Genomic DNA, 144,179 nt, shown 5'->3' on the forward strand with positions numbered 1-144,179 from the left:
CCTTTATCAAATGCCTTCTGGAAATCTAAGTACAGTACATCTACCAGCTTCCCTTTATCCACAGCACATGTGACTCCTTCAGAGAACACCAATAAATTGGTTAAACATGATTTCCCTTTCACAAAACCATGTTAACTCTGCCTGATTGCATTGAATTTTTCAAAGTGCCCTGCTATAATATCTTTAAGGGCAGGATCTTGCCCTTGTCAGGCGGGGACTGGTGGGGGCCAATTAAGGCTTGCCCAGTGTGAAACGTGAGCGGCAGCGCTCAGCACTGCCTGTGTGGGGTGGGGAGGAGGGTGAGCACGAGTGCGCGCTGCAGAATCTCCCTGAAGCAGCTCTGTGCGAAGATTGACGAAGAGTTATAAAAAAAAAATAAAGAACTTAAAAATGTAATAAAACATGTCCCCTCATGTGACTCTGTCACATGAGCAGGGACATGTTATAAATTAAGTTTTCAAATTTTGATTTTATTTTTATTTGCTTTAGGAAACCTCATCCCGTCCATGGATGAGGTTTCCTAAAAAGTGCAAAGGCCGCTTGACCTTTTCGCCTCCCCGCCAACCATATGATTGGATGGGCAGCGAAAAATTTAACTTAATTGATCATTTAATGGCCTTAACAGGCCTTTTAATTGTCGGCAGGCACGCTGCCAACTCCAGCTGACTGAAATATCGCGCGCCTGCATGTTAATGTTGGGATGCTCGCCCGACATTAACATGCGTCATTTCACACTTGGGCGGGTTGGGCACACGCCTGCCCGCCGAGCTAAAAATTTTGCCCTAATTATAGCTTCTAAAATTTTCCCTGTGACAGATGTTAGGCTAACTGGCCTGTAGTTTCCTGCTTTCTGTCTCCCTTCCCTTTTGAATAAAGGAGTTAGATTTGCTATTTTCCAATCTAATGGAACCTTTCCTGAATCTAGGGAATTTTGGAATATTAAAACCAATGCAAAACATTGGGATGTAAAGCAAAGGTTATAACATTTGAATTGAAAGTGAATGTTGCCTACATACCATTATATATGGAGTATTATCCTGTGTCTTGTTTCGATCTCATCTTCTTCATAAGACATTTTATGTTATTGGGTAGCGCCACGAACGTGTAGTTGTATTATTATAGATTTTTCAGGATAACTGGTTGAAAAGTGCATGTTTGCATGTCTGAAAAAACTTAAAGGTCCCTTCAAAATTCAGGTGTGGACCAACATCTTGGCACCTTTCCGTATTTGTTCAAACCTTGTAGGGAGCATACGCGCGGAGCTGCCTCAGGGAGATTAAGTACGTAATAAAAGTTTATAAATAATAACGTTAAAAGTTATTTAGACATGTCCTCTCATGTGAGAGTGTCACATGAGCTGGGACATATTTATGAAATGTGCAAAAATTAATGTATAATTTTATAAAACCTTCAGGAAACCTCATCCTGCCCGTGGATAAGGTTTCCTGAGAAACGTGAAGGCCGCTTGGGCTCTTCGCCTGCCCGGCAACCTTCAGGTTGGACGGGCATCCCTGACAGTTACCTACATTATTTCCCTAATGGCCTTAATAGGCCTTTGACAGTTTGGCGGGCGCGCAGCCTCCTCCAGCACGCGCCCGCCAAACGAAAGATCTAAATGATGCGCGATGATGTCGGGACGCACACCTGACATCATTTCGCGTCACATTGCGCGTTGGCGTGCCTGACCCGCTCCCGCACACTGATGGCAATATTCAGGCCTGGAGTTGGTTACGAAGAATTACTAAAATGCAAAGATTCCTCCAGGGATAACCATTATCCTCTAAAAGGTATGAAAACCCCTTGGGCAGAACTTTGCCCTTGGTGTGCGGGCTCAGTGGGGGTGGGTGGGGGCGGTCGGGAAGCTCACCGCGCCCGTGATCAGGTCCGGAAGGCAATTTCACGCTGGCGCGCCAGTTAAGGCCCCACAGCGTGAAATGCGAGCAGCAGTGCAGAGCGCTGCCTGTGCGGGCAGGGGGAGGAGGTGAAGGGGCAAGCACGAACTTCGCGCATGCGGGCAAGTGCGCGCTACACAATCTCCCCGAGGCAGAGAGCTGCCGCGGGCAGATGAAGATATATGAAAAATTACAATTAAAAAAAAATGTAATGAAACATATCCCCTCATATGATCCTGTCGCATGAACAGGGACATGTTATTAATGAAAAAATAACATTTTTATTATGATTTTTATTTGCTTTTGGAAACCTCATCCCGCCCATGGACGAGGTTTCCAAAAAGGTACAAAAGGCCACTTGGCCTTTTCGCCTGCCCGCCAACCGTAATGTTGGATGGGCAGCAAAAGGTTTATTTTAATTAACTTGTTAACGGCCTTAAAAGACCTCTTAATTGTTGGCAGGAGTGCACACACACACCAGCTGACCAAAATATCGCGCGAGTGCACGATGACGTTGGGATGCACGCCCGACCTCATCGCGTGTCATTTTATGCTCAGTTGGATCGGGCACGCGCCCGCCCACCGAGCTCAAAATTTTACCCCTTGGCTTCTGGGAGAACAGAAGACAGGGAGGGACTTTAAGGGACCTCAGTGTGATTAACTTTGCCTGGTGGAATAATGATTAATTAAAATTAACATCGCAGCCATTTTGTCCTTGGTTGTGATAAAGATATACTATGAAAGCCAGGTGTTCAGAACCCCCAGGGAGAACTCAGAGATATCATCAGAGGGGTTTCCTCTCTGCCACCGGGAGTCAAAGAGGAAGGTTACCTAGAAATCAACTGTCATTCTGCTGAGAAGAATCTAGTTAATTTTCAAGTGTCGTAACCGCAGAACTAGTGAGGAACAAGAAACCTTCTCTCTCTGCCAGAATCTGCTTGATCCTGTGAGTCCACCTGAAAAAGGAAACACCAACAAGTTGACTGTATAGGAATATAGGAAATAGGAGCAGGAGTAGGCCATTCGGCCCATCGAGCCTGTTCCACCATTCAAACAAATCATGGCTGATCATTTACCACTACGCCATTTTTCCCCACTATCTCCATATCCCTTGACATCATTAGTATCCAGAAATCTATCGATTTCTGTCTTGAACATGTTCCATGTTTGGACTTTCCCAGCCCTATGAAGTAGAGAATTCCAAAGATTCACCACCTTTTGACACTGTGTCCCCTGGTTCTAAACCCAGCAGCTGGGGGAACCATCTTATCCACAAATCCCTTGTCCTGTAAGAATTTTAAGATCAAGTCTCATTACTTGATACTCCAGAGAATACAGGCCCAGTTTCCTCAATCTCTCCTCATAAGACAATCCCACCATCTCAGGGATTAGTCTGGTGAACCTCTGTTGCACTCCCTCTATGGCAAGTATACTCTTCCTTAGGTAACGAGACCAAAACTGTCCACAATACTCCAAGTGTAGTCTCAACAAGGTTCAAGGCAATTGCAACAAGACATCTTTACACCTGTACTCAAATGTCCTTGCGCTGAATGCCAACATACCATTTACCTCCCTAATTCCTTGCTGCACCTGGATACTAGCTTTTAGTGACTCATGAACAAGGACACCCAGGTCCCTTTGGACATCAACACTTCACAACCTCTTGCCATTTAAAAAATACTCTGCCTTTCTGTTTTTTCTACCAAAGTAGATAACTTCACACTTATTCACATTATATTCCACCTGCCAAACCAAACCTCAAGTTTCAACCCCTTCACTTTGGAAAGAAGGAACTCAAGCAATGAGCCAGCAATGATATCTCACAGAAACAGATTTGAAACCTCATCTTTAAGTATCTTTTTTCCTATATCTGCATTTTAATCCTTGTAACTGTATTTTAGGTAAAGCTTTATCACTTTTACCTAACTAACTTTCAGTAGCAGTTTTATAATAAACCAACCTTTATCTTGTTTAACACTAAAGCTTGTCTGATGGGTTCTTTTCTAAATTGAACCACTCATAAATTTAAAAAGTGGGCTACATATAGACACACACATAAATTCTTAGCTCATGGGCCACTTTGAGGAAACGCCTTTTACATGGTCACGACAATTGGGGTTTCTTATCTGGGATTGTACCCATTGCGAAATGAGCCAAAGCCAAATTTGTACTAAAGCCGGGATTTATTCCATTGTGGAAAGAACCACATTTTGAACTGCAAGAAATTAGAAGTAGATGGGAAATAACCATGTCCAAATTGTTTGAAACCAAACCAGATATTACGGCAGAAAACTTGATTTTATAAAAATTGCTATCAAAAATTATGATGGCAACTTTTGATGCACCAGAATTTATCGATCAGGAGGTTTAAATTTGCAGAAGTTTGTGCCCTTAGACATGAAGCAACTAAAGGCCATTGCTGAGCAGGATTCCCAGTAAGACAAAGAGACAGGAATTCCTGAAAATGCTGGCTGAGCATTTTTGAATTCAGTCCAGAGTTGGAACAGGCAGCAGAAGCTGAATCAGAAGCAGACCAGGTCACTCTAGCCAAAAGAGAGCTGGAAAAGTTAAAAATTGAACTGAAGTTTGAGGCTCAGAAATATAGGGATGAAAGGCAAGCTCAGAAAGAAAGGGAGGAGAGGAATTTCAAGCTACAGAGCAAAATGTTTAGCTCGGTGGGCAGGCGAGCACCCTGACATCAACGCACAGTCGCATGATATTCCGGTCGGCAGGCACACCCCAGAGTCAGCAGCGCGCCCGCCTGTTAAGGCCATTAAATTATCAAATTAAGTTAAATTTTTCGCTGCAGGCAGGCAGAAAGGCCACGCAGACTTTGCACTTTTTAGCAACCCTCGTCCATGGGCGGGATGAGGTTCCCTAAAGCAAATAAAAATCAAATAAAAATTTTAAAACTTCATTAGTAACGTGTCCCTGCTCATGTGACAGAGTCACATCAGGGGATAGGTTTCATTACATTTTTAATTTCTTTATTGTTTTATAGCTCTTCACCTCCCTGAGGCAGCTCTGTGCCACGGGGAGATTATGAAGCAAGCACTCATGTGTATGCGCGAAAGTCATGCTCGCCCTGCTTGCACCCCCCCACCCCCTCCCCTGCCCGCACAACCAGCGCTGCCGCTCGCGTTCCTCACTGGACGGGCCCTAACTGGCCCACCAGCATGAAATCGCCTTCTGGCCCCGATTGTGGGCAACAGTCAGCTTCCTGACAGCCCCCGCTGAACCTGCGCGACAAGGGCAAGATTCTGCTCATAGAGACCAAAGGCAGCTAGGGGAAATCTCACTCTGTCTAATGACAGCCCAGTTCCCCATAACCCTGCAACAGGCCTCGAAGCTCTGAAATTCTCCGAATCTGCCCCCTAAATTTGAAGAGGCAGGTGTAGAATCCTTCTTTACTGCTTTTGAAAAAAATAGCAGATCAGCTACATTTACCCCAGGATGGGTGGACACTGATAATCCAGGGTCAGTCAACAGGAAAAGCCCAAGAGATCTTTTCCACACGGGCCCCTGAAATGACTTCTGATTACAAACAGACCAAGGATGCTATCCTGAGTGCCTACAAACTTTACCAGAGGCTTTTCATCAGCAATTCTGAAATTCCTGTAAAAAAAGCCCACATAACCATATCTGGAATGTGAAAGAGTCAAACAGTTTGCGTTCAACCAATGGGTACATGCTTTAAAAACAGAGCGTACTTACGATGGAATAAGAGAGTTGGTGTTGTTAGAGGAGTTCCAAATTTGTCTCCTTTACAATACTAGAATGCACCTTGAGGAACAAAGGTACCCTCAGCTAGGGTAACTGCCATGAAAGCCGAGGGTTTTGAATTGACTCACCCACCTCCGAAACGCAGCAGGCATGGGTCAACTAGCTTGTTTAAGCAGGGAAAAGATAAGAGGGAGACAGAGGGGAAGGAAATAGATGCTAAGGGAGAAGAAATTGGAGAAAAATGGGGGAACCAATCTCAGTCTTTGAAAAGAAGAAATGTAGAAGGCAGGGCTGTGGGACCGTGCCCTGTCTGTTTTAATTGTGGCGAACCAGGCCATATAACAGAACACTGCTGGCATGTGAAGAAAGCCAAAGGCAGTATTCCAAGACAGTCCATATTAGCAGTCACTAAAATCGTAACCCTTTGTGCAAATGCAAAGGAAGGCACAGAAGCCGATCAGGATTTCATTTGTAAAGGGGAAATGGCCACTGCTGGCTCCAGAGAATCGAGAAAGGAGATTACTATTCTTCAGGACACTGGTTGTTTACAAACACTGCTAGTGGGAAGAATTGAAGATTTCCCATGCAGAAGCAGGACAAGTTCCAAAGTGGTAGTGAAAGGACTAACTGGAGAAGGTGTTGAGGTACCATTGGTAAAAATTCAGTTAAAGAGTGAACTCGTTGCCGGGCTGGGAATGGTGGGTGTAATCTCAAACTTGCCCATGCAGGGGGTCGACCTTCTGCTAGGAAATGACCTTGCAGGCTGGAGTGTCACCCCACAAAACTCAAAAACAGTCCAGGCAGACTGAGCAAACTAAACAACTTCAGCAGCAGGAATCTGTAAAGTTGCAGACACTGAAAAGGTTTCAGAAACCCTACAGGGGATGAAACAACCCATGAAGGCTGAAATGGCTAAACTAGAGCCCAGTCAATTAAACAGGGACCAAGGAAATGCACCAGTATGTCAAGAGACAGTAGAGGAGATGCCCACTTAGTCAAAGAGGCTGAGGAATGTCAATTGAGTATTAAAAGAGCTGAAGACAAGCCAAATGAGTTAAAAGAGGCACAAAAGGGATCTACTGAATTCCCAAATCAAAATGCCCAAAGAAAAGAATGAGATCTCAGGGGGATCCTAAAGGTTTAATAGCAGCAAACACTGATGTACATAGCCCTGACTGTGCTGAAGCAGCACAGAAGCTGACTATATCCATCAGCGTGGAGTGTCAGAATACAGCTCCAAAACTAGGATACCCTGAACTCAGTTTAAACCATAATTGTGATAAACTAGTTTGTGGGCTAAGGGGCAAACTTAGTGTTAGAGGAAAAAGCAAAAACTCAATTTGTAGAGGCTGTTGACATTGCTCGAGAAGAATTCAATCGAGTTCGATCTGACTGGAATCAGGAAAAACTGAGAGATTTTAAAATGTCCAAAGAACAGATCAAATAAGAATACCACGCCTGCTTCTTAACGACATTCTTGTATCAGCAAAAAGAGACTTTGATCAAAGAAGGGATAAGTTACTGGCACAGAAAGAGGCCATCGTTAACTTGAACACTCAAAGGGAGAATTTAAAAGGTTTAATAGAGTCATAGAATCATGGAGGTCTACAGCACAGAAAAAGGCCCTTCAGCCCATCAAGTCTGCGCCGGTCAAACAAATACCTAAATATTCTAATCCCATTTTCCAGCACTAGGCTTATAGCCTTGTATGTCATGGCATCGCAAGTGCACATCCAAAAGCTTCTTAAATGTTATGAGGATTTCTGCCTCTACCTCCCTTTCAGGCAGTGACTTACAGATTCCCACCACCCTCTGGGTGAAAGAATTCTTCCTCACATCCTCTTTAAACCTCCTGCCCCTTACCTTAAGTCTATGCCCCCTGGTTATTGATCCCTCCACCAAAGGGAAAAGTTCCTTCCTGTCTACCCTATCTATGCCCCTCATAATTTTATACACCTCAATCACATTCCCCCTCAATCTCCTCTGCTCCAGGGAAAATAACCCCAGTCTATCCAATCTCTCCTCATAACTAAAACTCTCCAGCCCAGGCAACATCCTGGTAAATCTCCTCTGCACTCTCTCTAGTGCAATCATATCCTTCCTATAATGCGGATTCCAGAACTGCACGCAATACTCTAGCTGTGGCCTAACCAGCGTTTTATACAGTTCCAGCATAACCTTCCTGCTCTTGTATTCTATGCCTCAGCTAATAAAGGCAAGTATCCCATATGCCTTCTTAACCACCTTACCTACCTGTCCCGCTACCTTAAAAGACCGGTGGACATGCACACCCTCTGATCCTTGGCACTTCCCAGAGTCCTATCATTTATCGTGTATTTCCGTGCCTTGTTTGTCCTTCCCAAGTGCATCACCTCACACTTATCTGGATTAAATTCCATTTGCCACTGATCAGCCCATCTGACCAGCTCGTCTATATCCTCCTGTAATCCAAGGCTATCCTCCTCACTATTTACCACCCCACCAATTTTCGTGTCATCCACGAACTTACTGATCAACCCTCCTACATTCAAGTCTAAATCATTCATATATACTACAAACAGCAAGGGTCCCAACACCGATCCCTGTGGGACCCCACTGGGCGCATCCAGTCAGAAAAACACCCCTTGACCCCTCTGCTTCCTGCCACTCAGCCAATTCTGGATCCAATTTTCCAAATTGCCTTGGATCCCATGGGCTATTACCTTCGTTATCAGTCTCCCATGCAGGACCTTATCAAAAGCCTTGCTGAAGTCCAAGTAGACTACGTCAAATGCATTGCCCTCATCTACACACCTGGTCACGTCTTCAAAAAATTCAATCAAATTGGTCAGACATGACCTCCCCTTAACAAACCATGCTGACTGTCCTTGATTAATCCCTGCCTCTCCAAGTGTAGATTAATTCTCACCCTCAGAATTGCTTCCAATAGTTTCCCCACCACTGAGGTTGGACTGGTTAAGTCTGGTATGTGAACAGGAAATGCGTCCAGGTGAAAGAACAGTGATTGATTTAGCTTTAGGTTTGTCAGGCACATTCTTTGAAGGCATCAATGGCAAAAAGGCTACGGATAGTGAGTCCAGAGAAGTTCCAAAGTTAAACTCAATGCAAACTGTTATAAAAACCAGGAATCCCTGATAAATCCTAACTGGAAAATGTAAGAGGGAAGCTGTATTGCATCAGCCATCTGCCCGTGTGAAAAAAATGTGTGCATTTCTTGACCTCTTGTTTCCACAATGTAGTTCTGTAAAAAAAAAATTGAAAATATTTTTTTTCTGTAAGGGGGAAGATATGAGAAGAATCTAGACAATTTTCAAGTCTCGTAACAGCAGAGCTAGTGAGCAACAAAAAACCTTCTCTCTCCCAGAGCCTGCTCAGGCGCAGAGTCCACCTGAAAAAGACAAACACCAACTAAGCAACGGCAGAAGCCGTCACAGCTGCTAAACCGAACCTCAAGTTTCAACCATTCACTTCAGAAAGCAGGAACTCAAGAAACAGGCCTACAACGATATCGCAAAGAGACTGATTTGAAAACCTCATCTTTAAGTATCTTTTTCCTGTATAAGACCATAAGACAGGAGCAGAAATTAGGCCATTCAGCCCACCGAGTCTGCTCCGCCATTCAATCATGGCTGATAAGTTTCTCAAACCCATTCTCCCGCCTTCTCCCCGTAACCTTTGATCCCCTTACCAATCAAGAACCTATCTATCTCGGTCTTAAATACACTCAATGACCTGGCCTCTACAGCCTTCTGTGGCAATGAATTCCATAGATTCGCCACTCTCTGGCTAAAGAAGTTTCTCCTCATCTCTGTTCTAAAAGGTCTTCCCTTTACTCTGAGGCTGTGCCCTCGGGTCCTTGTCTCTCCTACTAATGGAAACATCTTCCCCACGTCCCGACTAACCCCGACTACTGTACCAAACCCCTAACCACCTGGTTATCAACTGACCAGACCTGACTACCCCCTTGACCTGACCCGACTATCCCATGACCCAACTACTCACTCACCCACCTGTCCGCCTCATTTATTTACCCACCCTACCCATTCACTCATCTATTCTCTCACATTCAAAGACTGGACGTTTAAACTTACCGTACGGCAGCTGGTGCTGTTAAAATGGGCTGTGTCCTACCTTTCCCCCATTCTACTCCATTCCGATGGAGTTCCCATGGGATGCTATGCTGCACATCCTGGAAGAAATGCATGGCAGTGTCGGGTCAGACGAATCGTTGAACACAGTGACAATCATTGCCGTATGTTTAAGGTATCAGCATTGGAAGTGGGGCTGGAGGTAGGAAATATTGCAGAAATGGCCGTAAACAGTCTTGATGATGAGTAGCATATGGGCTCAAACATGAAGGTACCAGATTGCCTACAGAACTGTACCCAGGCACAAATCAGTGTGTGCAGGAGTTGAAAACTAATGGGGAAAAATGTCCTGACTATGTTCTTCTAAAATCATCTAAAAGGTTTGACTCATCAGGTTCTATTTATAGTTGTGAAAATGGAAACAGGTAATTGTATTGTAAATTAAAAGAGCATGTATGTGAAACCAGAAGTGAAACCAATTGTACAAAACTTGTTCAAGAGCTTTATATTGTGTCATTAATAGCACAAATAAGCCAGTCAGCAAGAAACACAGTGAAGGAAATCTTAATCTAAAGTAGGTTGAAAAGTCACAAGCAATTAACAGCAGGAGCTGGTAAAACATCCAGCATCTAATATGGGGCCACTTTTATCTCCAGGTTGATATCACAGATCCTTGTACAAGTTAACTCCCGGAAAACCACACAAAATGCCAATTCCTGTTAAGTGTGATATTGCTTTGAGAATTCACATTATTCTAATCCAAATAGCTACTGTCATTTCATATATTTTGGAGACCTTAATTTTTGCTTTTAGTAAAATGTTGAGAGTAGGCACAATACCATTTCAATGGCAGTTTAGAAATAAATGAAAGTTCAGTCTGTAGTGATATAATTAGAAATTTAACAATTCAACGGATTAATTTGACGCTGATGAACTGTGATTTTAGCAATTAAATTAAGGAGGTTCAAACGGATGATGTGCTTTAAATACAATGAGATGTAAATTTATTGTGCCCAGGTAAATGTGACCAAATTGGAAGGTCATAATGATCTGCATTTGAATGAAAATCTGCCACGCGACATTGCTCAGATATGTGACACTTCAAGACTTATTATTGTACCACAATCGATTAGGTTGCAAAGATAATTAAATACAATACAAACTAAATTAAATTTTCCACTTTTTCCCACCTGTTTAGTTTTTAGATCTTTCAGTATGTTGGCATTGTCTTGCCAATCTATATTCTATTTTTTACCACAGTATAACCCTCTATTGTCCACACTACTTTGAACAAACTCAAGGTTGATCTCCCAGACCCTGTATAGTTACTGTGTGAAGATAAACTAAAAGCAGGGTCTCAGCCACTCAAATTCATAATTCTTTAAATTAGCTGTTTCTGTACTTTATGGTAATCATACCCAGGACAAATTGTTCTTTTTCAGATGTTGCCAGACCTGTTTATTATTGCCATCTTCTTTAACTTACCTATATGAAGAAAAAAATCTCAATATTATGACAGACAGAAAATATTAATTGTCTTTATATGACCATTTTGCCCATAGCAGGTGTGGTATTTATAACTATTTGGATATAAATGTTCCTTGTGCACCTTTACCTAAATGTTTACTGAAGTGTTGGCACTTGGATCATAGCAGAACTCCAAAATATAATCACTGTAACAACCAAAATGTCTGAGAATAAGTCATGAAGGTAATATAACACATTTAAAAACACATTTTAAATTAACTTATTCCACTGTTTGCAACCCATCAGACCTGACAGAGATTGTCTCCTGCTTCCAGACTCTTACGAACTTGGCTGACGCACAAACTGGCCTGCCTTGGTGCATCAAGACCAGTGAGTTGCCTCCAGGGGTGCAACTCACACCTAGAGTTTGTCTAAACAAATGAGGCCAGCACACCAATTGGCAATTTTCCATTTTCCTGTCACCAGGACTCATTAGGCATGTGCAATGTGCCCAGCACCTGAATCACGATTCACCGCAATCCAATTTCTGTGCCTCTGACTCCCAAGCAAAAGCAAAAGTAGTGCTTCAAATTCAGAGTTCTAATATTTGCACGGTAACCACTTTTCTGTAGAATTTATCTATTAACTGAAACACAGATTAACACCATGGTACTAAAAGCAGCACATCATCGGCAGTGCTATCCAGCAGCACTTACACAGCAATAACCTGCTCACCAGAGTTAACATTTCGAATCCATGTCTTCAGAGCTGCTCTGAAGAGCAGTCATACAGACTTGAAACATTAATTCTGTTTCTCTCTCCACAGGTGCTGCCAGACCTGCTGAGTCTTTCCAACATTTTCTGTTTTTATTTCAGATTTCCAGCATTCAAAGTGCTTTGCTTTTACATCAGATTATCTGGTCATTTTATTTAAATTGCTGCGTGCAAATCAGCTGTTGCATTTGCCTAGAAAACAATGATACACTTCAAAAAAATTACACATTAGCAGTGAAATACTCTGGCATATTCTGAGAACCTGAAAGTTACGAGAAAAAAGTTTTTGTTTATTAAAGGAATATTAAAGCAGTACTTCCTGAAACTGGAGAATAGGAAGAAAAAATAGCATGTGCGACAACTTCTGTTTCGGGCATTCGACCAAGACCCACCTGCTTGGCAAACTTCTTTCACCTGCTTTTCTGCAAACTCCATGCAACATGTTTCCAAATATAACCAAAGCTTCAATTAGACATAGACCATAGCTCATCCTTGTTTGGCAAAATGTGTTTTGCCTGCCAAACCTGTGACCAGAAATCTGCAGGAAATGCAAGCTTGAAGCTGTAAACCCATGTGATATATGCAAACTCTGTCCAATATCTCTTTGTGCTTTACCAAGATGAGCTTAAAACATTACTTTCAAAGGTGGAAATTGAATAAAGCCTGGAGTTCACCTCAGCCCCGTGCTTGTTGCATGAGACAATTAACTTATATGCAGCCACAAATTTGACGGTTTTTATCTTGATGTCTAGCCAGAAAAATTTCGCCAGTTTTTACGCCTGAATCAGGACTTACCAACCAATTCATAGCTTTCTTGGTTGATTATTCCATTCCTCCAAGATGCACTTCTATTATTTGAAGAAATATAGCACCATCTGGTGGTCATTCATAAACAGCACAAAGGAATCTAACTACTTCTGCCCACTTCAACTTACAGCAAAATATGTGGTTGTTGATGTTCAAGGGAGCATTATGCCTTCATTAGCAAGGCTTCTGACAGTGAGGTGTATTTAGCAATCTCCTCTAGGATTTCTTCTTGCCAATCATAATATTGGCAGCTGGTAAGGGTATTACACTCCAGCAGATTGTATACCTAATGAAGCATAAACTTTTTCCAATAAATTTGATTTAAAGGGCTGCCTTGAGTAGAGGTCAGTTTTCAAAAGAACAATGAAAATACGTAACTAGCAACACATTGGCTAAGTTACTGCATACTCCTATCTGCAAGCATTCTGTTATACCAGAAGAGAAATCCTCTGCTGCTTTTGGATTTTATGGTATCCTCCAATAACCTGAGCTCTCCTTGGGTCCATTCACATGTTCGCATGATCTATTCCCACGATTGCGGTTTCTATTTAACAACTTCTCCTGTTTATCGCTCCCGGACTCTTTTCTGTTGTCATGTCTCCTTTCACTTCTGCACTCTGAGGTACACTGTCCTACAAATTCCCTACTCCAACCCTTCAGTACTCCTTGGCCTTCCTGCTTTCTTGTTGCCATCCCAGGCTTGCAAGCCATGGCCACCCCCTCTATCTCTGTATTCTCCTCCGGCCCTGCAACCTTCTGAGATATCTGCATTCTTCTTATTCTGATTTCTTGTGCACCCCCAATTTTAATTGCTCCACAATTGGTGGCCTTGCCTTCACATGTTGTGGAATACCCTCCCTACACCTCTCATCCTCACTTTCCTCCTTTAAGCCACTCCTTAAAACCTCCTGCCTCTTTGACCTAATATCTCCTTTCTGTGGCTTGCTGTCATACTTTGTTTTATAATTCCTAAGCACCTTGGAATCTTTCATTACATTAACTTATATTTATATAGCACCTTTAATGAAAAATTGCAGTCGTACAAGAATCTGAACCACTACAAATGGTAACACAAAATAAGACAAACATTAGGATTTCAGTTTAGAAGTTTATTATTTAAAAAGAGGCTGTTCAAAGGATATTTGAATGATTTATTACCAACCCAGTGGTAACAAGTATTGCTCCATAAACAAAGATTGATATGCAATGTACAAGTATAGGTAGACACAACAAGAATATTAACACAATGATTTTGTTTCATGGGAACATTATTGGTTTCAGGACATTAAACACAGTAACCAAATTGTAGAAAGATGTCTTATACAGTTAAAGAGGAACTCCTTAACAAAGATGAAATGTTTAGCTATAACTACATTCAAGTAGGTTGTGACAATGGGTTTCAAAACTAAAGTGTGCGACCTCATGTTTCCAAGCAATTATTTGTCTGGTTCAAGTGCAAAAGACACACTTTTTATGTCTAGCATGTGCTTGTAATAACTTTTTTTCCCATTTATACAACGTTCTTTTCCTTTAACTATCAAATTCAGAATATTTGTTTCTTTGACTGTGTGCTTTTTTTCAATGCATTGTAACAACAATTTCAAGAATTTAGGAAAGGTTTGGTGACATTTCCAGAACAGGTAGGATTTAAAGTACAGTACTATCTTTAAAACATATTACAGTCTGTTAAAAAATACAGTCCTGCAAACATTTACACCTTCATGACATTTGGCTAAAATATGAATTAGTACATTATTTTTAAAATCTTGATTGCAAACTATGGGTGCACTCTGATACATAAGTGAAGGAGAAATCGAAAGATACAAAGAAACTGAACTGATTGTACTTGTTGCACTAGTAACGTCAAATACGCATTGTTTGTTGCTGCACCATCATTCCAATCAGCTGCCACCAAAAAAATTGTCCTGTTTTTGCACTTGTATTTTAATTGCAGGCATTCTGAATCACTACCTGGAGATCATAGAGCTGGAGTGTGACTGGCTGGATGATGTTGTAGCGGCACTGAGCTGTGAGAAGCCACTATGGCTAGATTCGAGGCTAGTCATGGACCCCCTGAAATAAAAATAGCATGTGGTTTTGGGTTTCGATGCAATATAAATATTCATTTACATGAAATAATTTGAAGATTTGTTTGGAAGCTGTTTATTGGGAATCTTTTCTTTGGTATCCACACAATTTTAGTATTGTTTGGATGAAAATCAAAGAATTTTACAGCACCAAAGCAGCATCAACTAGCCTTTGCACTTACTTATACTGGCTCTCTGAAAGAGCTGTCCACTTAGTCCTATCCCCCTGTCCTTTACCATACTCAGATTATAGCTTCTTACAACCCTTTGCTTTTTTTAAAAAAAAGAACACACCTCTCTCTACAACAGCTTAAGTAGTTTCTCCCCCATTAATAATTTTGATATACTTCGCAATTTTGAACTACTGCATCAGATCGAACCTTCCAACGAAGGGAGTCAGAAAACCTCTTAAATACTGGTCCATCACTATCTAAAAACTGATTTAAAAAATTGGAATTAAAATGGCAACTGGTCAGTTGGTGTAATTATCCTGTTTTTTACCTCGCTTCTCTCATCTTTTTTGAATGTAAAATTCATAACCATATTCCTTAGAGTAGCTGAAACCCTTTTGGTTACATCAACTTGTACCTAAAATATCGCCATCACTTGGACTGGTTTCGTAGGACCACAACATCTAAACTTTATAGAAACAAAGCATGATCCAAATTAAGGTTATTTCAAAATTGATTGTTTTTTTTTTATTCAAAGTTGTCATATGATCAAGGAACCACTTTTTTATAATAGCAGCCACACAATAGAACCCAAGATTGCAGACTTGCCAAAACCATGACTTAACACCAGCACTTGTGGAAAGTGCAACTCAACAATTTTCCAATGTATAACTTGCAAAATGGAACTCAAGCTTCTTTTCTTTCCTTTGTTAAAATAAACAAAGGACAAACAAGTCAAATTGTAACTATGGAAAATTACAACTTTTTTAACCATAGTAAACTGAATTACCATCAGTTTTAAACACTATATAATTTTAAATGCTGTAAATTAATTCCCAAACATCTCACTGAACTGACGCAATGGAATTGCGAGACATGGGTTCCTGCTGCAATTCCTTGTACTTAAGCTTCAAATCCATTCAGACAAAGATATTGGGGGGTTGCAGTGGAGGGGTTATGAGCAGAAGTAAGGATCTGTAGTGTATCTGTGCAATTCTCAACAGTTTTAGAGGAGCAGTCTGGGAATAAATCACAGCCTGCTCTAAATATCAGGGATTAGTGTATGGTTTGGAAAATACACTGACAGATTCCCCATGGTGAATTGAAGAATAAATAGATTCAACCATATTCAGTGAAGACTATTTGCATCTATTTCTCATCTGAGCACGGTTCTGACATCATACTGAATTCTCAACACAATAGTTTTATATGCCGTACCTAAAATCATCCGATCCTATGACCTCAGTGTAATACATAACTTTACACTTATGGGAAGAAACCTGTAATGTTGCCAGCACATCATCTACACGAGGCAGGTTAGTTGTAGCACAGGAAGGCATACTGTGAAATTTCCACTGTAGGATATAAAAACCAGGCCATCTTGTTACATGTGAACCCTGTGGATAACACAGAAGATAAAAACAGAATTGATTTTAAAAATGTGCAAACACCAATTAACCTGAACATTACAGCAAAGATGAACCTTTAGAATGCTTCAGATTGGATTACTTTGACTGGGCACCATAACTAAAAATTACATCATATAACACTGGCCTTACTGTGTTGGTTTCTGATCATTACAAAACTGACCTGTACACTTTCTCCTTCTTTGCAGATGAGTGGTGGCTCCACCATACTATAGTCCTTTCCTAGTAGCCATGATTTATCTATAAGCTGCACATTATTTCCTCCAGGACATGTTATCCCATGGGCTCCAAGGGTGTCCTTTTTGGGAAGCTGAGGTACTCGTTTTGAATGGTAGATGTTGAAAGCGATATCACCTTTCACCACATCAAAATCCCAGGTTATCACAGAAGATGCTTCCACCATTTCAATTAATATCTGGATGCACATACAGCAAAATACATTACAATCTGTATATTAGTAAAATGTTTACTTTTTCATCTTAACTATCAGGGTACATAGAAGTCAATTTGTATATGTACAAACATTAAATTAAGGGCTTGAAATTAAGAACAGCTAAAGAGATAGCACAAATTTTACCTCATGAGGTGAACCTTTGAAAACACTTGCTGACTGATAAATAGTTTCAGTCAATAACCTGATGTCATCATTGTCAAGTTCTTCTGCTGTTCTATACATTGATTTGGGGATTAGACCTCCCTCCGGAACCTCACACTAAAAAGTGAAACGAAAACATCATTAAATAAGATTTTTAAATCATGCACAATTCTCAAAGGGTATTTTTATAATCTAAACGCCTAGCAAGTAGATAACTGGGCTCTGGAGGTCATTATGCTTCTAAGTAACTGCTCGACAAATGATGTCTATTGAAAAATATAAATAACACAGTAACAATGCACTTTGCTAAAATAGTAGATTATGGGTATATGACAATAATTATCCACATGTCAAGTTCTCAGTCTTAGCTGTGCTGTTGGAAAAGCTACCTTCCCTCCATGCAGGAGAGCTTTTCTTTAACTGGGTGTGACATGGGAGTACATAATGTTGGAAATTCAAGAGGGCAAAGGGACGGTAAACATATAAGGTGCCTCTGATACAAATGACACTCAGGATCAAACTAGTGCTGACATTTGATTGTCATACTATAGAGTGCTATAGAATAACATCACGCCCCTTTGGATCTGCCTTGTATACACCCCTACCCCAAACATTTCTTCATGGTTTGGGTCAAAACATCTCAAGAGCAAAAATTAAACAGACTTGCAGAGTAGCTCCCTCAAAGAAATAATACTGCCTTATAATTAACAATAGTAACATTAGTCCTTCATATTTATATACATAAACATCAGATTGTAACCAGTTCTTTTGGGAATCAAAGCAATAGACAGAGATATAGAACAAGCATTTTGATTGGGTTACTTGATGTTACAAATCTGCCTGAAAGGGCAGTGAGGGGCAAGAGCTGTTCAATCCTCTGCAGCCTGTACATTAATTATTTAACTTGCATTCACTGATATGCAGTTACTATTTAGAAAGAGTGAAACAAGAACTTTAAACAAAGCAAGCTGCATTTTCCTTTTGATCAAAATGGAAACACAATACATAAACAGAATGTGATTGGCGACAGTTCACAATTATAAACAGCAGCATAATTTATGATAATTTACCTATTCTACCAACTCAAAAACATACTTGTACAATCAATCCCTTCAGGTGCCAATGCGAGATGCTAGGAATGCTTGAAATACCTATTACATAATTCTGGATCCAATCAGTTCCAAAAGATAACACCCTAAATTAGAATTCCTTCTTCAAAATATTATTCAATTTAATTAACATTTTTCCTTTTGCTGAAGCAACAGAGATTGCATATTTCTTGTCATATTCAATTGTTGGCATTAGAAAATGACTCAAAAAAATCAACTCGTGTACATATTCTTACCACACATTCTCCTCCAAGGAAATCAGGGATCACTTCTTTGTCTATGTAATCAACCAGTCCTCCAGGCCCCTGGTAATCATTTCCTGCATAGATGAGGAATTTTTTTCTTGTATTGTCATCAATGAAAGGACTGACCTAGAATCAAAAAAAGGACATTAAATCATAATTTAGAATGCAAGGTGTCTTAAAAGCGAAACAATTTACAATTCGTTTCTTAGACACTGCGACAACTTACCAACGTCCAAAGTACTGGAAACACTCTAGGTGCTCTAAGGATCAATAGTCGCCCCAATGTTTCTGGATAGTTAGCTTCAACAACCTCAATGATTCTCAACAGTGCCTTAACACCGGGTCGCCAAAGGTGTCTCATATTCAAGCCTTCTAAATCCACCAAGCATGTCCATGAACTATTTAATAAAAGTAAACAATTAAGAAAAACGGTAATTTGAGGCTTTGATAAAGTTAAAGAGCTGTAACATATACATGAAACAGTTCTTTTGTGCAGTGCCAGCCTTCGAGTACTCTGTACTAGTTAAGATGGAGCTTGTGGTTACCTGATTGGTCTTCCAAACACATTGGTGTTTTCTTCACATCGTCTTAATCCTTCTTCATTGATAGACAGAACCTGATTTAGAACAAAAATACCAGAGGGGTAAACTTTTTTATCCTAATTTCAAAAACTTCTGCATATTTGTTGAATTGATATTTTAATTGTAAATACCCCCTGTGTAAGAGGTTCTTATTAAAAAAATGCTATTTCTTTTTGCCCTCATTCAACACCTTGAGCCTGTTCCTGTCATGCGGTTAGATCACAGCAGATGGCAATTTCACCTACTCGACTTGGTCTTATAATTTTTAACACCCTTGCCTAATAAAAATCTACTCAATTTTGAATGTTTCAATTGACCTAGCCTCAAAAGTTTTTTGGGAAAAGGGAGTTTCAGATTTCCACTACCTTTGAGAAAGTGCTTCCTGACCACTTCAGAATGGTCTGGCTCCAAACTTTAATGTTATGTCCCCCTTGTTCTAGACTCCCCACCCATCCCTTGAAAGTTTCTATCATCCTATTAATTCCCATGATGATCTTAAACACCTCAATTAGATCACCCCTTAATCTTCTATATTCAAGTGAAGATAAACATAGCCTATGCAACCTGCATAATTTATTCCTTTCAGCCCCAATATCATTCTGGTGAATCTGCATTGCACCCCCTCCATGGCTAATATATATCCTTCCCGAGGTACCCTGAACTGAATGCAGTATTCCAGATGGGATCTAACTCTGGCTCTGTATAGCTGCAACATAACATCCACCCTTTAGGCAGGGGCGGATTTGAACATGGTGACTGTAACATCGCTATATTGTCATGTTCAACTATCGTTTCGATGGCATTATATCATGGGTCTTTTCTGCTGAACTGTGGTTTATTCACATCTCTGAGGGCTGTCCAGTAGGATTAATCACTACTAATTTCACTTGTTGGACAGATTTGTCCTTTGGATTTAAAAACCACTGATGACTAATCACCTTTACCGGCACAGTAATTGAAACTGACAATAGCAATATTGACATAGACAAAGACATTGATGGATCTACCCCGCAATTCCAATCAACTGCAAAAAATTGTTTTCATTCTTCTCGTTGGACTAGGCATTAGGGACTATTGTTCAAGAAATTCTTCAGTCTCTGGCTACTCTCTTTCAAAACTCAACCTGTTGTTTGAAGAACATCTTTGATGTACCATTTTGACAGTTGAACTGTCAGATTTATCTGCATTGACTCCTAAGGGACTCATCCACAGGTGGCAATAGATGTCTTGGCTCCAGCAATAATTATTTTAGTAGATATAGAAAATATTTAATACTTTAATACGCACCCCATTGTTCTGCACATCAAATTGCCTACTTCCATTCACCTGTCTCAGTACCTGGTCTTCAATTCATCGTCGGTTTAAGGCAGGAGGTTAGTCAGATCAGCAATGATTTTACTGAACGACGAAGCAGGCGCAAAGGGACGAGTGGCCTATTCTTGCTCCTAGTTCATATGTTCGTATGTTTTCTACATCATTTAATTTTGAATATAGTTTTTTCCAATGCGTTTGTTCCTCTCTACTCTGCATGCATTTCAAAGTTTAGCTATCTTGAACTAATTTGTAACTTTGCTGCTCAGAGATTTGCTTCTCTTTCGCCAATCTGTGCATGTTTTGGCGACTGCTTTGAAACTGAGCCCAACACTTCTCCCCCCCCCGCAACCCTTTCTCCCCTTACCACTAACATTTATCCTTCATTTTCTCTGCCCAAGGTAATCCACCTTGACAAATGCCAATTCTTCAATTCTCATTGCCTTTGCTGCTCCATTGCTGCCATTCCAGGCTTGAGTCCCTCTTATTCCACAGATTCCCTCTTGCCTCTTGGTGCCCTCAGAAAGGCTCTGAGGCACCTGTTGCTACTTCCTGACCAGCAGCAACCCCAATTGCCTCAATATTCTCTCCCACCCTTCCTGACCTGCATGTCTGCTGGAGGCTAATTTTGCTAAACTACATCCTGCCCTTCTCATCAATCCCAACTTCGACCCTGTGGGCTCTGCTTATAGACTGGTTATTACTGCTCTCCTCAACATCTCCCTTTAGTATGTTCACTTGCTAATAAAGCCGTCTATAAGCTTATTATGGATACTCAGATTGAGGTTAAGACCTTGACAGAGACATAGTTGAGGAGTAATGGCACCATACCCCTTTAATGAAGCTTCCCCAGCTGGCTATACTTTCCATAGCTTGCAGTTCAAACCATTGTAACCCTTATTTCTGGAACACACCTTGGTCTGTCCCCTGCTCTTCTGCCAACTTCTTTAAGCATCTCATTTCATTCTACTCTTCACACCTTTCATTAAAAATTCTTGTTCTGTATCACCCACCCAAATTTCTCAGATATTTTCTCTGCTTTCTTCCCTCTGCCTCTGCACTGAGTGACGAGTCACGCTTGGCAATTTCCCCATTTCCATTTCAACTCTCCCCTTTCTCTTCACTCTGAATTTACTGCTTTTTCCTCACAAAATCTCTTCCTTCATACAAACTGTCCTACCCAAATACATGGCCACCCTCTTGATCATATCTCACGCAGCCTCATCCCTGATCATTACTATCACCGTTACGAAAACTTTGATCATTTCCTTGTATTGTTCTCTACCCACATTCCTCTTTTCCCCCTCAAGTCCGCTTCTCCCTTTGTCTGTCTCTGGTAAAAAAAAGTCTCCCTCGAGTCATTTACCACTGCACTCAAATTCCCAATCATCTATCCTTTGGCCTTCAATTCATCATGATACCACAGCTGTTACTGTTTTGTTAAATCATACCCTCTCTATCACAGTTGATGCCCTTGTCTCCACTAGAACTACTACAGTTTTTCACCTTAATCGATCTCCTGGTATGCACACTCTCTTAAATGCAAGGGACACAAACTTGAATGTCTTTGGCAACTGGTTTAACCATGCTAATCACTTAAAACATTACTGGGAAATGCTCTGCATCACTAAAACTGATCATTATTCAAAGATCCAAGAAAAGCCACAATCCATCTTCTGAAACCACCCTTTCCTTGTCTCCTCCATCCTCACCCCCAACAAGTTCAAGGAACTTGAACTTTTCAGGTTAATAGATCAAGACCATCCATTCAGCTGCTTCACCGCCTTTCTCTAGCCCACCGTTTGAACCTCCTCTATGGTTCCACCCTGCCCTGACCCTGAATTTGCATCTTTCTCTAGTTTCTCTCCTATCTCTCATCATATCCCCTCTGAGCTCAGCTTGTCGATGAGAACCACTTCTTGCTCCCTAGAACTTATTTCTAATAAATTGTTGCCAATTCAGTTCCCTTCCTGGCTCCCATATTAGCTGATTTTATTAACAGTTCCCTCTCCTCAGGTACTGTGCCCATCTCCTTCAAAATAGCTGCAATTAACAATCAAAAGATCAATCCTAACTACTCACCACCTCAAACTTCTCTTTCCTCGCCAAAGTCCTTGAGCGTATTGTCACCTCCCTAACTCATGCAATCGTTTTTGGTCTGCATCACAGATTCCATTCCCTTGCTACCAACTCCAACCCCGTAGCAACCCTGAGGCTGACTCAGGCTGCTTGCAACCTTGGTGCTATATTTGTCCCCAAGACAAGGTTCCAACCAGACATTCACTAAGAACACCTATTTCCATCTCTGTATTATCACCTGGCTCCACGCTGCCACAACTCATCTGCTGCTGAAACCCTCATCCACGTATTTGTTATCTTTTGAGTTGATTATCACAATGCATTCCTGGCTGGCCTCCCATGTTCTATTCTCTGTAAATTTGAGGGCTTTCAAAACTCCACTCTCCATGCCCTAATTCAAGTCCTGCTCACCCTTGTGCTCCCTGACCTACATTGGCTCCAGGTCAAGCAAAATCTCAACATCAAAAAAAATCAAAGCTAGGGAGGAATTTGAAATCTCTAGTTCTACAGCCCTGTCTAACTGATGTTCCCCTAATTGATGCCTCTTGAACTTTCCCAATTTTAATCACTCCAGCACTGGTGCCATGCCTTCAACTTCCTGGGCCATAATTCCCCAAATCATTATCTCTTTTCCTTCTTTTAAGACACTCCTTAAAACCTACCTCCTATCAAAACATTTGATCTGGCCTAATATCTTTGTGTGGCCCAGTGTCAAATCTTGCTTTATTACTCCGAGGTGCTTTATTAAAAGCATCATAGAACTGCAAGCTGCTGTGGTAGTATTTGCAGCCCTCCTGAAATAAAAGCCAACCTTCCATTAGTTTTTTTATTGATTTGTGCATTTGGACTCTGGAATCTCACTGCTCATCTACAGTTCCTAGCACCTCACCATTTAGGAAATACTTTGATCTATCTTTCTCAAGTCCATAGTGGATGATGTCACAATTCTCTCACAATGAACTCCATGGGCCAGTTATGCCCACTTAATCTAGCAATGCCCCCTGGCAACTTTCCACTTCCATTTACACAATGTACTACGCCACTAACTTGGTGTCATCAATAAATGATATAGTGCTCTCCATTCCTTCATCCAGTCATGTATACATAGTGAACTGCTGAGGCCCAAGCACAAATACCTGTGGGACATCACTAGTCACATCCTGTCAATTTGAATGCATACCCATTATCTCGGCTCTAAGTATCCTTCCTCCTAACCAATTCCCTATCCAGGCCAATAGATTGCTTCTTTCCATATGCTCTCATTTTTGTTATTAGTCTATGATGTGAAGCCTTGTCAAACGGCTTCCTGAAGTCCATAATAAGAATCTTCATAACTACTCCTTTATCTAGCAGGTTAGTTATCTCCTCAAAAAATTCAACTAAGTTTGTTAGACTTACCCATTACAATTCCCTGCTGGCTCTCCCTGATGAGCTGATATCTGTCCAAATGCTCAGTCACTCTGTCTCTAATAGATTCTAGTAACTTCCTACAACTGATGTTAAATTTTCTACTGTAACTCTCTTGCTTTTCTTAAAAAAGATTCAAATTTTATCCCATTTAGTTTACTATAGGTGCAAGTTTATTTGTTATTTTAAAAAGACAATTACTTAAAACACAAACAAAAGATCCTTCTGTGTGCAGAAAACGCCATCTTAGACATTCCATCATAAGAGTAGCTGTGGCTAGAACAGCTGCAAGAAGTTAAAATAAAATAACTGCCCCCATGGAATAGGGCAGGGACATGCATTTGATCCCTGCCAGTTATGTAATAAGATCTCAGGAGAAAACCAAAGCTCTCAGCAGTGTACTGATTGAGCGGGGGGGTGATTTTGAAGGATGCATTATTGCTCTCTGGCAGTCTATCTGCAATGATCTGTAGCTAATTTCCTGCACTGCTCTTTGGCAGCATAAATTCCTGAATCATATCACCAAAAACTGTAAAATGTTTATCCCTAGTTGAAACAAGAGAAATTCTGGTGGCTTCAGATCTATATACTTTGAAATAATCCAATGTGGTTATCCTATAGGTTGATGAGATTTGTTTCAGATACCAGTCTGCATTTTTTTGAAAAAGCAAAGGTTACTTCAAAGGTTTATGTGACAAGTGCTTTGTGACTAGCAGTAAATTAGTGAGGCTTTAGTCTGGTACCAAAGATTTCAAGTATGCATAATCTCAGGAAACTGTAAACTGCATGAGAAGACACCATCAGAGCTCACAAATGAAACTGAGCTCATAGTTGTTTTGTGTTTTTATTTTTTCCTATTATTTTCAATTTTCTTCCAAGGGAGTGATGCCATAGAATGGTTGCAGTTAATGATCTGGTGGTCACCTACACTTGAGAAATTCAGGCAATACAATCCATCTTATTAGAAACCAAACAAATGGCATAAAATCAAATCTAGAATACTGGAATAAGGCAATAAACACAATGTTACGCTGCTCAACTGGAGAGCAGTGAAATAACTATGCAAGTTTCTCCTCAGTTTAAGTTTGAAATCTGTGTCATCTGTTGCACAGAAGTCTGGATTTATTGCCATCTTTAAATTAAGTGAATGAAATTTAAAATTAAATTTTGTAGAATTTGTCATGACATTTGCCATGCTTATAATGCTCTCGTTTACTTAATATTTAGCACTGTTGAGGAAGAGGAAGAAGCCTGTGATCGTATACAGGTAAACATTCTGCAATGGCTTAATGATTAATCACTTAACTCAAGTGATTATTCTAAGTTGTCCATCATAGAACTGAGTTAATTAATATTTCATGCAATATTTACTGTTCCTATTAGGATGAAGAAAAAAAATCTTAATAGAATTTAAGACTGAATCCAGTTGTGGATTAATCAACAATTTGCACCTTTGAAATCCAAGTTTGATTCCATTCCAGACTGAAGGGATAAAATCATCCCCCATCTGACAAGGGTTGGGACTGATCAAACCCCTATACCATCAACCCCTGTGAAAACAGCAACACAATTCTGGATACTGGACAGGCACTGCATAAAGAAATCACTTAAAATAAATAAATAAATGCTAAATTACTTATTAACTGGAAGTACCTCTTGTAGCATTTTTGATGACTGTGTAGAGTTCCACTAATTCAGCAGAGATGATACTAGAAACATGCATTAATTTAATTTTAAAAATACAATGATTAAAATACACTTACATGCCGCAGCAGTGCTTCCTCTCCAAGCGCTCTGACAAGACCTTTGGTATCCATTTGCCCAAGTCTTAAGATATATAGGGGTCTCCCATCTGTATTAAAAAAAATAGTATTAAATTCTTTTGCCAAACATATTAAAAGTCCCCAGACTATAACATGCAAAACACTGAACTAGAAATTAGTCCACCTGAAGAGGCTTATGCATTCTAGTCCTCAGAGTATCCAATTCAGACACTCAGCAATCACGTTGTAATTTAACTTTCAGATTCCTGCATGGCCTCGACCTCCCCATCTCTGTAATCTCCTCCAACCCCATAAATCTCCAAGGTCTCTGTGCTCCTCTAATTCTGCCCTCTTGAGCATTCCCGATTTTAATTGATCCACCATTGGTGACTATACCTTCAGGTGCCAAGGCCCTGAGCTCTGGAAATTTCTCGTTAAACTTCTTGGCTCTCTCCCACTCTTTCCTCTTTTAAGGCAGTGCTTTAAACCTCTGTTTGATCAAGCTTTTGGCCATCTACCCTAATATCACCTTATGTGGCTCAGTGTCAAATTTTTATAATGCTCCTGTGAAATGCGTTAGGGTGTTTTGTGACATTAATGGCACAATATAAATACAAGTTGCTGTTGTTACAGGTAATAGTAAATTTGTCAAATTATTGCTTCCATAAAACTAGCTATTACACAGTAGTTTAACTAGCCAGACATTTGCATTTACACAGAATATTGAATACAGGTGAGCTGGAAACATCTGCTTAACCACTTTAAATGTACCAACTGAACTGGACGTTATCACTCAAGTTTATTTATGCATTAAAATAGTTACTTACTCTTGCCCTTTGGAGTGCAATTGGTACTTTATCTGATTCTCTAGCTCAAAAGCTCTCCAGAAAGAAGTATCAATACTATTGTACAATTGGCCCACAAAAGGTAGAATTAAAGAAAAGGAAATTCAGATACCCTTCTACAATTTGCATACATATCTCAGTTCATGAAACCATCCAACAAAGACCTAATTCAGAAGCATACACAGGCAAATTTGAACTGATTATCTGGCACTTAAGTATACAATTGCTTGATCAGGAACTTAAGCACTTCTACTGTTGTAACAGCCAATACAAATACTCAAGCTTTATTTGTAATATCTATATGACATGTCTGTTACAATTACAGTTATCAGCAATTTTGCTCCCATATATACGTATTTCCATAATTACCACTTAGCTACAATACACTGATGTGACAATATTAAAGCACGTAGGAAGTTTCTTTATTAAAATGAGATAGTGGAGAAAGAAGAGGTAGATAGTTTTATTGTGAAAACTAGAAACACTCCAGTTAGAATACTTTTCCAATTTTTCCAGCCAATGTTGGAACCAAGCATTGCCAAGTCAGTTCAAGCAGTCTAGATGAAGTGCAGCACCAGCACCCTTCCCCACAATTCTATAACATCCAATACTATGAACGTGTACTTCTACCAGTACCCCTGCTTATCCACCATAACTTCAGCACAAAAGCCACAAAAACCCAATTAACCAACATAAATAGTTACAGTGTCCAACAGTTTCCATGGTTCTTCTGCCAAAGTTAAGGCAGACAAGCAGGAAACCCCAACAGAAATTCAATGCCTAAACTGAACCCCAAAAAACGATGCCTTCTTGCACAAGCATATTGCTCTGATTTCCTACAAACTTATAACTCAAATGACATGTCAACGTAGTATCAAATCGTGCAAGTTTTTTTGACTGGTAATCGATGAACTATCCAAATAAACATCATTTTGGATCTGCAGAGAAAATTTCAACTATGACTCTAGGCTGAAACTAGACACTTAAAAGTAACAATTCAACCACATATGCACTTATATTCATACTTGATTGTGAAATACAATGCTATTCCATTAAGACTATAGGATATTAGAGTCTAGTTCTGTTTAAAATAAAATTTAGACAATACTCTCAACAGTGTGATAGTCTAGCATTGTATATAAGGTCACATCTGGCTTACCTTTGTCATGGTGATGCCAGCCTCCTGTGTAATAATCATGCAGCACTTGTGGTGGTGTCCAAGTTTCCAGCAGGTAGTCTACTTTGTGCTGTTTGCGCCATGTCAAAGACTGGCAGAGAAGCTCTCTTGCCTTATCCATATTGAAATCACGTGCTCTTAAGAACCGCAGGATATGCTCATCTTTAGGGATCTGTAAAAACGATAATTAAATTGACTTAAGCGAAAGAACAAGATAATTTTCCTATTGACTGAATGGAAACATACTAAAATCCAACTTGTTACAACTGTTCAAAGAATTGCAGTTGCCTTGTTCATGTTAGCATTGCTTCTTTTGCCAATTACCTTAAATTTGTGCCCTCTTGTTCTCGATCCTCCCACCAACGGGAGATAGTTTTCACATCTACTCAATCCAGGCCCCTCATGATTTTGAATATCTCTATCAAATCTCCCCTCAACCTTCTCTTCTCCAAGGAAAACAGTTCCAACTTCTCCAATCTATCTACATAATTAAAGTTCCTCATCTCTGGGACCGTTCATGTGAATGTTTTCTGCACTCTCTCTCTCTAATGTCTTCAGTTCATCAACCATGACCAATTGTTGGCAGCACCCTCATCTGTGAGTTAGAGGTGGTAAGTTCAAGTCCCATTCCAGGACTTGAACAAAAAAGTCAAGACTGATACTCTTGTGCAGTACTGAGGGTGTGCTGCACTATCAGAGGTGTCTTTCAGATGAGGTATTAAACCAAGGCTCTGCCTGCCCTTTTAGATGGAAGTAAAAGATTGCATGGCACTATTTCAAAGGAGAGTAGGGGAGTTATCCCTGGTGCCCTAGTCAATATTTATCAAGCAATCAACAAGATAAGGTGAAGTAATTTGTGCCCTTGCTATTGCAGAAGATCATCATGGCAATTATATCCTTACCTTGCCTTTATGTGCTTCCTGAAGCCGCGATCGAAGTCTAATGAGACAGCTCTCTTGCAGTGGTGTCAAGTCACCCAAATAACGCTCAATGTAATCAGCATCTAGTTTATCTAAGACACAATAAGAACTTAAAATTATACATAAATTGAAGCACTTTATTCTCTTTCACCTGAAACTCCAGTACAGATAACTAAATGCTAAAATGCATTTAAGACAAATGAAAACAATTGGTTATTTTCTTAAAGATTTTGCACCAGCCTTTTTATATACAGCAAGCTAACAAAAATCTTTATTTCAAGGACATTACAAAGGAATATTATGTACTTTTCTCAATCTGGCCCTTAAACATTTATCGACAAATATATCACTGTTTCTTATTCAAGAGCCTGAACGTGCATAACATACTTTCAAGACTGTGCAACAATTCTATAAACATAGAAGAAAGGTGAAATTCTACAGTTAAGGAAATGAAAGTCTCAAGTCATTTACCATCTGGTGTTCCTGAGAGAGAATCAGGTGAATTATTGGAACCAGCAGTCAAGTCTTTGTTGACATGTTCTTCCTTTACAACAGCATCACCTCGGCCAGGAATAGCCACGGCTGGAGAGGAGGTCAGCTTCTGAACGGGAACTGCCTTTTCTATGTTAGTGCTAGCCAGCGGTGTCCATCGTGGTACATAAGTAATTCCTTCTTCCTCTAGCTGTTTTAGGTAATATTCAATTATTTCTTTCCCCTGTTAAAAATAAAAACATAACTCTCAGCAATTGAAATGCTGAAAAATGATGTACAAAACGCCAACAATTAAACAATTATGCATTATGGAATTTAAGTCAGTTGAGAGGGAGCTTGGTGTAGAGGTAATAGAAGATATGTACTGACCATTAAATCGATTTTTGGTGCCAGTATTTTCTCTACTATTTCACTGGTTATGTCATAAAGATGTCTGTAATGCCAAATAATGGTTTTTAATCCACCAGCTGGAAGTTTGAATTGAGCTTTTAAAAACAGGCTTTTTCAAAGACAGAGACTAAAGGTGACTTGAACTCACTGCAAAAGATGACCAGCCTAATTTGCATTACTATGTATTCCACATTCCTATCTATTGGTATGGAGATAGCATGTCTGCAAAACCCAAAGACAATGACTTAAGGGGACTGTGAAGGACTCACATCTCCTGTCTCATTAGCAAGGCATCTGTGGCAATTACCTGAGGTATTCAACTGTTGCAACCATTAAGAAGAATCACTTAAGCAATGGGACCCTGGCTAAGATAGCTTTCCAGACATGAGCTAACCAAGTTACCCTTGGATTACATTATAAGACCTTACTTGGATCCCCCTGGCAGTTGGAGAAAGATGATCACATGACAAGCCAATCCTTTGTATGTTGTAAGCATGTTTTCTCAGCAGAACTGAGGACAAGCAGCTTAGGGGACCCTCCAGCTTCACTACCTCTCCAACCCACCTGGCAAGCTTTGAGCCCTATTTGCTGACTATGACTATTCAGGGATGCTATTGCTGCAAACAGAGGCTTCTTAAAAGAATTGAACCCAGCACTATCGTCTTCAGAAGAACACCCAAATCAGCCAGCCAAAGCTTTAAATCGGAAGCCCACCGAGTCACCAAACTTCAGGCTGTATATTTCTTTTTTAATTTTTATGGACTCTAATTTGATCAACCTATCCTTCCCCACTCTGTAATATATGTGTGTGTGTGTGTGTGCGTGCGTGTGTGTGTCCACGCGTGCACATGCAAAAGTTGGAGTTTATTTTATTGTTTTACTTTGTTAAACTCAAGAAAATCTGTCCAATTGGCTCTCTATTATCACAGCATGTAAGCAGTTAAGTAGTCACTAAATTAGGAAATATACCCTTTTCCAAACAAAAAAACCTGTTGCGGTCAAACAGGGAGAGGGAAAGGTGGGGAGCCATCCAACCCCTCCTCCCCTAGTTATAACAGTTAAAATATAATTAGAAATTCAGCCCTTCAAGGGGACATTTCTGTATAATTATTTTAGAAATATGATCATTGTAAAAATATAAGAAATAGAACATTAATTAGGATAGACATATTGTTAAAGGCTTGGATGGAGTGGATTTCTTGAAATGTGTACAGAAGAACTTTTTAGGTCAATATGTAGAGGGTCCAACAAGGGACAGCGCAGTGCTGGACCTAATTCTGGGGAATGAAGCCAGACAAGTGGCTAAGGTGGTGGTGGGGGAGCATTTTAGCCATAGCGACCACAACATGGTACAATTTAAGCTTGTTATGGACAAAGAAATAGACAAGTTGCAAAAAAATGTTTTGGATTGGGGGAAGAGCGGATTTTAGTAAAATAAGGCAGGATCTGGCCAAGGTAGACTGGGAACAGCTACTTTTGGGGGAATCTACAGAGGAGCAATGGGAGGCGTTCAAAAAGGAAATGGGGAGGGTACAGGCTCAACATGTTCCCTCTAGGGATAGGAAGAAGTAACACGCCCAGAGAACCATGGATGAACAGAGATATTCAGGATACGATGAGAAGGAAAAGAGGCTTTTAGCAGGTACAAGGGGAGCAAATCAGCAGAGGCATTAGTGAAGTGCAGGGTGGAGCTTAAGAAAGCAATTAGGAGAGCACAGAGTGGTTATGAGAAAGCTCTGGCTGGTAAAAGCAGGGAAAATCCCAAGATATTCTATAATTATATCAATGGGAAGAGGATAACCAGGGAAAGAGTAGGGCCCAATCTATGGGTGGAGCCAGGGGACATTGCTAGAGTGTTGAACGAATACCTCACATCCGTCTTCATCCAAGAGAATGAGGATGAAGGTATCGAACACGGGAAGAGAAACTGCGAAGTTCTTGCACAAATTGATATAGGGAGTGACAAGGTATTGGAGGTGTTGGCAGGCTTCAAAATGGACAAATCTCCAGATCCAGATGATTTGTGTCCCAGACTGCTGAGGGAGGCAAGGGAGATCGCAGGGGCTCTGACCCAAATTTTTAATTCCTCTCTGGCCATGGGGGAGGTGCCAGAGGACCGGAGAACAGCTAATGTGGTTCCGCTATTTAAGAAGGGTTGTAGAGATAAGCCAGGGAACTACAGGCCAGTGAGTCTCACGTCACTGGTAGGGAAACTATTGGAGAAAATTCTGAAGGAGAGAATCTATCTCCACTTGGAGAGGCAAGGTTTGATCAGGGATAGTCAGCATGGCTTTGTCAGAGGGAGAACATGCCTCACAAATTTGATTGAATTTTTTGAGGTGACGACCAGGTGTGTAGATGTGGGTAGTGCAGTTGATGTAGTTTATATGGATTTCAGCAAAGCCTTTTACAAGGTCCCACATGGGAGACTTATAAAGAAGGCAAATGCAAATGGGATACAGGGTAATTTGATAAGGTCGATTCAAAATTGGCTTAGTTGTAGGAGACAGAGAGTGATGACAGAAGGATGCTTCAGTGACTGGAAGCCAGTGTCCAGTGGCGTACCACAGGGTTCTGTGCTGGGAGTAGGCTGGGGGTAGGATTGGTAAGCTTGTGGATGACACAATGATTGGCCGGGTGGTTAGCAGTGAGGTTGAGTGTCTTGGGCTACAGGAAGATATAGATGGGATGGTCAAATGGGCAGATAAGTGGCAGATGGGATTTAACCCTGAAAAGTGTGAGGTGATACACTTTGGAAGGAATAATTTGACAAGGAAGTATTCAATGAACGGCATGACACTAGGAAGTTCTGAGGAACAAAGGGACTTTGGCGTGCATGTGCCTAGATCTCTGAAGGCGGAGGGGCATGTTAGTGGGATGGTGAAAAAGGCATATAGGGCACTTGCCTTTATCAATCGAGGCATAGATTACAAAAGTAGGGAGGTCATGTTGGAGTTGCATAGAACCTTGGTGAGGCCACAGCTGGAGTACTGTGTGCATTTCTGGTCGCCACATTATAGGAAGGATATGATTGCACTGGAGGGGGTGCAGAGGAGATTCATCAGGATGTTGCCTGGGAAACATTTAAGTTATGAAGTGAGGTTGGATAGACTTGGGTTGTTTTCGTTGGAGCAGGGAAGGCTGAGGGGCGACCTGATAAAGGTGTACAAGATTATGAGGGGCATGGACAGGGTGGATAGGGAGCAGCTGTTCCCCTTAGTTGAAGGGTCAGTCACGAGGGAACATAAGTTCAAGGTGAGGGGCAGGAGGTTTAGGGGGGATGTGAGGAAAAATCTTTTTACCCAGAGGATGGTGACACTCTGGAATGCACTGCCTGGGAGGGTGGTGGAGGCGGGTTGCCTCACATCCTTTAAAAAGTACCTGGATGAGCACTTGGCACGTCATAACATTCAAGGCTATGGGCCAAGTGCTGGCAAATGGGATTAGGTAGGTCGGTCAGGTGTTTCTTACGTGTCAGTGCAGACTCGATGGGCCGGAGGGCCTCTTCTGCACTGTGGGATTCTGAGAAGCAGGAGTAGGCTATTTGGCCCTTTAAGCTTACTCTACCATTCAGCAAGATCAAGGCTGATCTTCTGCCTAAAGTCCACCTGCCAGCACTATCCCCATTCCCTTAATTTCCTTAGTACACAAAAATCTATCAACTTCTGTCTTGAAAATACCCAACCACTGAGCATATACATATTAACAGAAAATGCTGGAAAAACTCAGGTCTAATAACATCTGTGAAGAGAATTTTTCCACTATTTTCACTACAAGCCCACCGATTCCCACAGCTACCTTGACTACAGCTCTTCACACCCTGCTTCCTGTAAGGACTCCATTCTATTCTCTCAGTTCCTTTGCCTCTGTCACATCTGTTCCGCCGATGCCACTTTCCAAAACGGCACTTCTGACATGTCTGTCTTCTTTTTTAACTGAGGTTTCCCACCCATTGTGGTTGACAGGGCCCTCAACCGTGTCTGACCCATATCCCGCGCCTCTGCCCTCATACCTTCCTCTTCCTCCCAGAACCATGATAGAGTCCCCCCATCCTCATTTTTCACCCCACCAGCCTCCGCATTCAAAGGATCATCCTCCGCCATTTCCGCCAGCTCCAGCATGATGCCACCACCAAACATTCTGTAGGGACCATTCCCTCCGGGACACCCTAGTCCAGACCTCCATCACCCCCAACACCTCATCCCACTCCCACGGCACCATCTCATGCAATCGCAGAAGGTGCAACACCTGCCCCTTTACCTCCTTCCTCCTCACCATCCAAGGGCCCAAACACTCCTTTCAGGTGAAGCACAGCTTCACTTGCACCTCCTTCAATTTGGTTTACTGCATTCGCTGCTCCTAATGCAGTCTCCTCTACAATGGGGAGACCAAACGCAGTCTGGGTGACCGCTTTGCGGAACACCTTCAGTCTGTCTGCAAGCATGATCCAGATCTTCCTGTCGCTTGCCATTTCAACACCTGATCCTGCTCTCATGCCCACATATCTGTCCTTGGCCTGCTGCAATGTTCCAGTGAAGCCCAACGCAAACTGGAGGAACAGCACCTCATCTTCCGATTAGGCACTTTATAGCCTTCCAGGCTTAACAGTGAGTTCAACACCATGACAATACTTCAGACCATGAACTCTCTCCTCCATCCTCACCCCCTTTTCTCAATTTTCATCTTTATTTTTTATCCACTTATTTTTATTTATTTTCATTTTTATTCATTGTTTTATCCCTGCCTTTTATCCTATTTTCAATCTTTTTTCCCACCACCGCCCCCTCCCCCCACCCCACCCCTACAAGGGCCATCTGTCACTTGTTCATGTTGTTCTTTCCAGGGTGCTTAGCCTTGTCCTGCTACTATCACATTCTGCTTTCTGGCCTTAATTTCACCATCATCACCTCCTTTAGCCAGTACCACTATCATTAACACCCCTTTGTCCTTCTGTCCATGACATCTCTGGCAATCTCTCCTTTGCCTCCACCTTCTATCCAGCTTCACCCCCGAAACATTATAAATTTCATCACATCTTTACTTCTCTTTAGCTCTGAAGAGGAGTCATGCGGACTCGAAACGTTAACTCTGTTTTTTTTCTCTCCACAGATGCTGTTAAACCTGCTGAGTTTTTCCAGCATTTTCTGGTTTTTGTTTCAGATTTCCAGCATCCGCAGCATTTTGCTTTTATCTTAGAGCATATACATACCTTTGGTGAAGAAAATGCAGCTTCTGAGCTTCCTCCTCATTGCTAACCTTCCCACCTAACTTTATGTCACCACCAAATCTGGATACGTTACATTCAATCTCCTGATTTAAGTCTTTAATATAGATCGTAGATAGCTGAAGCCCAAGTGTTGATCCTTGCAGTATCCTGCTAGTTAAAGCCTGCCAACCTGATAATGCCCTGTTTATCCCCACTTCCTGCTTTCTGTCCATTAATTAATCCTCAATCAATGCTCATTTTTACTCCCAGAGTCCTAATTTTGTGTGATAATCTCTCTTGAAAATCCAAATACTGGTACGCCCTTATCAAATCAAAAACTCTTAGACTTGTCAAACATGATCTTGGATGTCTGCAACATCCACAATGGTGAAACGAGTTATGTATCTTTTTTTTTGGAGGCGGATTGCCAATAGATTGATTTATAGTCAGAAAGAAAAACTGTCCACAGGAACAAGTCAGTCACTTGCTGATAGTTGTGGAAAATCACTGATGTAAAGGAAATATTATTTTTTCCTAATATTATTGCGGGATACTTTAAAGCAGGCTTGTGGGGGCTGTGTTGTGCGTGCATGTTTGTGTGTGTGAGACTAATTTAACTAAAGACGGTCAGACTGCAAGGTTTGAAACATCAAAGGGGTTACGTGTAAAAAAAACCAGGCATTTTGAAATGGAGATGGGTAAGCTAAGATGAGGTCTCAGTGAATGGAATTTGCATTTGTAGGTAAGTTGAGAGGTTGTTTGATTTTCAAAGGGATATGATGAGATGTTTTACAACTGGCAAGACAAATAAGGCAAAGTTATTAACTTTATTTTTCCCAAAAATGCTGGCCATAAGGACAACATGAAAGATCCATATATTCTAGGAAAAGCAACTTCCAAAGCAAGGGTGAAAGCAGTGGGGTTTATATGTCAAAAGGGAGAAAATATATTTAAAGAAAGATGGATAGTGTGTGGCCATGTGAGAACTTGGAAAGGTGGACTGTGAAAACAGACACTAGCCACCCCAGAGAAGTGTGTGTTTGTTCTGGAGAGCAAAGTTTTGTTAAAAGCCTTGGAATTCCATTGCTGATTGAGAAGGAGAGGGGAGCTGTGAAATACCTCTCTTATAGCAACAGTGGGTGCCTGTGGTAATATTGCTGGATGTTTTTATAGATTAAGAATCCATTCGGGCTGTTGCCTAAAAAGGTGTGTAGTTGGGAGTCTGGTTAAGTAGAAACCTTTTGGGAACTGTTATAAGACTAAGTTTAAGTGTATAACTGTAATCTTGTGTGTTTAATTTTTCCTTTTCTTTTGTTAGTAAATGTTTTAATTTAATCTTTAAAATTTCCAGAGGTGGTAGTGGACTCTTTATTTTTGACTTCAGTGAACATACCTTCTCATAATAAATACAAATTAGTCAAGCTATCACAATGATTTTGCAAGTTTCACTTTGGGATTTTGTCAGCCTGGCAATTACCATCTGCCATATTGTGACACTGAGCAGAAGCCAAGAGCCTTTTGATTAGAGGGATCAGAGATTCTCAGCAGCAGACTGCTCTTTCCACCTTTTGGTGACAATTCAAGAAGCATTGGTGACACAAATAGCTGCAGGTGGGCAGGTTCACTGTGAAGAGGGACATTATAAGTATGTGTTTTAAAAATGGTTACAATGGAACAGACTTAGACATCTAAATCTTATGTAAAACGCCAGAATTAAAATCAAATCATAATAAGGACCAACATGGGCAACTACAAATCATCCATTGCTGCTTGTACTAAAGCTTATCTTTAAATTCTCAGCAGCATTGGCAATAATATTAGCAGACTGACAGATACACTTTATTGAGCTTGTTGAAAATTACCATAAAGCTAAATGATCTTATTTACAATAAATATTCTTGATTTCAGGCATTTTTTTGTGATCAGGTGGTTCTTGCATTACAATTATAGGTATAGTACTTCCAATCAATACAAATATAACCTTGGTTAGAAACACAACAGATAGCCTGTCTGAAGAATCTGCAGTAAAACTAAAATATCTTTTTATTCACATACCTTTTTGATGCTGCTGGCATACTGTTTCATTGCTATTTTTTCAACAGTGCTTTCAAATCCAAAAAACGATTTGATATCAAGGCTTGCTGACTGCTCAAAGCAGGTCCAATCTTCATTTTCTTGGTGAACCTTGTAGCACGTAAGTAAAGACGTGTCAGGCACTGTTCTGATTTTTAACAGTTCTAAATAATGGTTGCAAAATTATATGACTATTTTTTTTTAAAAAAAAAACTAACCATTCATAAAGCACAATCCTGAAGTTACGGTTTTACATTTCCAAGTATAACTGAAATATTGTACAATAATAGTGTTCTTTGGTCATTTAGTACAGAAAAAGTTACTCAACTGCAACTGACATTTTGCATTAGCAGGTGTAAAAAGCAAATCCTGATCAAATATGAAATGGGCCAATGTTAGTTCTACTTATTCCTATCAATTTTTAGTTTACTATGAGTGATTTTCAGGTGTGATTAGGCTCTGGTTATTGATTTAAGCTTTCTTGAAGCAATATGTTCTCTTGATTTAATACATTTTGACATGTCCAAGGTTCATCTGGCCACAATGACATGCTGTCAATCTGCAAAATCTGAAAGGTTTTCCAGTTAGTTACTAAGACTGCCTTTGGAGCTACGCCTGAATTTTTCAGTCGGCGGGCGGGCTCGGGGGGAGCAGGCAGGGGCGGTCACAGAGCCGATCGCCGCTTGCAATCGGCCTTGCGCTGCCATTTTAGGCGGGCGGGCCAATTAAGGCCCACCCAGCGTAAGACGCGAGCCATAGAGCTCGGCGCTACCTGTGCAGGCCGAGGGAGGAGAGTTGGGGCCAGCGCGAAAGAGTGCTTCAATCTCCCTGAGGCATGGAGCTGCCTCAGGGAGGTTGAAGTGGTTTTCAAATAAATAAATAAATGGATCGAACATCTATTTAAACATGTCCCCTCATGTGATGGGACATATTTTTATATTTCATTAAAAATTGTTATTTAATTAATAAAAGTTTTAGGAAACCTCATTCCGCTTGTGGATGAGGTTTCCTAAAAAACGTGAAGTCTGCTTGGCCTTTTCGCCTGCCTGCCAACCTTAGGGTTGGATAGGCAGCATCAACAATGACCTTAATTACTTCCTTAATGGCCTTAATAGGCAGTTTAAATATCGACGGGCGCACAGCCGACTCCAGCACGCACACGCCAAACAAAACATCACGAGACAGCACGATGACTTCGGGACGCACGCCCAACATCATCGCGTGCCATTTTATGTGCCAGCGTGTCGGGCCTGCCCCCGCACGCCGACTGAAAAATTCAGGTCTAAGTTTCTCCAGTCTTACTTTTTAGAAAGAGTTTTCTTTAATAAAAAGAACAAAGTCAATGGCAGGGAGGAGGAAGTCATAGAGTCAAGAGTCAATGCAGCATAGGAGACCATTCATCCCACCAAGTCCATACCAATTCTCTGTAAAGCAATCCAGTCAGTCCCATTCCCTTGTTCTATCCCCATAGCTCTGCAAGTTTATTTCCCTTAAATGTTCATCCAATTTCCTTTAGAAATCACTGATCATCTCTTAGGCAGTGGGTTCTATTCATTACCAGTCACTGCCTAAAGAAGTTCTTCCTCAAATTCCCAAATTTGCCAAAAACCATAAATCTGTGTCCCACAGTCCTTATGCAGTCAGAAAATTAAGCTAAAATAGGACAGTAAAAGGAATAAATGAGGAAGACAACTGAAAGGCAGAAACTGTATGCTTTAGTCATGTATATATTAACACTGTAATACAATCAATTCCTCATATCAGAGCTGTATTATTACCGTCATATTAATATTGTTTCAATTTCACAGCTTGAAGTAAGAAATTAAAACTGGTTGGAAAGAAAAAGTTTCATTTCCCTGGGGCTATCAGGAGCCAAGGTGCTAAACATAGTGCTAAACTTACACAATTTCACTACCTCGACAGGACAATATATTAGAAAAACATACAAAATGTAATTTATAAAGGAGATAAACATTTAATATTACAGGATAGGGTTAATTAAAAAGCCAAATTTTTACCTATGCTACAGGTCATTATAGGGGCACGAGTGAAAAGGACAAAAATTTGGAAGAAATGACTTATTCTTTAGTCACATTTCAAATCTGTAATTTTTTATTTTTTGACCCTTTCAGTCTCCTGTCTTCCTTGCCCCCATTACAATACAATTTGCAGTGTGGTTAACAGTATTTGTTTGCATTCTTGCATTTCCTATACCACACTTCAGAATGGATAACGAATGACTGAACTGGTGCAGGAGCATTTGTTTGTGACTTATGGTACAGAATGCGTAATGTATAAGTGAAAGAGTTCTGCAATTCATATAAAGCATATTTGCTATGAAGGACAACTATAATTTGAATTCAAACACCAATAACCAGACTGAATCTAAAGCATAATGGAACTGATGGGACAAAATACACATACAGATCACTTTTACATAGTTTATTTTATGTTGTTAAGCTATGAAAATTTAGCTCTTCTTCTGAATACCTCTGTTGCCCTGTATTTTCTCTGGCTTCAGGAGATAAAGGTACTGGGAATCCAGCCTTTCTTTTTGTTAAATTAATTAGATTTGAAGTTGTAAATGATAACGTACTGTGTAACAGCAGAATTCATTGATGACAACTCTGTTGGCAAAGGTTTCATTGTGGGCTTCTATCTTCAATGTTCTATCCTGCCTGTTCAAGGAGTTCTTCTGAATGAAGTAGATGTAATCAACACCTGCAATCTGGATAACATTATGATAGATGAATCTGTATTATTGTGAAACATAATTATGGCAGCAAATACCTCATGGTTATGGCAATCAATATATCACAAGTCATACAGTGCATTAATAAAACTAACTCGGATAACTGTATTCACAATGAAAGCAGTTGTGCATGTTGTTTATTTGGTCCTCCAGGTCCTCCATAAAAATTTGTGAACACTCAAACATGAACACTCAAATAATCTTCAGGGTCAAGAGAGACACAGAAAATGTTCAAAACACCACTGGAAAGCAGTACGCACAAACCTGTAAATGCAATCAACTAAGCGGAAACATTTCAAAAATCAATGCTATATGCTCTTTTGTAGTACAAATTTAAAGCAATGCTTCCACTGGGGATCAGGTAAACTCAGTTTGTTAGAAAAAGTCCAATGTCTGATGACAGGATATCACTTTTAAGTCTAGATAAAACCAAAGCAAGTCTTATGGAATTTAATGATGATTAGGATACAAATAATCCTCAGTTTACCTAATAGCAAATTTGGTTATGAATCCTCACTAGATCTACAACTGCGCAGCAGATACATAGAAATACATAGAAGTTACACCATAAAGAGGCTATTTGAGCCAAACAGATTGCTTTGACATTTACCCTCCATACAAAGGCTTTCAATTTTACCCAGCCTATTCTTATAACCTTCCAACCAGCTGTCTAATCTAATCTTGAATGTTAATAATGTTTCTGCCTCAACCACCAACTCAAAATGAATACTACATCCTCACGCCTCTCTGGGCAAAGAAGTTTCTCCAACCCTCCGTTTTAAATCTCTTGCGTTTAGTCTTGTACTTATGGCCCCTTGTCTCGACCCCTCAGGGAAACAAATGGCTTTTCTTCCCCGTCTGATCCTTTCATAATTTTAAATAACTCTGTCATCCCATTTTTTTCTCTAATGAAAAATGGTGAAGGCATTATATAGCAAGCTTTGAATGTCCTTTACATACTCAATTGGGCATCATCTGTGTCTTTAGTATGTTCCAATACATGAAATCCCAGGGCTCAAATATGTCCGCTCCTAGAGGAATATTAGAGCCACCAATGGCTATGGCATATGGACCCCTAAATGGCACAGTAACAGGAAGCAAAATCTGAACACAAAAATTTTAACGCAATAGGACAAATAGTTTATGGTAATGACAATTTGCACTTGATATATATCAATTGGTACAAGTCTCTGCCATAGTCTTACACTTAAGATATTAAAGAAGCAAATCATGGTTACTCCAGCCTCCTCCTCAAACTCTCTGATCTAACATTATGATGATAAAGTGATTTTAAAATGAGGAAAAGTCTGTGATAGTCCTTCCAGTAGAACTGGCTAAATCTTCCCTGCACAAGGAAGAGAGGGCATTATTACAAATCCAGGGCATATCAGTTAAGTGGGCAATGGCTCAAGCATTCCAGTTGCCAGAAGCAATTGGGCAACTAACTGTTGATGCGCAGCCCTGCCTTTAAAAGGTACTTGGATTTTGGTTTGCTCAAAACTGTAATACTATTTTCTGCCAGCAGATGGTGATGTTTACAAATAATTTGTGCCAATCCTTACGTCAGTCAGCTGGCTTTGTTCTTGCCTCAGAAACGAGGCTTAAAAAGGCAATGTTTTGCTTATTGTAATAGAAGTTGAGACAAAATTAGCAGTAATGTAATATACATTAAATAAAAACAAGAGTAGAATATTCACAACATTAACATTAACAGTAATGCAAAGCAGATGAAACAATGTAAAAAAAAACACTCAAAGTTACAAAAATATTCCATCAGGTAATAGTTAAAATAGACAGTTAAGTTACAGATCATATGTCGATCTATTAAAGTTGTAATTTTATGCCTTTCTGCAGCAGATTGCTCTAAAATGTAACTGCTCTTTCCAAAAGAATAGCATTTCAAAATTACTTAATTGAACTAACTCTTCTTAAAAATGACCATCTACTTGCACAAACCCTTACATGCGTGAACTGATTCAATTGTTTTCGCCTTACCTTTTTCAGTAGTCTTGGGGCATCTACATCCAGTTTGCACCGCCTTTCTAAAATATGAACTGTTTCATCCTCACTCTTGTATTCACTGGTAATGTCACTTCCAACAAACATCGGGATTAATGGGCATGTTGGGAATCGCCTTTCATACGCCTACAGAAAAAACAATTATGAAAATTATATTTCTATTGAATACATGTATTGAAATTTTTATATTACATAAGGAAGTTCCCTGTAAGCTCCAGCAAGTGCTTCTGCAAACCAGCTGGACTTTTGTCACAGAGCCAAACTTTTCATTAAATGTCTGTCAATTCTTCAGTTACAGAACTGAAAAAGGGAACGTTCCTGCAAGCCCAAGGGGTGGCTAAATAGCTGTGAAAAAACATGCAAGATGCAGTTGTTTTTAAAAAGAAATCAAGCTTGAAGTCACCTAATCATTATTTGCTGATTTACCTCATCTTTCACTCTTTTCTCATGATGCCCTGTATTTTGGGCCATGGCTCTTCATTTTAAAGAGTCTCATTAAAAAGTGTACAGAATAAATAAATAAATACAACTGAACATATACACACACATTTTCCAACTGAGCAAAAGGAAATTACCTCCTTATTGGCCCATTGGCACCATAGGACAGGCCAAGAATTAAACAGAATCGTAGAATGATACTTCAGAGTAAGGCTGTTTGGCCCATTGTGCCTGTGCTGGCTCTTTCACTATCCAATTAATCCCACTCCCCTGCTCTTTGAATATAACCCTGTATTTTTATCTTTCAAGTATTTATCCAATTCTCTTTTGAATATTACACCTACCACGACCCTTTCAGGCTGCACATCCCAGATCACAACAACTTGGTGCGTGAAAGAACATTTCTACATCACTTGTTTTTTCTTTGCCGATCACCTTAAATGTGTAACCTCTTGTTACTGAGCCTTCTGCCACAGGAAACAATTTCTCCTTATTTATTCTATCAGAACTATTCATGATATTAACATCTCTATCAAAACTTTCTCTTCTTCCTAAAGAACAAGCCCAGGTTCCCAGTCTCTCCACATAACTGAAGCTAATTATCACTGGCTAGTCGAATAAATTTCTTCTGCACCTTCTCAAGGCCTTGACATCCTGCCTCAAATGATGCCCAGAGTTGAACACAATGCTTCAGCTGAGAATAAACAACAATTTATAAAGCTTAGCAAATCATCCTTGCTTTTTAGGCTATACTATTCCTCTACTAATAAAATTAAGGATCCTATGTGCTATTTTCACAGCGTTCTCAACTTGCTCTGCCACGGCCAAGATTTTGTGCATACAACCTCAGGTATCTCAGTCCTGCACTCAGTTTGAAATTGTAAATCGGTATCTCTTATTGGTCTGTATGGCTTAGGACATTAGAAGTGAAATGTCTGTAGAATTCAGAGGATTTCAATTCATGTCGCCAAGTGGAGAGGGTACAGAGACGAAGGGGGAGGAGAATGTGCGGGGGAGGGGGGGAGCACAGAGACAGCCCACCCCCCAGCAACATGAATCAAAGTCCTCAGAATTCCACAAACATTTCACGAGGTGGGCAGGGGAGGGGGTAAGATAAAAGGGGGGAAGAGATGAAGGGGGGGAGAGAGAGAGAGATAGGAAGAGGGGGATAGAGAGAGGAAGGAGGGGGGAGAGAAAGAGAGGAAGGGGGGGAAGAGAGAGGAAGGGGGGGAAGAGAGAGGAAGGGGGGGAAGAGAGAGGAAGGGGGGGAAGAGAGAGGAAGGGGGGGAAGAGAGAGGAAGGGGGGGAAGAGAGAGGAAGGGGGGGAAGAGAGAGGAAGGGGGGGAAGAGAGAGGAAGGGGGGAAGAGAGAGGAAGGGGGGGAAGAGAGAGGAAGGGGGGGAAGAGAGAGGAAGGGGGGAAGAGAGAGGAAGGGGGGGGAAGAGAGAGGAAGGGGGGAAGAGAGAGGAAGGAGGGGAGAGAGAGAGGAAGGGGGGAGAGAGAGGAAGGGGGGAGAGAGAGAGGAGGCGGGGAGAGAGAGAGAGGAGGCGGGGGGAGAGAGAGGAAGGGGGGGGGAGAGAGAGGAAGGTTGGGGAGAGAGAGGAAGGGGAGGGAGAGAGAGGAAGGGGAGGGAGAGAGAGGAAGGGGAGGGAGAGAGAGGAAGGGGAGGGAGAGAGAGGAAGGGGGGGGAAGAAAGAGGAAGGGGGGGGAAGAGAGAGGAAGGGGGGGGAAGAGAGAGGAAGGGGGGGGAAGAGAGAGGAAGGGGGGGGAAGAGAGAGGAAGGGGGAAGAGAGAGGAAGGGGGGGAGAGGAAGGGGGGGAAGAGAGAGGAAGGGGGAAGAGAGAGGAAGGGGGGGAAGAGAGAGGAAGGGGGGGAAGAGAGAGGAAGGGGGGGAAGAGAGAGGAAGGGGGGGAAGAGAAAGGAAGGGGGGGGGAAGAGAGAGGAAGGGGGGGGAAGAGAGAGGAAGGGGGAGGAGGGAGAAGGGGGGAGAGGGGTGGGGGGAGGAGAAGGCTGGGGGGAGGGGAGAAGAGAGGGGTGGAGGGAATGGGGCAACTGGAGGAGAGAGGGGGAGGAGAGAGGGGCAGTGGGAAAGGAAAGCAAGCAAAATCTTGAAGAGTGCCGAGAGTGAGGCCAGAAGCTGTGCTACTCAAGGCTTGTTTGGGTCATTTAGTGTTGCCTAATTTCAATGTATGTAGTATTTCTGTTATATGCATTGATGTATTTTATTTTGTATGTTATTCCTGCTCAGAATGCAAATGGACGGTAGAATATTTCAACTTGTACATTGTTTATTCCCAGGTAAGAAATGTCTGAAGGGAACTAACTCTGGCTTTAACATTGATTCCTATGGGAACCCATGATTCACATAAACTTGTTTCAATGAAAGTCCCGATTTTCCGGAACGCAACAACTTATCGTGAGGACTGACTGTATTCCACTCATCCCATCACTATTACGGGTTCTGTTGCCATTAATGATCTGATAGTATAGTCCATGTCCTTACAGCTGTCTGTCCCTTGAAAAGGGTGACATTCATAAATTTAAAACCTTTACTAACTGAACAATTTGGCCACCTCCATTTGATCTCCTGTTAGTCTTCTGCCATAATGAACGGCGACCCAGGGCAGGAATTGGTCATGACCCTGGCGTCAGAGTTAAATGGGAGCCTCAACCCCACACTGTGGGCAACAGTCACTCAACAGAGATCTTTCCTGAATTGGCCAATTAGTGGCCAAAGGGCAGTGGGTTCTCAAAGCAGGAGGACCAATAGGAGGTCCTCAAGGCACCAAAGGAGTTGCAGCCTGCTGCTGCAGCATAGGAGAGGGAGGGTGCCTCAAGATGGAGTCACCCTGTCAGCAACTTTAAAAAACTGTGAATTAATAAATGGCCACAGCTACCAAAGCGCCATTGCAGAGGAGTAACCCTTCCATAGGACAGTCTACAGCCAGAGCTGTAACCAGGTAGGGGGGCGGGCCACCCCAGCACGCCCCTGTTCCCCTCCCCCATCCTTTAAATTCCCCCAGCTGCTAGGATGGAATTTGAATTCAAGTTTCTGCAGCAGCAGTCCAGGCCTCTGGATTAGTGGTCCAGTAAGATTACCACTATGCTACTGTCCTCCCCTATGTATTTTCACACCACCAAAAGCAAAATCTCTCGCTGCAGAATTAGTACTATAAATTGTCAGTTGCAAATAAAGCACACAAAAAATCAAAATTCAGACTTAATATGCATTGCTTTGTGCACAGAACATCAAGCTGTTATGGGCAGTTGGCCTTATGTTCTCAAAAGTATCAAGTTCTGAATGAGGTGTCAATACATCATTTATATGTCAAACATTAAAATGGTCCTCACTTTACATTTTGTAAGAGTAAACATTGGTAATTGTGAAAGATGTTAATTGTGGATGGCTCCTAAATTTAACAGCTGAGAATATTTTCTTTAACAGCAAATTAAGAAAGCATTACAAAGACCTATGGCACGATTAATATGCCACAAGTTATGTTCTCTGGAGAAGAGCAATAAATTCTTAAGTCAATCACAGTCCATACCATGACCCACATGTCTTCACAACCTATATAACAAAGTATATTGCAAATTATGTGAAATATGTTTAAGGGATTTATAATAATTACTGGAATCCTCATCGTTGATTGGAAACAGATAACAGCCAAAGCTGAAGTTAAATATCTTCATATACCTGTCAGATGAAGACAGTTCATGAACAATTTACTCTTGCACGCTGCAGACTGAAATTTTTCAAAAGAAAGTAGGCTCCCCATAGTTTATAAAAATAAATTTAAAATATTTCCTTAATCACAAGGATGTATAACTGGGTTCAGACCTGTTCTATTCAGCAATCCAAACCAGACATACAAGGTCTCCATAAAGCCACTCTGAATCCTCCGAGAGAGAGGAGGCATGACTTAAAAAATGTTTGGAGAAGAAGACAAGTATTTTACATGGTCCTGTATAAAGCTTTAAATGAGATTTATGATGAGCAATAATTACTTTAATTACAAGAGTTACAGTGTTCATAATTATCAGAAATATTCTCTCCTGATTACAATAATTATTCTAGACGCGAGTATTAAAATACAGTGGGGGTGGTGTACTGTGATGCAAAAGTTGCATTCTTAAATAAAAATTGAATTTTTGATGCATTTAAGCGCATTGTACAAATTCACCAAAAACCAAATGCAATCATGTGAGGAGCAACGCCACACCTTAGAATAGCTTCTTAAACACAGTCGCTGCTTCTTGGGTCAACAAAAATCAGGTTGTAGCTTGGCTTGGATGCGAAGATAAACAAGAAAATGCAAGTCAGAGTTCCGAAGCCTGATTCCCAGTGCAAACTGTAACCTCAACATTCTCCACACTCATGTGAAGGAGGATTACTTAGGTGTGGAACTAGATGATCAACTAAAGAGCACTAGATGAGCACTAAACTGTATCCCAGTGTGAATGACTGCAAACAGATGGGAAAAAAATGAACAAAACCATAGAACATATATCATATTTAAATTAGTTTTCATTACAGTCACTAAAGATAAACCTTAAACTACTTGCTTATGAGGAGGATGTCAGATTCTTCACAGGCAAAGATCTTGGGAAGGTTTGATTCTATTATAGTTGGCGTCATCATTAGTGACTCAAGAAACCAATTCTTGATCTGCAGGCTCTTGAGCAATTGGGGCCAGAAACCCCTGCTTGGAGGCTCTGGCATTGGCAGATGCCTTCTGTTGTCCGCGCCTTACATTATACATACACAATAAATGTAGATTAACCCAACAATTCAATTGTAATATGCCAGTTTTTTTAAAAATAGCGGCTCAAAACGGGGTACAATTCCACAGCTGCACACAGTACATTCTCTGCTGTCTTCCCTGGTGACTACTGCTCATGAATGAGCCAAGGCATTGATTGTTCACAGACAGTGGAGGGCGTAACCCTTTCCTCACTCTGCATTCATAGTTCAGGCACCTTCCAGCAATTCTGAAGGATGTTCTACACTTATCAGCATCTGTCTATACAAAAAAAGGGGTGTATGTATATCTTGTCGGTACAAAGCTGTTAAGTGTAAAATACATACTTCAGAAGTGTAATGAGTTATCAGCCAATTTGTTAACAGAAATCATTGGTAAATCCAGTCACAATACATTAAAGCAGGTTATTAGTTATCAATTAATGATCTAGAAGGTTTAATTTAATTGAAGGACTGAACTCTCATCTGCATCCCTATTCTAGTAATTAAAAGTTTCCTGTCATTCTTTATAACATCAATAAACACTAATAATGCTGGAATGACACCACCTTGAATAACAACTTACATTCAGCACATTCCAGTCACACTGACAGGCACCCAACAACACTGCATCACTATGAAGTGGTCCATCAACACTATATCAAACAATGTACTCCCAAATCAAAAATATCAAAGTTCAAATCACTGATATATTGCTCATTATCTGTACTTCCTGTTAGAATACAAGAGTGTAATCCATTGAGAAGCATATGTTTACTATCACGTGAAGTTTTATTTCTTAAAGTGTAATAGCTATTTTCAGAAAGCTACTTAAATTTTCCACTGTTAACAAAGTCATCAAACATGGGATATGTCAATAAGGTGAATTTTACAATGTCAGAAAGCAGAGTGAAAAATGTTGAAGTTTCTATTTGATGGTAACCAATTTCTTGGATACCATGCATCTTTTTTTGAAGGTGAAACTACTGCCAAGCCAACTTCTGACCAAGTTTTGCGTCTTACTACAAAAAAACAAATTATATTGTATAAAATCTATAGAGGCAAAAGAAATCTCAAGAAAGGTTTTGCAGTCATACAAACTCAAGGAGGGGAGCTGCCACTCTCTTGACAGCCTTAACCAATTTTTACATAATATCTAAAAAATAGGCAACGTAAAATTCAGTTTAGCAGACAAACAACAGAGGTTTACATAGTTATTTTCCACTGTCAGTCGTTAGAGAATGCAGGATATAGTTAATTGTTAGAATCGTATCTCTCAAGACTGAAGTTTCCTTTCACAAAATAGAAAGATTTGGCATGACCTGGACATGTGGATGCTAACCTGGGATTTTTTTTTAAAAAAGGTCATAAATTTACCTTGGAACTGCAAATAAGTAGGCCTCTTCCAATAAATCTACATGGTACTTGAGAAGGAGTTGCTTGTTTGTGTTGAATTGCAAAGACTTTAATTAATAAAAAGCTAGGAGACAAAAGGCAATCACATAGGAGAGGGAAAAAAACTTAAGTTATGAGCCTGCTTGTTTGAAGGCAGTTTTGTCGGAGACCAATCTGAGGGAGGAAGGTTACCTTGACTGATTCCCTCTCTCTACCTTGCCTAAAATTGTGTGTGGCTCTCAACCTGCAGCCAGAGTACCCTCATCTGATTGTAACTGGTCTGCATTTGCACCTACAAAGCCGGGACCAGTGGTGAGAACTTCCAGGCACACGAGAGAACTCCAGGTCGACAGTGTTAAGTCCCTGTGGACTTTATCTTTTGTTTTATAAGGCCCATCCCCCAAAGCCCATCTCTGCAGAAAGACTGTTTGTCCTTTGTTTGTCTGTGTGTGCTGGGGGAATTCCTTAGGAAGAGATAGATAGCTAGACTTCCCAATTACCATTGTGTGTTAACCAGTACTTGCAGCTTGTTAAAAGAAGTTTTGTTTAAAAATAAATTAATCATTCTGAGTTTTTGAAAGAAGACTGGTCAGTGTTTATTTTCTTTGGGGTACTATAGGTACACAATTGTCCATTTTGATGGGAAAATTAAACATTTAGATAAATGGTGCAGCCTACGGAGTAGTGGGGCTTGATAGTTCACGCACTCCTCCCATCCCGGTCATAACATGATATTCTCCTCAAATGAACTTAGAACTTTTCACCTTTCTTGGATAATGAAGCGAGAATGCACAAAATAAAAAGCCAGACAAGTTCAAACAGGTTCAAGTTCAAAAGGAGCCAAAATTAAATTTGTAAAATTGATGAGGATAACTCCCTGGGGGCTAATTTTCTCACGTTATTTTTTTAGCATTCTGGTTAACATATTGTTAAAACCTCATCGGTGCCATTTTAACAACAGCAACAACTACAATCATAGCAGTTAAAAAGTGGCATGAATGTATTAAAATGTCCCAAGGCAATTCGCAGGGGCATTGTTAAACAACATGACACTGAGCCACAAAAGGGGATATTAGGGCAGATGACCAAAAGCTCAGTCAAAGAAGTCATAGGAACATCTTAGGAAGGAAAGTGAGGTACAGAGGCACTGAAGTTTAGGGAGATAATTCCCGAGCTTAGGGATCAGGCAGTGGAAGTCACAGAGACCAATGGTGGAGCAATTAAAATCAAGGATGCTCAAAAGGCCAAAATTCAAGAAGCAGTTTTGGGGCTGGAGGTAGTTTCAGAGCTAGAGAGGGGCAAGGCCATTGAGGAATTTGAAAACAATTTTAAGTCACTAATCCATCTAATAGATTAGCAATTGCATTAAAATGGCACAGACAGGAACTCATGTACACATGCAGTAATCAGTGCTCTAAAGATAGTGGAAGGTTAAATTCTTTAAAAGAAAAAGATTTGCACTTATGTAGCAGTTTTCATGATCACTGGATTTCTCAAAGCTCTTTATTGTCAATGATGTACTTTTGGAAGCGTAATCACTGTAGTAATGTGGAATACACAGCAGCCAATATGCATACAACAAACTCCCACAGATAGCAATGACCAGATAATCTTCTTAATGTTGATTGAGAGATAAATGTCGGCCAGGGCACTAAAAGAATCATAGCATGTGTTTCATTATTTGAAGACACCAAGAACGAGTAAACATACACCAGTTACGGAAACAACAAATCTACAGAGTACTTCAGTAGAGCTGATCAACTCTCCAAAAAGGCAGACTGCAGACAAATAACATCTCACTGCTGTCAGCTGGTGTCAAGTCATTTCTAATGCTAGGAAACTATAACAAATCCACATCCTGTGGTACGAGCAAAACAAATAAAAGCAAAATACTGCTGATGCTGGAAATCTGAAGTAAAAAAAGGCAATGCTAGAAATACAGTAAGTCCTCACAAAGTTATGGTTGCATTCCTGAAAATCATAACTTTAAGCGGGTTCTGTAGAACCTTCCTCATCAAAAAAATTAAAACATTATACCGTCTAAGTTGAAATATATTACATTGCTAAATAAAATAACCTATAAAATAAGTTTAAAAATATTAAAGAAAACTGTAACTTTCTACATACAGCATCCCTTGCTCACCGACCCTCTCGCTCCCTGATCCTCCTGGTCGTTGCAGATCCCACCCCACCCTCCCAGCCGAGGCCTCTCCCCAATCCGTGACCCTCCGAGTTGTGGCCTCTCCCCCATCATTTTGGAAAACGCTCCCGCTCGCTGCTCCCTTCTCCCGAACTCACTCCGAGAAAGGGCTTGGGAGAAGGGCAGTGAGGAAGGAGCAGCTTCGATAGTCATTTTTTTAAAAACGTGGATTGTAGCAGCCCCAGCTCGGTGCTTCTACACCATCGAGACTATATAATATTGAGGTTACAAGCTTTACAAGTAGTAATAATGCAAAGTTCAAAATCAAACAGCTGCATCACGTTCTCAATTTTCTTTTCAATTTAAATAAGAACGCATTCACAGCCGTTGCACTTTTAAAAATTACAACATAGATGTCAATTCACCCTATTTAATATACATAAGAGTTTTTCCAGTAAAATCTGTCTGTCCAAATTCTCTTACAGAAATACAGAACTCATTTGAAAAGCCAGATATTATTAGCAGCTTGCGGTTTTTGTATAAAATATCGTATATCCGTATTTTTAAAAGCAGGCATTGTACAATCCTATTATACAGCAATGATACAGTTAAAATTTGTTAAAGAAACACTGCATTTTGCAACAGAAAATAGGATCTGAGCAAATTATTCCTTTAGGTACTCCTTGTGCATTTTTATAATACGTTCAGCCAGATCTTTCTAAAATGACAATTACTATCTCCGTAGAGCAGCTTCAGGATTTTATTAAAGGCTTTTTCCCCAGCAGCTGTGAATATAATTATTTTCATTTCCAGGGGACTTTAACACAACCCAAAGCAAATGCAACATTGGCTCCCCCACCACCAACTAAAAATACAAGCATTTAATGAAGACTTGGCTGCATAAGTAGCTTTTTGATTATTCAACATTAAGAATTTAGCATTTATTTGAGGTCAGGTACCATGTAAACACACCACCTACATTACTGACAGATTAGTAATTTAAAAGAAAACATTGCATCATGAAGGATGTGAAAAGTTTTGACTTCTTCAGTATTTAGCAGGTTTAGCAATATCTCATTCAAATCACTGACAATTCCATTTAACAAATGAAATTAGTGCATTACAACTAAAATAAATCTACATATTATTGAAAAATTAATTCTTTCCTGAATGAACTCTTGCCTGAATGCATCAGCAGGAAAAGGCAAACAAAATATTTTACAAATAGTAGCAACAAATTGAATGTGAACGTAATTGCGGAATATAAAGTCTGATTAGGAACAGCCAGAAACAAATCACTGCAACTTGATGTTCAGAAAGTATTCAGTACTTGCTCTCAATAAAGCCCAAATGCATTGTTGGTAACTTCAGTGACTATTTGTAAGCTACCTTGAGAATAAAAAGCTGAATGTCCGACAATTAATCACCTCACAATCCTGACAGTGGCTGAAACTTACCTCACAAACGCAACACTCATTCAATTCTTACAGCAAGGGGCAATACAGAATCCAAATGCTCTATACAAGAACTACTCATAAAGCTAATTAAGATGGTAAGACAGTTAAACACCAGTACCTGAGCACAAAAAAGTTGCTAAAGTTTGTTCTTTATGTTTGGCATAGTAAAGGTTCAGGTCAGTGATAGCTGTTGATAAAAACAAGCAAAATTATACCATGCAAAAGTATGGTAAACAAAATAGTTCAGGCTCACATTACAACAGTGACTACACTTCAACAGTACTTCATTGACTGCAAAGCATTTTCAAATCTCATGTGTGAAATGCATTATAATACACATAATTACATAGAATGTACAGGACAGAAACAGGCCACTTGGCCTATCTAGTCTATGCCAGTGTTTTTTGCTCCACACGTGCCTCCTACCATCAAAACATTCTATCCCCTTCTCCCTCATGTACTTGTTCATCTATACTATTCACCTCAATTACATATGCAATTTTTTCCTTTCTTGTTTAGTTGCAGATGCAGGGGTTCATGACTTGTCAATGTTATTTCTGATGAACAGCATTAAGAAAAATGACCAGTCCAAAATGGATAAGCTCGGTTGAAAATGCTACTGAGATCAAAGTTTTGGCAGTGACAGGAGCTGAAACATATTCCACATTATTAGGAGCAAGATTTTGAACTGACACTGTTGTTTAAAATAGCGCAGTACAAAACTACATCAATTATTTACTCATTTCAAGGAGTGGGGTGGGGCGCAAAGCAAGAGAAGTGGATTAACCAAAATATGTTCTGTTCCCCAACACTAACATCCTTCATTTTGATAAACATATATAAAAGGACTAGTTCTAAGAAAAGTTTAATGAACCGCGACGTCAAACCCTAGCTCCACGAGGACTCAAATTCCCCATGCAATTGAGTTGCTAATTGCAGCTGTGTCACTGTGGGAAAACACACAGTAAAGGCTAAGCAGCTCCCCACCAGAGGGGAAGAACCGGAAACATTAGGCTCTGGTGAATATCTCCAAGCACCTGTGTACCTCTGTATCAGTGACAGCTCAAGACCAGATCATATGGCTATTAACCAGGGAAAAAAAGAATTTCAAAAATCTATTATTGTCTAAATAAGTAGAACCTAAACATTTATGCATCAATGTAAAGATGAAATTTGTTAACGATGAATCCACTAGTGCTAGACTGCTGCTCCTAGCCAGTACAATGATTTTTTTTTAGAAAGAGTACATTATTTCCTCTATGCATGACAGCACTGCTATATTAGTTTGTACAGCAACCTACATACAAGTTGCTGCACATTAAAACACACTGAAAATGAAGTATTCTTCCAATATAAAAACTAGCATTAAAGATGCACAGACTGTATTTTCCACTCACTGATTGTGAAAATCCAGACCGAGAACATCAACAGGATACAGCATTTGCAAAAACATGATAATGTTACTCAGTTTTGGAAACTAGAAGAACGAACAGATTCTAGATTTGGTCTGCATGACAATGCTAATTGTTTTCTACTACAAAAGCAAAATACTGGGATGCTAGAAATCCAGTTCAGAAATTTGAAGAAAAATCCTTCGAGATGATTTTTAGCCAATCAAATAAAAATATTTTCCAAAGTCATTCCTGCCTCCAAAGTGGATGATGGGAGAAGGGGGGCTTGAAAACACAAATAAGAAAAGGAAAAATTAGAATTGGGGGGGGTGGGTAACATTACATGAAACGTACAACATACAAACAGGCCTTTTGGTCCAACTGGTCTATGCCAGTGTTTCCGCATAAATCTTCTGCCACTCTACTCCATCCAACCCTATCACCATTTTCCTTTCTCCCACAAATGCTTATCTAGCTTCCTGTTAGGTGCATTAATGCCAGTAGCCTCAACTACACCTGGTATAAGAAAATAAAATGTTAATTAATAAAGATGGCAAGGGAATAGGAAGAAAGGAGGATGACAGAATGAGCACAAATATTCACCTTACTTTTATATTTTGTTTTCTGGAGTTTTCTCCAGTAATTAGTTTTATAAGGCTCAAAGTATTCTCAATGCTTGAGTTATGTTTTTACCATTAAATAGTTACCAGGATCTGCGTGCCAGTTGAAAACCTACTAAACCAGTTTACCTGGAAGACAAGTATTTTCCTGAAACTAAAAGGACTCAAGGATTAAAATACAATATACAGCAAAATTTTTACATAAGTTTTACAGTTTCGGTCTCCAGATTTAACCAGCTAAAACTGCAGCCCATCACAAGCAGGTTAAAATAAATGCACATCCAGCAGTGTTCAAGACTTAAATGTTCTTCTTTTTGAAAATAGAATACAGTGTTTAAACAAAAATGTAACAGTGCTGGAGAATAGCATACCAACTCTACAACCCTGATATTCTTCACATTAACCTTCCCCAAAAATCAACCCAGTTTCAAGTCTGTTTCTGTTTCACAGTCTCAGCTGCAGCCTTCCATCTTGTAAGATGATGGTTTGCACCGTGATGGACAACTCTGTACTAAGTATTGCCTTGTGTTGCTCAGGAACCCCACTCTGGCACAGCAGTCTCTGCCACTTTCTTTTTATCCATTCATGGGATGTGGGTGACGCTGGCTAGGCCAGCATTTATTGCCCATCCCTAATTGCTCTTGAGAAGATGGTGGTCAGCTGCCTTCTTGAACCATGCGGTGTAAGTACATCCACAGTGCTGTTAGGGAAGAGTTTTGATTTTGACCCAGCGACAGTGAAGGAATGGCAATGTATTGCCAAGTCAGGATAGTTAGTGGCTTGGAGGGGAAACTCCAGGTGGTGGTGTTCACATGTATCTGCTACCCTCGTCATTCTAGATGGTAGTGGTCATAGGTTTGGTAGGTGCTGACGAAGGAGGCTTGGCGAGTTCCTGCAGTGCATTTTGGAGGTGGTACACACTGCTGCCACTGTGGGTCAGTGGTGGAGGGAGTGAATGTTTGTGGAAGGGTTGCAAATCAAGCAGGCTGTTTTGTCAAGCTTCTTGAGTGTTGTTGGGGCTGCACTCATCCAGACAAGTGGAGAATATTCCATCACACTCCTGACTTGTGCCTTTTAGATGGCGGACATGCTTTGGGGAGTTAGGAGGCAAGTTACTCGCTGCAGGATTCCGAGCTTCTGACCTGCTCTTGTAGTCACAGTATTTATATGGCTAGTCCAGTTTAGTTTCTGGTCAATGGTAACCCCCAGCATGTTGATGGTGGAGGGTTCAGTGATGATAATGTCATTGAATGTTAAAAGGTGATGGTTAGATTCTCTCTTGTTGGAGATGGTCATTGCCTGGCACCTGTGCGGAGCGAATGTTACTTGCCACTTGTCAGCCCAAGCCTGGATATTGTCCAGGTCTTGCTGCATTTGGACATGGACTGCTTCAGTATCTGAATTGCAAATGGTGCTGAACATTGTGCAATATCAGCGAACATCCCCACTTCTTTATGATGGAAGGAAGGTCATTGATGAACCAGCTGAAGATGGTTGGTTTGCTGCAGAGGAAGACATTGGGGTGAGAAGCTGGACAATTGCTGCTTGTCATTTTCTCTGGGTCCTCTTCTTGGCCAGCTGAGCTATTTGTTTCTGATTGCTTCCTCTTGGTGTGATGGATTCCATCTACTTGTTGAGCAGAGAATGTAAGCCCCAACAGCCAATGAAGCAGATCGACCATGGCAGGTCAGCACCTTATTAGTCGGGGAGTGCTGGACTTGAAGCAGGCAGTAGCTGACCAGTGGGACATGATGGTCCCTCCCATCATTGGAGACAGCCCATAGCACCTGTTCTCTACATCAATTGAGTTTGGCTTATGACTCATAACTGCTATCTCCCGTGCTGTTAACGCGCTGTTACGAAACTATAGTGTCATCATCAGGACCCAATTTATGGAGTTTCTAGGCTGCCCAAATGTCAAGATAACCCTCTCAACCTCCCCTGATGAGTCCAAAGAAATGCAAAGCACTGTGATTGGCACCAGCTTGACTGGAGGAGTTTCTGGAAAGATAACATATTTGGACATCAGTCTGCCTTCGGGCTCCAGTCCAGGTTTTTGTTAGGATTTACTACCTTAGCCTTCCACTCTCCTGAGGTACCCACAATGCAGTGGAGCTATTCACCCATAGCTGGGAGTTTGATTCATGAATGCCAGGGCATGTCCACAAGCTGGTGGGCCTGCTCACTATATGTCTGGGGGGGCCATACTGCTTAGAGTTCCTCTGAAGCTTTAGCCTGGAGCTGTGAGGGACCCAGTTTCCATGTGTCACCACAAGGAGACACAGCTGAAAACTTGCCAATAGAGAGGCTGTGTACTGACAGGGAGACACTTACAATATTTGGTTTTCTTTTTCACATTGCTGCCAGCGGCGTGGGTTGAAAATGAGAAGCAAACTACCACACAAAAGCTGAAAGCATGCTAATTCTCTTCACCCACACACTAGATGCATCACATCAACCTGTTGGACATACCCACCAATTATAGTACCGCTGATGCAGGATAGGATCCAAAATGCAGGAAAAAAGAGTAGTGCAGATATTCAAAGGTAAAAGGAAAGGCTTTGTCCTTTCAAACATGATAAGTCCTACAAAGTTACTCTTCAAAAAAATTTCTCCTGAAATACATCTCCATACACAAGATTTTATATAGTAAAATTATAAATTTTTAAAATGAAGTATTTCAACTGATAAAATTTAACTATTCTCTCATTTGGGTCCCAAAATAACTGTATGGACACCATATTCACTCTAACCACTTTTAATATAATTGGACCACCATTTAACTATGTAATATAATATAACAGGAACAAAGACAGAATACTTTAAACTCAACTTTGGTGGGGGCACAAATAGGCAGTATATTAGACGTCCTGTTCAATTTTCCTTGCAATGTGTATAATAGGTCCCGATTCACTACAACCTATTTCACCTCTTGGACATCTTCCTCTGATTGACTTTTAATTTTATAAAAATCTTTTCTAAATATGCCAGTGGCAGCTGGTGGTAGGTCAATAACAAACCAAACTTTACTGGTATTTATCAAACCTTTGGATCAAAATCTGGTACTCCCTCCCTCACAATGCTGTGGGTGTACCTACACTACAAGGACTGCAGCGGTACAAAAAGGTGGCTCACCATCACCTTCTCAGGGGCAATTAGGGATGGGCAAGAAATGCTGGCCTAACCAGCAACATCCTCAGCCTGTAAAAGAATTTTAAAAACTCAGTAACTTGGTGCTGCTCGATAGGTTTATATAAAAACGATAGCTCCAACTGCCCCAGAATACTCAGAATTTTCAGTTTGTATCAGCCTCAAAAATTGCAGCTGTATGCTCCTGACCTCATTTCCTTGGCATCATAATATGGTTATACAACAGATGTGACGAGACTAACCGCGAGCATGGATAACACAAGATAATTGAAGTGTGTGTGACTTTTTAAATTTAGAATGTGCATGTAAAATAACTGATCAGCGAGCATAACACAAGCGGTTTTGTAAAAGGAATGAATTGATTAGACATTTTTTGGTTTTGTAACTTGCTTTTACTTCCGAAACAGATGAAGGAGTTTTACTAAATTATTCTCTTCAATTAAGGAAATAATCTGATGTATTAAAAGAGGGACAACCCAACCAGGGTTCAAGTTGGCAAATTCTCCTCATATCCTCGTGGTGCTTTTCTTAGTAAATCCCACTCAACCACCATTTCTTTAATATTCTTCCAAAAGCAAGACTTAGGCAAGGAGGGTGGCCATAAGGTCTAGTTGAGACTGCAAATGTTACATTCCATGGACTTGCTCCAAGAGAAAAGGATCAAGTCATGTTTCTAAAGTCTCCATATTGAAAATTACACTTAATAGACAGTTGCATTAAAATCCAGAAGATTTCTCAATAAATCTGGTTAAAAGAATATTTCACAAAGTTCCCAAACTTTAGTGTTGTAGTAGCAAAGTAATTAAGTCAGCTCTGCTTTTTCTTATTTGAAACCCTTTTGTAACTAAGGATTGATTTATAAACTGTAAGTCAGCCAACACAATTACTAGAACAGTTAAGCTGCTGAGTTGACTTTCTTATTACAGTACTTAGAAAACTTGCTTTTAGCGTACAATAGCTGCTGACTGTGATTAAAAAAGCATGAATGCTGTAGTCAGCAATCCCATCATGCACCAGAAAGTGGCTGAACGCTGTAAACAGCTGTCACACAATATGTAACTGTGTTTGTCAGCTGACAGTGCAGTCATGTGCATGCTGATTAAAAATAGACGGACAACACTGGAAAAAGATTAATCTCAGAAAAAATGTTAATGGGGTGTCAAAGCTAATTAGATTTTGTTGAACTTATTTCCAACAAGTTAGCAGTATGAAGCAATTTAACTTATTGTAATAAAGCAGCTCAGGCTTAAAATAAGCCAAACCAATGCTATTATAAATTCAAACACAGTTGGATTATATTCACATGTAGCACAAATTTGGCTCAGCAGGCATACAAAAATTTCTGAAACTTGTAACCATGTCAGAACCTTTTTAAAATAAGTCTAAAAAAAAACTACCTTTGTGGAACCACATATGAAAAGATGGAATTAAGTTGTTCCGATACTTAATTAGACACGTTTAGAAATTAAAATCTGTTGATCTATTCTGTTGGGTAATGAACAACCCCTTATCAAATGAGGCCTTAAATATTAGGAAGATCCCAATATTTAATGGAATTCTTTCCCTCCCCCACCACATTCATAACAATTTGCAGCATTTCCTTCCTTTCCTGAAGGATGGAATATTTTCTGAGGTACAATTCCATAGGCACTAACTTGTCCCAGTTAGCCTCAACAGTAACTAGCAATGAGCTATTTCACCACAAAAGGCATCACATTTAAACAGAATCTGTTTTTACGTTAGCTCTTTTAGCAGGCTTTACAAATTAGTGATCAAAAGAAGCAGATAATAGCTCTGTGAGAGGAAATAGAAGCTAATTTTAAAACCTATATCTTCAATCCAGGTTAGACCTAGTAACTCAGTGTGTCTCAGTTTCTCACCACAAAAGCTTGCTGAACATTGGGGCTGGGGAAGCAGGTCGCAGAAGATTTAAGGTCCAATTCCCATCTTATTGATTGGCGAGCACTTCCGAAACATACACACGTACAGATGAGATCATTGTTGGCAATGACGCCAAGCAATAATTGTAATGATCAAATAGCCTGCTGATGGCATTTATGCTACATGAGAAAGGACAGCATCCAATGAACTGTACCTCAACAGGAGGTGATCCCTTCAGGCAAAAGGAAAAAAAAATGCTTGAAAAAAAAAAAGCACCAGATGACAGTTATAGTTAGCTGGCTAGTTTCAATGTGGGTCAAGACTGCTGTAAATGAGTTATTGCCTTGAATGTATGAGTTGCAAATACAGAATGCACCATAACATTAATGTCAAATACAACAGCTATTTGCTTCACGTGTACCATACAGTACCACTTGTGATTAAGTAAATCCCCAGCCAGTACTACATCCTATTTTCTTCCAGCAATGCATACCCCATAAAAAAGTAATAACTACTACCATTTTGGGTCAATTCTACTCTTCACCACAGGTGCCAACTTATCTTAAATTAACCAACACTACACAAGTTGCATTTTTGCAATACAGGTACAATGGCTCAAAGCCAGCAACTTCGAGACCGAGTCTGTGCTAGGTTTCGGATCTTGCGATTCAGCCAGGTCGAGTGGGGCCAAGGGTTGCTCAGAGATAGGAAAAGACTGGCGTATGAAGATGATAACTAATCTGGCGCGCCACTGCACCAATGCAGCACCTAGCCGAACAAGCCGGTTATTTTACTCATTTAATAAGAATTAAAATTCACGAATGGCAGCTCATAAAAAGGTCCATTTTTTTGGATAGCCAGATTTGAGACACTAAACCCATAGCGTGAATTGTTTTTTGCTAATCTCAATTTAATTTGGTATGGTTCCTGCAACAATTACTGTAAGTTCAAATGACCTAAAACACAAGCCAGGCACCACCTGTCTTCTGCCTTTGCTGATGAGTTTTCTGAAGATGAGCTGTAATCATCACTGAATCTTCCCATTCATACACCATACATTCCCATTTCATACCAGCATATCTCTCCCAATGTCCTCAAGAGCAATGTTACACAAGATCTGCTCATAGATCACATTTTTATAAATGAAACAATCCCCTTAATATAATGCATTATTATGATCCAAAAAGTTCAGGAGGTACAAACTTAACCTTTAAACAGATGTTTATAAAAGGCTACGACTTCAGTCAAAATTAGTTAATCATATATTTATAAGGAGATCATGGCCCAGAGCATCTGTGTCCCTCCTGTTTGGCATACATTTCTAGGGAAGGAGACTTCTAACTGTCATGGAGATGTGCCCTAACAACCTTCCAGCCTCAGGGTCGCCTTGGAAGTGGTTCCATTTCTTCTGCCAGGGAGTTCAGCCGAAAAAAGTGTGGAGTTCTGAAGAGACCGGAAGCAGGCAAACTCTGTGCTGCCTGCAAAATAGGAGCTTTTCTGTACAGAAAGTGTTTTACTCTCCTCCTTGGGTCTGTGAAAGGCACAGATCCAAGAAGCTGATTCAAAAGTTGCCACAAAAAAAAAAGCCATTTTATGGATAGCATGGAGGCGGCCAGGAATAATTTCTCTTGGCCTTCTGCCAACCACTGAATGCTGGACGTTTGGCCCTCGCATCGAATATTTAAGTAGTACAATTGGTGTGAAGCGTGTCAGTTTATCTTATTTGCATATAGTTTATATACATCCAGTCAACAAAAACAAGACTTGCATTTATGTAACACCTTTAACTCAGGACACCCCAAACAGCTTCAGACCCAATTAATTACTTTTGAAGAGTCGTCACTGCTGTAATGTAGGAAACATATGGGTAGGTAAATGCCACACAAACTGGACTAACCACCTGGAAATGGAAACATGATGCAAAGAGCAGGGACACAATGGAGTGTGCTTCTGTGTACCTTCCTGCCTCACAAAAGGCCAGAAAGCATAGCTGTGTGTATCTGGTTTCTACATATTAACATGTGGTCAATGTATAACAAACAAAATAAAGTGAAAGACAAAAATAGCTGGAAAAACTCAGCAGGTCTGACAGCATCTGTGGAAAGGAAGACAGAGTTTACGTTTCGAGTCTGTATGACTCTTCATCAGGTTCTGATGAAGAGTCATACGGACTCGAAACATTAACTCTGTCTTCCTCTCCACAGATGCTGTCAGACCTGCTGAGTTTTTCCAGCTATTTTTGTTTTTGTTTTAGATTTCCAGCATCCGCAGTATTTTGCTTTCAAAATAAAGAAGTCCACTGTCTATGAAACTTTTAAGCATTCACAAAGATTGAAGAATAAACGTACACAATAGATTTTTTGACGAAAAACATCCATTCAGACCGATCACAAATAGAAAGAAATATGTTATTAAAGTACATTCAGTAATCATTTGAATGCCATTTGAACAGACCAGTGGTTCTCAGGCAGCCAGTTCCATGAGCAGCAAGTAACGTTACTAGCTACAGTATATCACATTTACAATATTTGTTTTGTAAGAACAAATATATTTTGCATTGAGAAGTATAATCTCTGCCTGGGCAATTATCAATAGAAATTCTGCAGTCAAAGATCCACTCTACATAAACTTGGCCAGTATTCACTAGGTGTTCTAAACACAAAACACATCTCAAGACAAGGAGCCACATCGAAGGTTACTGTGCAAAATAAGACTCATGGTGGAGGGACTAACATTGGTTAGCTAAAGGAAGCAGAGTAGGCATAAATGGGTCATTTTTGGGTTGGCAAGAAGTAACCACAAGGACCAGTGCTGGGGCCTCAACAATTTATTATGTATATCAATTATTTGGATGAAGGGACCAAATGTATGGTTGCCAAATTTGCTGATGACACAAAGATTAGTAGGAAAGCAAGTTGCCAAGAGGAGGTAGAGAGCGTGCAAAGGGATATAGGCGGGTTAAATAAGTGGGCAAAAATTTGGCAGATGTGGAAAAATGTGAACTTGCCCGGTTTGGCAGGAAGAGTAGAAAAGCAGCATGTTATCTAAATGGAGAGAGGCTGCAAAACTCTGCAGTACAGAGGGTGTCCTGGTACATGAATCACTAGAAGTTAGTATGCAGATACAGGAAGTGATTAAGACAACAAATGAAATGTTGTTTATCGCAGGGGGAATGGAACATTAAATTAGGGATGTTTTGCTACAGTTATACAGGGAGTTGGTAAGGTCACATCTGGAGTGCTGTGTACAGTTTTGGTCTCCTTATTTAAGAAATTATGTAAATGTGTTAGCAGTCCAGAGAAGGTTCACTCTTCACTCGACTGATACCTTGTCTTATGAGGAAAGATTGGATGGGCTGGGCCTGTATCCAATGGAGTTTGGAAGAATGAGAGGTGATCTTACTGAAATATAAGATCTTGAGACTACTTAACAGGGCGGATGTTGAAAGGGTATTTCCCTAGGGTACACAGTTTAAAAATAAATAATGAGAAGAAATTTTTTCTCAAAGAGGGCTATGAGTCTTTGGAACTCTCTCCCCCAGAGAGCAGTGGAGGCAGGGCTATTGAATATTTTTAAGGCAGGTAGACAGATTCTTGACTAACAAGGGAGTCAAAGGTTATCAGGGGTAAGCGGAATGTGGAACTGAGGCCACAATCAGATCAGCCATGATCTTATTGAGTGGCAGAGCAGGTTGAGGGGCCGAATGGCCTACTGGTCTCCTAATTTGTATGTTCGTATGTATGTAAAGGAAACAAAATTCCTTATAAAGAACACACCTACTTAAGGTTATATTCTAATGCAAAGCATGACCCATTATTCTTAAGCGTTAAATGGTGTTTTTCCCCAATACTTTACAAAAGGTATCAATATACTTGAAAAGAAGGAAACAAACAACAAAAAATGGTGATTAGAACACAAATCTACTGATTTTGTAAATATAACAACAGTGCATTTAACTTCAGAAAACCTGAAGGAACCATGGATCAACAGAAATTGCTGAATAACACTATAGCAAAAAAGTAAGTGCTGACATAAATAGCACTATCTGGAGAAATCCATCTAAAATCTTCAAACACAAAGTATGTGTTCCTTAGGGACTTAAGACAGCTGCACTGCAAGATAATGGTCATTCAGTGCAGAACTAGAATCTTGTTACTTCAGGCAGCCAAAATTAGAACACAGTAAAACTAACACTCTCTTGTTGCCATGTGATACAACGAAAAGAAAAAAAATGACATTCTTACTTCTATCTGAAAAACAGTGCCAAGAGCATCAATATTCTCATGGATCACATTCACCCAGCTTAAATTCTATCTCCCAAAAAGGTTGAAATATATTAACCCTCAACTGCTATCATCATATGCGTTTTGTTTAGCTACAGAGAAACCTTCAACGATAGCAGATATAACAGTCAATGCCGGTCTTGAAAAAGACCCCTGTTTCTGACATCGACGGCTTCCATCTTCAGGCATGGTGTTGGTACTTGATCAAATCAGCGGTACAAAAATGTTATATACACTACTTGCTGTGCGTGGTGGTGGTAGAATTGGTTGAAACAGGGCCACGACGTGAACGCTTCTACCTTGGCCCCCAAGGTGTCACTAAGCAAATGGGGATGTACAACCAGCCCGACAACTTGTGAATGTGGAACTGAGCCACAGATTATGCAACATTTCCTGCAATGCCTATCGCTAGATCTTGCAGATCTTGCCGAATTCAACAACAAGGCACAAAAATGTGTCCAGTTCTGGCTGGGCCATGTATAGACTGTCCGTGGACACGATAAGAAGATCATATGCGTGAACCCAATAATACAACTGAATCAATCCCCTTGCTGTTTAATCTTGGTCAGTGTTTCAGTTGCATAGGTGAACATTATTTGTGATCAATGGCCCTGCTGTTATCTTGTTTTAATCAACATGGATCTGTCCTGAATATGGAAATCTGACTCATTTTTCTCCTCAGTATTCAAATTTGAATAATTCAAACATTTTGTAGGCAGAATCCTTTTTCTTCAACAAAGCTACTTACTCCATTTCCTAATCTTCCTCCTAGTTGGCATTCGTTCCCGAACACCATCTGTGAAATTCCTTGAGATGCTTTCTACCTTAAAGGCGTTATATAAATCCAAGGTGTCAACGCAGCTTGTTAAGTATTACTAAGTTTTCACACTTAGAAATTGGATCCTATTTTGTTACAAATGTTCCAATTTTAATAGGAATATTTTTTGTGCGACAAATTCTAACTTGCTAATAACAACCTCTATCCTTGAACCCTGATAAGAAAAGCCATTATTGATGCCTTGTTTAGATTGTCATTTTAGATAGTTTGAATCACATAACAGCCTGAAGAATTACTTTTGTAAGCTTAATTTTAGATTATGATCCAACTAGAGGAACATACAGAACCACCCAGTGATTACCTTTGGCTCAGAAATTTTGCAAGAATATTCAAATATAATTGAATAAATGCTACTATACTTTCAAACATGCAATCCTTAACATGACAAGTGCAATATAATCTTCTCACTTTTGTCATTAAACAGGGAAGTGGTGGTACATTTTCACGATCAAGCTACTTTAAGTGTTAAAAGTGACAACAAGGTCCCCATGAGGAACTGCACCTTAATATCATTCTCCAATATTTTTAAATTTTGATAAATTCATGCAATCAGCGGGTGTTTATGTATAAGCCTACAGTGCAGACCCTTGGCTGTCAAGCAGAATACCAACACAAATGTAATATTCATAATAGTTAAATATTAAAGTAGGGTTGCGTGCATTTTTAAACACTGAAGATTTTTTTTAAAAAAACTACCACACTTGGTACAAATATAAAATCTGCCCAAAGTAGGCTCAGGTTATCTCTGACCTAACACAAATGGGAGTCGGTCAACTATCTGGCACTCAAACAGGCGTGGGAATAATTACATTCCAGATGGAGTTTCTAAAAAGCCAAAACTACGACCAATATAAAAAAAACCATATTCTACTTACTGTCATAACAAGTTCAAAGGGATGTTTGTAAACCCTGACGGGTGACTGGTATTTCTGTACCATGACTGAGCTTGCATTAAAAGCACCTAAAGAAACAGGGGAGGGGGATGGGAGAGAGAGAGAGAGAGAGAGAGAAGAAAAGACATCTGGTGAGCAAACTGTGAGCTCTCGTTTCCGGCGCCGCCGATCAAAACAAAAACAAAACCGCGCACACGGATCCAAATAGTTAAAAGCCGAGCAGGACAATTCGGTGCTGGGAGGAGGAACAGGGATTGATCCGTTTACCTGTGTCCGCGCCAAACTTGTCAGAAACTCCGAGGACCTCGCAGGCTCGGGGCTGAAGGAAGCCGCTCTGACCGGGGCCGCTCTGACCGGGGCCTGCGAGCTCTCTGGCCGGCCCCGCTACTCGGTCAACAGCAGCCCCCCGTCCCCCCGGTCACCGCCTCCCGCCTTCAAACAGCCGGACACCGGGAGGCAATAACGGCGAGGCCCCGGCTCCCTCTCTCTCCCCCACCCACCGCTTCCCGATCTGGAAACTTCCAGCGCTCAGGCTGCAAGCGGGCGGAGCGGATTGTGAGAAGTTTCCCCCAACCCCACCTCCTCCTCCTCCTCCCTCCCTCCTCTCTCTGCGGGACTTCCGTCACTCACAAACAGACCCAAAGACCAACTGCCGAACACCCAGCGCTGACTGACTGTCGGACTGACGGTCTCCGGCTCCGCCCCCTTCCCAAAAAAAAAGCCCGGCCAGCCGAGCTCACTGCGCCTGCGCACCCCGGCCGGCCGGTGTGTGACGTCAGGAACCGGAGGCGACATGTCAGAGGCAGGAAAGAGAAGCACAAAAATAACCCCAAGATCACGCACTGCCTGGCCAGCGTAGCATTGCTCACTGACCGGAATTTTCCGGCCCCGTTGGCGTCAGGCAGGCGGGCGGGGACAATATGGGGAGAAGGTCAAAATGGAAACCACTTTGCGTCGGACCACCTCAACCCTCAATGGCAGGCGGCCCTAATTTCAACTCTTTAGCATCATTGTAAGCCCTGCTCACCAGAATCATCCCCCCCCTCCCCCAGGATCATCCCCCACCCACCCCCAGGATCATCCCCCCCCCACCCCCAGGATCATCCCACCCCACCACCCCCAGATCATCCCCCCTCCCCCGGATCATCCCCCACCCCCAGGATCATCCCCCACCCCCAGGATCATCCCACCCCACCACCCCCAGGATCATCCCCCCCCACCCCCAGGATCATCCCCCCCCCCCCACCCCCAGGATCATCCCACCCCACCACCCCCAGGATCATCCCCCCCCCACCCCCAGATCATCCCCCCTCCCCCGGATCATTCCCCCCACCCCCAGGATCATCCCCCTCCCCCGGATCATTCCCCCCACCCCCAGGATCATCCCCACCTCCAGGATCATCCCCCTCCCCCGGATCATCCCCCCACCCCCAGGATCATCCACCCACCCCCAGGATCATCCCCACCCCCCACCCCCAGGATCATCCCCACCCCCAGGATCATCCCCCCCCACCCCCAGGATCATCCCCCTCCCCCGGATCATTCCCCCCACCCCCAGGATCATCCCCACCTCCAGGATCATCCCCCTCCCCCGGATCATCCCCCCACCCCCAGGATCATCCCCCCACCCCCAGGATCATCCCCACCCCCAGGATCATCCCCACCCCCAGGATCATCCCCCCCCCACCCCCAGGATCATCCCCCCTCCCCCGGATCATCTGGGCACATTGGTGTGATTTCACGCCGCAGGTTTCACAACTGTACACAAGGGATGTGCACCTGGTGAGCTGGACTTCGCTCAAGACTTTGAGGTTTGTTTGCCGACCTTTTGCTTTGGGCAGCATACACGGCCATCAGCGCCAGTCTTCACTGGCAGCAGCACAGCACTTTTAGGAAGGCCCACGGGCAGGTCTCTACCTACCAGACCAGCCTTCAGGTGGGGGTGGTTTTTCAATGGCTGCAGGGCTAGGGCTTGCTTGAGGAAGGGGGAGAAGTGGCCTCAGGCAAGAGAAGAGGCTGCAGGACGTTGGCTGTACCGAGGGATGGGGGGGCGGGGGGATTATCCCAAGGTGTGTATCTTGGGGCACATATTGATCTGTGCAAGTAGCCTCAACATGGTGAGGGCTAAGGAGGCAGTCTCCAGAGGAGATGAGGCCAGATCAAGATGTGAGGGTGTGTGAGAGAGTGATTAGTGATGTCCCTTGAGCTGGCAGTGAGTGGGATGCCAGTGAATGTGTGATGGCCTTGTGAGTATGTGAATTTAGAGTGATGGTTGCCTTACCCTCACGGCATGGATGAGATCATTCATCCGTTTTCTGTGCTGGATGGCTGACCTCTTGTGTGCAGCTTTGGCACTGACCACCTCTGCCACTGCCTCCAAAACCATAGCGGTGAGACTGTTGGGCCTCCTGCAGCTAGAGTGGGAATAGAGGACATCACAGCAGGCCTCCAGGGCATCCAGAAGGCGACCCAACGATGCTTCACTGAATCAGGCTGCTACACTCTTCTTGGCTTTCGGGGCCATGACTTTACCAGAGCAGTCCTCGGAGAATTGAGAAGTATCCGCGCGGCTGCAGTTTAAATATGATGCCCTGTGTGAGAAAGCAGCGAGGTAATGGCATGGTGGGCTAATCGGAGGCTGCCCACCTGCAAGACAGCATGTTTCCTGTAGCTGCATAATTTATGAGGTCGGAATAGGAAGATATAATGCAAAAACCCGCAATTATGGCCGGTGGGTAAAACATTTTTTTTCCTGCCCGCTCCAGCACTTTGTGAAAATCTGGGACGATTGTTAATAACTGGATGGGCAGCAAATACTACTCATTGCCTGGGCAGCACATGTTGCTCACTGGCTAGTCAGCAAATATTGCTCAGGGCCTGGGCAGCATATATTACTCACTGCCTGGTCAGCAAATATTACTTACAGCCTGGACAGCAAATATTCCTCATTGCCAGGGCAACAAATATTATTCACTGCTTGGGCAGCAAATGTTACTCACTGCCCGGGCAGCAAATATTATTACCTAGGCAACAAATATTACTCACTGACTGGGCAATAAGTATTACTGCTTGGACAACAAATATTACTTACTGCCTGAGCAGCAAATATTACTCACTGCCTGGGCAGCAAATATTACACATTGCCTGGGCACCAAACATTACTTACTGGCTGTGCTGCAAATACTACCTACTGCATGAACAGCAAATATTACTGTCTGGGTAGCAAATATTATTCACTGCTTGGGAAGCAACTATTCCTTATTGCCTGTGCAGCAAATATTAGTCACTGCCTGGGCTTCAAATACTACTCATTGCCTGGACAGCATCTATTAGTCAATGCCTGGGCTGCAAGTTTTACTCACTGCCTGGGCAGCAACTATTATTCACTGACTGGGCACAAAACATTACTTACTGGCTGTGCTGCAAATATGACTGACTGCTTGAACAGCAAATATTACTGACTGGGTAGCAAATATTACTCATTGCCTGGGCAACAAATATTACTCACTGCCTGGGAAGCAACTATTCCTCATTACCTGTGCAGCAAATATTACACACTGCCTGGACAGCAGGTATAAGTCAAGACCTGGGCTGCAAATATTACACATTGCAACAAATGTTACTCACTGCCTGCGCACCAAACATTACTTACTGGCTGTGCTGCAAATACTACCTACTGCTTGGAAAGCAAATGCTACTGTTTGAGTAGCAAATATTATTCATTGCCTGGGTAATATTGTGCTTTGTTTGAACAGCAAATATTACTCATTGCCTGGGCACCAAACACTCTTCTCTGCCTGGGAAGCAAATGTTACTCACTGCCTGGGCAGCAAATATTACTCACTGCCTGGGCACCAAATATTATTGACCACCTGAGCAGCAAATACTACTCACTGCCTGGGCAAAAAATATTATTCACTGCCTAGGTAACAAATAATTCCCACTACCAGGACAACAAGCATTACTCTCTGTCAGGGCAACAAATATTGCTCAATGTCTGGGCATGAAGTATTACACACTGTCAAGGCAGCAAGCTTTGTTCACTGTCTGGGCAGAAAGTATTACTCACTACCCCGGCAGCAAATATCACTCATTGGTTGGGCAGCCAATATTAGTCTCTGCCCGGGCATCAGATATTACTCTCTACTTGGGCAGATAATATTACTCACTGCCAGGGCAGCAAATATTACTCACTGCCTGGGAAGCAAATATTACTTATTGCCTGGACAGCATGTATTAGTCAATGCCTGGGCAGCAAATATTATTCACCGCCTGAGCAGCAAACATTACTCACTGACTGGATAGAAAATATTAGTCGCTGCCTGGATAGCTAATATTACTCACTTATGGCAGCAAATATTACTCATTGCCTGGGCAGCAAATGTTACCCACTGATTGGGTAGCAAATATTACTCGCTGCCTGGGTAGCAAATATTACTGCCTGGGTAGCGAATATTACTCGCTGCCTGAGCAACAAATATTGCTCACTACCTGGGCAACAAATATGACTCAGTGCCTAGGAAAGAAACTTTACTCACCATCTGGGTGAAAAATATTATTGACTGTTTGGGGAACACATATTACTCACTGCCTGAGCAGCAAATATTACTCAGTGCCTGGACATCAAATGTTACTCACTGCCTGGGCAGCAAATATTACTCACTGATTGGGAAAGTATTACTCACTGCTGAGCAGCAAATCACACACTATCTGCAAACTGTCATTGAGCAAAAATGGCAAAATATTACTCACAACTTGCAAGCTGTTGCTGAGCAGAAACTGCAAAATATTATTCACCAACCACACAATTTACTGACCAGAAACCGCAAAAATATAACTAACTGGCTGCAAAATGTTACTAACCAACATCAGATAAAACATTATCCAACAGCTCCAAGCTATCATTCAACAGGGGCATAGTAGTATTAATCAGTGTCAACAAAACATTACTTACCGGCATCAGCAAAAAACTTGCTTCCCAGCAGCAAACCATTACTCAGCAGCATTTATATCATCAAAATATTTTGATTCTGCTTACTAATGTTAGTTAATAATGTTTTGTTGCTGTTACTGGTGCTGATGAGAGATGAGTGTTGTTGCTACTGATGAGTGATCACCAATTGTGGCAGAATATTACTCCACAGCACCAATATTAGCAAAACATCATCCATAAGATATCACTATCAGTAAAACATTGCTCATCAGCACCAATAGCAGCAACACAATGTGAGACACCAGCACTATAATATCTCCAATCAGTTGAGTTCAGCTTCTCTCAGCCATTATGTTATTAAAAATCTCTGTGGTAAATGAGGGAAAAATATCTGTCAGGTTTTTTCACTCCTTATCACTATTTTGTCTAATACTATCGGTAAATAGAAAAAGAGGTTGATTATGATGCCTTTTATGGTTCAATTACTTGCTGGGATCCACTGCCTATGCTTAAACATCAAAAATGGGCACTTGTATAAGAAATCAAAAAGTGACTGCTATCTGCAACTATTAATCCAAACTGACCAAGAGTCAGCATCTTCAGGAGAAGACAGGAGACAATTAAGAAAGAAAGAAAGCACCTGCATATATATAGTGCCTTTCACACCCCCAGGGCATCCCAAAGCACTGCACGGCCAATTAAGTAATTTTTGAAGTGCAGAGAGAATGGAGAGAAATATAAGTTGGAAAATAACACAACATAAAATGGAAATTAACGGCAGATGAATGACTCCATCCAGGACAAGTCCGTAGCTATCTGATTGCATCAACTATATGAATGGATTTTAGCCATAAATTCTCAAGTTCAAACTAAATAATGAACCACTGACCCTGAAGTTCAATGCCTGCATTTTTTGCAGATGCATTCTTGTGATGTTGTAAATCCCTATGCCTACACCATTGCTTTTATGATATAGCAAATAAATATATAATCCCTCAAGTGTATCCTAATACATGAGTACTTTTCAATACCTTAGTGAAGCAGAGAAAGAGAATAGGAACTGGGAATGCAAATGTGACATTTTACCATATCATGTATATACAACAGCAAAGAATGCAGACTACAACACTTTCTATATTTTAGAGAATTATCAGTTGCTGCTGTTTACACAGCAAGTGTTAAAACTGACATTTTGGCATGAATCTAATGTGAAGAATGTACTTTATAATGTGATACAAAAACAGCGTCAATCTCAATTTATATATTTAAAAATCTAATTGGTGAATCTACTGTGAATATTTTTATTGTTCATAAATGTATACATAATTATTCAGTTATAAGCAACAGACAAGGAAAACAATGGGCGGTATTTAATAGAGGCAATGGGGGTCTAGCTCACCTACCCGACGATCAATGACCCTGGGGGCAGAAGCCCCAGCGGCAAGAGCTGCTGGCCAATCAGAGGTGGTGGCTGCTGCCAGTACAACACCCACCCAAGGCCTGGATCCCAGGACACAAGTGAGTGATGGTGAGAGAGTGTTCATGGTGTGGGGGTCATGCGGGAGGTGATGGTGGGTTGACAGCAAGGGCAGGGGGTTGGCAGTGCCGGGTCCCTCGATCAGGCACTGAATGATTTGAATGAGGGACTCTCCCTAGGACCTCACAAGCAAGCTCGCGAGCAACGCAGCACAGGTTTGCTTGCCATGCTCCCATCATGGCGATCCCCCCACCTGCCATTGGGTTAATACCAGTGGCAGTGGAATGAGGCCCTTAAATGGGCCATTTAAGGGCCTTGATTGGTGGCGGGGCGGGAAGGCCGTCCACAGGCTTTCCTACCACAGATTTAATCAGGGTGGAGGTTGGAAGGCAGCAAGGTTCCCAACCACCTCCTTCCAACTTGCTTATATGTCTGTTCCGCCAACAAACTCACCACGAGGGAGGACATTATATTCCGCCCAATGTTTATTTCAAATACACAGGATGCAGGTGAAAAATTACTTTTAAAAGGAAGGGGAAAGACAAATAAGTTTACAAAATGTTATCTAGAATAGAAATGTCTATATCCAAATTTGCCTGCAGAGAAATCAGCAGGGGATGTAAAGCACTTGGCAACACTGTACTATTAGATGTTGCCACATATCACCAGAAACGGAGGTGAAATCAATGTATTTTCCTGTGCGAATACTGGTGTGAATGAAAACATCCTAGATGATTTACTGTCGTGTGAAACCTCCCTCATGTTCTGTAAGAAAAACAATTTCTAGCATATAATTATCAATTCTCTCAGAGTTCAGGTTATTCTTTGACCTTCATTATTATGAAGTAAATTCAAAAAAGGACTGACATCCTTTGTCCTCTCTCCCAATTGGTGTTTCGCACAAGTCACTAAGGCTAAAAATTTACATTTTCAACATTGCCTAGTTTGTTTATCTGTGTGTGCAGAGCTGTTTGTGTAAGTCGAGCCTTTGGAAAAGGTACAATGCAAATTTGTGCTATGAAGCATTAATGCCCTATTCCATATAAAATCCATTACATTTCCTCACCCTAGCCATGGCCTCTGTGTATGGCCCTCATCTCCTATACCTTAAGTCCAAGCTATGGGAACATATAGGAACATAGGAAATAGGAGGAGGAGTAGGCCCCACGAGCCTGCTCCACCATTCAAGTAGGCCATGACTGATCTCCTACCTGAATGCCATTTTCTTGTACTATCTCCATATCCCTTGATATCTGTAATATGTAGAAATCTATCAATCTGTGTCTTGAAGATACTCAATGACTGAGCTTCCACAACCCTGCGGGTAGAGAATTCCAAAGATTCACCATCCTCTGAGTAAAGAAATACCTCCTCATCTCGGTCCTAAATTGCTTCCCTCTTATTCTGAGACTGTGTCCCCTTGTCCTAGACCCTTCCAGCCAGAGGAAACATCCTTCTTGCATTAACCCTGTTGAGCACTGTAAGAATTTTGTATACTTCAATGAGAACACCTCTCATTCTTCTAAGCTCTAAAGACTATAGACCCAGAGCAGAACCATCCCTGATTTGCACTAAGTGTGGTAGTGGGCGAGAAAAAGGACATTTTACCCACCGGCCGCAATGGCAGCTTTTCATACCCTATCATCCCATTCCCGGCACATCCCGCCTCTATAATGCATTCCAGGGAAACATGCTGAGTCGCTAGCGGGGCAGCCTCTGATTCACCTGTCCCACCTTAAACTCAGGTCTTCAGTAATCCAGGCGCCATATTGAAAGGGCACCCCTGCACAGAGCGAGCTCTCTCTAAGGCATCGGAAGCTGCTGGAAAGTCATGACTGCCAATTGGAGGAAACATGCAGCCCCCAAATTTGGTGATGCCTCCCTTGGGTGCCTACTGGACACTGTGGAGATCCGCCATGAAGTTCTCTACCCCTGCTCTGGGTGAAGACCAGCAAGCAAGGTCACCAATCCAGCATGGGAGGCTGTGGCAGTGCTGGGCAGTGCCAACACCCTTCAAAAGAGAACAGCCACCCAGTGCCTAAAGAGGATGAATGGTCTCCTCCGTTCCGCCAGGGTAAATCACTCTTCTCATCACTCTCAACTCACACTCATAAACCCATCACACATCCACAAAGATCTCACTCACTGCCAGTTCAATGGACACCACCATTCACTCTCTCACACACACCTTCATCTGACCTGTGGATCATGTCATGATCCCATCCATGGCACCACTTACCACCCACACATGTCAGGCATCCCTCTCATCTAGCCTGGCAGGCATCCTGCTTACACTCTCTCCATCTGTATTCATGCAGGACAAGCTGGCACACAACAAAAGGGTAAGGCCACAGGCCGGTGGAGGAACTTCTGACATCAAGGTCCTCACAGACTTTGAAAATAGAGCCATCCAGCTGGCTGACGATGATCGGGACCGTTCCTGTGCTGACGGTGAGGTTGGCGGTGCGCAACCAAGTGAGGATCCAGTCGTGCAACATCCATCAGACAACCATGCTGTGAGTCAGTTCCCCTGTTCCGCAGTCCCCTGCCATGCATTAATTATCCTTGCTTTTGTAGGCACACCTGGGAAGCTGCCGAGGGTCCACAACCCAGGCCCTCAACTCAAGCCCCAAAGACACCTCAGAAGAAGAACATGATGGCACCCTAGCTGAAGACCCATCACAGCGCTCACCCACACCCTCCATCAGCACAGAGACACAAACCTCGGTGGGACCCAGTTCTAAAGTAGCCTCGGGACCACAATCTCGTGAGCACGTTGCACTGTCTGATCTACGGCAGGCAGCGGTAGGGACCTCCCAGGTTTCCGGCACTCAGAGGACCTCTGGAGGCCAGAAATCTGCTGAGTCCGAGTCAGATGACAAGCTTCTGGACTCGGTCATGACACAGTTGCTGGAGCTGCAAAGGCAAGCTCAGGAACATCAGGAAGGGATGTCCACTGCACTCCTCAGATTGCAAGGCACAATGGAGGAGTCCATTTGCCTTCAGTCTGAGGTGATAGCGCTGGCATGCCAACGCACTGAAGTCAATGCTGGTAGGATGGCAGCCGCCATGGAAACCTTTGTACAGGACATCAGTCCTGCATTGCCTTGCGGGCGGAACTCCATCGCCGACGCCATAGTTGGCCTCCAACAATTTCAATGCAAGAGGGGTGCAGGGCAGCTCGATCTCACTGCAGCTTCCCCTTCTCCCCAAGGAGTCAGCCAGGGGCCCTCAATGCACCAATAGGGAGGAGGATCATCAGGTGCACACCCTCGGACCATCTACCCAGGTGACTCCGGGAGTGTCCGGCCCATCCGAATACCCTCTTCCTGTGACCCCAGCAGCTTCGATTCCACAGACTGAGGAGGGTGCCACTGCCACAGAGCAAGATCCCGAAAGCAGGCCGGGGCTCGCCAGGTCTCGGCCCTCCAGACAATACACAGGCGTAGCAGTCAGCAGGCTGCCTTCCCCTCCACTGTGCATGTCAGGGGAGCACCAAGATGTAGCGGCAGGGTTAGGAAGGTGAAGAAGATGTAACTCTTGTAGAGTTAAAACAATTAACTAAATTAACAATAACAAGGGATAAATCAAGCACAGTGTGAAGAAGATGTAGTTGCACAGCCTGGACACAGGTGTTAATCACTTGTATGTAATGTTCACTTTTGTAAATAAAATCCCAAGAATGTCTCCTTGTCTATGGCTCCTTGTTATGATGAGCCGTGTTTGTGTCATTCAAATGTGAATCCTTGGTTCCTGCACAAGATAAAGGCAGGTGTCCCAGTCCAAGGCCTCTTCCCTGTGCAGTGTATAACCTTCAGACCAAAGTGATGGTCTGGCTTCACACTCACTGGACACATTAGTGATGCCTGCAGCTTGATGGTGCTTGTCATTGCTGCCAGAATGTCGTGGGCAGGAGGCACAGAGTTCCGTCATTCTCTCTGTGTGCTCTCAGCACTTTTGAGATGGGAGTGGCCCCCATCTCTTCAGCATCTGTGACCAGTGACGCTGTGTTCCTGAAGGGGCCAGGTGCTGAAGGCTGACAAAGCATCAGGTGCATTTAAAATTTCACAGCTGCGTCTCCATGATATGACCCTGGTCACAGAGGGCAAGCAAGATGCCCTTGGCCAGACAGGAGTCAGACGTTCACAGAGGCAGAGGCAATGCGAAGATCTATGGAGTGTCCTCACTGCATGTTGTCATCATCCCCCTGGAATCTGACAACTATTAGGGTCTCCGCTGCATCTCCATGACATGAGCCTGAGCACTGAGGGTATGTGCACTTTCATCAGCCACACGGGAGTCAAACATTCACAGATGCAAGTTGAGGATGTCAGATCTGCCGTCACTGCATTTCGTCATCATCCTCCATGAATCTTGCGGCTATGGGGTTCTCCTGAGTGTGCCTGCCTCCTCTGGCAAGTGCAATGATCTCATCACTGGCATCCTCGACTTCGAGGGCCTCATCATCATCATCCCCTTTGATGTCCTCCTCATCGAAGGAGACATGCAGCTCCTCCATCTCCTCCTCAGCCAGGTCAGCTCCACTTTGCAGCACCAGGCTGTGAAGTGCACAGCAAGAACGATGATGCGCAACATCCTTTGGGGATTGTATTGCAGTGCTCCAACAGACCTGTCAAGGCACCAGAACCTCATTTTCAAAATGCCTATGGTTTGCTTCACCAATGTCCGGGGCACAGCACGAGTCTCGTTGTACCATCACTCTGCTGCAGTCTGAGGCTGCCACACAGCTGTCATCAGCCACATCCTCTGCGGGTGGCCCTTGTCCCCAAGGAGCCATCCCTGCAGCCTCTCTGTACCGAGGAAGATGTCAGGGACCTGAGACCTGCTAAGGATGTGGGAGTTGTGGTCGCTGTGGTCACATACCAGCTGAACATTCAGCAAGTGGAAACCCTTGCAGCTGATGTAGTTGACTGCTTGTTGCCATGGAGATCGAAGTGCCACATGAGCGGATGAGCAGTCGATGGCATCCTGCACCTGTGGAAAACCTGAAATCCGCACAAATCCCACAGCTCTTGCTTCCTGGCTTTCCTGATCCCGGCCGAAATGCACAAAGTTCTGTGCCTTTGTGAAGATATTGTCCATGACCTCCTGGTTACATTTGTGTGTGGAGGCTTGCGAGATCCCATACAGGTCACCTGTGGAGCACTGGAAGGAGCCACTGGCATAAATATCGAGCAACACGGTCACTTCCATGGCCACTGGCAGTGGATGCCCTCCATGTCCCCGTGGTGCTAAATCCTGCAGCAGGTGGCATATGTGACCGACCAGTTCCCTAGACATGCACAGTCTTCGGAGACACTGTTTCTGAGTCATCTGCAGGAATGACACACACCCACTGTAGACCCTGGGTCTAGCAAAGCGCCTACAAGTAATGGCTCACTGTGGATCTTCAGCATGCCCTGCTGCCCCTTCATCTTGAAGGAGGTGCTTCCCACTTTGCTGAGCTAGGAGTCTCCGCCATTCTCTTCTTTTTATTCTCTGGTCTCTGTAAGCTATGAGGCATACCGCTAAATCACCAAGCTCCATGACCCTGATGTTCTCCTCCTGCAAGATCAAAGAGAGAGACGCGTGGGTTAGCATGGGTGTACTCAGAACCTCTCTTGGTTAGGTTTGAAGGCCCCTTCATGCATGCAGGAGAGTGCTGGACACCACTTGGATGACCAGTGTGTAGTGCGCTCATTGGATGTCCGAAACCCCACCCATCTCCACCCCACTCTACTTGACTGATTGGCAGCAGCTTTGCCCGTTGGACTGCAAGCTGTGCTCCCACCTCAAGTTCAGGCATTCTCCTAACCCGCACTGCAGGGCTGCACTGTTAGCTTGAACCATAATGGATACTGGTCCAAATCTTAATCAAGACATTGCAAGAGGCTGTGAGCACCTCCACTAGTGACTGTACCATGGCCACCTTTCGCAAGGGGATTGTACAGCTTACCCAGTCGGCCATTACTCTGCTGGCTCCTAAAACACACATTAATTTGCCATCTGCGCCCAAGGGGTGAAACATCCTGGAGCATCTAATGGTACATTCATGCTTTTGCGTTGCTTGAGTGGGCAAAAAAGATTCAGAGGCCCGACTCCAAGCATGCCAAGGAAGCTGCAGCTGAACGGTCTCAGCTCTGGAAGAATGCTCACTTTTGACAAGCACTGAATGCCAGCCAGGGAAAAGCGACTTGCCTGTGCCACCCATGAATGCCTCTTCCTTGATGTCCTACGGGCGATGCTTGCGTGCGCTGAGCAAGGTTGTGTGCACTCACCTCCGAGTTCCCCTCAAAGTTCAGCTCGCCAGGTGCACGCCATTTAAAGGCAATCGTGAAGCATGCCATTCTGAAATCACGCCGATGTGGGTGGTAAGTTTGATGTGGGGGGATGATTCCGGCGAGCAGGGCTTATAATTAGATGCAAATGTATTAAAATTACGTGTCCGACGTGCGGCGGCGAGAAACGCAGCCCGCCACTGACAGGCGGAATGTACGATCACAAACTGGTTTCACAATGGCGTAAAACAGATTTTTGGCCTTCCCGCCATATTGCTTCCCTCTGCCCGCCATGACGTCCGAAAATTCCAGCCAAAGTATTTGTTTAGTATTCAGACTTGAAAGGATATGCCAGACAACTGGATTAGCCATCCACTGCCGGATCTGGCTGAACCATGAGACCCACTATCGGATCCTGCTCTCATCTTCTAAAACTGCTCACTAATCCAGGATAGTCCTGGAATGCAAAGATAACCCCTGGCTTCATTTCTCTACTGCAAACCATCTTTTTAAACCCCTCTCCCCTCTCCCTTACACCCTTACCTCCAACAATAAAGGTGAGGAGCTCATGGACTTCTTTGTCACTAAGATTGAGACCATCCTATCAGTTGCCTCTGCCACATCCCTCCTTTCCACGAGCCCACTGTGCCAAACCTCCTCTGATGCTTCTTTTTGCCCTCAACCTGAACTCACATCTTTTCTAGTTTCTTTCCTTTCTCTCCTCTTGCCCTCTCTGAAATCATCTTGTTCATGAGACCCAGCTTTTGCTCCCTTGATCCTATCCCCACTAAACTACTGGCCACCCAACATCCGTTCCTGGTCCTTCATGTTATCCGATATTGTTAATTGTTCTCTCTTTTCAGACGTTGTCCCTTTCTCCTTTTCAATCTGCCTTCATCACCCCAATCCTCAAAAAAAATCTAGATCTCACTGTCCTTGCAAACTATCATTGACCTCCAAACGCCCTTGAAAGCGTTATCGCTTCCCAAATCCATTTCCAACTTTCCTGGAACTCCGTGTTTGAATCCCTCCAGTTATGTTTCTGCCCCACCACAGCACTGAAACAGCTTTTACCAAAGTCACAAATGACATTTTATGTGACTGTGACAAAGATAAATTTTCCTTTCCTGCTCTTCTTGGACTGTCTGCAGCCTTTTATCTTTAGCCTCTAGAGGAATGGCCTCTTGGCTGGTCTCCCACATCCTACCTTCCAGAAAAATTCAGGCCATCCCAAAACTGCCCATATCTTAACTCACACCAAATCCCATTCACCTTTCACCCCTGTTTTCACTGACATACATTGGCTCCTGCTCAAGCAATGTTTTGTTGTTAAAATTCTCATCCTTGTTTTCAAATCCCTCCATGGCCTCAGTGCTCCTTATCTCTATAAACTCTTCCTTCCTGCAACATACTGACATATCTGCATTCCTCTAATTCTGGCCTGTTGAGCATCCCTGATTTTAATTACTGCACCATCAGTGGTCACGCCTTCCTCCCTTCACCTCCCCAGTTCTCTACCTTGCTTTCAGCCTTTATGAACTTCCTTAAAACCTACCTCTTTAACCAAGGTTTCAGTAATTTTCCTTATTCATTCATGGGATGTGGGCTTCGCTGGCTGGGCCAGCATTTACTGGCCAGCCCATCCGTAGTTGTCCTTGAGAAGGTGGTGGTGAGCTGCCTTCTTGAACTGCTGCAGTCCATGTGGTGTAGGTACACTCATAGTGCTGTTAGGAAGGGAGTTCCAGGATTTTGACCCAGCAACAGTGAAGAAACGGCGATATATTTCCTGGTCAGGATGGTGAGTGACTTGGAGGGGAGCCTCCCGTTGGTGGTATTCCCATCTATCTGCTGCCCTTGTCCTTCCAGATGGTAGTGGTCATGGGTTTGGAAGGTGCTGTCGAAGGGGCCTTGGTGAATTCCTGCAGTGCATTTTATAGACTGCCGCTAATGTGCATCGGTGATGGAGGAATTGAATGTTTGTGGATGTGGTGCCAATCAAGCGGGCTGCTCTGTCTGGAATGTGTCAAGCTCCTTGAGCATTGTGGGAGCTGCATTCATCCAAGCAAGTGGGGAGTATTCCATCACACTCCTGGCTTGTGCCTTGCAGATGGTGGACAGGCTTTGGGGAGTCAGGAGGTGAGTTACTCATCACACGATTCCTAGCCTTTGACCTGCTCTTGTAGCCACAGTATTTATGTGGCTAGCCCAGTTCAGCTTCTGGTCAATGGTAACCTCCAGGGTGTTGATAGTGGGGGATTCAGAATGGTAATGTCATTGAACATCAGGGGACCATGATTGGGTTCTCTCTTGTTGGAGATGGTCATTGCCTGACACTTATGTGGCGCAAATGTTTCTTGCCACTTGTCAGCCCAAGCCTGGGTATTGTCCAGGTCTTGCTGCATTTGGACATGGACTGCTTCAACCATACACACAAGTAGTGTTATAACCATGCTTGATATCAACAATGACTTAATTTATCTATTGGGCTGAAACCACTGGTTCAGTTTTAAAATACTGAACATTAGCAGTTCAGTGACTTCAAACAGCAGCTTCTAAGATGTCCAAATATTTGCATAATTTTACCTTACAAATTTCAAAGCCATTAAAATGTAGTCAGGCTGTCTAGAAGAACCCATCAAAGACCTTAATCAAATGTGGATGGCCCAATCACAAAATATCCAGACAATCACCTCTGTATTCAACTGAGTGTGGAACAAGCATTAGACGCAATCACTTTGGACAATGGATGCTGGCTGAGAAAGGAACTCATCTAGCCATAATCCAATCATGTCTAAACCATGGACCTGGAATCACCTTACTATGACCATGTTTGGATAGCTGGTCATTTGGTGAGAAGGGTTCATGTGATGAGCCAACCAACCCTCTTTTGTATTTTAAGAAACTGCTTTCTTTAGGCTACAATATAGAACACAAGAAGGAGGACTCTGAGTGGGTAATATCTCTCTCACTCTTTCGCTCTCTGTCCATCCTGCAAGCTTGAGCCCTGCCTATTGTTTGACTATCCACAAGCCACAGACAGTATTTTAAAAATAACCCACCAGCTGCTGGCTCCAGAAGAAAAGATAAATCATCCGTCAACATCTTTAAATTGTCTCGATGCAAAATCCAGAGGGACCATCAAGCCCAGCCTGAAACCATCCAGGTCATCATCAATCTACAAGATCCGTATAACACTAACTTTTATAGATTAAAAAAAACTATTTAATCTATCTTCCTACCTTGTAACTTACTTGTATGTGTGTGTGTGAACTCCTGAATGCATGTGTGCATGACAGTCAGAGAGTTTTTATTATTTTTATTTAGACCGGTTGTTAAGTACAATAAATATTATTTTGTGTTTTTAAAAACTTAAGAGGAAACCGGTCTGTGTGTGTATTTTACAGTTACAGCACTTAAATAGTTAAACACTCACTGAATTGGAAAGCATATCCCTTTAAAAAACCCTGTTGCGATCAAATAGGGAGAGGGAAAAGAGGGGAGCCATTCTACCCCTCCTCACCTGATTGTAACAGTAACAATAATTATATTCTAAGCTGTATGTGCTTTTTATAATTAACTGGAACAAAGTTAATTAATTACAATGAAGGAAATGCGATGCTTTGGACACTCATTACCATGTCATTTTATGGAGGAATAAAAGGTCGTCAGAACATACATTCCACAGGCTGAAGTCAGTTAGATAGGAACAGTGAGAGTAAATTCCACATAAATTTCCGTTAATTTTCCTTAGTATAGTCACAACACTATGGTCAGCAAACTGTATTGTGTGACTTCCTTTTTAAAGGTTTTTGTTTTCTTTTTCCCATAGAAGTATTTTCAAAATCTCTCGGGCCAAAAGAAAAAGTGAGTAACCAGCTGTGAGACACCTATTAGTTCTGTTCTATTGTTGTACATGAGAGTATACACTCTCTTTTGGGAAAGCCATTTCCTTGACATCATTCCTCATGGCATTGCCAAGATTAGAAACTCACTGAGTTTCACCGTAGCTTATGATAATGAGCCTCGAGAATTCAGACTCTTTTGAAATAATGTGATAAATAAGATGATAAAATTTGACATTTTTAATTAATAAGCTTTAAACAGAATTTTTAACAACACCAGTTTAATGATCATCTTGTTTATAGCTAATTTGAGGCCTAGTAGGTAATTGGGTGAGTTGGGGGGCAGGTGGGGGATAAAGTAATTTTGATTTTAGAGGGGGAGAACAACTTGGCTCCAATGTATTAATTGGGATTAATGGAGGGTAACTTGGATACAACAAGAAAACTGCTCATCAAAATTGGGGATTTCATAATTGGATGTGACTGGGTATTTATTGATGTAATTAGCATCCCTAGGAGATGTAATCGAGGCATTTTTAAATTGCTTTAAACTTGATTTCAAATTTCACATCAACAGCATGAGCTTGCCGGGGCTTAAGAAACTGCCCAGGGAAATGGAGGCATGTTTGTAGAGCAGTTCAGGTGGGTATTTAAACGCATTATTGTCCCATCTGAATAAAACCTCAATTATTTCAGCTGTTCTCAGTTCCCTCTAGCAACTGTTTGGCAGAGAATGTTTGTGTGGATATAGCTTTTGTCAATGTTTGAGGATAGTGAAGAGTGTGCTCTTGAAGCCCTGACACTCCCCTTCCCAATAACAGCCACTGGGATTCAGCATCTGTGTCCAACTGAACAAAACTTGAAGGGGATTGTACCCCCTTATGGAATATCCACAGCATAGTCCTTAGCACAAGGTAGCTGATGTGCACCTGTGAGATGTGAACCACCGGGTGAAGATCCAATTAACATTCTATGTGGACCCATCCAAGTGTGAGTATCTGCATTCATGCTTTATTGTAGGTCCTGTGACAATGCATCCTCAGAAGGAATGAAGCCCTCTGAGGAAATGTCCTTATGGATGTCATGTGACATTTGCTGTGAAGGTCCTAGAAGACTAAAGAAAGGGATATGACTTGAGAGGCGATGGCATAGTGTATTCCATAATGTAATGCTCTGGGGGCCTAGGCTTGAATCCCACCACGACAGATAGTGAAATTTGAATTCAATAAAAATCTGGAACTAGAAGTCTGATGATGATGACAAAACCGTTGCCGATTGTCATAAAAACCCATCTGGTTCACTTTTGTCCTTTAGGGAAGGAAATCTGCTGTCCTTACCTGGTCTGGCCTACATGTGACTCCAGACCTGCAGTATTGTGGTTAACTCTTGAATGCCCTCTGAACAAGGGCAATTAGGGATGGGCAATAAATGCTGGCCAGCAAGTGATGTCCACACCCCATGAACAAATAAAACCAAGGTAAAGTCACAATCTTTACAATCACCATACTTAGTCTTTTCATAGCTTAGTGTTATGACCGGTTGAGGAGGAGTGGCTCCCCTTTATTTCAGCTCCCTTAGTTGGTCGCAAGAAAGATTTTTAACATTTCTTTTCCCCGTGAATGCCTTTTCCAATCCAAATGTACTTATTTGCTAATAAGGGGCTAATCAAACCAGATTTTCTTCAGGGCACGAAGAAGTAATTTTATTAGTTACAAAACCTGAGAAAAAATTATTAAAAAACGTGACATCACACACGCACAGATATCAGGAGTTAGGAAGTTAGAGTCCAAATAAAAGTTAAAAGAATATATGATTAAGTCCTTTTGCTTGTCCATGAGGCATAGTTTGTTGAAGGTTGTCTGAGGTAAGTTGGTTTCCTTTGAAATCCTGGAGTCGAATTGAAGTTCATGGTCTGCACTTTGCTGGAGATACTCTTAGCTTCAGAGAGAGAGAGAAAGAGAGAGAGAGAGAGAGATTCCTTACTGCTTTTTCTGAAGTTCTTTTCCAGATGAATTTGATGATTTCTTTCTGTTTCTGGCTTTGCAAAACCAGTTCTTAAACCTCTTGTTTGTATAGTCCTAGAGAGATATTTGATTAACATGTCTCGCAGTCATTATTGTAGACCAAGTAATCACAGTTTTTGATCTTTCATCTCAGAAACTTTTTGACACATTTTGAGGTCATAGAAACCAAGAGGGTATGGGGTTATTTTGTCCTCCATGGTGGGTTTTGAGTGTCTGTTGGGGTGTAACTAGCTGGGTAGCAGTTCCCATTGTCTTGACAGAATTACACTGGATTAAAAGTACAGCACTTTGCATTTTTAATGCCTTCCTTTCAAGAGTCCCTGTTTGACATGGACCTTGACATCCTCCAGGTATGGTATTCCATGCAACATCTCAGAGCAAGTCTGCAATGCATATAGGAACTTCCCAGAAAAGTAGTCACTTACAATACCAAACATCAGGTGACTACTGGTATCTCTCTTTGGTCAGTGTTTTTTCCTGTATTTATAAACAGCTCAATATGTCTATGGTTATCGGAAGATCTCACTCGGTCATCATTTCCTGTCATTGTGACATCATTCATTGATGAAATTAAGTCAGCCTGTGTGTGTGAGATATTTTTATTTCTATTTCTAGCTGTCCATGAGTTCCTTGTTTCTCCAGCTCTGACTGGGAGAAATACAAATGTGCCACTTAACTGCAGGGCAACCTCTTGTGCTTGAGTGAGCTGGATTGTTTGTGCTTGCCCACTTCTAGTTCTGCCCCTCTCTCTTGTATTTTGTACTCTTCTCTTTTATAAGGGGCAGAAAAGCAGATTCATGAATGAGTGAAGATGAGATATTCACCAATGGATGCAGTGCATTCAGTGAGGGCAACACATGAGACACCTGCTGAGGGTTAAATGAGTGGGAGGAATGAGGTCTGGCAAAACAGATTGAAAGGTGGCGGGGGTTTAAAGCACAGGAAGTAGTTGAATCAGCAAATGTACTCATTTACCTGACCAGATTAGGTCATTAAAATGTTTTCCACATTGCATCCAAGACCTGAGAGGTGGAGTTTTCTTCCTCCTATTGCTAGGGAGAAATATATCCCTCCTGCTCCTGACTGTGCCCAGGAATAATTCCAGAAACGCATCATTAGATCATGGCGGCCCTTTGCTCTAGGCCTTTTGCTCTAGGATAACCATCCATCCTGAACACCTCCAGTTTACATCTGTGAACTGTCCCTTTTAAATACAAATGAAATTGAGACATGCAAGTGTACATCACACCCCCTGGGTAGCTTGGAGGTGCAAAACCTGGAAGGCAAAATCAATTGGTATAATTCAGTTGAGATCTTAAATTCTGACCCGCTGATTTGGCTTTCGGGTTTCTCTCCTGCAATTCTACATTCTATAAAATTGGTTTGTCAATCTTTGTTTTACAGTAAATCTTACATAACATTACATCATATAATTGTCATGAATATTGGGGCATTACTGATTCTGAAAACTGTAGATATAGGGCGGAATGTTCCGTGTTCGCTGGTGTTGGACATGTTACGCAGCATAAGCGGACAATATGGCGAGAAGGCCAAAAATCGGTTTTATGGCATTGTGAAACCAATTTGCAATTGTCCGCTCTGCCCATCAATAGCAGGCTGCATTTCCCGCTGTTGGATGTCAGGAACCTCTTATAATACATCTGCTTATCATTTTAAGCAAAGCCCACCAGAATCATCTCCCCACAGTGGATCATCGGCCCAAGTTGGTGGAAAACACACCGGTGTAGAACACGTCTTAACAAGTGTGGCGTGCAAAAGTTGGGACTTACCATCGGGGCCTTGCTCACATCATGGACATTCAAGGAGCAGAAGATGCTGGAGCCTGACAGCAACGGGATCCTGGAGTAACAACCATGGCATGCTGGATGGATTCTCATGGACATGGTCCACTGCAAAGTAGCTCAAGGAAGGTGGGAGGTCTCTGTTGAGGGTCTGCTCACAACGGATGATGATTGACGGGCGGAGATGAAACCCCAGCTGTGTTTGGGAAAGGAAGATGAACAACAGGGAGAAGAAAGTCTAGATTCGACTGGGAGAGGAAGATGTGTCAGGGGGTGAGGTTGAGAGGGGGGAACGATGGTGTCGGGGGGTGAGATTGGGAGGAGAAGGGAGTATGGGGGGAGGAGTGGGGTAATGGGGGAGAAGACGGCAACTGGGGAGGTAGGTGTAAGAGGGGAGGAAGGTATAAGAGATGGAGTTTGGAGGGGGGAAGGAGTCCAGAGAGGGGAAGGAGTCCAGGGGGAGGAAGGAGTCTGGAGAGGGGAAGGAGTAAGAGTGGAGGAAAAAGTAAGGGTGGCAGATGGAGTCAGGAAGGAGGGGTGTGTGGAGTGTGGGAGGGGTGGGTAGTCTGGGGGGTGCAGGGGGGGTGGATGAGTTCCAAGGGGGAAAGGAGTTCCAAGAGGGGAAGGAATCCAGAGGCGGGGGATGTCCAGGTGAACATGCAAGGGAGGGCTCTGTTGAGTCCATCACTGCCTCCTGGAGAGCGAACTGAGAGTGGGCATGGTATGAGGGAATGGTGAGAATGACCGAGGGCAGCGAGGTGGTAGAGTGGGAGGGTGAGGATGCGACGGTATTGGTCGAAGGGAAGGCCAGGGTTGGTGGGACTCGGAGGCAGATGCAGACCCTGGGGGTGGGAAGGAGGAGGTTGGGTAGGTTAATGTGGATGGGGGTGGGAGTGTCGGGAAGGAAGGGAACATGAACGTTTACCAGGACATCCCCAAAAGAAAAGAGTTGTGGCTGGTAGGTCACAGTGAGAAGGTGGGAGTGATGCCAGGGGGGTCGATAGTGATGGGGGAAAGGAAATGGGTGACTGGGGAGGGGAAAGGACAGGGAACCTGAAGAAAAATGTTAGCTGCATCATGCTTGCTAAATCGAAAGTGAAACAAGACTCGTGGTGGGCAAGATCAGGTGCTGCATGGGAGTGTGATTATTGGGTGGGTGGAGATGCAGGTCAGCTCAGATGGACAACTGAAAGTGAACCCCAGCAGGTAGCATTGAAAATGCTCAGGACATTGAGATGAATGTGATATGGGAAGGATCCACGTGCATTGGAGATTGCTTGCATGAGGCTCCGAAAGGCCCTGTCCCACACACACAATACTCCCTTAGGAATCACTTGTGGGCAGGTGAACTGTTAGGGGTGGGGGGATGCAGTGGAAGGATTTGTGAAGCCTGTAAATAAAGTTGAAAGTCACCATTACACATTACTGAGTGAAAGTGGATATATTTTCCGATCGTAAAGTGACATAATATGTTCACCCGTGCAACTAACTGTGATCAGAATTTCTTAACTTTTGAACACCTTACATTTCTAGATGCTGCCCTGACATCTGCAGCAGGGGTGGGGACAGCCTGTGCAATGGTTGGCCCTGTTGCTGATGACTTTGGTCTGGGTCCTCTGGAGAGCCGAAGCCTTGCTTTGGTTGTCCTCCTGTGGGCCAGCTGTTCCCTCTGCAGTGACAGAGGATGAGTTTGAGGGGCACAGGCAAAGGGGACTCAGAGGGAGAGGACAGCCTCTGAGATTCCTGAGTGGATGACCCGGGGTGTCCAGCTACTGCTCCTCCTCCTTTCGGGTGCCCAGGGGCCCCAGCCTGACCCCTTGAGGGTAAGGAGCACCTGGAGGGATGTTGAGATGCCCCATTTCCCTCCAGCATTGCCACTGCAGGAACTCACCCATGGCTACTGCAATAGAGTGCAGGTCTGTGCACATCTCTGTGTTCTGCTGGACCAGAGTCTCCCTTCCTATCCATGGAGACCTCCACATGCGCACATGTGGGCACCACTTCATCAGAGAGCAGGCGGACACAGTCCTCTGTGCCACTCTGTTGAGGGCCTCCAACAGCTCTGCGTGATGTTCCCCTGCCTTTTGCTGACTCTCCGAGATGAGTTGGAAGGCGCTCAAGGGACGCATCATTAAACTAGGGGGGCTGCAGTCTTCTTGCCTTTCAGGGCCATGTCTTCCGTGCAGCAGTCCTTGAATGGAAGCACTGAGGGTGTGCGTGTGGCTGCATTTTAAATATGGTGCCCGGCATAATGAAGCGGCGAGGTGATGGCGTTGCAGGTGAATGAGGGCCATTCCCTGGAATACATAATTAATGAGACAGGATTGGGATGATACGACGTGAAAAGCCGCCATTGCAGTCGGCGGGTAAAATATCTTTTTTCCTGCCCACTCCCACACTTATTGCAAATCTGGGACAATTCTGCCCATAATATTTATAATAATATTTAACAAAGCTTACTTAGGATACAATTCACTTTGCTCTTAAACTCTAGGGCTGGATTTTGCACACCTCTTCCGATGGGATTAAAGGTGGGGGATTACTAAAATCCAGAGTGTGATCTGCCGCTTCCACCTACCCGCCCACCCCCACCTCTGTCTCAAATTGTACAAGGGGCAGTGGAGTTATCGGGTGGCCTGCCCACCCCTGGGGCCCATTGAGGCCCTTAAGTAGCCAATTAATGACCACATAAGGGCCCCATTCCCTCCCTGTGCTTTTCTACTATGGCAGGGGGAGGCCCAAGCCAAGCAGGTACCTAGGCAGCTTTAACTGCATGAGCTGGTGTTGGGCAAGGGGCAGGTCGACTTCCTTTGAAGATCCCCTTTGGCTGTTGGAGGCAACCCCCCCCAAGATCATCCTTCCCTCTTTACCCTCCCACCCTGGCCTCTCAAACCTGCCCACCCCCAATCCCCTCAGCAGCCTCACTGGGGCCTGCCAGCCTGGCCCTGGAGATACCCCGGATTGACCTTGGAGTTTGGGCTCCTCTTCTTCGGGGCTTCCTGTAGTCCCATCAATGGCCACTGCTCCCATCGGACTGAGCTCCCTGTCATCCAATCAGCTGGCAGTTTTCTAAAACCTAGACTTCCTCCCAAGATAGGGTAGGAAGTCTTTTTTTTTATTGTAAAAATATACTTTATTCATAAAAAATCTTCAATCACATTCAAAACCATTTCAAAAACAACATTACAAGGGTACAATCCAGGTTAAACTTTTACAAAATGTATCACCAGGTGCATCAGTACAAACAATATTACAATCATTTACAGCCTTTCATTTTGATCTGTACAGCCCGAGGGGCTCTAAACAGTTCCCAGTCTCTCGGTGCGCTGTGGTAGAAAGGTCTTAGACAGCGACCCCTCCCCATTGCGCCTTTGCGGCAGCTGCCCCAAGCTTTAGTGCGTCCCTCAGCACGTAGTCCTGGACTTTGGATTGTGCCAGTCCGCAACAATCGGTCGGGGACAACTCTTTGTGCTGGAAGACCAACAAGTTTCGGGCAGACCAAAGCGCGTCTTTCACCGAGTTGATGATCCTCCAGCTGCAGTCGATGTTTGTCTCGGTGTGTGTCCCTGGGAACAGCCCGTAGAGCACAGAGTCCTGTGTCACAGAACTGCTCGGGATGAACCTCGACAGCAACCACTGCATCTCTCTCCAGACTTTCTTTGCAAAGGCACAATCCACAAGGAGGTGAACAACGGTCTCTTCCCCACCACAGCCACCTCGAGGGCATCGTGCAGAGGGGGTGAGACTCCTGGCGTGTAGGAAGGATCTGACGGGGAGGGCCTTTCTCACCACCAGCCAAGCTACGTCTTGGTGCTTGTTGGAAAGTTCTGGCGATGAGGCATTCTGCCAAATGACTTTGACAGTCTGCTCGGGGAACCATCCCACAGGGTCCACCCTCTCCTTATCCCTCAGGGCCTCTAGGACGTTACGTGCTGACCACTGCCTGATGGACTTGTGGTCAAAGGTGTTTTTCTGCATAAATTTTTCCACCAGGGACAGGTGGTACGGCACGGTCCAACTACTTGGAGCGTTCCGCGGCAGCGTGGCCAGACCCATCCTTCGCAACACCGGGGACAGGTAGAACCTCAGCACGTAGTGACACTTGGTGTTTGCGTACTGAGGGTCTACGCACCGCTTGATGCAGCCACACACAAAGGTGGCCATCAGTATGAGGGCAATGTTGGGCACGTTTTTTCCCCCTTTATCTAGAGGCTTGTACATCGCGTCCCTGCAGACACGATCCATTTTCGACCTCCAGATAAAGCGGAAGATGGCTCGAGTGATCGCCATCGCGCAGGAGTGTGGAATGGGCCAGACCTGCGCCACGTACAGCAACAGCGAGAGTACCTCACACCTGATGACCAGGTTCTTACCCGCAATGGAGAGGGAGCGTCGCTCCCACATGCCCAGTTTCCTTTTCACCATAGCCACTCGCTCCTTCCAGTTTCTAACGCATGCCCCGGTCCCTCCGAACCATATCCCCAGCACCTTCAGGCCGTCAGCCCTGACAGCGAAGGGGACAAAGGATCGGTCAGCCCAGTTCCCAAAGAACATGGCCTCGCTCTTCCCACGATTTACCTTGGCTCCCGAGGCCAGTTCGAACTGGTCGCAGACGTGCATCAGTCTGCGCACCGACAGCGGATCCGAGCAGAAGACGGCGACGTCGTCCATGTACAGGGAGGCTTTTACCTGAGTGCCTCCACTGCCTGGGATCGTCACTCCTCTTATGCCCGGATCCTTCCTGATGGACTCGGCAAAGGGTTCTATGCAGCACACGAAAAGGACAGGCGAGAGAGGACAGCCCTGCCTGACTCCAGATTTAATCGGAAAGCTATCTGTTTCCCACCCATTGATTGAGACTGCGCTACTGATGTTAGTGTAGAGCAGTTGGATCCAATTTCGAATTCCCTCCCCAAACCCCATTTTGGAGAGCACATCCCCCATGTAGGTGTGCGATATTCTGTCAAAGGCCTTCTCCTGATCCAAGCTGATGAGGCAGGTGTCCACACCCCTGTCCTGTACATAGGCAATCGTATCCCTGAGCAGCGCCAGGCTGTCCGAGATCTTCCTGCCTGGCACAGAGCAGGTCTGGTCAGGGTGAATCACCAATTCCAGAGCGGATTTGACCCGGTTGGCGATGACCTTGGACAGAATCTTATAGTCCACATTCAACAGTGAAATGGGTCGCCAATTTCTAATTTCCTCCCTTTCCCCCTTGTGCTTGTAGATGAGGGTGATGATGCCTTTCCTCATGGATTCTGACATGCTGCCGGCCAGGAGCATACTCTCGTACACTTCTAGCAGGTCTGGGCCGATCAAGTCCCACAGAGCCGAATACAACTCCGCCGGCAGGCCGTCGCTTCCGGGGGTTTTACTCTTCTCGAAGGACTCGAGGGCCTTAGTCAGTTCGTCAGGAGTTAGCGGTTTGTCTAGGCTCTCCCGCGTACTGTGGTCTAAGACCTCCGTGATAGAGGACAGGAAGGACTGGGAGGCCGTGCTGTCCGTGGGCTTCACGTCATACAGACCGGCATAAAAGGATTTGCTGATCCTCAGAATGTCGGACCGTGATGACTTTACTGAGCCGTCTTCTTCCTTCAGGCTGCTGATCACAGAGCGCTCTCTGTGTACCTTTTGGAAGAAGAAACGTGAGCACGTCTCATCCTGCTCCACGGAGCGGACTCTGGAACGGAAGATGATCTTGGAGGCCTCCGAGGCAAAGTGCGAGGCTTGCTGGCCCTTCACCTCTTGGAGCTCCTCCTTGACATCGACCCCCATCGACTGCAGCCGGAGCAGATTCTGCATCTTTTCCTGGAGTCGGGACATTTCCCTCTGTTCCTTTCTAGCTTTCTGGGTGCCTTTGCGGATGAAAAACCTCTTGATGCTTCCCTTGATCACTTCCCACCAGTGTGTCAGGGACTCAAAGAGGGGTTTCACGGTTCTCCAACCTTTGTAATCCCTCTTGAGCTCCTCAATGTTCTCTGGGGTCAGCAGTTGCACATTTAGCTTCCATGCCCCCCTGCCCACCCTCAGGTCTTCCTCCAAGTGGCAGTCCGCCAGTAGGAGGCAGTGGTCAGAGAAGAACACCGGCTTGACCTCGGTGGATCTGACTGTGAATGCACGGGACACAAACAGGAAGTCTATCCTGGAACGAATGGACCCGTCTGGCCGCGACCAGGTGTATCTACGCTGCGCTCCGTCTGCAGGGTTGCTGAAGACGTCGTGCAGCTTGGCATCCTTAACTGTTTCCATCAGGGATCTGGACGTAGCGTCCAATCTGCTTCCGGCCCTGCCGGATCGTCCAGCCGCATCGATGATGCAGTTGAAGTCCCCGCCCAGAATGACCGGCCTGGAGGTCGCCAGCAGCAGTGGGAGCTGCTGAAAAACCTCCAGCCGCTCAGCCCCTTGTGCCGGGCCGTACACGTTAATTAACCGGAGTGGAGCGTTCTTGTACATTACGTCTGCTACCAGGAGTCGCCCGCCCACCACCTCCTTGACCTCGGAGACGGTGAAGTTGCCTCCCCGCAGCAGAATACCCAGGCCGGAGGAACGAGAGTCGTTTCCGCCCGACCAGATCGATGGCCCGTGGGACCACCATCGTGACCATTGCCTGTAGGAGCTGAGGTGCGGTATCGCACACTCCTGCAGAAACAACAGGTCAGCTTTGACCTTGGCTAGGTAGTCCAAGGTCGCAACACATCGCGTAGTAGATTTAATGCTACGCACATTTATGGATACAATCTTTAAACCCATATTAAAGCATTTATTCTCCTACCAAACCCACTGTCTCTGAGAGTCCCAGACCTTTAGTCTGCTCCTTCATACCCGTAGTGAGCTCAAATTCCTTCACTTTGGATGGGCTGAGGTAGATCTCCTTGGCCGTGTTCTGCTCCAGTGGCATCTGGAGGTTCACGTAGTGAGCGGGTTTTGAGATGACCTTTGCTGGAGAAGCTTCTCCAAAACTCACCCCCTCTGGGGGGTTGCTGTTCCCGGCTTCCTGGAGCTGGGGTGCGATGATTGCCTCACTGCTCCCAGATTCCAGGGGCTGTGGTGCACTGGCCTCCTCAGGTTGCAGGCAAAGTTGGGGTGCGCTGGTCTCCTTGTTGTCTCCAATTTTCTGGAGCTCGGGTGTCTCGTCCTCCAACGCCCTGGAGCTTTGCCGCCTCTTCTGTCGGTGCCGCTCTGGCACTTCATCATCCGAAGAGCTGCTGCCCTTGTCATCCGTGTCGGATGGGAGACGCCTCTTGCCGCTTCTCTGGGAAACGCCTTTGCTTCTTCTTCGCTCCCTCTTACTTTTCTTGTTCTTCACCGTCCGCCACTCCCCCTGCTGCTTTTCCACTGCTGCCTCCTCCTCCATTGATTCGCTGTCCTGAGGACTGGAAGGTTCAGGGGGTAGTGCTGTTGATTGGCTCTCTGTTGCCTCAATCTCTTTCTCCACCTTGTCTCTCTCTGTGTCCTCCTTTGTCCCGTTGAGCTCCCTGGGGGCCTTGGTGGTTGGAGTGACACGGAACATTTCTTCTGCTTCCCCGTGGTCGGCTTTGGCTGCCTGTGCGATAGGGTAGGAAGTCTTTTTTTTGTAAAAATATACTTTATTCATAAAAAATCTTCAATCACATTCAAAACCATTTCAAAAACAACATTACAAGGGTACAATCCAGGTTAAACTTTTACAAAATGTATCACCAGGTGCATCAGTACAAACAATATTACAATCATTTACAGCCTTTCATTTTGATCTGTACAGCCCGAGGGGCTCTAAACAGTTCCCAGTCTCTCGGTGCGCTGTGGTAGAAAGGTCTTAGACAGCGACCCTTCCCCATTGCGCCTTGGCGGCAGCTGCCCCAAGCTTTAGTGCGTCCCTCAGCACGTAGTCCTGGACTTTGGATTGTGCCAGTCCGCAACAATCGGTCGGGGACAACTCTTTGTGCTGGAAGACCAACAAGTTTCGGGCAGACCAAAGCGCGTCTTTCACCGAGTTGATGATCCTCCAGCTGCAGTCGATGTTTGTCTCGGTGTGTGTCCCTGGGAACAGCCCGTAGAGCACAGAGTCCTGTGTCACGGAACTGCTCGGGATGAACCTCGACAGCAACCACTGCATCTCTCTCCAGACTTTCTTTGCAAAGGCACAATCCACAAGGAGGTGAACAACGGTCTCTTCCCCACCACAGCCACCTCGAGGGCAACGTGCAGAGGGGGTGAGACTCCTGGCGTGTAGGAAGGATCTGACGGGGAGGGCCTTTCTCACCACCAGCCAAGCTACGTCTTGGTGCTTGTTGGAAAGTTCTGGCGATGAGGCATTCTGCCAAATGACTTTGACAGTCTGCTCGGGGAACCATCCCACAGGGTCCACCCTCTCCTTTTCCCTCAGGGCCTCTAGGACGTTACGTGCTGACCACTGCCTGATGGACTTGTGGTCAAAGGTGTTTTTCTGCATAAATTTTTCCACCAGGGACAGGTGGTACGGCACGGTCCAACTACTTGGAGCGTTCCGCGGCAGCGTGGCCAGACCCATCCTTCGCAACACCGGGGACAGGTAGAACCTCAGCACGTAGTGACACTTGGTGTTTGCGTACTGAGGGTCTACGCACCGCTTGATGCAGCCACACACAAAGGTGGCCATCAGTATGAGGGCGATGTTGGGCACGTTTTTTCCCCCTTTATCTAGAGGCTTGTACATCGCGTCCCTGCAGACACGATCCATTTTCGACCTCCAGATAAAGCGGAAGATGGCTCGAGTGATCGCCATCGCGCAGGAGTGTGGAATGGGCCAGACCTGCGCCACGTACAGCAACAGCGAGAGTACCTCACACCTGATGACCAGGTTCTTACCCGCAATGGAGAGGGAGCGTCGCTCCCACATGCCCAGTTTCCTTTTCACCATAGCCACTCGCTCCTTCCAGTTTCTAACGCATGCCCCGGTCCCTCCGAACCATATCCCCAGCACCCTCAGGCCGTCAGCCCTGACAGTGAAGGGGACAAAGGATCGGTCAGCCCAGTTCCCAAAGAACATGGCCTCGCTCTTCCCACGATTTACCTTGGCTCCCGAGGCCAGTTCGAAATGGTCGCAGACGTGCATCAGTCTGCGCACCGACAGCGGATCCGAGCAGAAAACGGCGACGTCGTCCATGTACAGGGAGGCTTTTACCTGAGTGCCTCCACTGCCTGGGATCGTCACTCCTCTTATGCCCGGATCCTTCCTGATGGACTCGGCAAAGGGTTCTATGCAGCACACGAAAAGGACAGGCGAGAGAGGACAGCCCTGCCTGACTCCAGATTTAATCGGAAAGCTATCTGTTTCCCACCCATTGATTGAGACTGCGCTACTGATGTTAGTGTAGAGCAGTTGGATCCAATTTCGAATTCCCTCCCCAAACCCCATTTTGGAGAGCACATCCCCCATGTAGGTGTGCGATATTCTGTCAAAGGCCTTCTCCTGATCCAAGCTGATGAGGCAGGTATCCACATAGGGTAGGAAGTCTTTTTTTTTTTCTTTAAGAGTCAACCACATTTCTGTGGGTCTGGAGTCATATGTAGGCCAGACCAGGTGAGGACAGCAGATTTCCTTCCCTAAAGGCCATGAGTGAACTAGATGGGCTTTTTTTAAGACAACAATGGTTTCATGGTCATCATTAGACTTTTAATTCCAGATTTTTATTGAATTCAAATTCCACCATCTGCCATGGTGGGATTCGAACCCTGGTCTCCAGAGCATTACCCTGGGTCTCTGGATTACCAGTCCAGTGACAATACCACTACGCCACCGCCTCCCTGCCTTAAGACAATTAACACTGCTCCCAGCGTTAAATTACTGAGGGGCAGCCGGCAGTATTGTAGGTGGACTCAACTGCCCAACATTTTAGTCACGGGACAATGGGAGCCATGACGCCCCATAAAATCCAATCCCTAATGTTTTTAGTTATTTAAATTGTAGCCTTTTTTTACTTGGTATTGTTTGTTTGAGATGGAAATGCTTTATTTATTTGTTTGTTTATTTGTCTCCGGTTCAGTCCCAAAACTCTCTTTCTTTGAGTTATTCGCCTTGCTCAAAAATGTGTCGTTATTCGTCCTTCACATTGTGGAATCAAAGTTGTTGCTGAAGTTATTCATTGGCACAGCACTACACCAGAAAACCTTTCCCTACTGTTAATGCCCAATGACCAGAATCCTGCACTTTTGTTCTGCTTTGGGCCTGCCTGGCTGATTCTCAACACAATTAGCAAGCTCGGCACCAAAGCATTTCCTCAGCAGCCCCTCTGTGGAACCTCAGGCCCGACAGTAACACATTAAAAGAAACCTGAATAAGTAAACCGAGTCAGTGAAAGCAAATATCTTTTTGATGCCTACTTGCAAGTTTGGAAAACTAACAAAAGCTTACCAGCAGCTTCAAAAATATGCTGACATGGCCTTCAAAAAGAGCTGACAGTTGTAAAATAGGTATTTATGCAATTTAATGCAAAAAGAAAGCTCCATCCAACACTGTTTCTCTTTGTGTAATTCAGCTGCATCCCACACACAATATCAACATTCCGCAAGAATCAACGTCTTTATTTGGGCTGGTATTATGAGGAAATATGTCTTGGAAATATTCATAACAAATGAAAAATGCATAACACTGATTACATTCAGAACATTGTCTATCACAATTTTCAGAAATACCAGTATTTTCCAATGTCTTGGCAGACCATAAAAGTATCCTTGAAAGAAACTAGCCTGGAGTTTTCACTTGGTCAGCGTGATTCACCCCAAATCAGTCAAACCACCGAAAATATCAAGGAACTTCAAGTGCAAGTTGTATCTAGGGCAAATCTAGTTTCCGCAATCCACTGATGTAAAAATAACATTGCTCTTGAAGCTAGCCGGGCCCAATCAAATTAATCACCATGGTGAGGATCTGCTAAAATTACACCCATTTGCAGGCCTTTGAGGAGGCTTTTAAAATTAAAGTGTTTTTAAGACACAAGGGCACTGATATGCATGTTTTAAAAGGTTTAAATGTTTAAAAAACTACTTTTCTAAGAAATTGACTGCCTTACACCAATAATACTAACAAGTGGTTCTGCGTAAATTTTCAAGTCATTTGCAGTTAATTAAAATCAGTTGCCGCACAGGAGGCTGCTCAGTAAGATAAGAGCCCATGGTGTTAGAGGCAAGGTACTAGCATGGATAGAAGATTGGCTGTCTGGCAGGAGGCAGAGAGTGGGGATAAGGGGGTCCTTCTCAGGATGGTGGCCAGTGACTAGTGGAGTTCTGCAAGGGTCAGTGTTGGGACCACAACTTTTCACTTTATACATTAATGATCTAGATGAAGGAACTGAGGGCATCCTGGCTAAGTTTGCAGATGATACAAAGATAGGTGGAGGGACAGGTAGTATTGAGGAGGCAGAGAGGGAGAATAGGCAAAGAAGTGGCAGATGGAATACAACGTGGGGAAGTGTGAGGTCATGCACTTTGGTAGGAAGAATAGAGGCATAGACTTTTCTAAATGGGGAGAGAATTCAGAAATCTGGAATGCAAAGGGACTTGGGAGTTCCATTAGTAGGAGAGACTAGGACCCGAGGGCACAGCCTCAGAGTAAAGGGAAGACCTTTTAGAACAGAGATGAGGAGAAACTTCTTTAGCCAGAGAGTGGTGAATCTATGGAATTCATTGCCACAGAAGGCTGTGGAGGCCAGGTCATTGAGTGTATTTAAGATGGAGATAGATAGGTTCTTAATTGGTAAGGGGATCAAAGGTTACGAGGAGAAGGCGGGAGAATGGGGTTGAGAAACTTATCAGCCATGATTGAATGGTGGAGCAGACTCGATGGGCCGAATGGCCTAATTTCTGCTCCTATGTCTTATGGTCTTATGGTCTTATTAATAGGCACTGAACTAGACACTTATTTTTTGTGTTAAAGCCATTTTCAGCAGCATTACTCGAACTGCAGCACTCTAAAATACATCAAGGAACGTTTTTCAATGCAGTTAAAAAAAATACATTATCTAAAATGTTGCCCGATGGCATTGGTTAGAATCATAGAAGGTTTATGGCACAGAAAGAGGGCACTTAGCCCATTGTGTCTGCACTGGCCAGAAGACGAGCCACCCAGCCTGATCCCACTTATCAGCATTTGGTCCGTAGCCCTGCAGGTTACAGCACTTCAGCTGTGTATCCAGACACTTTTTAAATGAGTTCAGGGTTTCTGCATCAACTACCCTTTCAGGCAGTGAGTTCCAAACTCCTATAACCCTCTGGGTGAAAAAATATTTCCTCATGCCCGCTCTAATCCTTCCACCAATCACTTTAAATCAATACCCCCTAGTCACTAACCTGTCTGCTAAAGTAAATAGGCTCTTCCCCTCCATTCTATCCAGGGCCCTCACAATTTTGTACATCTCAATCAAATCTCCCCTCAGCCTCCACTGTTCCAAGGAGAACAACCCAAGCCTATCCTATCTTTCTTCATAGCTGCAATTTTCCGGTTCTGGCAACATCTTTATAAATTTATTCTATCCCCTCTCTAGTGCAATTACATCCTTCCTGTAATGAAGTAACAAGAACTGCACACATTACTCAAGTTGTGGCCCAACTAATGTTTTATATAGTTCCAGCATAACCTCCCTGCTCTTATATTCTATGCCTTGGCTAATAAATGAAAGGATTTCAGATGCCTTCTTAGCCAAATATCGACCTGTCCTGCTACCTTCAGGGATTTGTGGACATTCACGTGTGTGGTAATCTGAGGTTTAAGAGACTGTGAGCAGATTGACCACATGAATGCAATGACCAAATAGCTGTGTAGCACGGGCTACCATGTAAATATTAGTCTCGAGAAGGGTCTGGCTGGAGAAGCACACACCATGTTAATGCTCTGTTGTTTGTGTAAATAAATAGTATGTGCTTCATTTCATATTGGTCTCTGTGTCTGCCGTATATTGCAATCAACTCACCTGCTGACAGATGAGTGTGCAACCGGTTTGCGAGCAAAGTGACCCATAGTCAAAACATAACAACTGGTGATGAGGCAAAACACCACTGGGCGACGACACCAAGGAAAGCCATGAAAATTCAACTGTAGTGAATCAGCCCTCACCATAGCTGTCGAAGCCATTGCCCTCAAATTTGGCGCATCAAACCATTTGATCAGACCACCGATGACTGGCCGGCCACATTATTTTTTTTCTTGTTTCATTTTGGCCGATGACATATCGAGGGAGGAGAAGAGGAGGGTGATCCTCTTGTTGACATGTGGCAGTAAAATGTACAGCCTAATTCACAGTCTATTGGCACCCAATGACCCAGATTCCAAAAGCTTTGATGAGTTGGTGAATCTAGTGAAAGGCCATTTCCAACTGAAACCCTCAGTAACAATGCAGCATTTTAAATACAATTCAAGGTGTCATGGCCCTGGAGAGACAGTCGCTTGCTACGTAGCAGCCTTAAAACAATTGACGGAGCGTTGTGAGTTTGGGACGTTGATTAATGACATGTTAAGAGACAGATTAGTGTGTGGAATTAATGAAGATGCCATTCAAAAAAGGTTGCTGTCTGAGACAAACTTGGATTTCAGCAAAGCCCTGAAATTGGCGCTCACGCTGGAAAGCGCAGTCAGGGACTCAGAAGAAATCAAGGGAGCACAAAATGGCGCCATTCTTCACGTTGGGAGGGAGGCACCGCTTAGAAATGGTGTGGAAGCGCAGGGCTGCACGGAAAGGCGGGAAACAGCCGTCATTAACAGACCAGCAAAAAGCAATGGCTTAATGGATAAAAACCACGTTCATAACCTGCAGAATTGGAACCAGACAGCCTACAAACGAACAACAATTTAAGAGAACTGAGTGCTTCTACTGTCATCACAATGGGCACATTATGCGATATCGTAAAGAAAGATTGAGGCCAAAGTTCAAACAAAAAGGCAGAAGCTGTGAAATTTATATAATGGAGGAACCAGAAGAAACCGAGTCAGACATTTATTCCCTGCACAATTTAAAAATGGGTAAAACAGAGCCAATCTACGTGACAGTAGAAGTCAACAGAAAACCCCTTTGAATGGAGGTGGATACAGGCACATCCACGACAGTCAAAGGGGAATACATGTTTAAGTATCTGAATGGAGGAGGCCACTCACGAAAGCTGGAAAACTCAGATGCCAGACTAAAGACATATACAGGTGAAAACATACGAGTGTAAGGTATATGCAAGGTTCCAGTACAATATGGAGGCCAGTCTACTAACCTACTCCTGATAGTAGTAGCAGGCAGGCGCCTAACTCTACTTGGTCAGAACTGGCTTAAGGAAATAAATTTGGAGTGGACTGAGATTTTCCAACTCAGAATGAAAGACCTATAAGAATTATTATGGAAATATGCCCCTGTATTCAGGGAAGAGCTCGGGAAGATTCAGAGGCTGAAAGCCAAGATCCATATGGATCCCGGAGCAATGCTCAGATATTTGAAGGCAAAGCCAGTCCCCTATGCATTACGAGAAAAGGTGGATATTGAATTAGACAGGTTGGAAAGGTTGAGAGTCTTACAACCTGCACAATTTTCCAAATGGGCAGCGCCTATAGTTCCAGTTCTAAAGCTTGACCAGAGTGTATGAATATGTAGGGACTATAAGTTGACCCTAACAAAGTAGCCAGACTTGATAGGCACCCTTTCCAAAAATTGATGAATTGTACTCCAAGCTGGCAGGGGGAACCACATATACAAAACCCAACATGAGCCACGCTTACCAACAAATTGAGCTAAAATAGGCCTTTCGGGATTTTGTGACTATCAACACACAGAGACGGTTATACCAGTATACCAGGTTACCCTTCAGAGTCTCATCAGCTTGTGCCATTTTTCAACAGACTATGGAAAAGTTTCTCCAAGGTCTACCCCATGTGGTGATTTATCTCGATGATGTCCTCGTAACAGGACTAATTGATGAAGAACATCTGGCTAATTTGGAAGAGATATTGAAGTGTTTCTCACAAGCCGGAGTGCGCTTGAAAAAGGAAAGATGTATCTTCCAAGCAAAAGAAGTGATTTGCCTGGGTCATATGGTTAACTCATAGGGCCTTCACCCAGTAGAAGACAAGGTGAGAGCTATTTGTGAGGCACCAGCCCCAAAAAATGCCACAGAACTCAAGTCCTTCTTGGGAATGTTTAACTACTGTGGTCATTTTCTCCCAAATTTGTCGACAGTGCTGGCTCCATTATATGGATGTGGGTTACTCAAGAAAAACCACAGGTGGACTTGGCAAGCCCCACAACAACAGGCTTTTACAGCAGTAAAGCAGTTACTAAATTCGTCGGCCCTGTTGGTACATTTCGACCCAAAGAAACAATTGATTTTAACATGTGATGCATCCCCTTATGGAGTAGGGGCAGGACTCTCCCACCGGATGACAGGTGGCTCCGAGCGGCCCATTGACTATGTTTAAATAACACTCAATGAGGCAGAACAAAGATACTCACAAAAAGAGAAAAAAGGCTTATCCATCGTATTTGGCATTAAGAAATTCCACCAATACATTCATGGTCGCCACTTCACCATAGTATCTGACCACAAGCCACTACTAGGCTTGTTTGGGGAAGATGAGGCAACACCCCCAATTGCCTCGGCACGCATCCAAAGGTGGATGCTGATTCTAGCTGCTTACGAATATAATTTTATCCACAGGCCGGGAAGCCAGATTGCCAGTGCTGACGCATTGAGCCGATGACCCTTGAAGGACAGCAATGCAAATGTCCCTATCCCTCAAGAATTTGTCTTGTTATTAAATTTTCTGGATTCATTACCAGTGAATGCTAAACAGATCAGAGAATGGACCAACCACGATCCAGTTTTGTCTCACATCAGCAAACAAGTCTTGCAGGGATGGACTACCGAGCTAAAGTCGGATGAAATGAAGGCCTATTTTAACAGGAGATACGATCTCACCTGCCAGGATGGCATCTTATTTTGGGGAGCAAGAATCATTGCGCCTTCCAGAGGAAGACAACCATCATTGATAGAATTGCATAGCGCTCACCCTGACATTTCCAGGATGAAAATGTTGGTGCACTGCTACTTATGGTGGCCAGGGATGGACACTGAGATCGAAAACATGGTTAAGAGCTGCATGCAGTGCCAACAGGTGCAGAAATTGTCTCCTTCTGCTCCACTGCATCCTGGGGAATGGCCAGGAAGGCCATGGGCCCGCCTTCACTTGACTACGTGGGACGTTTGTTGGGCACAATGTTCCTCTTACTTATCGACGCCCACTCCAAATGAATGGATGTATACGAGGTGTGATTACCGACATCTGCTGCTACCACAGACAGATTGCATCAGTTTCATGATACACGGTTTACCAGAGGTAACAGTGTCTGACAATGGAATGGCATTCACTAGCGGGGAGTTCCAAAGATTTACAACTCTAAACAGCATAACACATGTCAAGGCCTCGCCATAACACACTGCACCCAATGGGTTGGCCGAGACAACAGTCCAGACCTTCAGTGCTGGAAAGGAAAAACTAGAGGGGGACTCTATAGCAACAAAGCTATTGCGCTTCCTGCTCAGCTACAGAACCACGCCACATACGACCACTGGTATCGCCCCCCGCAAAGTTAGTAATGAAGAGGCATCTCAGGACATGGTTAAGCCTCATAAGGCAAATTTAGAGGGGAGAGTAGAGAGGTCAGGAGGACCAGAAAAATGAACATGATTACCATAGTCGTGAAAGAAACTTCATTGTGTTTTTGTGAAGAACTTTGGAGATGGACGCAGATAGCTATCAGGTGAAGTCAGTGCAGTGACAGGACCCCTGTCCTACCATATATCAGTTGAAGGTCGGATAACCAGGAAGCATATAGATCACCCCAGGAAATGGGAAACAGATCCACAAGAAAAGGTGCACCAAACATTCCCGTTGGAGTCTATACCACAGGTAGAAGGAACTCCTGTTGCTTTGGAAGTGTTGCAGAACCTGTTGAGCCTGAGAGAGTTGGTGGTAAACTTACAGGCTCCTACTGGGGAGCCTAGTGGACAGAGATCTCCTGACAGGGAGGCCTCAGATAAACCATCCAAAGCCCTAGAACTACGAAGGTTGACACATTTGACAAAGCCCCCTGAGAGACTAACTTTGTAGATAGTTCTTTTTTGTAAATAGTTGATATGTTGTAAAATGTACTTTCAAGTAAAGGGGGAGGGATGTGGTAATCTGAGGTGTAATACACCTTTAAGAGACTGTGAGCAGATTGACCACATGACTGCAATGACCCAATAGCTGTGTAGCGTGGGCCACCATGTAAATGTTAGTCTAGAGTAGGATCTGGTTGGAGAAGCACATACCATGTTAATGCTCTGTTGCTTGTGTAAATAAATAGTATGTGCTTCATTTCATATTGGTTTCTGTGTCTGCCGTACATCGTAATCGACGCGCCTGCCGACAGATATGTGTGCAACCGGTTCGCGAACAAAGCAGACCCATAGTCAAAACATAACAACATGGTTTATGGAAGATTTTCTTTTTGTCTTTTTGCAAGTGGGTTTGAGTGGAAACATTCAAGTCAAGCAACTGCTTGAGGCTGAAACAGACTGTTCACAACCTTGGTATCATATTTGGCCCCAAGGTGAGTTTCCAACCACATATCTGTACCATCACGAAGTCTGTGTACGTTCATCACCATGACACCATCCAACTCCACCCCTGCCTCAGCTAACCTGCTGCAACGCTTGCACTGGCTTTTGTTTGTTCTAGACTTGACCAATCCACTGCTCTCTTGATCAGGTTCCTGAATTCCACCTTCCATAACCTTGAGCACATCCCAAACTCTACTGTTTGTGTCCTAACTCACATCAAGTCTTGTTCACCCATTATCCCTGTGCTTCCTTGCTCTCAGTCTGGCAACTACTCATTTTAAAATTCCTATCTTTGAGTGGAATTTTCCGTGCCCGTTGGCAGCAGGAGTGTTTGGTGGCACGAGTGGACGATATGGCGAGAAGGCCAGCAATCAGTTTCACAACATCGTGAAACCAGTTTGCAATCATCCGCTTTGCCCGTCAATGGCGGGCCGTGTTTCCCACCAGTGGATGTCGGGGACTTCATTGTAATACATCTGCATATCATTATAAGGCCAGCCCGCCAGAATCATGCCCCAAGCTGGATCATCCAAGCACGCTGACGTGTTTCACAATAGCGTATATAAGGCATGCACCTGGCCAGCTGCACTTCAAAGGAAACTCGGAGGTGAGTGCACAGTAACGTTGCGCAGTGCTCGCAAGGGTCCCCTGTTGGACTTCAAGGTTGAGGCACTGCACATTCAGGTGAGGGCACAGGCAAGTCGCTTTTTCCCGGCTGGCTGATCATGTAGTGCTGGGGCAAGGGATGCCTTGCGCTTGAAATGACTTTGGCATTGGAGGGGAAGGGCTGTCCTGCAATTGAAGTGGCTTGGAGTGGAAGGGTGGCAAGGGCTGCCTTGCGGTTGAGGTGAGTTTGGGTGGGGGGGCAAGGTCTGCATTGCAATTAATGGTAGTGCACAAGAACGTGCGGGGTGATGGGAGGGAAGCAGCTATGCATTAGGGTAACCTTGTTTAAAGTGACCATTCCTCTACAGCTGAGACAGTTCAGATGCAGCCACATTGACATAAGTGGAGTCGGGCCTCTAGCTTATCTGCCCATTCAAGCAAAGCAGAGGCATGAAAGTGCCGCCAAATGCTCCTGAACTTTTCAACCCTCGGGCACAGACTGCAAACTAATGAGCGTTTTGGTGGACTGCAGAACAGTTGGATGACTGGGCACATTGTACAATCTCCTTGCTAAAGCTGGCCATGGAGCAGTCACTGGTGAAAGTGCTCACAGCCCCTTGCAATGTCATCATCCCGGTTTGGACCAGTCAACCCCATGGTTCAAGCTAACAGCGCAGCCTTGCAATGTGGGTTAGGAGAATGCCTGTGCCTGAGCTGAGAGCACAGCATGCAGTCCAATGGGCAAAGCTGCCGCCAATCGGTCAGGTGCAGTGGGGCAGAGCTGGGTGGGGTTTTGGGCAGCCATGCAGCGCACTAAACTCTGGCCATCCAAATGGTGGCCAGCACTCCCTGGGATGCGTTAAGGGGCCTTCAGACTTAACCAAGAGAGGTTCTTAGTATACCCAAGCTAACCCACGCATCTCTGTCTTTCATCCTGCAGGAGGATGAAAGAGAATACAATAGGATCATGGAGCCTGGTGAACTAGCTGTATGCCTCATGGCTTACAGAGGGTAAAGACATCAGAGAAGAGAGCGATGGAGGTGCCTGGCTGCACCGAGAGAGGAGCAGCAGCCTCAGGAAGAAGGATGGCTGGGGCTCCCACACACGCCAATGAAGAGCCACAGTGAGCCATCACTTGTTGGTGCCTAGCTAGACCCAGGGTCTATAGACACTGCCTTTCATTCCTGCAGATGACAGAGAACCAGTGTTGCCGAAGACTGCGCATGTCCAGGGAACTGGTTGGTCACATATGCCAGCTCCTGCAGGATTTGGCGCCATGTGAACATGGAGGGCATCAATTGTCCGTAGCTGTGAAAGTGACCGTGGTGCTCAATGTTTATGCCAGTTGCTCCTTTCGGGGATCCAGAGGAGACCTCTGTGAGATATCACAAGCCTCCACCCATAAATGCATCCATGAGGTCACGGATGCCATCATTGCGAGGGCACACAACACAGTGCATTTCACCCGGGACTGGGACAGCCAGGATGCAAGAGCGATTGGATTCACCCAGATCTCAGGTTTCCGACAGGTGCAGGGTGCCATTGACTATACTCAGATCTCTGTGGCAACAAGAAGTCAACTATGTCAATTGCAGGGGCTTCCATTCGCCGAGTGCAGCTGGTGTGCGACCATCACAGATGCATCCTGCAGGTCTGCACACATTCCCAGGGAGTATCTACAACTCCTGCGTTCTCAGTCGGTCTCAGATCCCTTACATCTTCCAGGGTCCAGAGAGGCTGCAGGAATGGTTCATCAGGGACAAGGGCTACCCGCAGAGGATGTGGCTGATGACACCCGTGCAATGGCCTCAGACTGCAGCAGAGCGAAGGTATAATGAGGCTCATGCTGCAACTTGCAACTTGGTGAAGCAAAACATTTGGATGCTGAAAATGAGGTCCCAGTGCATGGACTGATCTGGTGGAGCCCTGCAATATAGTCCACAGAGGATGTCACGCATCCCTGTTACATGTTGTGCCCTTTACAACCTGGCACTGCAACGGGGAGAGGAGCTGGCTGAGGAAGAGATGGAGAAGTTGGACATCTCCTCCAATGAGGAGGACGTCGATGGGGATGAGGGTGTGGAGGTCCTTGAAGGCGACAATGATGGCGATGAGGCCCTCACATTAGCCAGATGAGGCAGGCGCGCTTGGGAGGCCCTCATAGGTACTAGATTCGTGGAGGATGATGACAACATGCAGTGAGGAGACACCGTAGATCCTCTTATTGCATCTGTGAACATTTGACTCCAGTCCGGCTAATGGCAATGCACATACCCTCTGTGATAAAGCTCCCGTCATGGAGGCGCAGTGGAGGCCCTAATAGTCACTTGATTCCAGGAGGATGATGACAACATAGATCTTCACATTGCTTCTGTGAATGTCTGACTCCTGTCTGGCTGAGGGCAGCTTGCTTGCGCTCTGTGATCAGGGTCATATCATGGAGATGCAGCCATGAAACTTTAAAAGCACCTGATCCTTTGACAGCCTTCAGCACCTGACCCCTTCGCGAGCACAGTGTCACTGGTCACAGATACTGAAGAGGTTGGGGCCACCCCCACCACAAAGGTGCTGAGAGCACACAGTGAATGATGGAACTCTGTGACACCTGCCCACAACATTCTAGCACCAATGACAAGCACGATCGAGGTGCAGGCATCAATGATGTGTCCAGTGAGTGTAAAGCCGGACCATCACTTTGGTCTGAAGGCTGCATGAAGCACAGAGAAGAGGCTGTGGAATGAGACATCTGCCTTTATCTTGTGCAGGAACCAAGGTTTCACATCTGAGTGACACAAGCACTGCTCATCAGAACATATAGCCTTGGGAAAGAAACATTCTTAGGAGTGTACTTACAATAGTGAACATTATGAACAAGTGATTAACACCCATGACCAGGCTGTGCAAGTATGTTTTTTTAACATTCTTAACCTGCCGCTATGCCTTGGTGCTCCCCGGACATCCATAGCGGAGGTGGGCAGCCTGCTGACTGCTACGCCCTGTCTGTGATGACCTTGATGGGCAGCCTCTGGAGAGACTTGGAAGGCCCAGGCCTGCTTTCAGGGTCCTGCTGTGTGGGAATGGCACCCTCCTTGGTCTGTGGAGCTAGAGCTGCTGGGGCCACAGGATGAGGGGATTCAGATGGGCTGGACACTCCCGAATTCATCTGGGTGGAAGGCCTCAGGGTATGCACCTATTGATCCTCCTCCTCCTTATGGGTGCCTGAGAGCCGCTCGCTGACTCCTTCAAGAGAAGGGGAAGTTGGAGTGAGATTGAGCTGCTCCACACCCCCTTGCGTTGACACTGCTGGAAGCCAACTACGGCATCAGCCATGGAGTTCAGCCCGCGCACAGTGCAGGCGTGATGTCCTGAACCAAGGTCTCCATAGTGGCCTCCATCCTACCAGTGTTCACCTTGGTGCCTTGGCATGCCAGCGCTATCACCTCAGACTGAAGGCGGATGGACTCCTCCATTGTGCTTTGCAAATGGAAGAGCACAGTGGATATCCCTTCCTGATGTTCCTGAGCTTGCCTTTGGAGCTCCAGCAACTGTGACATGACCGAGTCCAGGGGCTCGTCATCTGACTTGGACTCAGTAGACTTCTGGCCTCCAGCAGTCCTCTGAGTACTGGAAACCTGGGAAGTCCCTACCGCTGCCTGCTGTGGATCAGAAAGTGCAATGTGCTCACCAGATTATGATCCTAAGGCTACTCTAGAACTAGGTCCCACCGAGGTGTGTGTCTCTGCACTGGTGGAGGGTGTGGGTGAGCGCTGTGATGGGTCTTCGATGAGTGTGTCTTCAGATTCTTCTTCTGATGTGTCTTTGGGGCTTGGTTGGTGGCCCTGGGTCATGGACTCCATTGGCTGTTTCCCAGATGTGCCTGCGAAAGCAAGGAAAGATAATTAGTGCATGGCAGGGCACTGCAAAACAGAACACATCATTCACAGCATGGTCGTCTGATGGATGTTGCACTGCTGGATCCTCACTTGGTAGAGCACCGTCGACCTCAATGTCAGCACAGGACCGGTTCCAGTCATCGCCAGCCAGCTGGATGGCTGTTTTCAAAGTCTGTGAGGGCCTTGATGTCAGGCATTCCTCCACCAGGCTGTCATCTCTCCCTCTTGTTGTGTGCCAGCTTGTCCTGCACGAATACAGATGGATAGAATGTAAACAGGATGCCTGCTAGGCCAGATGATAAGTATGCCTGATATATGTGTGTGGTGAGCGGTGCCATAGATGGGATGAGGATTGTGAAGGTGTGTGTGAGAGAGTGAATGGTGATGTCTCTTGAACTGACAGTGAGTGCGATCCCCGTGGATGTGTGATGGATTTGTCAGTATGTGAGTTGAGAGTGATGGGAGGAGTGGCTTACCTTGGCAGAATGAAGGAGATCATTCATCCTCCTTCGGTACTGGGTGGTTGTCATCTTGGAGAGCTTTGGCATTGACCAATCCTGCCACTACCTCCCAAGCTGGATTGGTGATGTTGCTGCCCCTCCTGTGGCCAGAGCAGGGGTAGAGGACATCACAGCGGGCTTCCATGGCATCCAAAAGCTGTTCGAGGAATGCATCACGAAACAGTGAGGCTGCAGTCTTCTGGCCTATCGGGGCTATGTCTTCTTTGCGGCAGTCCTGGGCTGGAAGCACTGAAAGGTGTGCGCATGGCTGCACTTTAAATACGGCACCCGGTGTGATGCAGCAGCGAGGGTGATGGTGTGGCGGGCAAATTGAAGGTCGTCCACTATCGAAAAGGCATGTTTCCCGGGAATGCATGATTAATGAGGCAGAATTGGGACGATACAGTGTGAAAAGCTGCCACTGCGGCCAGCAGGTAAAATGCCCTTTTTCCTGCCCGCCACCACACTTTGTGCATATCTGGGATGATTCTGCCCTTTGTTTTCAAATGACCTCACCCCTCCCTTTTCCTGAAAGCTCCACAACCCTCCCTGATACCTGTACGACTTCAATTTTGCCGTCTTGTGCTTCCTCAATTTTAATCACTCCACCATTGGTGGTGTGCCTTCAGCTGCCTGGGCCCCAAACTCTGGAATTTCTTCCCTAAAATTCACTGCCTCTCTCGCTCTCTTTTCTCCTTTAAGAAGCTTTTAAAAACCTACCTCTCTTGGTCATCTGTCCTAACATCCTCTCTGTGGCATGGTGTCAAATTTTGTTTGATAATGCTCCTGTGAAGCACTTTGGGACATTTTGCTTCATTAAAGGTATTACATCAATGCAGGTTGTTATGGTTGTTGTAATGTAACTTGAGCGCAATTTGCACCCAGATTGCCAACTCTGCTGGAGCTGAAACTTGACTCTTTTATAGTTGTTCTTTTCCCAAAAGCCGTTTTTTTGCTAACACACATAAAACCCCCTTCCCTCCCAAATGTTGTTAGAAATGCTCTGTAATGCTATTTTATTCTGCACAAGTGCAAAAGAAATGAAAATTACCTGCTTTGAGTGCAAACCAGTCAGCTGAGTTGTGCCACACTGTGACTCAAGAGGCAATTTGAACCTGCCTGGCTGGCAGTTAAAATGATCAGGAAAGAAAGATGTGCATTTATATCACAAACATACAACCTTCCGAAATACTTTACAGACAATTAGGTACTTGTGAAGTGTAGTCATGTTGGAATGTTGGAAGGGCAAATTGCACACAGCAGATGGTCAATTTCTTCAGACTATCTACAAAAAACCTTGAATGTTTTCTTAATGTTAAACACATATTATATATATATATGTTCATCAAAAAGATTTTTGACAACATGAGTCAAGAATTGCAGGAGAAAATAATTATGTGAGTTGAAAGGAATTTTCAATAACTGGAACTACTTTCCATTCTAGGTGCTGAGTGCCAACCGATTGTGCAAAATGTTCCATTGACAGTATGTAGGATTTCTAATGCCCGGTCAAAGGACTATTGCACAGAAAATGGAGAAAAACATGTCAGCCTAGTAAAAGTGCAGGGCAACCACAAATAACTGAATAATTTTTATAATCTTCTCCAATTGCTGAGCAGACATGGAGCAATAAGTAATTTTGTGGTGAAAATATCTCTTTTTATTTGTCCTTCTCAGTGCTTACTCCCCAAACCAGTCAAATTCTATTAAACTAAGCCAATTGCCTTACTATGTTCAATGAGGAAAGGTATCATTGCCATCAGTGTGGGCACTGTCAAAAAATGCTACAATATCTCCTGTAAATGTTTCACCTCTTCAGAAATTCGAGTGAATATTTTAAAACAGAAAACAGTTCTCAATGTGGATTTTGTAGACAGTGTCGATTGCAGCTCATTACCTTCCGATTTAATATGAATAATTTAAAAAATGCTTTTCCAAACCTCTTTTACATTTTCTTATACGCGATTCACTTTTGGCAGTTATCCAACTCGATGTACAGTACTGTTAACATCACATACATTACCTCTCCAACCTCAATAAACTGAATTCTCATTCCAAGAATAACACTTACATGCAAAATCCTGTCCCAAGCAGAAATTGTGTTCCAATTATCTAAGTAGATTAAGTTGACTGCCAAATTTTCCCTGGAGGAAGCAATGCTTTTAAAAACTCTAATCATTTTAAGTGTGAACATTTTTTTGGTTTTCCTGTTGTTTAGGCTAAATTGCAGAAGTAATAATTTAACAAGCTGTAGTGCAAAAGATGATGGGCAGGATTTTCCCCTCGTCAGGGCAGGGGCAGTGGGCGTGCCCAGGAGCAGTCACAAAGCCACCCGCGATCGGGCCCCGCTGGCAGGCCATGGTGACCCGGCGGCCGGTTTAAAAACAGCCCAGTCAGCCCCAGAAAGGCTGCCAGGGAAAGACGTCTGTCTACCGTTGTAGCGATGGAGTCCAGCGCGGCTGCAAATGCCAGGTGGAGGAGGGGGGGGTGTGGGGCAGGTCGGGTGGACACTCGCACCCCTGCTTTTCTGGTGAGTGCCTCCCTGTCTTCCTGGAGGAGGTGGCTGCCAGGAGGGACACCCTTGTCCTCAGAGATGGGAGGAGGAGGCCATCGCACCTCACCAAGAGGGCACGGGAGGAGGTGTGTTATGACCGATGCAGTTGGTAAAGCAGAGTTATTTAAAAATCCCAGAGGGAAACTTTAAACAACTGTCATAACCTATAATTTTAAGTGTTGTGTTTGAGATGCAGCTCTAAATTCAGGAATCAGACAATCAGTTCTCGAGGTTTTACATTAAACTAAAGGAAACATTTTATTAATTTACACAAGTTAGAATAGGTATACACATGGGTACAAATGACTACTATCATAACTTTTAGCAAATTCCCAAACTAATCTCCATTAAGGCAACAGCAACCCATAGATTTAACCAGACACCAAGCAAAGCATTTTCACCTAACAAATTCAAAATGAGGCTCTTGTCACTTTGATTCCTGTGGAGCCAGTTGGAGGCTTACAGCTGCCTTTTGATCTTACGTTGCCTCTGCCCTGCACATACAAAAACTATCGAAGTTATACCTACCAGCTCCAAAGAATGTTAATTCTCATTGTATCAACAACTGCTGAACTAAACCTCTCTAACAATAAAACCACTTTCATAGTACCAACTTTATTAGTAATATAAACATATTGCTTGGTAGCTGCTAGAAAGGTGTCAGTTTTCACCCCACTTCCTGAATGCTCTATTCAAAAAATGCAAATGCACATATCTCTCTTACATATCAAAACTAGTACCTGTCAAAGCACCCAGACTAGCTGACTTTAATCCAATTAAGACACACCTGCAGACTAAACCTCTATTTCAAAAGAAAAATATTTTCCAAAATATTATACACATTAATAGCTTCATGACAAGGTGGCAGCCCTGGTGAGCAGCCATGATGTGGTGCGGCGCACATGGGTGCAGTGCCGGAAGTGCTTCAATGACCTGCTGCACTCAGGAAGGGTGAGTACCGTGTTGGTGTGGGTCAGTGTGCAGAAATGTTAGGGCGTGGCTGTCTCCCCATGGACCTCAGGGGTCCTAGAGTCTGAGCGCCAACTGGCAATGACGCCGGAGCTGGGCAAGGGGGTGAGCCCTGGCTGCTTGGACCCTGCGAGGTGTTGCTCAGCTGGGGTTGGCCAGGCTGCAATGGCGCTACAGGTACAGAGTGGACTAATCAATGCCCTTCTGTCCTTTCAGGAGAAGATGAGCCATAACCAAGTCAAGAGGACACATACAGGCGGAGGCCCGACCAACTTGCTGCTGCTCTCCTAGTTCGAGCAGGGCGTCCTGGAGCTGGAGAGCAGGCACACAACTCATGCAACTGGGCGTGGAGAGGCAGGGGTGCTGGACGAAGGTAAGAGTGCAGTGCACAGAGGTGAGACTTTTGGATTGTGCAACCATTCTAGTGTAGTCTTCTCATTGATGGGAGCCTCGAATCTGGAGTCCCCATTGATCATGGAAAGATGATGGCACCGTGATGCAGATCTCCATTGTCTCACCAGGGTGGCATGCACAGTGACAGTGTGATGACTTTAACTAATGACATGTCCTTCTTCTTCCTTTTAGGTTCACCAGCAGGTGTCCGATCTGCAGACCTCGAAGGGCCACCTTTGACACCTGAGGACCACGGGGTGTCATTTTCACCTGCGTCACACCCACTCGCTGAAGCAGGCACCAGCACAGATACCAGCATCTTGGCGGGCATTAGAGCGGCGGCGAGTATATCAGTGCATATTGGTGAGGGGGCTTCACAATCACTTAAGGTGCAGGCGGAGACAGAGAGTGCCCAGGGCACTGGCAGTCGGAGAAGTGCTGGGGACCAGGGCAATGCTCAGTCAAAGGCTGATGATGAGCCTCTGGAGTCGTCCATTAGGTGGCTGGCATTGGATGTTCAGCGAGATGTAAAGGAGGATCTAGTGGAGATCCATGAGGGTATGTGTGTCATGGTCTCCGTGTTGGAGGAGTCCATGCGGAGCGTGAGAACTACATTGACCATCATGGCCGAGCGCACTGCCTCCTTCATTGAGAGGGTGAGGGGCTCCTGGGGTGGTCAGTGTCAATGTGGGAGATGGATGAGGCACCCAGTATCCCAGCTAGGTGCCCGTCCATCAATGGTGTGCAGGGAGGTCCAGAGTGGCCTCACGTTGGTGCACGAGCTGCTTGTTGTCTCTGCGGGCTCCTCTCAGGGTGCTCTGGATGAAGGCAGCAGCTCCTCTGCCCCCTCTGCCAGTGACCGTGGCATCTGATGAAGCTGCAGCGACTGGGGAGATGCCAGCCGTGGAACTGGCTGCTCGCTCCGAGGCAGGGCCAGCAGAGGTTCCACTGGCCAGAGGGCGACAGCCAAAGTCATCAAGGCTAACAAGGCAGCAGAGTCAGCAGGCTGCCTCCAATGCCGATGCCAGTGAGGGGATGCACCTAGATGTAGCTCTCGCAAATGCAAGTTAAAGGCATCATGAGCACAAGAGGGACATTTCATGGGTGATTTTATGTTCGTTTATGTTTATTTTATCTACACTGGGCTGGGCATAAAGACCAGAGAAGTTTATGTGAATAGTTTGGAATTGTCGAAATGAGATAAATTTTGTTTTTGTCGTCATGGCTGAGTGTGTTTCACCTTTTTATTTTATTGGTGCAGGGTACGCCTGTATGTAATGCTGGATAGAAGTGGCTCTGAACTTTATTGCACAGGTACTAAGTGTTCTGTGTGTTCAAATGAAAGGCTCCTTTCAGACATCCGGGTTGGAGGAGGCAGCCCTGACATGTGTTTGAAGCTGATCTTTGGCAGCCTAGCTGAAGGAGCATTGGATCAAGGCATCCCTGATGTCCATGCCTCCTTGGAGGTTACCGAGGTCTGGGTCCACACCCTCAGCGTTCTCTTCATTGTGCTCATCTTCAGACTCACTACTGGACTCATCATCTGTGGCCAGTGAAGCTGTGTCAAGATCCCCTTGCTCCAGTGGGTCCTCCTTTGACAGTGCCAGATTATGGAGAGCACAGCAGGCAACCGCGATCAATGACACCCACTCTGGGGGTATTGTGCTCCCCCTGAATGGTCCAGGCATCGGAAGTGCATCTTGAGAAGACCTATGATCATCTCTACCACCGCCCTTGTGGAGGCATGTCTCGTATTGTAACGCTTCTCTGCCTCTGTTCTTGGGTGGTGGAGAGGCGCCATGAGCCACCTCTTCAACAGATAGTCCTTGTCACCCAGCAGCCATCCATCCAGTCAGGCTGGAGCACTAAAGAACCTCGGCACCTGGGAGTGTCTCAGGATGTAAGCGTCATGGGAGCTGCCAGGTACCTTGCACAGACTTGCAGAATCAGCATCCTGTGGTCACACACTATCTGCACATTCATAGAGTGGAATCCCTTCCTGTTGACAAAGGTACATGGCTGACCCGCGGGTGCCTTGATGGCCACATGTGTGCAGTTGATGGCACCCTGGGTGCGGGGGAACCCAGCAATCGCTGCAAACCCTCTGGCTCGCTCAGCCTGGCTGACCTCATCCGTACGGTAAAGAATAAATGTCAGTACCCACCTGAACAGAGCTTCTGTCTCCAGCTCGATGCAACCATGGACAGCTGATTGGGAGACTCCACACAGATCCCCCACGGAGCCCTGGAAAGAGCCAGAGGCATAGAAGTTGAGGGCCACAGTGACCTTCAGAACCACTGGCATGGGGTGTCCACCCTTACAGTTGGAGCTGTTCTCGGGCCTAATCACCTGGCAAATGGAGGTTACTGTCTCCCTTGAGAGGCGGAGCCTCCTTCAGCACTGCACCTTAGACATATTGAGGTAGCTGCATCACCACCTGTAAACCCTGGCAGTAGGATAGTGGCGTCTTCTGCGGCCCCTTCCGCCTTGGACTACCAGCTGGCCCTGCGCCCCCTGTGCCTGCGCCTCTCCTCCCACAGGTCCCTCCCCTGGAAGCTGCATTGGGACACCTGGCCCCCTCTCCTTTCTGCCCCTCTCTTCCTCCTCAGAGGAGGTGCCTCCAGCGGAGACCACAAACCCCATTACCAGGGTAAGGGAAGGCTGTCTGATACCTCAAAGGGTGCACACGGTCTGAATCCTCTGGGGGCCTGGTAGCCAGCAACGAGTCCCGAAATTAGGCCTGGAAATGCTAAGAATGAAGCCCCAAACAGAGATGAAGCTGCAAAGCAACCAGCTGCAAACTATCTTCAACTTTCTTCACTACTCACATTGGCAAAGCTGCTGACCCTTTTTATCCCGCCCTTGGATGAGGTTTGTGAAAATGTCAGCTGGCTGCCTACCCATTTTGCCCATGCAACGAGCAGAAAATTGCAAGAAATACATTCAGTTTGACTACTGAGGGCCTTAAGTGGCTGCTTAGTTAATGGCAGGTGTCACTCTGGCACCCGCACGCACCTGCCGAGCGTAATATCGTCCAAGTGCGTGATGACGTCAGGACGCTCACCTGACATCATCGCGCACTATTTTACTCCCATTCGGGTCGGGTGCGTGCCTGCCCACGGGATGAAAATTTCTGCCCTATATACAGACAACTTTTATTTGTGGTATCAGTCTGGAGTTTGGAGAATTTTGTTCTCATGTCGATATCTTTAGAAAAATACTAAATGATTATTGAATTAAATTCAACTGCATAAAATAAATGTAGGGCGTAAGACATAACTGATATGTCATAGACGTAAAACATTACAAGTTGTTTTTAAACAAATTAATTAGGACTAGAATTGGCAATAAGAACATAAGAAATAAGACTATGGGAAGACCATACGGCCCTTCTGTTCATTCAAGATAACCATGGCTGATCTTGGGATTCAGCTTCACTTTCCTGACTGTTCCCCATATGCTTTGATTTGCTGTGAGTCCAAAAATCTATGTTAGCCTTGAAATATGTTCAATGATGGTCCATCCACTAGGGTAGAGAATTCCAAAGATTCACACTCCTTTGAGTGAAGAAATTTCTCTTCATCTCAATCTGAAATGACTGGCTTCCTTATCCTGAAATTCTGCCCATTTGTTCTAGATTCTACAGCAAAGGGAAACAACAGCTCAGTATCTACCATGTCACGCCCCTTCATAATCTTGAATGTTTCAATAAGATCACCTCTCATTCCTCTAAACTCCAGAGAATATAGACTCAATTTACTCAGCCTCTCATCATGGAACAACCCCCTCATCCCAGGGACGAATCTAGTGAATCTTCACTGTACTGCCTCCAATGCAAGTATGTCCTTCCTTAAATATGGAGACCAAAGCTGCACATAGTATTCCAGGTGTGGTCTCACTAAAGCCCTGTACAATTGTAGCAAGAATTCTTTATTCTTCTACTCCAATCCCCTTGCAGTAAAGGCCAACATGCCATTTGCTTTCCTAATTGCTTGCTGCATCTGCATGATAACTTTGTGAGTTCCTTGCAGGAGTACAGCCAAGTCTCTCTGAACATCGACATTTATAAGTTTCACACCTTTCAAAACATTTTCTGTTTTTCCGTTCTTATGACCAAAGTTAATAAGCTCACACTTGTCCACATTATACTCCATCTGCCACCTTATTGCCCACTCACTTAACCTGTCTGTATCTCTTCACTGCCTCTTTATGTCCTCCTTGCAGCTTACATTTCCACCTAGCTTTGTATCATCAGCAAACTCAGGTAATGTTTTACCCACTGGCTACAATGGCGGGTTTTCATGCCATATCGTCCCAATCCCGTCTCATTAACCATGCATTCTCAGGAAACGTGCCATTTCACTGGCAGGTGGCCTCCCAATCACCCACCACGCCTCACCTCGCCGCTTCCTCACGCTGGGCGCCATATTTCAAAAGCAGCAGCACGCACACCTGTCAGTGCTTCCAGCCCAGGACTGCTGCACAGAAGACATTCAGTGACATGTCCCTGGGATGCCTTCTGGACACTGTTAAAGCCCGCCACGGTGTCCTTTACACTCGCTCTGGCCACAGGAGGCTCATCAGTGTCACCACCTTGGCTTGGCAGGTGGTGGCAGAAGTGGTCAGTGCCAACGCTGCACAGAAGAGGTTCGCCATCCAGTGCAGAAAGAGGATGAATGATGTCATCCGTGCTGCCAGGGTAAGGCAACCATCTCATCACTCTAAACTCACACATTCACAAGCCCATCACACATTCACTGGCATCTCACTCACTGTCTGCTCAAGGGATATCACCATTCGCTCTCTCACACATACCCTCACATTTCCATCTGGCATCATCTCCTCTGAAGACTGCCTCCTCAGCCCTCACTTTCTGGAGGTCACTTGCACTGATCAACATGTGTCCCACACACACTCTCGGATACCCCCCTTCCCCAGTGATGCCCTAGCCCTTCAACATCTTCTCTAGCCTGAGGCCACTTCTCCCCCTTCCCCAAGCAAGCCATAGCCCTGCAGCCATTAAAAAACCACCCCTGCCTTACAGCTGGTCTGGTAGGTAAAGACCTGCCGGTGAGCCCCACTAAAAGTGGTGTTGCCTGTGAAGCCTGGCACTGATGACCACGAGTGCTGCCCGAAGCAAGGTAGGCAAACGAACCTCGAAGTCCCGAGTGAAGTGCAGCTCGCCAGGTGCACATCGCTTGCGTTAAATTGTGAAACACGCTGATGTGCCTGGATGATCCAGCATGGGAGGATGATTCCAGCGAGCTGGGCTTATAATGATATGCAGATGTATTAAAATGAAGTTTCAGATGTCTGGCAGTAGGAAAGGCCACTCGCCATCGATGGGTGGAACAGACAATCTCAAACTGGTTTCACGATAACGTGAATCGATTTTTGGCCTTCCTGCCATATCACACCCGCCATAATGCTTGGCACCAACGGGCACGGAAAATTTCACCCTGTGTCTTGTCATCTAAATCATTCATATATATTGTAAATAGCTAAGGCCCTTGCACTGATCCTTGTGGCACTCCACTAGCCACAGCCTGCCAACTTGAAAATGCCCCATTTATCATTATTCTCTGCTTCCTGCCTGTCAACCAATCCTAAACCCATGTTAAAATATCACTCCCCAATTCCATGAGCCCTTATCTTGTGCATTAACCTTTTGTGCGGCACCTTATCGAATGCCTTTTGTAAAATCCAAGCATACTTACTACATCTACTGGTCACCCTCTATTTGCCCTACTAATAATATCCTCAAAAAATACAAATAAATTTGTCAAACAGGATTTCCCTTTTGAAAAACAGTGTTGACTTGTTCTAATCATACTCCAATTTTCTAAGTACATGGTTACGAATTCCATAATAATAGATTCAAGTTCATTCCTGATGACTAATGTCAGACTAACAGGCCAGTAGTTTCCTGTTTTCTTTCTCTCTCTCCTTTCTTGAAAAACAGTGTTACATTTGCTAACTTCCAGTCCACTGGGACTGTTCCAGAATCTAGGGAATTTTGGCCAGCGCACCCATTATCTGTACAGCTATCTCTTTTAGAACCCTAGGATGTAGGACATCAGGTCCTGAGTGTTTGTTGGATTTTGGTCCCTTGAATTGCTCCAGTGCTTTTTCTCTGCTGATGTTAATTACCTTAATTTCCTCTGTTAACCTAATCAACCTCAGCCAGCTCTCCCATTAAACATAAGTAATTGGCTTTGTTTAAGTTTAAGATTCTTGCTCGTGATTGGAATATGTTATTTTCAAACTTAATGTGGAATTCAATTGTATTATGATCACTATTTCCCAGTGGATCTAATACTATGATGTTACTAATTTATCCTGCCTCATTGCACAATACTCGATCTAAATTAGCTTTACATCCGGTTGCTTTCACATCATGTTGCTCCAGGAAATTGTCACAAGAACATTCTGCAAGCTCAACTTCCAGACTATCTTTGCCAATTTTATTGGTCTATTCTATATGAAAACTAATTTCCGCTTTGTTATAAGCTCAATAATTGATTGTTTAATGCTCGGTCCAATGGTATATAACTATTGTTAGGAGGTCTGTAAACTGCTCCGAATGGTGTTTTTTGACCCTTGCTATTCCTTTTCTCTACTCATACCGATTATACTTCAATGTGAGGAAGGGAAGATTTCTCCCATGTCCCACCTGCAACAATATTGTAAACTAGTTCTTTTCAAATATATTTATAATTTTGTTATGCCTAGTACACAAGGAATATAAATATTCCCAAGTATTCCCTGTCAGGTCTTTGTACCCTAATATACAAACAGCATGGAGAATCAGAAGGAATGGAGAAATAGAATCATGGACTAGAATGGTCATCACACATTTCTTTGCACATATCATGTACTCTATCTTATTTTGGACTCTATCCCACCTATTCAAAACTATTCAATTCCAAATGGTCCAGTAATATCATTCAGGGAAGAGCACCAACCTGGTATGGTCTGTGCGTGAATCTTATTCACATTATATCAATGGTTCTTACTGTCTTCGAAAATGTCTTGGCAAACCATTGTGGGATTATTGTGGTTCACTGATCTATAGCATATATTGGATATTCTCACTTTAAACCCGATCATAAAATCTTTAATTACATACCTAACCAGACACCTACAGAAAGCAAAAGCAAGTATGAAAGTATATATAAATGGGAAGTAGAAATTGGAGGAAAGTATATTCTGGACTGTTTAAGGCCAGCTGTCTTTTTATATTTAAAAACAATAAGAAACAAAAAGCCTATGTGAGCCCAAATGCTTTAAATGGACTACTTTATCTAACAGTTTACTGCTGTTTTCATAAATGATGCTAGATAGGCAGCATAGTTAAAAAAAGATCAAAATTGCAAGAAATATTGATACATCTTGATTTTCCTTCTTACAATTAATCCACATGTATTCTTACTCAAATCCTGATTCTGAAAAAATATCCCAAACATGGACCTCATTATCTCTGGTAGGTATATGTATCCAATTAGATCCCATGGAAATTACTTGTCAAAGGGTTGAGGAAGCTATACAAGACAAAAAAAAAATGGGCTGCATTTTGCAGTCCATGACAAAGTGACAGTGCTCAATAATGGGCTCAAAGGAAACTACCCAAAATGATCTAGCAACCCCTGTGGTGTGGATTTAAACTTTCCTGACATTAATTTGATCCTTGTGGCAACAATAGGGGCAGCAGTGATGTTATCAAGCTTGCTAAGCAGCCAATCACATTGCTAAATTTTCACCGATGACAGCCAGGAAGCAAAACATACCAATTATCTTTCACTTTTTGATCATTTTCCAGAGACCTAAATAAAAATTGGTACATATGTGATTAAGGTAGTAGCTGAAAAAATACATTGTTATTATATTGAAAATTCCATAGGTTTGAATTACAGTATAATATAGAAATTTGACATTCCACAAAGATAAAATCAGTTTTTCAGGGCTAGGGAGGTTGTTCATCAATAATTGTGAACTTGTAATGCCATTAAAAACCCACTTCATTCAATATGGCATAATTTTTTCAAGGGTTTTCACAACAAGACGAAAAGCCTAAAAGTGGAAGTTCACCTCAATTCAAGTGATTTCCAAAGATTTTCATCTGGGGGAACTTCAAAAGTGCACCCGCTGGAGAAGTCGGGGACCACTGACAGTAACTTCTGGATCTCCGTGTTTAACTACGCGTGTGCAGATGCCAGAGTTTGCAGCCAATTTCACAGTTATAATAACGGTGAACATTGATAGTTTCTCTGTTATTTCAACTGTTAAATCTGGGTCAATACATTTAATAATAAATCTTAAAATATTTTCTGTGAAAGGACAGTAGGAATATATGCTGTTTTCCCTTGATACAACATGGTCCTGTTCAACACAAACATATTTGCTAAATTTCAATTTAATTATATCCTCTATTCACAAGCATGTATGCAAATACAAGGTCAAATAATCACCAAAAGTTGTTAATTTTAACTACATCAATCGCAAACACTTTTAAATTACTACACTGAAAGTTTCTATTCATACTAATTTATTTATTCAGGAGACTCACCATTATCTATTTGCAAGCTGAAAGCAAACATACAATTATTAATAGCGTTTACTTGTACAGATGGCTTCTTATATATTACATATCAAATAAAGTAATAAGAAATTGAACTAATTTTAACAGTACAGTGCTCAGCAAACCAATACAAAAGATTGCAGAAACTCAGTGTAAGTTATGCCAAGTGTAAATTGTGTTCACATAATCTTTGACTCTGGTATAAAAGTTATTTTGCCCCAAGTTGGCGCTCCCCACAAACCTGGTCACACCCCCAGTCTGAATAATGAGAATAGTGTGTTTCTGCCAATTATGCCCATCGGGAGGGTGTTCCGATTGAACTATTTCCTTTGGCAATAGGCACTAGTAGGCACATTTTAAATGTTTGCACATATTAAAAAGTACTTAGCTTACTCAGAAGCAGAAGAGTTTACATCAAAGAAACTGACTAGTGTATACCAATGAAACTAATAAATGCTTCAGTATTTTTAAAAATCATGTCTAGTGATTTAAAATCACAAGTTTGAACTAGGCACTTATTAAAAATGTTTATTTTTTTTGATAAATACATTTTCAACTGTTTTAATAAAATCATAGCAGGTTAAGTCTCTTAAAAGCATCGATGGAAAGAAAAGCCCCATTACACTCTATTACACTGCCTGATTGTATTGGTTCATGGGAGGTTTTACATGTGATTGCACAATATGTTTGTGCAGGAACTTGACCCACAACTTCACTTCAGAGTGCTGAGGCAAGGAAATGGAAGGGGAGAAAACAGAAAGCATGGTTTGTGACAGGTTGGTAGGCAGGAGCAATTAAATGACAAATAACAAATTCAGTTATAATAGAGTCTGAATGGGAATGGCAACAGTAATTTAAGACCTTTTTCATTAAAGACAATTAATTAAAAAAAACTAATCTTTCTCCCCATTATTTTTTCTAGTTAAATCATTAACATTTGCCCTATTTTTGAAAGTAATAATGATTCTTTAAAAAATTGTTTTTAAATGATTGGCCTGGTTCCCACCCACAATTTAAACATGCTGAAGTCTGCCTGTGCTCTTATCTTTATTGGCTATCTCCATTTATAGCCAAGTTGTTCTTTTTTTGAACAGGTTATTTTAAATTAACTCATAAAACTTCGGTCCTGACTCCCTCTAATCCATCTGATTGGTTTCATTCTAAAATGCAATTTTACTCATTCAATCTGGCTTGCCTTATTTAGCCCTTTTTTATCATTCTTTTGCCAGGCTTTAACCAACAAATCAATACACATTATAGAGTTTTGTTTTGTTGCTTATATTTTTTTGTTTTCTATCCAGCCCACTCTCTAACCTATCCACGTGCTCAGTCTTATTTTGAGCTACTTTGCAGCTGTGTTAGTGGGCGGAATCTTTCGGTTCTGCCAGCAGCAGGAAGCTTGGCGGGTGGAGGCCAAAAATCAGTTTCCCAACATCGGGATGAACTTTAGGAATTCTGTTCTCTGGACTTTAAAGGCGTGTTAAAGGTGGGTCAAGCTTCCCAACGATCAATGTTGGGAAGCTCTTTTGCATGCATTAGCACGTCATATATGTTCATTAAAAGGCCACCTCACTGGAATTAACTTCCCCCTCCAAAATAAGCTCCTTGCCAGTCAGAAATGAGAATGTTCACTGTATATAAGTGGTCTTCACCTGGCAAGCTTGACTTCTTTCACATCTTTGGGGTGCTTTGGTGTTGGGGGGGGGGTTGTCACGGAAGTGGGAGGGGTCAGGGTGGGTATGGAGATGGTAACAGGTGTAGGCTACAAGGGGAAGGAAGGCATGTGGAAGCGGATAGCAATAGGTGCAAAGGTAATGGGGGGAGGTTCAAGGGTGACAGATGAAAGAGGAATGGTTACATTGGTTGGGTCAAGGGTGATGGTGGGGGGAAGTTGGTGGGTGACAGTGGGAGGGTAGAAGGTTGTGGAGTGAGCCTCAAAGATAATATGCACCATTTTTCGATTCTCAAAATGCAACAATGGAAAATTGCAATGCCTCAAAGTAGGAGGAAGGTCTTTTCAGGTCGGTGGAGAGCAAGGTGAGCACAATTGGCTGACCACAGGGACAGCCTAATAATCATGAGGCAACTACATGAGAACCATGCTCAGTTGTGTTTTCCTCTCTACAGCCAAAACAGCAGCAGTTTTGCTGTCTGACTCATGGGTCTCATAACATCGAGATCCCAGCAAGGTCTGGAGCTGCTGCTCATTCTGTGCCATTTGCCATCTGCTGCTGTCAAAGGCAGGGATGAAGGGAGGGAGGGAGGTGTATGCCAACAAATTCCCGACTCAAACCTCCATAGTCCCAGGTGAATGGCCATGGCTGACAAGGGCTCATGTGGTAAGCCTTTCTATGCTGCCAAGACAATGGCCTATCTATAGAGTCTCGAGGGTAATGTAGGCAAGCTCAATAGTGTCTGAGGGAGGGTTCTCGCACATGGCTCGCATTGCCTCAGTCAAAGAGCAATGTCTCCATGTACAGTCATGTATGAATGAGAAGAATACCCATCTCTGGTCCTCCAGGATGTCCTTCACTTGGAAGGGGTGGGGTGGGGCTGCCATTTCTAGATGGAAGCCAGGCACAGGTTTGGTGGCTCTGAGATAGATGCAAGCCTGTAAAGATTTTGGGCACTAGATTGATTACTGAAATTCATTCACAGATCCATTGGGGCCTAGATGCTGCAGCCTCCAGGCAACCCTACTTTTCTACTGGCTCTTGCCTAGATGAAGAAGGAGGCCCATTGTAGGTTGGCACAGGGCCAGGAGGGGCAAAGCCTGAGCAGCAAGAGGAAGCAGCTGGGCCTCAAGAAGGTCAGGATTCTAGCAAACAGGGTCCAATGCAAAGGTGAGCATTGGCCCGACCATAAGTGTATCGCAGGTGGTGCAGCTTTCTACAGATGTGCGAAAGGCAATGCCAGCGGCGCCTTAGAATATCCCAGAATGTGATTTCACACATCTGCTAGCTTCTCCATGCTAACCTGTGGCCGCAAGGACTTGGAGGGAATTCCATGCCAGTGGCATTGAAAGTCACTGTTGCATTAAACTTCTTCGCCAGTGGCTCTTTTCAGGGGTCCATTGTGCGGCACCTCCCAGTTAGCGAAACATAAGTGCATACGGGAGAGATGCCCTGTTCAGGAGATCGCACCAATTTGTCCAATTCTGCCTGGATCCCGAAAGCCAGGCTGCAAGAGCATTGGAGTTTATAGCGATCTCAGGTTTCCTGCAAGTGCAGGGTACTATTGACTGCATACATGTGGCCTTGGGAGCTCCCTGACAACAGCAGTCATATTCATCAATAGAAAAGGATTCTACTCTTTGAATGCGCAGCTCATATAAGAACATACTAACATATGAATTAGGAGCAGGAGTAGGCCATTCAGCCCCTTGAGCCTGCTCCATCATTCAATAAGATCATGGCTGATCTGAATGTAACCTCAACCCCACATTCCTGCCTACCCCCTATAACTTTCACCCCCCTGTTAATCAAGAATCTATCTAGTTCTGCCTTAAAAACATTCAAAGACTCTGCTTCCACCGCCATTTGAGGAAGAGAGTTCCAAAGACTCACTACCCTCTGAGAGAAAAAATTTCTCCACATCTCTGTCTTAAATGAGTGACCCCTTATATTTAAACAGTGACCCCTAGTTCTAGATTATCTCGCAAGAGGAAACATCCTCGCCACATCCACCCTGTCAAGACCCCTCAGGTGTTAAAGGTTCAATCTTACTCTTCTAAACTCCAGTGGATACAAGCCTAACCTGTCCAAACGTTTCTCATAAACAACCCGCCCATTCCTGGTATTAGTGTGCTAAACTTTCTCTGAACTGCCTCTAATGCATTTATATCTTTCCTTAAGTAAGAAGGCCAGTACTGTACACAATACTCCAGATGTGGTCTCACCAATGCCCTGTACAACTGAAGCATAACCTCCTTACTTATGTAATCAATTCCCTTCGCAATAAATGATAACATTCTATTAGCTTTCCTAATTACTTTTGTGATTATCAGGACACCCAGATCCCTTTGAATGTCAGAGCTCTGCAATCTCTCACCATTTAGATAATAAACTTTTTTTTTATTCCTTGTGCCAAAATAAACAATTTCACATTTGCCCACATTATGCTCCATTTGCCAGATCTTTGCCCACTCACTTAACCTATCTGTCACTTTGTAGCCTCCTTATGTCCCCATCACAACTTATTTTCCAACATATCTTTGTGTCGTCAGCAAATTTATCAACCATTCCTTCGGTCCTTTTTATCCATGCCAATATGTTACCCCCTATACCATAAGCTTTTATTTTCTGCAATAACCTTTGATGTGACACTTTATCAAATGCCTTCTGGAAATCTAAGTACAATACATCCACCAGTTCCCCTTTATCCACAGCACATGTGACTCTTTCAAAGAACTCCAATAAATTGGTTAAACATGATTTCCCTTTTACAAAACCATGTTGACTCTGCCTGATTGCCTTGAATTTTTCTAAGTGCTCTTCTATAACATCTTCTATAAGATATGTGATCACAGAAGGCATTTCCTGTATGTTTGTGCTCAGTTCCCAAGGAGCTATCATGGTGTTTAAATTCTGAACCACTCCCAGGCGCCACAGGTTTTTTCAAGGACCTCAAAGTAAACACCTTTCACCAAGGCTGGCTCCTTGCAGACAAGGGATATGCCCAGAAGATCTGACTGATGGTGCCAGTTCACCATCCGCAGAGTACTTCTGAGGAGAGCTACAATGATGCACGTCCCTCCTCCAGGTCTGTGCTTCAGCAGACAATAGGCCTCCTCCAAATGAGGTTTAGATGTTTGGACCATTCAGGCAGGGCTATCCAATACTCACCACAGAGAGTGTCCTGAATCATCTTTGTCTGCTGCACCCTACACAACCTAATGCTACAAAGGGGGGATGTCTTGGCTGAGGGAGACATGGAGGACCGAGATGTCTTCTCCAATGATGAGGACGATGAAGGGTATGGAGCTGACAAGGGCCAGGATGTCACTGAGCCACATGCAGAGGCCATTTCAGGGGTATGATGCGGCAGACAGGCCTGTGCCAATCCTACCAAATAGCTACCATATTCCAGACAGAGTAAACTGCTGACACATTTCCTTAACCTTTTGGTTTTCTATCCTCTGCTAGCTAGCAGGCCCCAGTTCCTTTTTGGTTACAGACATTATAATTTACTTTAATGTACCTTGATTTATGATATTTATGATAGCTGAATTAAAATGCACTAGTTATTGTCTGCCCTGCTGGTAGTTTGATCCTTCACATGAGCCAAACGATGCTGAAGTGCCAAATGCACACATTAGAAGGTCCACAGCACTTCCTTCCCCCACAGCCTTGGGCACCTGTAAGTAGAATTGTGATTTTACCCAGGCCCTCACAAATCCGTGTGCATGGCAACTTGGAAGCAATATCAAATCTAAACTGCAGGGATGCAGCTTTGTCACCCTCACACCTGCTCCCAAGGAGAGGCTAACCTGGCAGGGAGCTCTTTCAAGCAGAACTAGATAGATGGGTCCACAGGGGGGAGCAGCGTGAGAACACCATTTGTCCCCTCGGGATCACACCTCCATGCAGGTTGATCAGGGAAAATCGTGTTCCTGAGAATGCTTTACCTGCACCATGGGTTGCTGAGTTGCAACCACTCCAGACCCTCTGATCGCAGAGACTCCTACAAGTCTCAGTCCTAGATGGCCTTAGCATTAGTCTGAGACTGTCATTGTCATAGTCTGTCATTGTGGTCACCTCAGCCAAGGCAAACATCTTTCCTGCATGGACCCTGCAGAGCCCTGTTAGAGCTGCTGATGTTTCACATGGATAACCTCCCAATCTTCGACACAGTCCAGCACACAGGCCCATTCTACTCTCTCTCACCTCATCCACTAAAACCCCTGTCCTTCAATCATGTCCGACGTACTTTGGTTGCAAACCCTTTATGCGCGGTCCACTGCCACCCTTGACAAGGAGACGAGCAGGTCACACAAATCTCCATGTGAGGTCTCACAAAGGCTTTAGTGAACTGCACACACACATCTCTTAAATTCTACATTCAAATCCCTCTTACAGCCAAGGCTAATACACCCATTGCCTCCTTACTTACTGCATGTTAGCTCAAAATGACAAATGACCAAGGAAGGCCATTACCGATTGGATGTGCCCACCATAGCTTTCTGCAGATCTGTAGGGCAGCCTCTGGTTTTCTACTGTTAAGAAGACAGAGTAGAGCTTCACTCTGTCAGCCTTAAAACTGCATCTACATTGTTCCTTGCCACTCAGATAGCAGATTTAACTCCCATTGAGTACATGTGGCATCCACCCACATCTCACATCAGGGCAGTAGTAGCAGGAGATACTGTGACCTTGCTGCACACATTTTCAGAGACTCGAACATGATGCGCTGCAAGTAATGGCTTGTATGATGCATGACCAGGCTGCACACTCACAAATTATTGTCAGCGCTTAATCCTGCACAAGTGGGATTATTGAGTAATCACTATGTTGATAATGTGAGAGAAGTGAACCTATAGGAATTCATTTTTGGACTCTTATGGGGGTCAAATTCCACACCCTTAAATGCCCGTGACTATTGAAGCAACTAGTAACAAGACGGAATCCAGGAAACTTCTAAACAGTGTGAGTGAACATATATTTACGAGTGTGAAAATTATATACAATAGTTGTACACCTGTGCCACTTGTGTGCCTTCAAAACTTCTTAATCTTTCAGTGCCTACTTCTACGTCTAGATGCAGCCCTGACATACACAGCTGAGGTGGAGGCAACCTGCTGACTGCTATGCCCATTTAATTGTGATGTCTTTGGCGGGCATCGTCTGGTGACCTGAAGCCTACAGGGCACCGGTCTGCTAAGGGTCTCCTACTCAGGTGCAGGTGCATCCTCCTTGGCCTGACCTCGTGGAGGTGATGGGGTTACTGGCAGAGGGAAGGTGGATCAGCAGGAAAAAGGAACATAGAAACGTAGGAAATAGGAACAGGAGTAAGCCATTTGGCCCATTGAGCCTCCTTCACCATTCAAACAGGTCATGACTGATCATCAACCTCTACACTATTTTTCCCCACAATCCCCATATACCTTGATGTCATTAGTATCCAAAAATCTACTGATTTCTGTCTTGAACATACTCAATGATTGAACTTCCACAGCCCTCTGGAGCAGAGAATTCCAAGCACCCTTGGAGTGTCCTGGGATGAAGGCCCTGGCATGCCTGGCTGGTCCTCCCTGTGGGTGCTCAGTAGCACTTGCCTGACTCCTTAAGGAGAAGGAGACCCTTGGGGGAAGGTTGAGGTTCCCTGTGCCCCGCTCACCTAGCCACTGCTGCACTGCACCCATAGCTAGACCATCCCATACAGGTCCAAGCGCATACCCACTATGTGTTTTGCAGGACCTGAGTCTCCAAGGCAGCCACCACACTTTCAATGGAGGAGCCACAACATCTGACAGAACGTGGATGGACTCCTCAAGCCTTCAGTCCAGTCTGTGCATGGCCTCTGGCAAATCTGCCTGATGTAGCCCTGCCTGTCTCTCCATCTTCAACATGGCTCTGAGGGCTGAGTCCAGAGGCTTATCATCTGCATGGGGCTCAGCAGGGGCCTGATCTCCAACAATCCCCCGAGTGTCAGAGACCTTGGCTGCCACTTCCTCTGCCAGCTGTGGACCCACCGAGGTGATTGAATCTGCACTGGTGGAGGGTGCAGATGAATGCTGTGATGATGCATCCCCTGAGGCTTCTGAGGCATCATCCTAAGAAATGGGGTTGGGCATGGAGCTGTGGGTGGTCACTCTTGTTGGCCTTCCCCTTTTCTTGCTGATACCTGGAATAGAGAAAAGGGAGATTTAGTGAATGACTAAGCAGGCTCCTTAATTAAATAAATCTCTTAGTTTGTGGGCGCAGCTGTCTATTCCAGACTAGAGGCACCCTCACAGGCTTCCTGGGGGAGTCCTATCTCACCTTCAACACAGACATGGTCCTGCTCCTCCCTGGTTTTCTTAGCAGCCTGCTCCTCAAGAGGGGTGAGGACTTGAATGTCCGGAATTCCGCCTCGGGTCTGGGACCGCGCCTGCTTCCTGTGGATGTTCTTCTCCTGTAGAAAGACAAAAGGATTGATTGTCATCCCAATGGGTGCATGAGCAGTTCAGGAGCGTGCACACCCATGGATGCTGCTGAGCCCTCCCCAGTAAGTGACTAAGATGTAGGAGGTTCTGCAACTGTTATGAGATTTTGAGCATGAAGTGGCTGGCACACATTCAATGCAGATGTCCCATCTGCTGGCGAGTGTTGCAACCCAAACTGCTGTGTGACATCCCTGTGCACTCACACACTTAGACTGTTTGATGCCCTTATGAGGGTTTGTTTTCAGTCAGATTAGACGGTGCACTTACTTTGGCAGAATGCAGCAGATTATTTATCCTCTTCTGACACTTCTGAGCTTTTCTGTGCTGGGCTCTAACCTCCACTGCAACCCGATGGGAGGGCCTCCTGTTGCCATCCCGGGGAAACAGCACCTCCTGCCTTTCCTGGATGGCCTGGAGGAGAGTCTCCACAAAGGCTTCACTGAACTGTGGGGCTACAGGTTGTTTTCTTCTCTGAGCTATTAAGGACAGCCAGGCCCTTGGCCTGTAGTGAGTGAATGGCTGTCCGGATGCCCTTTAAATATGGTGCATGGACCTTCAACTTCCTTCCGCCCCCACCACAAGATTCGCTGTGCTCCGCACGGATGCATAGGTAATGAGCTGAACAGTGCAAGATCGCGCATGGTCAGCCGTCTCACCCTACAGCAGAAATAACTCCGACTTCCGCTCCCACCACCAAACTTAGACTCTAGAACGGAAGATTCTAGCTGGTGTATCCACCTGGTTCCATACTTGATAATGATATCAGCCTTTCCTCCATGGTAGCTCTCTCACCATTGATTCTCACAACTCTCAGGTTAAAACACCTACACATGAAACTTCATAGAACAATATCATTCAGGCCAGTTGACCCATCGTGTGTGACAGCTTTTTGAATGAGCTATCGAGTTATCCCATTCACTTGTCCTCTCCCATAGCCATACATACACATTTTTTTCCTTCACTTGTTTATACAGATCCCTTTTGAAAGTTATTATTGAATCTGGTTTCATCACCCATTCAAGCAGTACGTTCCACATCATAATTTGCTGCATTGAAAACATTTCTAGTCTCACCTCTGATTCTTTTATCAATTGTCACAAATCCATGTCTCCCAATAATCAACCTTTCTGTCAGTGGAAAGTTTTTCCTTATTTACTCTTAACAAAACCCTTCATAATTCTGAACATCTCTATTATATCTCCCCTTAATCTTCTCTGCTCTAAGGAAAATAAACCCTGCTTCTTTCCATGTAACTGAAATCCTGAATCCCTGGTACAATTCTACCAAATCTCCTCTGGATCCTCTTGAATTCTTAGGAGTAGTGGCCAGAATTGGACAATGTTCAAGTTGGGGCCTAACCACTGATTTATAAAATTTTAGACTATTTTCCCTGCTTTTGTACTCTATGCCTCTATTAATAAAGCCAAGGATCCCATATGCTTTTTTTTAAAAGAAAAATGTCTTTTCCAATTGTCTTCCTTTTTTCAAAGATTTTTGTACATATATCTAGCTCTGTTCCTGTACCCCATTTAAAATTGTGTAATTTAGTTTCTATTGCCTGCCTTATAATTTTGGCTGACATTTCAGTAGAATTTTAAGGGAGTGCTGCAATGTGGGAGGTTCTGCCTTTCAGGTGCAATTTCAAACTGAGGTCTTGTCTGTCCTCTCAGATGAATGTTAAAGATCCAATCACACTATTTGGAGAATAGCACTGGAGTTTGCGCCATGTCCTAACAAATGTTTATCCCTTAACCAACATCAATTATTTATCTCTGCCTTGTGTGGATGTTTTTCATGCAATTTGGCTGCCGTGTTTCCTTACATTACAAAATGACTTCATCGGCTGTGGTTTTAAAACTGTTTGGGAATAAGACCAGTTTCAACATTAAGTTCAGAATTCCCCATTATACATGATCTCATCATCAGCTACAACTGAGTCAGAAACTAATCCACTTCCCTAACAACATGTGGTTGGCTGAATGCAAGGGATGCAGAATAAAGGAGGTTGTTAAATGTATACATTAGAGAAAATATAACTCAAAACTGATAAAAAGCCTTTTCTACTTATTTCTGTATCTTTTTATTTGCAATGTGGAGTTGATAAAATTATTTTTTTGAATAAAAGTAGGTCGAGACAACAGTAATTGGAAATGAAACTAAATATAACATGTTTCTACATAACAAAAATATTGCAAAATGTCTTCGGACTAGAGAATTAGAGGCTCTTACTTGGCTCTGTAAAATATGAAATATGCTAAATGTAAACTTTTATAGAGTAATTACCTTGTGATTTATAGAAATAATTACAGATGTGTTATGTTATGAACATGTTTCCAGTGTAAACAAAGCATTAACAGCCAATCCTTGAACAAATAAGAATAAGAATTATTGACTTAAACAACATTAAACCTTTGAGAATATACAATTAGGTAACAATAGTGAAATTCAAAAAGCGGAAGAAATAAGAGGAAGAATGAACCTCAATCAATAAGGCTTGAATAATACAGCAAATAAGGAAGATTCCAATTTCACCTAAATAAGGACCATGCGAAAAGCTAGCAAATAGGCAAAAAAGACTCAAAAGAAATGTTTTCTCTCCCATATTTGGTTTGCTAGAATTTGTGTGGAGGGGGAAGGGCATTATCTCAAGAACTGTTTTGCATACAGGATCCCCAAATATATAATTTGCGTCCGTAATTACTTTCTCAGAATTAAAAATCTATCTGTCCCATTTCTGAAAAAAAAACACACAATGTGCTTTGGTAATTATTGTATCAAATTACAAAATGGTGTGTGTGGGATGTGAGGTGTTCAAGAAAAGTCCACTGGAATTTTAAAAACATTTTCTCCCTCTGACTAACTAGGATGAGTTAAAAACTTTTATTAGACATAGAAAACTGATAAGCAAAAGTAATATGGATATTAATGTAATTTTTATTGCACAGAATATGATAACTTGAAATTTAAAACCACCAGGTTACAAGTGTTCTTAACTGGTAAACAAAAACAACCCTTTCATTAAAGTTTCATGGTACATAACAGGTTATGCATGAATTAGTAATGCCATTCAAATCAAATTTTAAAAACCTTCAAAATTGGAAGGGGAAAACTGGTGAACCAAACATTCTATTCACTAAGCATTCTCAACTCTCATTCTATTCCCATTCTATTCGCTACGCATTTGAGGAAGATGGTGATGTAGTGGTAATTTCACTGAACTAGTAATCCGGAGGCCCAGGCTAATAATTTGGGGGCCATGGCAGTTGGTGGTATTTAAATTCAATCAATAAATCTCAAATTGAAAGCTAGTTATTAATGATGTGACCATGACAGCTATTGTCAAAAACCCATCTGGTTCACTAATGTCCTTTAGAGAAGGAAATTTGCCATCCTTGCCTGGTCTGGCCTACATGTGACTCCAGACCACAGCAATGTGGTTGAACTGCCCTCTGAAATGGCTTAGCAAGCCACTCAGTTTAAGGGCAATTACAGATGGGCAACAAATGATGGCTTTGCCAGCAACACCAACATCCCATGAAAGAAAAAAGGAGCTCCAAATACTATTTATTACTGGAGTTAATGTCTCAACATTAAACAACATCAGTTCAAAATATAAATCATTGAACATGAATAATCTATGTGCAGAAAGACTTCTATTTTAATTTTAGACTATTCCCATTATGTTCTTGATCAACTTCCCCTGCAGCCCCTCCACCAAGGTCAGTCACCAAGATAAATTGTACAGTTAAATTTTAAACAAAAGGAAAAATAATAGTTTACATGAATTCTGAAATCACCCTAAATTAAGTATTCTTTACCCCTTCTCCTCAAGGAGTCAGGCAGGTGCCATCGTGCACCTACAGGGAGGAGGCACACCTGCAAGGCACCCTGGGGGCAACATCCTAGGACACTCCAAGGGTGCTCTGCCACTGAACCTCCCCTCTGGCAGTGACCCCTTTGCTTTGGTCAGCCAAGGAGGGTGCACGGTACCTGTGCAGGAGACCCTTAGCAGGCCAAGGCCCTCTAGACATCAGGCCACCATACACTAGTGGAAACATCTTCTGAAATCTATCCTGCCAAGCCCCATCATCATCTTGTACGTTTCAATAAGATCCCCCCTCATTCTTCTAAACTGTAATGAATAAAGGCCTAACCTGTTTAGCCATTCTTGATAAGTAAATCCCTTCATCCCAGGAGTCAGCCTAGTGAATCTCTTCAGAACTTCCTCCAATGCCAGTATATCCTTTCTTAAATACAGGGACCAAAACTGTACACAGTACTCCAGGTGCGGCCTCACCAACACCCTGTTCAGTTGTAACATGACTTCCCTATTTTTTAACTCCAATCCTCGGCGAAACAGGCCAAAATTCCATTTGCCTTCTTAATTACTTGCTGCACCTGCATGCTAGCTTTTCATGTGCAAGAACACCCAGATCCCTCTGTGCTGCACAAAAACTATGTCTGCGCACCCTCCCTCAGACGCTATTGAGCTTCCCTCCAAAACCCTCAAGATACATTCAGTAGACCCTGTCCTTGCCATCACAGACGTAGCACCCACCCCCTCTTCTGCCTTTATTATCTACACGGATACCTCAATGTTCCAACCTGGCACATTGGGGCCAACACTCACCTAGGCCCCATGGAGCTCCACTTCCCTCGCCCACTCCGGCCATTCTCGCCTCAGTCAAGAGGAGATGGCCTTCAACTCAAGCTTCACTGATGCTCCAGACCTTGTTGGAATGATGCTGCAATGAGGCCCAAGAGTTATGGAGGAATGTTACTGTCTTGGGGGTAAGACCATAGAGATGAGAACATACCTGGGCATGGCTCTCCATCCAGTTGACTAATGATTATTAGGGTGCCCTTTAGTTAACCAATGAACCTCACCAATAACTCCTCCCACTGCTGAAGACCCTCCCCCCATTTCAAGTCCTGGCTTTCACTGTGGGACTGCATTGCAACATCACAGGTAAAACTATGTTGCAAATCTCATATCGACAAAGGTCCAGCACCTTCTGCCCTCTCGCTGTAACCCACCAATTTCCTCCTATCTTCCTTCACCAACACCACATGATCCTTCATCTTCCCCCCATTCGACTTGCAACCCCCCATCACTTTTGACCCTATAATACTTTATGTCTCATTCTCTGCTCTCCCCCTGAGCTCTTAACCATCCAAGTGCAGATGCCCATTCTGACATTGACCTCTCCCGCCCTCGAAGCCACCATTAACCTGACTTTTTATGGCCACCCCCAGGAAACCCTACAGTACCTGACCATGATCCTGCCACTCCCATCTTACTAAATCCAGCTCCCTCCATCACTGCTTCCCAGTACCTTAATCCTAAACCTCAGGACCCAAACCTCTACATCCACAGCCTCACACTTTAGACTCTTCCCTCTGGATGCATTAGAGGCCGCTGCGATGGCCTTTAACCCTGCTCTTGGTGAAGAAAAGCAAACAAGGTTGCCAGTCTGGCATGGGAGGCAGTGGCAGCAGTGGTCAGCGCCAATGCTCTGCAAAACAGAAAAGCCAGTGAATGATCTCATCTGTTCTGCCACGGTAAGTCACTCTTCTCATCACCCTCAACTCAACACTCACAAACCAGTCACACAACCACAGGGATCTCACTCACTGCCAGTTCGAGGGACTTGACCATTCACTCTCTCATGCACACCTTCATTTGCCCTGCGGATCGTGTCCTCAACCCGTCTGTGGCACCACCCACCACCCACACACATGCCAGGCATCCTTGATATCGGGCCTGGCAGTCGTCCTGCTTACACTTTCACCATCTGTATTCATGCAGGACAAGCTGGCACACAACAAAAAGGAGAGGTCGCAGACTGGGAGAGGAATGCCTGAAATCATGGTCCTCATAGACTTTGAAATTAGAGCCATCCAGCTGGTCGGTGAGGATCTGGACCGTTCCTGTGCTGATGGTGAGGTTGCCGGTGCTCAACCAAGTGAGGATCCAGTCATGCAACATCCATCAGACAACCATGCTGTGAGTCAGTTCCCCTGTTCCACAGTCCCCTGCCATTCACTAATTATTTCTCCTTGCTTTCGCAGGCACAAGTGGGAAGCAGCCAAGGGGTCCACAAGCCAGGTCCTCGTCTCAAGCCCTGAAGAGACCTCAGGAAGAAGAATCTAATGGCACCCTCATTGAAGACCCGTCACAGAGCTCACCCACATCCTCCACCAGTGCAGAGACACATACCTCGGTGGGACCTAGTTCTAGAATAGCCTTGGGGTCACATTCTGGTGAGCACATTGCACTTTCTGATCCACAGCAGGCAGCAGCAGGGACTTCCCAGGTTTTCATCACTCAGAGGACTGCTGGAGGCCAGAAATCTGCTGAGTTCGAGTCAGATGACGAGCCTCTGGACTCAGTCATATCTCAGTTGCTGGAGCTGCAAAGGCAAGCTCAGGAACATCAGGAAGGGATGTCCGCTGCACTCCTCAGATTGCAAGGCATAATGCAGGAGCTCATCTGCCTTCAGTCTGAGGTGATAGTACCAGCATGCCAATGCACCGAGGTCAACACTGGTACAATGGCGGCTGCCATGGAGACCTTTGTCCAGGACATCTGTCCTGCACTACTGCGTGGGTTGATCTCCATCTCTGATGCCATAGTTGGTGAGAGGGGTGTGGGGCAGCTCTATCTCACTCCAGCTTCCCCTTCTCCTCAAGGAGTCAGCCAGGGGTCCTCAGGCACCCATAGGGAGGAAGATCAACAGGTGCGCACCCCAGGACCATCCACCCAGGTGATTCCAGGAGTGTCCAGCCCATCCGAATCCACTCTTCCTGTGACCCCAGCTGCTCCAGCTCCACAGGCCAAGGAGGGTGCCACTCCCATACAGCAGGATCCTAAAAGCAGGCTGGGCCCCTCTAGGTCTCGGCTCTCCAGAGGACGCCCATCCAGGTCATCACAGACAAGGCCTAGCAGTCAGCAGGCTCTCTTCACCTCCACTGTGGACGTTGGGGAGCACCAAGATATAGTGGCAATGTTAGGAAAGTTAAGAGGATGTAGTTGCACAATCTGGGCACGGGTGCTAACCACTGATACATAATATTCACTATTGTAAATAAACTCCCAAGGATGTCTCCTTGCCTATGGCTCCTTGTTCTGATGAACAGCGTTCGCGTCACTCAGATATGAAACCTTGGTTCCTGCACAAGATAAAGGCAGGTGCCTCAGGCCAGGGGCTCTTCCCTGTGCTTTGTGCAGCCTTCCCAGCACACTGATGGTGCGCCTTCACAGTCACTGGACATATTAGTCATGCCTACACCTCAATCGGGCTTATCATTGTTGCCAGAGTGTCCTGGGCTGGCAGCTCAGAGTTCCGTCATTCTCTCTGTGTTCTCAGTACCTCTGAGGTGCGGCTGGCCCCCCACCCCATCAGCATCCGGTGACAGGGTGGTCCTGAAGGGTTCAGTTCACGAAGGATGTCTTAAGATCAGAAGAGGTTAAATTTTCTCTGTTGCGTCTCCATGATATGAACCTGTTCACAGAGCACAAGTGAGATGTCACCAGCCAGACAGGAGTCAAACATTCACATTAGCTATGTGAGGATCTATGGAGTGTCCCCACTGCATGTCGTCATCATCCTCCTGGGATGTAGGGACTGTGGGCATCCGCTGTGTCTCCATGACAGGAGCCTTATCACAGAGGGTAAGTGTGTTACCATCAGTCAGACAGGAGTCAAACGTTCACAGATGTAATGCGAGGATTTATGGAGTCTCCTCACTACATGTCGTCATCATCTTTCATGAATCTAATCGCTATGAGGGCCTCCCGAGTGTGCCTGCCTCACCTGGACAACACAAAGGCATCATCACCGTCATCCTCGCCTTCGAGGACCTCATCACCCTCATCCCCGTTGATGCCCACCTCATCGGAGGAGACGTCCAGCTCCTCCATCTCCTCCTCAGCCAGCTCCTCACCCCATTGCAGCACCAACCAGGTTGTGAAGGGCACAGCAGGGGACGGCAATGTGTGACATCCTCTGTGGACTGTATTGCAGGGCTCCACTAGACCGGTCTTGGCACCAGACCTAATTTTCAACATTCTGATGGTTTCTCCACCAAAGTGCAAGTTGCAGCATAAGCCATGTTGTACCTTCTCTCTGCTGCAGTCTGAGGCCACCGCACAGGCGTCATCTGCCACATCCTCTGCAGGTAGCCCTTGTCCCAGAGTAGCCAAACCTGCAACCTCAGTGGACACTGGAAGGTGTCAGGGATCCAAGACCTACTGAGAATGTGGGAGTCATGGACAGTCCCTGGGAATTTTGTGCAGACCTGTAGGATGCGTCTGTGGTGGTCACAGATCAGCTGAACATTCAGCGAGTGGAAACCCTTCCAGTTAATGTAGCTGACTGCTTGTTGCCATGGAGATCTGAATGCAGTCGATAGCACCCTGCACCCATGGGAAACCTGAGATCTGCGCAAATCCCAGTGCTCTTGTTTCCTGGCTTTCCTGATCCCGGGCAAAATGCACAAAGTTGTGACCCTTCACAAATATGGCATCCGTGACCTCCTGGATGCATTTGTGTGTGGAGGCTTGTGAGGTCCCACAGAGGTCATCTGTGGAGCCCTTGAAAGGAGCCACTGGGATAAAAAATGGAGCGCTGTGGTCACTTTCACGGCCACTGCCAGTGGATGCCCTCCACACCCCTGTGGCGCCAAATCCTGAAGCAAGTGGCAGATGTGACTGACTCGTTCCCTGGACATGTGCAGTCTTCAGTGACTCTAGTTCTCAGTCATCTGCATTAATGTTGTATACACTACTTGCTGTACAACTTGATAGAGACAACAGATCTTACATAAAACAGCAAGAAGGCATGGTCTCTCATATGCAAACTTGGAGGCGATCCCAAGAAAGCTGCCCAACTTCCAAATGTGTCTGCTAACAAAGTTGCACACCAGTTGCTCCTAAATGGAAAAATCAACAAGAAACAACCAAGAGCACAACTAGATAGAAAGAAGTACAGCGATGACCCTGGCTTCACTGGACCATTCACCATGGAAGAGCTGGGAACTGGTATATCTAGTTTAAAACACGGGAAAGCAATTGGTCTTAACAACATAGCAACAGAGCAGATAAAGCATTTTGGACAGCAAGCAAAGAAATGGCTCCTACAATTGTTCAACCACTGTCTGGCAACACACAAGCCACCTAATATTTAGCAGAAGGCACATGTAATAGCACCATTAAAGCCCAGAAAAGATCCCTCAGATCCTAAGAGTTTTCGGCCAATTTCACTGCTTTGCCACACCAATAAGCTGTTTGAACACCTGATATTCAATAGGATAGCACCAACTGTAGATGAGAAGATCATTCCAGAGCAAGCAGGTTTCCGCCCCCGGCAAATCAACAACAAGCCAACTGCTCAACCTCACACAACATATTGAAGATGGTTTTGAGCAAGGGATGATAACAGGTGCTGTTTTTGTAGACCTGTCAGCAGCATACGATACAGTGAACCACAGACGTCTCCTCTGCAAGATCCTAGAGATGACAAATGATATTCACTTAACAGAGCTGTTAGAAAGCATGCTTCAGAATCGCCGGTTCTATGTTGAACTAGGCGGGAAGCGCAGCAGGTGGCGTATTCAGAAGAATGGTCTTCCTCAGGGAAGCGTGCTTGCACCGCTGCTGTACAACATCTACACGAATGACCGACCTATAGACGGTGTCACACGCCGTTTTATATATGCTGATGACGTATGTGTCACTGCCCAAAGCACTGATTTTAATACCGTGGAGAAAACGCTTTCTAAGGCCTTGGAGGGACTAACATCCTACTATGAAGAAAATCACCTTCGCACAAACCCATCAAAGACGCAAGTTTGTGCATTCCACCTCAGAAACCGTGAAGCCAAACGCCAGCTTAAAGTAACCTGGTGTGGAGCAACACTGACGCATTGCGAGCACCCTATCCACTTCGGAGTCACCCTTGACAGATGCCTCACCTTCAAGAACCACATCGAAAAGACAAAGGCAAAAGTGAGCACACGAAACAACATCCTGAATAAGCTCACTAACACAAAATGGGGAGCAAGCTCGAAAACATTACGAACCAGTGCATTTGTTCTTTGCTTTTCCACTGCCAAATACGCCTGCCCTGCATGGGAAAGATCTACTCATGCTAAGAAGATGGATGCCGTTCTGAATGCAAGCTGCCGACTTATCACAGGTTGTTTAAAACCAACAAACATCAACAGCCTATATATCCTGGTGGGTATCGCTCCCCCTGATATAAGAAGAACGGTAGCCAGCAAGAAAGAGCGACTCCGTCAAACATTAGATGAGAGGCATCCTTTACATGGTCATACACCTACACCCAGCCGCCTAAAGTCAAGGAAGAGCTTCATGAACAGTGTTGTTCCATTACAATCAACCCATCTGAAGCCCGCATCGCCTTGTGGAAAGACCGGCTCACCAGTCTCGGACAACCCCCAGCGATGGAAATTCTACCGGATGAAAGCCTTCCCCCAGGAGCTAATTGTAACTGGGCAACCTGGAAGTGCCTTAACAGACTTAGGACTGGTGTAGGTCGTTCAAAGGTGTCACTAAGCAAATGGGGATATACAACCAGCCCGACAACTTGTGAATGTGGAACTGAGCCACAGACTATGCAACATCTCCTGCAATGTCTATCGCTAGAGGAACCCTGCACTGTTGCAGATCTGCCGAATTCAACAACAAGTTGCAAAAATGTGTCCAGTTCTGGCTGGGCCATGTATAGACTGTCCGTGGACACGATAAGAAGAAGATCTGCATTAATGACAAGCGCAGTTTGCACACTCTGGGTCTAGCTAGGCACTGACCATCCTGCATGCACAGGAGCTCCAGCTGCCCTTCTTGAGGGTGCTGCTTTTCCCTCTGTGCAGCCAGGCACCTCCGTTGCTCCCTTCTCCTTCATTTCCACTCAGGCTCCTTGCTCCTGATATACTCCTCCTGCAGGATGAAAGAGAGAGATGTGTGGGTTAGCTTGGGTGTATTAAGAAACTCTGAAGGTTAAGTCTGAGGGCCCCTTAACGCATCCCAGAGAGTGCTGGCCACCACTTGGATGGCCAGAGATTAGTGCGCTGCATGGCTGCCTGAGACCACACCGACCTTCGCCCTACTGCACCTGGCCAATTGGTGGCAGCTTTGCCCACTGGACTGCATGCTGTGCTCTCAGCTCAGGCGCAGGCATTCTCCTAACCTACACTGCAGGGCTGTGCTATTAGCTTGAACCATGGGGGAGACTGGTCCAAAGCTGAATGAAGACATTGCAAGGGGCTGTGAGTGCCTCCACCAGTGATTGCTCCATGGCCAGCTTTAGCCATAAGATTATACAACTTGCCCAGTCATCTAATTGTTCTGCAGTCCACTAAAATGCTCGTTAGTTTGCAGTCTGTGCAAAGTTCAGGAGCATTTGGTGGCACTTTCATTCCACTGCATTGCTTGAGTGGGCAGATAAACTAGAGGCCCAACTCCAAGAATGTCAATATGGCTGTGCCTGAACTGTCTCAGCTGCGGAGGAATGGCCACTTTATACAAGGTTTCCCTAATGCGTGGCCGCTTCCCTTCCCCACCCGGCATGTGCTTGTGCACTACCATCGGTCCGTGCTGCCTTGCCACCTACTCCCCCTCACCCCAACTGCAGTGCTGCCCTTGCCCCGGCACTGTACAGTCAGCCAGCTGGGAAAAAGCAACTCTCCTGTGCCCGTGCCTGAAAGAGCGGTGCCTCTTCCTTGAAGTCAAATGGGTGACCCTCACCAGTGCTGTGTAACATTAGTGTTAGGGGAGGTGGTGACATAGTGGTATTGTCGCTAAACTAGCATTCCAGAGACCTAGCATAATGCTCTGGGGACCCAGGTTTGAATCCCACCATGGTAAGTGATGAAATCTGAATTCAATAAAAATTGGAATTAAAAGTCTGGTGATCACCATGAACCCATCTGCCTCACTAATGCCCCTCTAGGGAAGGAAATCTGCTGGTCTAGCCTACATATGACTCCACACCCACAGCAATGTGGTTGACTCTTAAATGCCTTCTGGATGGGCAATAAATGCTGGCCTAGCCAGTGATGCCCCTTCTTATAAATAAAAAAAACTCACCTTCAAGTTCCCTTAAATCTCAGCTTGCCAGGTGCATGTCTTTTAAACGCTGTTGTGAAACACGTCAGCGTGCAAACCAACGTGCCCGGACAATCCAGCATGATTGTGGCGAGCAGGGCTTACAATTATAAAAGCAAAATACTGCGCATGCTGGAAATCTGAAATAGGATCAGAAAATGCTGGAAAACTCAGCAGGTCTGACAGCATCTGTGAAGAGAGAAACAGGGTTAATGTTTCAAATCTGTATGACCCTTCTTCAGAGCTAAAGAGAGGTATAACTTTATGAAATTTATACTGTTTAAGAGGGGGGGGGTGGAGCAGGTGAAGCTCTAGATGAGAACTAAGGAGAGAGATTGATAAAGATGTCATGAACAAAAAGACAAAGGGAGTGTTAATGGTAGTGGTAAGGGCTAAAGGAGGTGCTGATAGAGGCATAAAGGTAAGAAAGCAGAATGTGTTAATAGCAGAACAAGGATAAGCACTCTGTGAAAGAACAATATGGAACAAGTAATAGATGGCCTTTTTGGGGGTGGGGTGAGGGGAGGGGGTGGTTGGGGAAAAGGGGGATAAAACAATGAATAAATGAATAAAAATGAAACTAAGTGGATAAAAACATTTAAAACATTTTTTTTTAAAAGGGGTGAGGATGGAGGAGAGAGCTTCATGGTCTGAAGTTGTTGGAACTCAGTGTTAAATCCAGAAGGCTGTAAAGTGTCTAATCGGAAGATGAGGTGCTGTTCCTCCAGTTTGCGTTGGGCTTCACTGGAACATTGCAGCAGGCCAAGGACGGACATGTGGGCATGAGAGCAGGATGGTGTGTTGAAATGGCAAGTGACAGGAAGGTCTGGGTCATGCTTGCGGACATGCCGAAGGTGTTCTGCAAAGTGGTCACCCAGTCTGCGTTTGGTCTCTCCAATGTAGAGGAGACCGCATTGGGAGCAGTGAATGCAGTAGACCAAATTGAAGGAGGTGCAAGTGAAGCGCAGCTTCACCTGAAAGGAATGTTTGGGCCCTTGGACGGTGAGAAGGGAGGAGGTAAAGGGGCAGGTGTTGCACTTTCTGCGATTGCATGGGAAGGTGCCGTGGGAAGGGGATGAGGTGTTTGGAGTGATGGAGGAGTGGACCAGAGTGTCCCGGGGGAACAGTCCCTATGGAATGCTGAGGGGGGGACGAGGGGAAGATATGTTTGGTGGTAGCATCGTGCTGGAGTTGGTGGAAATGGCGGAGGATGATCCTTTGAATGCGGAGGCTGGCGGGGTGAAAAGTGAGAACAAGGGGGACCCTATGATGGTTCTGGGGCAGAAGGGAAGGTGTGAGTGCAGAGGCACGGGACATGCGTCAGACATTGTTGCGGGCCCTGTCAATTACAGTGGGTGGGAAATCTCGGTTATGGAAGAAGGAAGATATATCAGAAGTGCCGTTATGGAAAGTAGCATCATCATAATGGATGCAAAGGAGGCGAAGGAACTGAGAGGATGGGATGGAGTCCTTACTGGAAGCGGGGTGTGAGGAGCTGTAGTCGAGGTAGCTGTGGGGGTCGGTAGGCTTGTAATGATTTTGGTGGACAGCCTAACTCCAGAAATGGTGACAGAGATGTCAAGGAGGGGAAGGAAAGTGTCAGAGATGGACCATGTGAAGATGATAGAGGGGTGGATATTGGAAGCAAAATTGATAAATCTTTCCAAGTCCAGACGAGAGCATGAAGCAGCACCAAAACAGTCATCGATGTACTGAGAAAAGAGTTGTAGGAGGCGGCCTGAGTACGACTGGAACAAGGATTGTTCCACATACCCCAGAAAGAGACAGGCGTAACTGGGGCCCATGAGGGTACCCATAGCCACTCCTTTTATTTGGAGGAAGTGAGACAAGTTAAAGGAGAAATTGTTCAGTGAGAGAACAGGTTCAGCCAGACGGAGGAGAGTAGTGATGGATGGGGATTGTTCGGGCCTCTGTTCGAGGAAGAAGCGGAGAGCCCTCAGACCATCCTGGTGGGGGATGGAGATGTAAAGGGATCGGACGTCCATGGTGAAGAGGAGGCAGTTAGGGCCAGGGAACTGGAAATTGTTGATATGACATAGGGCATCAGAGGAATCATGGATGTAGGTGGGAAGAGACTGGACAAAGGGAGAGAGAATGCAATCAAGATAGGAAGAAATGACTTCCATGGGGAAGGAACAGGCTGACATGATGGGACTACCAGGACAGTCCTGTTTGTGGATTTTGGGAAGGAGGTAGAAACGGGCTGTCCGGGGTTGGAAAACTATGAGGTTGGAAGCTGTGGAGGGAAGATTTCCAGAGGAGATAAGGAGTCCGACAAACTTTGTATATCCTGGAGATACCTGTAATCCTGGGTGGATTTGAAACATGAGGAGTTGGAATCCATGTGGGGTAAACGCAGATGGAGACAGTCGCTGAGGAAGGAAATACGGCTGTGAAAGCGAGTTTTGGTAAACACCTTGTCAAACACCAGGGGGGAAATGGAAAGCAATGAAGGTGAACAGGACGAAAGGGACAAATGGAAATCCTGTTGGAGAGAACAGCAGTACTTCTTCAAGGTAGGCATTCCTGGAAGAGAAGTGGCAGTGAATTAAACACTAAGATAAAAGCAAAACACTGTGGACGCTGGAAATCTGAAATGAAAACAGAAAATATGGGAAAAACTCAGCAGGTCCGACAGCATCCGTGGAGAGTTAGGATAGATTAGGGTTAACATTTTGAGTCTATATGACCCTTCTTCAGAGCTAAAGAGAAATAGAAATGTGATGAAATTTATATTGGTTAAAAAGGGTGAAACAGATGAAGCTGGGTGGAAAGCCAGCGATAGGTGGGGGCTAAGGCGAGATTGACAAAGATGTCATGGACAAAAAGACAAAGTGATTGTTAATGGTAGTGCTAAGGGCTAAAGGAGGTGCTGATCGTGGAATAAATGTGAGAAAGCAGAATGTGTTAATAGCAAAACAACAGTAAGCACTTTGTGAAAGAACAACGTGGAACAAGTAACAGATGGCTTTTGTGGGGGTGGGTGGGGGCGGGGGCGGTGGTTGGCGAAAAAGGATGATAAAGAGATAAAAGTGGGATCAAACAATGAATAAATGAATAAGAATGAAACTAAGCAGATAAAAAAATTTAAATCATTTTTTTTAAAATGGGGATTAAAAAAGGGGTGAAGATAGAAGAGAGAGTTCATGGTCTGAAGTTGCTGAACTCAATGTTAAGTCCGGAGGGCTGTAAAGAGTTTAATCAGAAGATGAGGTGCTGTTCCTCCAGTTTGCATTGCAGCAGGCCAAGGACGGACATGTGGGCATGAGAGCAGGGTGATGTGTTGAAATGGAAAGTGACAAGAAGGTCTGGGTCATGCTTGTGGACAGACCGAAGGTGTTCCGCAAAGCTGTCACCCAGTCTGTGTTTGGTCTCCCCAATGCAGGAGAGACCTCATTGGGAGCAGCGAATGGGTAGACCAAATTGAAGGAGGTGCAAGCGTTTGGGTGGTGAGGAGGGAGGAGGTAAATGGGCAGGTGTTGCACCTTCTGCGATTGCATGGTAAGGTGCCGTGGGAAGGGGATAAGGTATTGGGAGTGATGGAGGAATGGACCAGGGTGTCACAGGGGGAACGGTCCACATGGAATAATGACTGAAGGGGTGAGGGGAAGGTGTGTTTGGTGGTGGCATCATGCTGGAGTTGGCGGAAATGGCGGAGGATGATCCTTTGAATGTGGTGGGGTGAAAAGTGAGGACAAGGGGAACCCTATCATGGTTCTGGGGGGAAGGTGTGAGGGCAGAGGCATGGGAGATGGGTCGAACATGGTTGAGGGCCCTGTCAACCACAGTGGCTTATAATTATATGCAGATGTATGAAA

General features: G+C 44.1%; 1 protein-coding gene across 1 annotated transcript; it reads right to left on the bottom strand.

Annotated features, from left to right (window-relative positions):
* Window positions 1-13,845: 13,845 nt before the first annotated feature.
* LOC144699740 (SEC14-like protein 1) lies at window positions 13,846-65,297 on the bottom strand. Its single transcript, XM_078570931.1, has 16 exons — window positions 64,893-65,297; window positions 64,608-64,693; window positions 41,376-41,525; window positions 39,225-39,356; window positions 36,611-36,739; window positions 28,939-29,182; window positions 28,450-28,559; window positions 27,530-27,719; window positions 25,526-25,614; window positions 18,930-19,000; window positions 18,611-18,782; window positions 18,376-18,510; window positions 17,013-17,147; window positions 16,599-16,850; window positions 16,227-16,405; window positions 13,846-14,824 (listed from the first exon to the last, which is right to left on the bottom strand). Exons 2-16 carry the CDS (start codon window positions 64,668-64,670, stop codon window positions 14,719-14,721), a joined length of 2,157 nt encoding a protein of 718 aa, XP_078427057.1. The 5' UTR covers window positions 64,671-64,693; window positions 64,893-65,297; the 3' UTR covers window positions 13,846-14,718.
* Between the last annotated feature and the right edge of the window lie 78,882 nt (window positions 65,298-144,179).

The sequence above is a fragment of the Cetorhinus maximus genome, chromosome 24, assembly GCF_964194155.1.
Source record: "Cetorhinus maximus chromosome 24, sCetMax3.hap1.1, whole genome shotgun sequence".
Taxonomy (NCBI): domain Eukaryota; kingdom Metazoa; phylum Chordata; class Chondrichthyes; order Lamniformes; family Cetorhinidae; genus Cetorhinus; species Cetorhinus maximus.

Excerpts from the sequence above, each read along its gene's own strand:
- LOC144699740 (XM_078570931.1), bottom strand. The coding sequence starts at position 64,670 with ATGGTACAGAAATACCAGTCACCCGTCAGGGTTTACAAACATCCCTTT. Across the intron at positions 25,615-27,529 it reads CTGGCATCACCATGACAAAG|ATGGGAGACCCCTATATATC; the intron begins GTAAGCCAGATG and ends TTTTTAATACAG. Across the intron at positions 16,406-16,598 it reads AAGAAGGAGAAAGTGTACAG|GGTTCACATGTAACAAGATG; the intron begins GTCAGTTTTGTA and ends TGTTATCCACAG.